This window comes from Manis pentadactyla, chromosome 6 (genome assembly GCF_030020395.1).
Source record: "Manis pentadactyla isolate mManPen7 chromosome 6, mManPen7.hap1, whole genome shotgun sequence".
Taxonomy (NCBI): domain Eukaryota; kingdom Metazoa; phylum Chordata; class Mammalia; order Pholidota; family Manidae; genus Manis; species Manis pentadactyla.
In genome coordinates this window covers 74,503,733-74,639,894 of record NC_080024.1, presented here as the reverse complement: position 1 = coordinate 74,639,894, position 136,162 = coordinate 74,503,733, and positions in this window count along the sequence as shown.

The following is a 136,162-nucleotide window of genomic DNA, read 5'->3' as shown; positions in this document are numbered from 1 at the left end:
GTATGTGAGTGTGTGTGTGCTTGATGATGCGTTTGTTTGTGTTTGTGTAGGTGTGTTAGTGGGAGTGAGTGTGTATACGAGTGTGTGATTGTGTGTGAGTGTTTTTGTCTGTGAGTGGGTGTGAGTGTGTCTGTGTGTGCAGGTGAGAGTGTGTGACTATTTGTGTGTGTGTGTGATTGCATGTGAGCCTGTTTGTGTGTTGGTTTGTTTGTGTGTATAGGTGTGTGAGTGTGTTTGACAGTGTTTCAGTGTTAGTGCGTGTGTGTCTGTAAGTGTTTCTGTGAGTAGGTGTGTGAGTGTGTGTGACTGGGTGATTGTGTGTGTGAATGCGTGTGAGTCTGTGTGTCTGTGTGTTTGTGGGTGTGTCTACATGTGTGTAGGTGTGTGACTGTTTATAGCACTGTGTCAATGTGCGTGAGTGCTCATGTGTCTGTGTGTGTGTGTGAGTTTGTGAGTGTGTAGGTGTGACTGGAAATGAGTGTGTGAGTGTGTATATGAGTGTGTCATTGTGTTTGTGTGTGTGTGAGTGTGTTTTTGTTTAGGTGTGTGTGTGACATTGTGTGAGTCTATGTGGGAGTGTATTTCTGTCTGAGTGTGTGTGTGTCTGTGTGTAAGTGTGAGAGTGTGTTAGGGTGTTTGTGAGAGTGCAGCTGTGTGAGTGGGAGTGAGTGAGTGAATGTGTATATGAGTGGGTGACTGTGTGTGTGTGCATGTGTGTGCCTGACAGTCTGAATATGTGGGTGTTTCTGTGTGTAGGTGTGTGAGTGTGTGTGTGACATTGTGTGAGTGTGTGTGAGTGCATGTGAATCTGTGTGTTGGTGTGTGAGTAGGTGTGCGAGAGCTTGTGGCAGTGTGTGAGTGTGTGTGTTTGTGACATTCTGTGATTGTGTGTTGGTGTCTCTGTGTGTGTAGATGTGTGAGTGCAGCAGTGTGTGAGTGTGTGAGTGGGAATGTGTCTGTGAGTGTGTGTGGGTGTGAGTGTGTTTCTTTGTGAAATTCTAGTTGTGTGAGTGGGAGTGATTGTGTAAGTGTGTATATAAGTGTGCGATTGTTTGTGAGTGTGTGTGATTGTGTGTGAGTATGTGTGTGTGTCTATAGGTGTGTGTGTCTATGTGTAGGTGCGTAATTGTGTGTGTGCAAATGTGTGTGAGAATGTGGGTGCTTCTGTGTGTAGCTGTGTGAATGTGTGAGTGTGTTTGTGAGAGTGTAGTTGTGTGAGTGTTTGTGTGTGTGTGAGTGTGTATACGGGTGTGTGATTGTGTCAGAGTTTTGTGATTGTGTGTGAGAATGTGAGTGAATGTGTCTGTGTGTATGTGTGTGAGTGTGTGAAACAGTGTCTCAGTCTTCGTGATTTTGTGTCGGTGTGTGAGAGTGTGTGTGAGCGTTTGAGTGTAGGTGTTTCTTTTTGAGGGCCTTTGTGTTTAATATATGTGTGTGTGTGAGTGTGTGTGTGTGTAAGTGTGAGTGTGAGTGAGAGTGGGAGTGTGTGTACGTGTGTGTTATTGTGTGTGATTGTGTTTGTGGTTGAGTTTCTGAGCGTCTGTGTGCAGGTGTGAGTGTCTGAGAGTTTTAGTGTGGGTGTGAGTGCATGTGACTCTGTGAGAGTGTGTGTGTGTAGTTGTGTGAGTGGGAGTGAGTGTGTGAATGTGTATACGATTGGGTGATTGTGTGTGTGTGATTGTGTGTGAGAATGTGTGTGAGTGAGTCTGTGTGTGTAGGTGCGTGATTGTGCAGAAATCTGTGTGATTGCGTGTGTTTGTGAGTGTGTGTGACAGTGTGTGTGAGTGTAGGAGTGTCTGAGTGCCTGTGTGATTTCTGTATGTGAGTGTGTGTGTTTGATGATGCGTTTGTTTGTGTGTGTGTAGGTGTGTTAGTGGGAGAGAGTGTGTATACGAGTGTGTGATTGTGTGTGAGTGTTTTTGTCTGTGAGTGGGTGTGAGTGTGTCTGTGTGTGCAGGTGAGAGTGTGTCACTATTTGTGAGTGTGTGTGTGATTGCATGTGAGCCTGTGTTTGTGTGTTGGTTTGTTTGTGTGTGTAGGTGTGCGAGTGTGTTTGACAGTGTTTCAGTGTTAGTGCGTGTGTGTCTGTAAGTGTTTGTGTGAGTAGGTGTGTGAGTGTGTGGGACCGGGTGATTGTGTGTTTGAATGCGTGTGAGTCTGTGTGTCTGTGTGTTTGTGGGTGTGTCTACATGTGTGTAGGTGTGTGACTGTTTATAGCACTGTGTCAATGTGCGTGAGTGCTCATGTGTCTGTGTGTGTGTGTGAGTTTGTGAGAGTGTAGGTGTGATTGGGAATGAGTGTGAGTGTGTATATGAGTGTGTCATTGTGTTTGTGTGTGTGTGTGAGTGTGTTTTTGTTTAGGTGTGTGTGTGACATTGTGTGAGTCTATGTGGGAGTGCATTTCTGTCTGAGTGTGTGTGTGTCTGTGTGTAAGTGTGAGAGTGTGTTAGGGTGTTTGTGAGAGTGCAGGGGTGTGAGTGGGAGTGAGTGAGTGAATGTGTATATGAGTGGGTGAATGTGTGTGTGTGCATGTTTGTGCCTGACAGTCTGAATATGTGGGTGTTTCTATGTGTAGGTGTGTGAGTGTGCGTGTGACATTGTGTGAGTGTGTGTGTGACATTGTGTGAGTGTGTGTGTGAGTGCATGTGAATCTGTGTGTGTTGGTGTGTGAGTAGGTGTGTGAGAGCTTGTGGCAGTGTGTGAGTGTGTGTGTGACATTCTGGGAATGTGTGTTGGGGTCTCTGTGTGTGTAGATGTGTGAGTGCAGCAGTGTGTGAGTGTGTGAGTGCGAATGAGTGTGTGAGTGTGTGTGGGTGTGAGTGTGTTTCTTTGTGAAAGTTTAGTTGTGTGAGTGGGAGTGATTGTGTGAGTGTGTATATAAGTGTGCGATTGTGTGTGAGTGTGTGTGATTGTGTGTTAGTATGTGTGTGTCTATATGTGTGTGTGTCTGTGTAGGTGCGTAATTGTGTGTGTGCAATTGTGTGTGAGAATGTGGTTGTTTCTGTGTGTAGGTGTGTGAATGTGTGAGTGTGTTTGTGAGAGTGTAGTTGTGTGAGGGTTTGTGTGTGTGTGAGTGAGTATACGGGTGTGTGATTGTGTCTGAGTTTTTGTGATTGTGTGTGAGAATGTGAGTGAATGTGTCTGTGTGTACGTGTGTGAGTGTGTGAAACAGTGTCTCAGTCTTCGTGATTTTGTGTGGGTGTGTGAGAGTGTGTGTGAGCGTTTGAGTGTAGGTGTGTCTTTTTGAGTGACTTTTTGGTTATTATATTTGTGTGTGTGAAAGTGTGTGTGTAAGTGTGAGTGGGAGTGAGAGTGGGAGTGTGTGTACGAGTGTGTTATTGTGTGTGATTGGGTTTGTGGGTGAGTGTCTGAGCGTCCTTGTGTGCAGGTGTGTGTGTGTGACGGTTTTAGTGTGGGTGTGAGTGCATGTGACTCTGTGAGAGTGTGTGTGTGTAGTTGTATGAGTGGGAGTGAGTGTGTGAATGTGTATACGATTGGGTGACTTGTGTGAGTGTGTGTGTTTGTGTGTGAGAATGTGTGTGAGTGAGTCTGTGTGTGTAGGTGTGTGATTGTGCCGAACTCTGTGTGATTGTGTGTGTTTGTGAGGGTGTGTGACAGTGTGTGTGAGTGTAGGAGTGTCTGAGTGCCTGTGTGATTTCTGTATGTGAGTGTGTGTGTGTTTGATGATGCGTTTGTTTGTGTTTGTGTAGGTGTGTTAGTGGGAGTGAGTGTGTATACGAGTGTGTGATTGTGTGTGAGTGTTTTTGTCTGTGAGTGGGTGTGAGTGTGTCTGTGTGTGCAGGTGAGAGTGTGTGACTATTTGTGTGTGTGTGTGTGATTGCATGTGAGCCTGTTTGTGTGTTGGTTTGTTTGTGTGTATAGGTGTGTGAGTGTGTTTGACAGTGTTTCAGTGTTAGTGCGTGTGTGTCTGTAAGTGTTTCTGTGAGTAGGTGTGTGAGTGTGTGTGACTGGGTGATTGTGTGTGTGAATGCGTGTGAGTCTGTGTGTCTGTGTGTTTGTGGGTGTGTCTACATGTGTGTAGGTGTGTGACTGTTTATAGCACTGTGTCAATGTGCGTGAGTGCTCATGTGTCTGTGTGTGTGTGTGAGTTTGTGAGTGTGTAGGTGTGACTGGAAATGAGTGTGTGAGTGTGTATATGAGTGTGTCATTGTGTTTGTGTGTGTGTGAGTGTGTTTTTGTTTAGGTGTGTGTGTGACATTGTGTGAGTCTATGTGGGAGTGTATTTCTGTCTGAGTGTGTGTGTGTCTGTGTGTAAGTGTGAGAGTGTGTTAGGGTGTTTGTGAGAGTGCAGCTGTGTGAGTGGGAGTGAGTGAGTGAATGTGTATATGAGTGGGTGACTGTGTGTGTGTGCATGTGTGTGCCTGACAGTCTGAATATGTGGGTGTTTCTGTGTGTAGGTGTGTGAGTGTGTGTGTGACATTGTGTGAGTGTGTGTGAGTGCATGTGAATCTGTGTGTTGGTGTGTGAGTAGGTGTGCGAGAGCTTGTGGCAGTGTGTGAGTGTGTGTGTTTGTGACATTCTGTGATTGTGTGTTGGTGTCTCTGTGTGTGTAGATGTGTGAGTGCAGCAGTGTGTGAGTGTGTGAGTGGGAATGTGTCTGTGAGTGTGTGTGGGTGTGAGTGTGTTTCTTTGTGAAATTCTAGTTGTGTGAGTGGGAGTGATTGTGTAAGTGTGTATATAAGTGTGCGATTGTTTGTGAGTGTGTGTGATTGTGTGTGAGTATGTGTGTGTGTCTATAGGTGTGTGTGTCTATGTGTAGGTGCGTAATTGTGTGTGTGCAAATGTGTGTGAGAATGTGGGTGCTTCTGTGTGTAGCTGTGTGAATGTGTGAGTGTGTTTGTGAGAGTGTAGTTGTGTGAGTGTTTGTGTGTGTGTGAGTGTGTATACGGGTGTGTGATTGTGTCAGAGTTTTGTGATTGTGTGTGAGAATGTGAGTGAATGTGTCTGTGTGTATGTGTGTGAGTGTGTGAAACAGTGTCTCAGTCTTCGTGATTTTGTGTCGGTGTGTGAGAGTGTGTGTGAGCGTTTGAGTGTAGGTGTTTCTTTTTGAGGGCCTTTGTGTTTAATATATGTGTGTGTGTGAGTGTGTGTGTGTGTAAGTGTGAGTGTGAGTGAGAGTGGGAGTGTGTGTACGTGTGTGTTATTGTGTGTGATTGTGTTTGTGGTTGAGTTTCTGAGCGTCTGTGTGCAGGTGTGAGTGTCTGAGAGTTTTAGTGTGGGTGTGAGTGCATGTGACTCTGTGAGAGTGTGTGTGTGTAGTTGTGTGAGTGGGAGTGAGTGTGTGAATGTGTATACGATTGGGTGATTGTGTGTGTGTGATTGTGTGTGAGAATGTGTGTGAGTGAGTCTGTGTGTGTAGGTGCGTGATTGTGCAGAAATCTGTGTGATTGCGTGTGTTTGTGAGTGTGTGTGACAGTGTGTGTGAGTGTAGGAGTGTCTGAGTGCCTGTGTGATTTCTGTATGTGAGTGTGTGTGTTTGATGATGCGTTTGTTTGTGTGTGTGTAGGTGTGTTAGTGGGAGAGAGTGTGTATACGAGTGTGTGATTGTGTGTGAGTGTTTTTGTCTGTGAGTGGGTGTGAGTGTGTCTGTGTGTGCAGGTGAGAGTGTGTCACTATTTGTGAGTGTGTGTGTGATTGCATGTGAGCCTGTGTTTGTGTGTTGGTTTGTTTGTGTGTGTAGGTGTGCGAGTGTGTTTGACAGTGTTTCAGTGTTAGTGCGTGTGTGTCTGTAAGTGTTTGTGTGAGTAGGTGTGTGAGTGTGTGGGACCGGGTGATTGTGTGTTTGAATGCGTGTGAGTCTGTGTGTCTGTGTGTTTGTGGGTGTGTCTACATGTGTGTAGGTGTGTGACTGTTTATAGCACTGTGTCAATGTGCGTGAGTGCTCATGTGTCTGTGTGTGTGTGTGAGTTTGTGAGAGTGTAGGTGTGATTGGGAATGAGTGTGAGTGTGTATATGAGTGTGTCATTGTGTTTGTGTGTGTGTGTGAGTGTGTTTTTGTTTAGGTGTGTGTGTGACATTGTGTGAGTCTATGTGGGAGTGCATTTCTGTCTGAGTGTGTGTGTGTCTGTGTGTAAGTGTGAGAGTGTGTTAGGGTGTTTGTGAGAGTGCAGGGGTGTGAGTGGGAGTGAGTGAGTGAATGTGTATATGAGTGGGTGAATGTGTGTGTGTGCATGTTTGTGCCTGACAGTCTGAATATGTGGGTGTTTCTATGTGTAGGTGTGTGAGTGTGCGTGTGACATTGTGTGAGTGTGTGTGTGACATTGTGTGAGTGTGTGTGTGAGTGCATGTGAATCTGTGTGTGTTGGTGTGTGAGTAGGTGTGTGAGAGCTTGTGGCAGTGTGTGAGTGTGTGTGTTTGTGACATTCTGGGAATGTGTGTTGGGGTCTCTGTGTGTGTAGATGTGTGAGTGCAGCAGTGTGTGAGTGTGTGAGTGCGAATGAGTCTGTGAGTGTGTGTGGGTGTGAGTGTGTTTCTTTGTGAAAGTTTAGTTGTGTGAGTGGGAGTGATTGTGTGAGTGTGTATATAAGTGTGCGATTGTGTGTGAGTGTGTGTGATTGTGTGTTAGTATGTGTGTGTCTATATGTGTGTGTGTCTGTGTAGGTGCGTAATTGTGTGTGTGCAATTGTGTGTGAGAATGTGGTTGTTTCTGTGTGTAGGTGTGTGAATGTGTGAGTGTGTTTGTGAGAGTGTAGTTGTGTGAGGGTTTGTGTGTGTGTGAGTGAGTATACGGGTGTGTGATTGTGTCTGAGTTTTTGTGATTGTGTGTGAGAATGTGAGTGAATGTGTCTGTGTGTACGTGTGTGAGTGTGTGAAACAGTGTCTCAGTCTTCGTGATTTTGTGTGGGTGTGTGAGAGTGTGTGTGAGCGTTTGAGTGTAGGTGTGTCTTTTTGAGTGACTTTTTGGTTATTATATTTGTGTGTGTGAAAGTGTGTGTGTAAGTGTGAGTGGGAGTGAGAGTGGGAGTGTGTGTACGAGTGTGTTATTGTGTGTGATTGGGTTTGTGGGTGAGTGTCTGAGCGTCCTTGTGTGCAGGTGTGTGTGTGTGACGGTTTTAGTGTGGGTGTGAGTGCATGTGACTCTGTGAGAGTGTGTGTGTGTAGTTGTATGAGTGGGAGTGAGTGTGTGAATGTGTATACGATTGGGTGACTTGTGTGAGTGTGTGTGTTTGTGTGTGAGAATGTGTGTGAGTGAGTCTGTGTGTGTAGGTGTGTGATTGTGCCGAACTCTGTGTGATTGTGTGTGTTTGTGAGGGTGTGTGACAGTGTGTGTGAGTGTAGGAGTGTCTGAGTGCCTGTGTGATTTCTGTATGTGAGTGTGTGTGTGTTTGATGATGCGTTTGTTTGTGTTTGTGTAGGTGTGTTAGTGGGAGTGAGTGTGTATACGAGTGTGTGATTGTGTGTGAGTGTTTTTGTCTGTGAGTGGGTGTGAGTGTGTCTGTGTGTGCAGGTGAGAGTGTGTGACTATTTGTGTGTGTGTGTGTGATTGCATGTGAGCCTGTTTGTGTGTTGGTTTGTTTGTGTGTATAGGTGTGTGAGTGTGTTTGACAGTGTTTCAGTGTTAGTGCGTGTGTGTCTGTAAGTGTTTCTGTGAGTAGGTGTGTGAGTGTGTGTGACTGGGTGATTGTGTGTGTGAATGCGTGTGAGTCTGTGTGTCTGTGTGTTTGTGGGTGTGTCTACATGTGTGTAGGTGTGTGACTGTTTATAGCACTGTGTCAATGTGCGTGAGTGCTCATGTGTCTGTGTGTGTGTGTGAGTTTGTGAGTGTGTAGGTGTGACTGGAAATGAGTGTGTGAGTGTGTATATGAGTGTGTCATTGTGTTTGTGTGTGTGTGAGTGTGTTTTTGTTTAGGTGTGTGTGTGACATTGTGTGAGTCTATGTGGGAGTGTATTTCTGTCTGAGTGTGTGTGTGTCTGTGTGTAAGTGTGAGAGTGTGTTAGGGTGTTTGTGAGAGTGCAGCTGTGTGAGTGGGAGTGAGTGAGTGAATGTGTATATGAGTGGGTGACTGTGTGTGTGTGCATGTGTGTGCCTGACAGTCTGAATATGTGGGTGTTTCTGTGTGTAGGTGTGTGAGTGTGTGTGTGACATTGTGTGAGTGTGTGTGAGTGCATGTGAATCTGTGTGTTGGTGTGTGAGTAGGTGTGCGAGAGCTTGTGGCAGTGTGTGAGTGTGTGTGTTTGTGACATTCTGTGATTGTGTGTTGGTGTCTCTGTGTGTGTAGATGTGTGAGTGCAGCAGTGTGTGAGTGTGTGAGTGGGAATGTGTCTGTGAGTGTGTGTGGGTGTGAGTGTGTTTCTTTGTGAAATTCTAGTTGTGTGAGTGGGAGTGATTGTGTAAGTGTGTATATAAGTGTGCGATTGTTTGTGAGTGTGTGTGATTGTGTGTGAGTATGTGTGTGTGTCTATAGGTGTGTGTGTCTATGTGTAGGTGCGTAATTGTGTGTGTGCAAATGTGTGTGAGAATGTGGGTGCTTCTGTGTGTAGCTGTGTGAATGTGTGAGTGTGTTTGTGAGAGTGTAGTTGTGTGAGTGTTTGTGTGTGTGTGAGTGTGTATACGGGTGTGTGATTGTGTCAGAGTTTTGTGATTGTGTGTGAGAATGTGAGTGAATGTGTCTGTGTGTATGTGTGTGAGTGTGTGAAACAGTGTCTCAGTCTTCGTGATTTTGTGTCGGTGTGTGAGAGTGTGTGTGAGCGTTTGAGTGTAGGTGTTTCTTTTTGAGGGCCTTTGTGTTTAATATATGTGTGTGTGTGAGTGTGTGTGTGTGTAAGTGTGAGTGTGAGTGAGAGTGGGAGTGTGTGTACGTGTGTGTTATTGTGTGTGATTGTGTTTGTGGTTGAGTTTCTGAGCGTCTGTGTGCAGGTGTGAGTGTCTGAGAGTTTTAGTGTGGGTGTGAGTGCATGTGACTCTGTGAGAGTGTGTGTGTGTAGTTGTGTGAGTGGGAGTGAGTGTGTGAATGTGTATACGATTGGGTGATTGTGTGTGTGTGATTGTGTGTGAGAATGTGTGTGAGTGAGTCTGTGTGTGTAGGTGCGTGATTGTGCAGAAATCTGTGTGATTGCGTGTGTTTGTGAGTGTGTGTGACAGTGTGTGTGAGTGTAGGAGTGTCTGAGTGCCTGTGTGATTTCTGTATGTGAGTGTGTGTGTTTGATGATGCGTTTGTTTGTGTGTGTGTAGGTGTGTTAGTGGGAGAGAGTGTGTATACGAGTGTGTGATTGTGTGTGAGTGTTTTTGTCTGTGAGTGGGTGTGAGTGTGTCTGTGTGTGCAGGTGAGAGTGTGTCACTATTTGTGAGTGTGTGTGTGATTGCATGTGAGCCTGTGTTTGTGTGTTGGTTTGTTTGTGTGTGTAGGTGTGCGAGTGTGTTTGACAGTGTTTCAGTGTTAGTGCGTGTGTGTCTGTAAGTGTTTGTGTGAGTAGGTGTGTGAGTGTGTGGGACCGGGTGATTGTGTGTTTGAATGCGTGTGAGTCTGTGTGTCTGTGTGTTTGTGGGTGTGTCTACATGTGTGTAGGTGTGTGACTGTTTATAGCACTGTGTCAATGTGCGTGAGTGCTCATGTGTCTGTGTGTGTGTGTGAGTTTGTGAGAGTGTAGGTGTGATTGGGAATGAGTGTGAGTGTGTATATGAGTGTGTCATTGTGTTTGTGTGTGTGTGTGAGTGTGTTTTTGTTTAGGTGTGTGTGTGACATTGTGTGAGTCTATGTGGGAGTGCATTTCTGTCTGAGTGTGTGTGTGTCTGTGTGTAAGTGTGAGAGTGTGTTAGGGTGTTTGTGAGAGTGCAGGGGTGTGAGTGGGAGTGAGTGAGTGAATGTGTATATGAGTGGGTGACTGTGTGTGTGTGCATGTTTGTGCCTGACAGTCTGAATATGTGGGTGTTTCTATGTGTAGGTGTGTGAGTGTGCGTGTGACATTGTGTGAGTGTGTGTGTGACATTGTGTGAGTGTGTGTGTGAGTGCATGTGAATCTGTGTGTGTTGGTGTGTGAGTAGGTGTGTGAGAGCTTGTGGCAGTGTGTGAGTGTGTGTGTTTGTGACATTCTGGGAATGTGTGTTGGGGTCTCTGTGTGTGTAGATGTGTGAGTGCAGCAGTGTGTGAGTGTGTGAGTGCGAATGAGTCTGTGAGTGTGTGTGGGTGTGAGTGTGTTTCTTTGTGAAAGTTTAGTTGTGTGAGTGGGAGTGATTGTGTGAGTGTGTATATAAGTGTGCGATTGTGTGTGAGTGTGTGTGATTGTGTGTTAGTATGTGTGTGTCTATATGTGTGTGTGTCTGTGTAGGTGCGTAATTGTGTGTGTGCAATTGTGTGTGAGAATGTGGTTGTTTCTGTGTGTAGGTGTGTGAATGTGTGAGTGTGTTTGTGAGAGTGTAGTTGTGTGAGGGTTTGTGTGTGTGTGAGTGAGTATACGGGTGTGTGATTGTGTCTGAGTTTTTGTGATTGTGTGTGAGAATGTGAGTGAATGTGTCTGTGTGTACGTGTGTGAGTGTGTGAAACAGTGTCTCAGTCTTCGTGATTTTGTGTGGGTGTGTGAGAGTGTGTGTGAGCGTTTGAGTGTAGGTGTGTCTTTTTGAGTGACTTTTTGGTTATTATATTTGTGTGTGTGAAAGTGTGTGTGTAAGTGTGAGTGGGAGTGAGAGTGGGAGTGTGTGTACGAGTGTGTTATTGTGTGTGATTGGGTTTGTGGGTGAGTGTCTGAGCGTCCTTGTGTGCAGGTGTGTGTGTGTGACGGTTTTAGTGTGGGTGTGAGTGCATGTGACTCTGTGAGAGTGTGTGTGTGTAGTTGTATGAGTGGGAGTGTGTGAATGTGTATACGATTGGGTGACTTGTGTGAGTGTGTGTGTTTGTGTGTGAGAATGTGTGTGAGTGAGTCTGTGTGTGTAGGTGTGTGATTGTGCCGAACTCTGTGTGATTGTGTGTGTTTGTGAGGGTGTGTGACAGTGTGTGTGAGTGTAGGAGTGTCTGAGTGGATGTGTGATTTCTGTATGTGAGTGTGTGTGTGTTTGATGATGCGTTTGTTTGTGTTTGTGTAGGTGTGTTAGTGGGAGTGAGTGTGTATACGAGTGTGTGATTGTGTGTGAGTGTTTTTGTCTGTGAGTGGGTGTGAGTGTGTCTGTGTGTGCAGGTGAGAGTGTGTGACTATTTGTGTGTGTGTGTGATTGCATGTGAGCCTGTTTGTGTGTTGGTTTGTTTGTGTGTATAGGTGTGTGAGTGTGTTTGACAGTGTTTCAGTGTTAGTGCGTGTGTGTCTGTAAGTGTTTCTGTGAGTAGGTGTGTGAGTGTGTGTGACTGGGTGATTGTGTGTGTGAATGCGTGTGAGTCTGTGTGTCTGTGTGTTTGTGGGTGTGTCTACATGTGTGTAGGTGTGTGACTGTTTATAGCACTGTGTCAATGTGCGTGAGTGCTCATGTGTCTGTGTGTGTGTGTGAGTTTGTGAGTGTGTAGGTGTGACTGGAAATGAGTGTGTGAGTGTGTATATGAGTGTGTCATTGTGTTTGTGTGTGTGTGAGTGTGTTTTTGTTTAGGTGTGTGTGTGACATTGTGTGAGTCTATGTGGGAGTGTATTTCTGTCTGAGTGTGTGTGTGTCTGTGTGTAAGTGTGAGAGTGTGTTAGGGTGTTTGTGAGAGTGCAGCTGTGTGAGTGGGAGTGAGTGAGTGAATGTGTATATGAGTGGGTGACTGTGTGTGTGTGCATGTGTGTGCCTGACAGTCTGAATATGTGGGTGTTTCTGTGTGTAGGTGTGTGAGTGTGTGTGTGACATTGTGTGAGTGTGTGTGAGTGCATGTGAATCTGTGTGTTGGTGTGTGAGTAGGTGTGCGAGAGCTTGTGGCAGTGTGTGAGTGTGTGTGTTTGTGACATTCTGTGATTGTGTGTTGGTGTCTCTGTGTGTGTAGATGTGTGAGTGCAGCAGTGTGTGAGTGTGTGAGTGGGAATGTGTCTGTGAGTGTGTGTGGGTGTGAGTGTGTTTCTTTGTGAAATTCTAGTTGTGTGAGTGGGAGTGATTGTGTAAGTGTGTATATAAGTGTGCGATTGTTTGTGAGTGTGTGTGATTGTGTGTGAGTATGTGTGTGTGTCTATAGGTGTGTGTGTCTATGTGTAGGTGCGTAATTGTGTGTGTGCAAATGTGTGTGAGAATGTGGGTGCTTCTGTGTGTAGCTGTGTGAATGTGTGAGTGTGTTTGTGAGAGTGTAGTTGTGTGAGTGTTTGTGTGTGTGTGAGTGTGTATACGGGTGTGTGATTGTGTCAGAGTTTTGTGATTGTGTGTGAGAATGTGAGTGAATGTGTCTGTGTGTATGTGTGTGAGTGTGTGAAACAGTGTCTCATTCTTCGTGATTTTGTGTCGGTGTGTGAGAGTGTGTGTGAGCGTTTGAGTGTAGGTGTTTCTTTTTGAGGGCCTTTGTGTTTAATATATGTGTGTGTGTGAGTGTGTGTGTGTGTAAGTGTGAGTGTGAGTGAGAGTGGGAGTGTGTGTACGTGTGTGTTATTGTGTGTGATTGTGTTTGTGGTTGAGTTTCTGAGCGTCTGTGTGCAGGTGTGAGTGTCTGAGAGTTTTAGTGTGGGTGTGAGTGCATGTGACTCTGTGAGAGTGTGTGTGTGTAGTTGTGTGAGTGGGAGTGAGTGTGTGAATGTGTATACGATTGGGTGATTGTGTGTGTGTGATTGTGTGTGAGAATGTGTGTGAGTGAGTCTGTGTGTGTAGGTGCGTGATTGTGCAGAAATCTGTGTGATTGCGTGTGTTTGTGAGTGTGTGTGACAGTGTGTGTGAGTGTAGGAGTGTCTGAGTGCCTGTGTGATTTCTGTATGTGAGTGTGTGTGTTTGATGATGCGTTTGTTTGTGTGTGTGTAGGTGTGTTAGTGGGAGAGAGTGTGTATACGAGTGTGTGATTGTGTGTGAGTGTTTTTGTCTGTGAGTGGGTGTGAGTGTGTCTGTGTGTGCAGGTGAGAGTGTGTCACTATTTGTGAGTGTGTGTGTGATTGCATGTGAGCCTGTGTTTGTGTGTTGGTTTGTTTGTGTGTGTAGGTGTGCGAGTGTGTTTGACAGTGTTTCAGTGTTAGTGCGTGTGTGTCTGTAAGTGTTTGTGTGAGTAGGTGTGTGAGTGTGTGGGACCGGGTTATTGTGTGTTTGAATGAGTGTGAGTCTGTGTGTCTGTGTGTTTGTGGGTGTGTCTACATGTGTGTAGGTGTGTGACTGTTTATAGCACTGTGTCAATGTGCGTGAGTGCTCATGTGTCTGTGTGTGTGTGTGAGTTTGTGAGAGTGTAGGTGTGATTGGGAATGAGTGTGAGTGTGTATATGAGTGTGTCATTGTGTTTGTGTGTGTGTGTGAGTGTGTTTTTGTTTAGGTGTGTGTGTGACATTGTGTGAGTCTATGTGGGAGTGCATTTCTGTCTGAGTGTGTGTGTGTCTGTGTGTAAGTGTGAGAGTGTGTTAGGGTGTTTGTGAGAGTGCAGGGGTGTGAGTGGGAGTGAGTGAGTGAATGTGTATATGAGTGGGTGACTGTGTGTGTGTGCATGTTTGTGCCTGACAGTCTGAATATGTGGGTGTTTCTGTGTGTAGGTGTGTGAGTGTGCGTGTGACATTGTGTGAGTGTGTGTGTGACATTGTGTGAGTGTGTGTGTGAGTGCATGTGAATCTGTGTGTGTTGGTGTGTGAGTAGGTGTGTGAGAGCTTGTGGCAGTGTGTGAGTGTGTGTGTTTGTGACATTCTGGGAATGTGTGTTGGGGTCTCTGTGTGTGTAGATGTGTGAGTGCAGCAGTGTGTGAGTGTGTGAGTGCGAATGAGTCTGTGAGTGTGTGTGGGTGTGAGTGTGTTTCTTTGTGAAAGTTTAGTTGTGTGAGTGGGAGTGATTGTGTGAGTGTGTATATAAGTGTGCGATTGTGTGTGAGTGTGTGTGATTGTGTGTTAGTATGTGTGTGTCTATATGTGTGTGTGTCTGTGTAGGTGCGTAATTGTGTGTGTGCAATTGTGTGTGAGAATGTGGTTGTTTCTGTGTGTAGGTGTGTGAATGTGTGAGTGTGTTTGTGAGAGTGTAGTTGTGTGAGGGTTTGTGTGTGTGTGAGTGAGTATACGGGTGTGTGATTGTGTCTGAGTTTTTGTGATTGTGTGTGAGAATGTGAGTGAATGTGTCTGTGTGTACGTGTGTGAGTGTGTGAAACAGTGTCTCAGTCTTCGTGATTTTGTGTGGGTGTGTGAGAGTGTGTGTGAGCGTTTGAGTGTAGGTGTGTCTTTTTGAGTGACTTTTTGGTTATTATATTTGTGTGTGTGAAAGTGTGTGTGTAAGTGTGAGTGGGAGTGAGAGTGGGAGTGTGTGTACGAGTGTGTTATTGTGTGTGATTGGGTTTGTGGGTGAGTGTCTGAGCGTCCTTGTGTGCAGGTGTGTGTGTGTGACGGTTTTAGTGTGGGTGTGAGTGCATGTGACTCTGTGAGAGTGTGTGTGTGTAGTTGTATGAGTGGGAGTGAGTGTGTGAATGTGTATACGATTGGGTGACTTGTGTGAGTGTGTGTGTTTGTGTGTGAGAATGTGTGTGAGTGAGTCTGTGTGTGTAGGTGTGTGATTGTGCCGAACTCTGTGTGATTGTGTGTGTTTGTGAGGGTGTGTGACAGTGTGTGTGAGTGTAGGAGTGTCTGAGTGCCTGTGTGATTTCTGTATGTGAGTGTGTGTGTGCTTGATGATGCGTTTGTTTGTGTTTGTGTAGGTGTGTTAGTGGGAGTGAGTGTGTATACGAGTGTGTGATTGTGTGTGAGTGTTTTTGTCTGTGAGTGGGTGTGAGTGTGTCTGTGTGTGCAGGTGAGAGTGTGTGACTATTTGTGTGTGTGTGTGTGATTGCATGTGAGCCTGTTTGTGTGTTGGTTTGTTTGTGTGTATAGGTGTGTGAGTGTGTTTGACAGTGTTTCAGTGTTAGTGCGTGTGTGTCTGTAAGTGTTTCTGTGAGTAGGTGTGTGAGTGTGTGTGACTGGGTGATTGTGTGTGTGAATGCGTGTGAGTCTGTGTGTCTGTGTGTTTGTGGGTGTGTCTACATGTGTGTAGGTGTGTGACTGTTTATAGCACTGTGTCAATGTGCGTGAGTGCTCATGTGTCTGTGTGTGTGTGTGAGTTTGTGAGTGTGTAGGTGTGACTGGAAATGAGTGTGTGAGTGTGTATATGAGTGTGTCATTGTGTTTGTGTGTGTGTGAGTGTGTTTTTGTTTAGGTGTGTGTGTGACATTGTGTGAGTCTATGTGGGAGTGTATTTCTGTCTGAGTGTGTGTGTCTGTGTGTAAGTGTGAGAGTGTGTTAGGGTGTTTGTGAGAGTGCAGCTGTGTGAGTGGGAGTGAGTGAGTGAATGTGTATATGAGTGGGTGACTGTGTGTGTGCGCATGTGTGTGCCTGACAGTCTGAATATGTGGGTGTTTCTGTGTGTAGGTGTGTGAGTGTGTGTGTGACATTGTGTGAGTGTGTGTGAGTGCATGTGAATCTGTGTGTTGGTGTGTGAGTAGGTGTGCGAGAGCTTGTGGCAGTGTGTGAGTGTGTGTGTTTGTGACATTCTGTGATTGTGTGTTGGTGTCTCTGTGTGTGTAGATGTGTGAGTGCAGCAGTGTGTGAGTGTGTGAGTGGGAATGTGTCTGTGAGTGTGTGTGGGTGTGAGTGTGTTTCTTTGTGAAATTCTAGTTGTGTGAGTGGGAGTGATTGTGTAAGTGTGTATATAAGTGTGCGATTGTTTGTGAGTGTGTGTGATTGTGTGTGAGTATGTGTGTGTGTCTATAGGTGTGTGTGTCTATGTGTAGGTGCGTAATTGTGTGTGTGCAAATGTGTGTGAGAATGTGGGTGCTTCTGTGTGTAGCTGTGTGAATGTGTGAGTGTGTTTGTGAGAGTGTAGTTGTGTGAGTGTTTGTGTGTGTGTGAGTGTGTATACGGGTGTGTGATTGTGTCAGAGTTTTGTGATTGTGTGTGAGAATGTGAGTGAATGTGTCTGTGTGTATGTGTGTGAGTGTGTGAAACAGTGTCTCAGTCTTCGTGATTTTGTGTCGGTGTGTGAGAGTGTGTGTGAGCGTTTGAGTGTAGGTGTTTCTTTTTGAGGGCCTTTGTGTTTAATATATGTGTGTGTGTGAGTGTGTGTGTGTGTAAGTGTGAGTGTGAGTGAGAGTGGGAGTGTGTGTACGTGTGTGTTATTGTGTGTGATTGTGTTTGTGGTTGAGTTTCTGAGCGTCTGTGTGCAGGTGTGAGTGTCTGAGAGTTTTAGTGTGGGTGTGAGTGCATGTGACTCTGTGAGAGTGTGTGTGTGTAGTTGTGTGAGTGGGAGTGAGTGTGTGAATGTGTATACGATTGGGTGATTGTGTGTGTGTGATTGTGTGTGAGAATGTGTGTGAGTGAGTCTGTGTGTGTAGGTGCGTGATTGTGCAGAAATCTGTGTGATTGCGTGTGTTTGTGAGTGTGTGTGACAGTGTGTGTGAGTGTAGGAGTGTCTGAGTGCCTGTGTGATTTCTGTATGTGAGTGTGTGTGTTTGATGATGCGTTTGTTTGTGTGTGTGTAGGTGTGTTAGTGGGAGAGAGTGTGTATACGAGTGTGTGATTGTGTGTGAGTGTTTTTGTCTGTGAGTGGGTGTGAGTGTGTCTGTGTGTGCAGGTGAGAGTGTGTCACTATTTGTGAGTGTGTGTGTGATTGCATGTGAGCCTGTGTTTGTGTGTTGGTTTGTTTGTGTGTGTAGGTGTGCGAGTGTGTTTGACAGTGTTTCAGTGTTAGTGCGTGTGTGTCTGTAAGTGTTTGTGTGAGTAGGTGTGTGAGTGTGTGGGACCGGGTGATTGTGTGTTTGAATGCGTGTGAGTCTGTGTGTCTGTGTGTTTGTGGGTGTGTCTACATGTGTGTAGGTGTGTGACTGTTTATAGCACTGTGTCAATGTGCGTGAGTGCTCATGTGTCTGTGTGTGTGTGTGAGTTTGTGAGAGTGTAGGTGTGATTGGGAATGAGTGTGAGTGTGTATATGAGTGTGTCATTGTGTTTGTGTGTGTGTGTGAGTGTGTTTTTGTTTAGGTGTGTGTGTGACATTGTGTGAGTCTATGTGGGAGTGCATTTCTGTCTGAGTGTGTGTGTGTCTGTGTGTAAGTGTGAGAGTGTGTTAGGGTGTTTGTGAGAGTGCAGGGGTGTGAGTGGGAGTGAGTGAGTGAATGTGTATATGAGTGGGTGACTGTGTGTGTGTGCATGTTTGTGCCTGACAGTCTGAATATGTGGGTGTTTCTGTGTGTAGGTGTGTGAGTGTGCGTGTGACATTGTGTGAGTGTGTGTGTGACATTGTGTGAGTGTGTGTGTGAGTGCATGTGAATCTGTGTGTGTTGGTGTGTGAGTAGGTGTGTGAGAGCTTGTGGCAGTGTGTGAGTGTGTGTGTTTGTGACATTCTGGGAATGTGTGTTGGGGTCTCTGTGTGTGTAGATGTGTGAGTGCAGCAGTGTGTGAGTGTGTGAGTGCGAATGAGTCTGTGAGTGTGTGTGGGTGTGAGTGTGTTTCTTTGTGAAAGTTTAGTTGTGTGAGTGGGAGTGATTGTGTGAGTGTGTATATAAGTGTGCGATTGTGTGTGAGTGTGTGTGATTGTGTGTTAGTATGTGTGTGTCTATATGTGTGTGTGTCTGTGTAGGTGCGTAATTGTGTGTGTGCAATTGTGTGTGAGAATGTGGTTGTTTCTGTGTGTAGGTGTGTGAATGTGTGAGTGTGTTTGTGAGAGTGTAGTTGTGTGAGGGTTTGTGTGTGTGTGAGTGAGTATACGGGTGTGTGATTGTGTCTGAGTTTTTGTGATTGTGTGTGAGAATGTGAGTGAATGTGTCTGTGTGTATGTGTGTGAGTGTGTGAAACAGTGTCTCAGTCTTCGTGATTTTGTGTGGGTGTGTGAGAGTGTGTGTGAGCGTTTGAGTGTAGGTGTGTCTTTTTGAGTGACTTTTTGGTTATTATATTTGTGTGTGTGAAAGTGTGTGTGTAAGTGTGAGTGGGAGTGAGAGTGGGAGTGTGTGTACGAGTGTGTTATTGTGTGTGATTGGGTTTGTGGGTGAGTGTCTGAGCGTCCTTGTGTGCAGGTGTGTGTGTGTGACGGTTTTAGTGTGGGTGTGAGTGCATGTGACTCTGTGAGAGTGTGTGTGTGTAGTTGTATGAGTGGGAGTGAGTGTGTGAATGTGTATACGATTGGGTGACTTGTGTGAGTGTGTGTGTTTGTGTGTGAGAATGTGTGTGAGTGAGTCTGTGTGTGTAGGTGTGTGATTGTGCCGAACTCTGTGTGATTGTGTGTGTTTGTGAGGGTGTGTGACAGTGTGTGTGAGTGTAGGAGTGTCTGAGTGCCTGTGTGATTTCTGTATGTGAGTGTGTGTGTGCTTGATGATGCGTTTGTTTGTGTTTGTGTAGGTGTGTTAGTGGGAGTGAGTGTGTATACGAGTGTGTGATTGTGTGTGAGTGTTTTTGTCTGTGAGTGGGTGTGAGTGTGTCTGTGTGTGCAGGTGAGAGTGTGTGACTATTTGTGTGTGTGTGTGTGATTGCATGTGAGCCTGTTTGTGTGTTGGTTTGTTTGTGTGTATAGGTGTGTGAGTGTGTTTGACAGTGTTTCAGTGTTAGTGCGTGTGTGTCTGTAAGTGTTTCTGTGAGTAGGTGTGTGAGTGTGTGTGACTGGGTGATTGTGTGTGTGAATGCGTGTGAGTCTGTGTGTCTGTGTGTTTGTGGGTGTGTCTACATGTGTGTAGGTGTGTGACTGTTTATAGCACTGTGTCAATGTGCGTGAGTGCTCATGTGTCTGTGTGTGTGTGTGAGTTTGTGAGTGTGTAGGTGTGACTGGAAATGAGTGTGTGAGTGTGTATATGAGTGTGTCATTGTGTTTGTGTGTGTGTGAGTGTGTTTTTGTTTAGGTGTGTGTGTGACATTGTGTGAGTCTATGTGGGAGTGTATTTCTGTCTGAGTGTGTGTGTGTCTGTGTGTAAGTGTGAGAGTGTGTTAGGGTGTTTGTGAGAGTGCAGCTGTGTGAGTGGGAGTGAGTGAGTGAATGTGTATATGAGTGGGTGACTGTGTGTGTGTGCATGTGTGTGCCTGACAGTCTGAATATGTGGGTGTTTCTGTGTGTAGGTGTGTGAGTGTGTGTGTGACATTGTGTGAGTGTGTGTGAGTGCATGTGAATCTGTGTGTTGGTGTGTGAGTAGGTGTGCGAGAGCTTGTGGCAGTGTGTGAGTGTGTGTGTTTGTGACATTCTGTGATTGTGTGTTGGTGTCTCTGTGTGTGTAGATGTGTGAGTGCAGCAGTGTGTGAGTGTGTGAGTGGGAATGTGTCTGTGAGTGTGTGTGGGTGTGAGTGTGTTTCTTTGTGAAATTCTAGTTGTGTGAGTGGGAGTGATTGTGTAAGTGTGTATATAAGTGTGCGATTGTTTGTGAGTGTGTGTGATTGTGTGTGAGTATGTGTGTGTGTCTATAGGTGTGTGTGTCTATGTGTAGGTGCGTAATTGTGTGTGTGCAAATGTGTGTGAGAATGTGGGTGCTTCTGTGTGTAGCTGTGTGAATGTGTGAGTGTGTTTGTGAGAGTGTAGTTGTGTGAGTGTTTGTGTGTGTGTGAGTGTGTATACGGGTGTGTGATTGTGTCAGAGTTTTGTGATTGTGTGTGAGAATGTGAGTGAATGTGTCTGTGTGTATGTGTGTGAGTGTGTGAAACAGTGTCTCAGTCTTCGTGATTTTGTGTCGGTGTGTGAGAGTGTGTGTGAGCGTTTGAGTGTAGGTGTTTCTTTTTGAGGGCCTTTGTGTTTAATATATGTGTGTGTGTGAGTGTGTGTGTGTGTAAGTGTGAGTGTGAGTGAGAGTGGGAGTGTGTGTACGTGTGTGTTATTGTGTGTGATTGTGTTTGTGGTTGAGTTTCTGAGCGTCTGTGTGCAGGTGTGAGTGTCTGAGAGTTTTAGTGTGGGTGTGAGTGCATGTGACTCTGTGAGAGTGTGTGTGTGTAGTTGTGTGAGTGGGAGTGAGTGTGTGAATGTGTATACGATTGGGTGATTGTGTGTGTGTGATTGTGTGTGAGAATGTGTGTGAGTGAGTCTGTGTGTGTAGGTGCGTGATTGTGCAGAAATCTGTGTGATTGCGTGTGTTTGTGAGTGTGTGTGACAGTGTGTGTGAGTGTAGGAGTGTCTGAGTGCCTGTGTGATTTCTGTATGTGAGTGTGTGTGTGTTTGATGATGCGTTTGTTTGTGTGTGTGTAGGTGTGTTAGTGGGAGAGAGTGTGTATACGAGTGTGTGATTGTGTGTGAGTGTTTTTGTCTGTGAGTGGGTGTGAGTGTGTCTGTGTGTGCAGGTGAGAGTGTGTCACTATTTGTGAGTGTGTGTGTGATTGCATGTGAGCCTGTGTTTGTGTGTTGGTTTGTTTGTGTGTGTAGGTGTGCGAGTGTGTTTGACAGTGTTTCAGTGTTAGTGCGTGTGTGTCTGTAAGTGTTTGTGTGAGTAGGTGTGTGAGTGTGTGGGACCGGGTTATTGTGTGTTTGAATGCGTGTGAGTCTGTGTGTCTGTGTGTTTGTGGGTGTGTCTACATGTGTGTAGGTGTGTGACTGTTTATAGCACTGTGTCAATGTGCGTGAGTGCTCATGTGTCTGTGTGTGTGTGAGTTTGTGAGAGTGTAGGTGTGATTGGGAATGAGTGTGAGTGTGTATATGAGTGTGTCATTGTGTTTGTGTGTGTGGGTGAGTGTGTTTTTGTTTAGGTGTGTGTGTGACATTGTGTGAGTCTATGTGGGAGTGCATTTCTGTCTGAGTGTGTGTGTGTCTGTGAGTAACGGTGAGAGTGTGATAGGGTGTATGTGAGCGTGCAGGTGTGTGAGTGGGAGTGAGTGAGTGAATGTGTATATGAATGGGTGACTGTGTGTGTGTGCATGTTTGTGCCTGACAGTCTGAATATGTGGGTGTTTCTGTGTGTAGGTGTGTGAGTGTGTGTGTGACATTGTGTGAGTGTGTGTGTGAGTGCATGTGAATCTGTGTGTGTTGGTGTGTGAGTAGGTGTGCGAGAGCTTGTGGCAGTGTGTGAGTGTGTGTATTTGTGACATTCTGTGAATGTGTGTTGGTGTCTCTGTGTGTGTAGATGAGTGAGTGCAGCAGTGTGTGAGTGCGAATGTGTCTGTGAGTGTGGTGGGTGTGAGTGTGTTTCTTTGTGAAATTCTAGTTGTGTGAGTGGGAGTGATTGTGTGAGTGTGTATATAAGTGTGCGATTGTGTGTGAGTGTGTGTGATTGTGTGTGAGTATGTGTGTGTGCCTATATGTGTGTGTGAATATGTGTAGGTGCGTAATTGTGTGTGTGCATTTGTGTGTGAAAATGTGGGTGTTTCTGTGTGTAGGTGTGTGAATGTGTGTGTTTGTGAGACTGTAGTTGTGTGAGTGTTTGTGTGTGTGTGAGTGTGTATACGGGTGTGTGATTGTGTCTGAGTTTTTGTGATTGTGTGTGAGAATGTGAGTGAATGTGTCTGTGTGTATGTGTGTGAGTGTGTGAAACAGTGTCTCAGTCTTCGTGATTTTGTGTGGGTGTGTGAGAGTGTGTGTGAGCGTTTGAGTGTAGGTGTTTCTGTTTGAGGGCCTTTGTGGTTATTATATGTGTGTGTGTGAGTGTGTGTGTGTAAGTGTGAGTGGGAGTGAGAGTGGGAGTGTGTGTACGTGTGTGTTATTGTGTGTGATTGTGTTTGTGGGTGAGTTTCTGAGCGTCTTTGTGTACAGGTGTGTGTGTCTGACCGTTTTAGTGTGGGTGTGAGTGCATGTGACTCTGAGAGTGAGTGTGTGTAGTTGTGTGAGTGGGAGTGAGTGTGTGAATGTGTATACGATTGGGTGATTGTGTATGTGTGTGTGATTGTGTGTGAGAATGTGTGTGAATGAGTCTGTGTGTGTAGGCGTGCTGAAATCTGCGTGATTGTGTGTGTTTATGAGTGTGTGTGACAGTGTGTGTGAGTGTAGGAGTGTCTGAGTGCCTGTGTGATTTCTGTATGTGAGTGTGTGTGTGTTTGATGATGCGTTTGTTTGTGTGTGTAGGTGTGTTATTGGGAGAGAGTGTGTATACGAGTGTGTGATTGTGTGTGAGTGTTTTTGTCTGTGAGTGGGTGTGAGTGTGTCTGTGTGTGCAGGTGAGAGTGGGTGACTATTTGTGAGTGTGTTTGTGTTTGCATGTGAGCCTGTGTTTGTGTGTTGGTTTGTGTGAGTAGGTGTGTGAGTGTGTGTGACCGGGTGATTGTGTGTTAATGCTTGTGAGTCTGTGTGTCTGTGTGTTTGTGGGTGTGTCTACATGTGTGTAGGTGTGTGACTGTTTATGGCACTGTGTCAATGTGCGTGAGTGCTCATGTGTCTGTGTGTGTGTGTGAGTTTGTGAGAGTGTAGGTGTGATTGGGAATGAGTGTGTGAGTGTGTATATGAGTGTGTCATTGTGTTTGTGTGTGTGTGAGTGTGTTTTTGTTTAGGTGTGTGTGTGACATTGTGTGAGTCTATGTGTGAGTGCATTTCTGTCTGAGTGTGTGTGTGTCTGTGAGTATGGGTGAGAGTGTGTTAGGGTGTTTGTGAGAGTGCAGGTGTGTGAGTGGGAGTGAGTGAGTGAATGTGTATATGAGTGGGTGACTGTGTGTGTGTGCATGTTTGTGCCTGACAGTCTGAATATGTGGGTGATTCTGTGTGTAGGTGTGTGAGTGTGTGTGTGACATTGTGTGAGTGTGTGTGTGACATTGTGTGAGTGTGTGTGAGTGCATGAGAATCTGTGTGTGTTGGTGTGTGAGTAGGTGTGCGAGAGCTTGTGGCAGTGTGTGAGTGTGTGTGTTTGTGACATTCTGTGAATGTGTGTTGGTGTCTCTGTGTGTGTAGATGTGTGAGTGCAGCAGTGTGTGAGTGTGTGAGTGCGAATGAGTCTGTGAGTGTGTGTGGGTGTGAGTGTGTTTATTTGTGAAATTTTAGTTGTGTGAGTGGGAGTGATTGTGTGAGTGTGTATATAAGTGTGCGATTGTGTGTGAGTGTGTGTGATTGTGTGTGAGTATGTGTGTGTGTCTATATGTGTGTGTGTCTATGTGTAGGTGCGTAATTGTGTGTGTGCAATTGTGTGTGAGAATGTGGTTGTTTCTGTGTGTAGGTGTGTGAATGTGTGAGTGTGTTTGTGAGAGTGTAGTTGTGTGAGTGTTTGTGTGTGTGAGTGAGTATACGGGTGTGTGATTGTGTCTCAGTTTTTGTGATTGTGTGTGAGAATGTGAGTGAATGTGTCTGTGTGTATGTGTGTGAGTGTGTGAAACAGTGTCTCAGTCTTTGTGATTTTGTGTGGGTGTGTGAGAGTGTGTGTGAGCGTTTGAGTGTATGTGTGTCTTTTTGAGTGCCTTTGTGGTTATTATATGTGTGTGTGTGTGAAAGTGTGTGTGTAAGTGTGAGTGGGAGTGAGAGTGGGACTGTGCGTACGAGTGTGTTATTGAGTGTGATTGTTTTTGTGGTTGAGTGTCTGAGCGTCTTTGTGTGCAGGTGTGTGTGTCTGACCGTTTTAGAGTGGGTGTGAGTGCATGTGACTCTGTGAGAGTGTGTGTGTGTAGTTGTGTGAGTGGGAGTGAGTGTGTGAATGTGTATACGATTGGGTGACTGTGTGTGAGTGTGTGTGATTGTGTTTGAGAATGTGTGTGAGTGAGTCTGTGTGTGTAGGTGTGTGATTGTGCCGAACCCTGTGTGATTGTGTGTGTTTGTGAGTGTGTGTGACTGTGTGTGTGTGTAGGAGTGTCTGAGTGCCTGTGTCATTTCTGTATGTGAGTGTGTGTGTTTGATGATGCGTTTGTTTGTGTGAGTGTAGGTGTGTTAGTGGGAGAGAGTGTGTATAAGAGAGTGTGATTGTGTGTGATGGTTTTTTTCTGTGAGTGGGTGTGAGTGTGTCTGTGTGAGCAGGTGAGAGTGTGTGACTATTTGTGAGTGTGTTTGTGTTTGCATGTGAGCCTGTGTTTGTGTGTTGGTTTGTGTGAGTAGGTGTGTGAGTGTGTGTGACCGGTTGATTGTGTGTGTGAAAGCTTGTGAGTCTGTGTGTCTGTGTGTTTGTGGGTGTGTCTACATGTGTGTAGGTGTGTGACTGTTTATGGCACTGTGTCAATGTGCGTGAGTGCTCATGTGTCTGTGTGTGTGTGTGAGTTTGTGAGAGTGTAGGTGTGATTGGGAATGAGTGTGAGTGTGTATATGAGTGTGTCATTGTGTTTGTGTGTGTGTGTGAGTGTGTTTTTGTTTAGGTGTGTGTGTGACATTTTGTGAGTCTATGTGGGAGTGCATTTCTGTCTGAGTGTGTGTGTGTCTGTGAGTAACGGTGAGAGTGTGATAGGGTGTATGTGAGCGTGCAGGTGTGTGAGTGGGAGTGAGTGAGTGAATGTGTATATGAATGGGTGACTGTGTGTGTGTGCATGTTTGTGCCTGACAGTCTGAATATGTGGGTGTTTCTGTGTGTAGGTGTGTGAGTGTGTGTGTGACATTGTGTGAGTGTGTGTGTGAGTGCATGTGAATCTGTGTGTGTTGGTGTGTGAGTAGGTGTGCGAGAGCTTGTGGCAGTGTGTGAGTGTGTGTATTTGTGACATTCTGTGAATGTGTGTTGGTGTCTCTGTGTGTGTAGATGAGTGAGTGCAGCAGTGTGTGAGTGCGAATGTGTCTGTGAGTGTGGTGGGTGTGAGTGTGTTTCTTTGTGAAATTCTAGTTGTGTGAGTGGGAGTGATTGTGTGAGTGTGTATATAAGTGTGCGATTGTGTGTGAGTGTGTGTGATTGTGTGTGAGTATGTGTGTGTGCCTATATGTGTGTGTGAATATGTGTAGGTGCGTAATTGTGTGTGTGCATTTGTGTGTGAAAATGTGGGTGTTTCTGTGTGTAGGTGTGTGAATGTGTGTGTTTCTGAGACTGTAGTTGTGTGAGTGTTTGTGTGTGTGTGAGTGTGTATACGGGTGTGTGATTGTGTCTGAGTTTTTGTGATTGTGTGTGAGAATGTGAGTGAATGTGTCTGTGTGTATGTGTGTGAGTGTGTGAAACAGTGTCTCAGTCTTCGTGATTTTGTGTGGGTGTGTGAGAGTGTGTGTGAGCGTTTGAGTGTAGGTGTTTCTGTTTGAGGGCCTTTGTGGTTATTATATGTGTGTGTGTGAGTGTGTGTGTGTAAGTGTGAGTGGGAGTGAGAGTGGGAGTGTGTGTACGTGTGTGTTATTGTGTGTGATTGTGTTTGTGGGTGAGTTTCTGAGCGTCTTTGTGTACAGGTGTGTGTGTCTGACCGTTTTAGTGTGGGTGTGAGTGCATGTGACTCTGAGAGTGAGTGTGTGTAGTTGTGTGAGTGGGAGTGAGTGTGTGAATGTGTATACGATTGGGTGATTGTGTATGTGTGTGTGATTGTGTGTGAGAATGTGTGTGAATGAGTCTGTGTGTGTAGGCGTGCTGAAATCTGCGTGATTGTGTGTGTTTATGAGTGTGTGTGACAGTGTGTGTGAGTGTAGGAGTGTCTGAGTGCCTGTGTGATTTCTGTATGTGAGTGTGTGTGTGTTTGATGATGCGTTTGTTTGTGTGTGTAGGTGTGTTATTGGGAGAGAGTGTGTATACGAGTGTGTGATTGTGTGTGAGTGTTTTTGTCTGTGAGTGGGTGTGAGTGTGTCTGTGTGTGCAGGTGAGAGTGGGTGACTATTTGTGAGTGTGTTTGTGTTTGCATGTGAGCCTGTGTTTGTGTGTTGGTTTGTGTGAGTAGGTGTGTGAGTGTGTGTGACCGGGTGATTGTGTGTTAATGCTTGTGAGTCTGTGTGTCTGTGTGTTTGTGGGTGTGTCTACATGTGTGTAGGTGTGTGACTGTTTATGGCACTGTGTCAATGTGCGTGAGTGCTCATGTGTCTGTGTGTGTGTGTGAGTTTGTGAGAGTGTAGGTGTGATTGGGAATGAGTGTGTGAGTGTGTATATGAGTGTGTCATTGTGTTTGTGTGTGTGTGAGTGTGTTTTTGTTTAGGTGTGTGTGTGACATTGTGTGAGTCTATGTGTGAGTGCATTTCTGTCTGAGTGTGTGTGTGTCTGTGAGTATGGGTGAGAGTGTGTTAGGGTGTTTGTGAGAGTGCAGGTGTGTGAGTGGGAGTGAGTGAGTGAATGTGTATATGAGTGGGTGACTGTGTGTGTGTGCATGTTTGTGCCTGACAGTCTGAATATGTGGGTGATTCTGTGTGTAGGTGTGTGAGTGTGTGTGTGACATTGTGTGAGTGTGTGTGTGACATTGTGTGAGTGTGTGTGAGTGCATGAGAATCTGTGTGTGTTGGTGTGTGAGTAGGTGTGCGAGAGCTTGTGGCAGTGTGTGAGTGTGTGTGTTTGTGACATTCTGTGAATGTGTGTTGGTGTCTCTGTGTGTGTAGATGTGTGAGTGCAGCAGTGTGTGAGTGTGTGAGTGCGAATGAGTCTGTGAGTGTGTGTGGGTGTGAGTGTGTTTATTTGTGAAATTTTAGTTGTGTGAGTGGGAGTGATTGTGTGAGTGTGTATATAAGTGTGCGATTGTGTGTGAGTGTGTGTGATTGTGTGTGAGTATGTGTGTGTGTCTATATGTGTGTGTGTCTATGTGTAGGTGCGTAATTGTGTGTGTGCAATTGTGTGTGAGAATGTGGTTGTTTCTGTGTGTAGGTGTGTGAATGTGTGAGTGTGTTTGTGAGAGTGTAGTTGTGTGAGTGTTTGTGTGTGTGAGTGAGTATACGGGTGTGTGATTGTGTCTCAGTTTTTGTGATTGTGTGTGAGAATGTGAGTGAATGTGTCTGTGTGTATGTGTGTGAGTGTGTGAAACAGTGTCTCAGTCTTCGTGATTTTGTGTGGGTGTGTGAGAGTGTGTGTGAGCGTTTGAGTGTATGTGTGTCTTTTTGAGTGCCTTTGTGGTTATTATATGTGTGTGTGTGTGAAAGTGTGTGTGTAAGTGTGAGTGGGAGTGAGAGTGGGACTGTGCGTACGAGTGTGTTATTGAGTGTGATTGTTTTTGTGGTTGAGTGTCTGAGCGTCTTTGTGTGCAGGTGTGTGTGTCTGACCGTTTTAGAGTGGGTGTGAGTGCATGTGACTCTGTGAGAGTGTGTGTGTGTAGTTGTGTGAGTGGGAGTGAGTGTGTGAATGTGTATACGATTGGGTGACTGTGTGTGAGTGTGTGTGATTGTGTTTGAGAATGTGTGTGAGTGAGTCTGTGTGTGTAGGTGTGTGATTGTGCCGAACCCTGTGTGATTGTGTGTGTTTGTGAGTGTGTGTGACTGTGTGTGTGTGTAGGAGTGTCTGAGTGCCTGTGTCATTTCTGTATGTGAGTGTGTGTGTTTGATGATGCGTTTGTTTGTGTGAGTGTAGGTGTGTTAGTGGGAGAGAGTGTGTATAAGAGAGTGTGATTGTGTGTGATGGTTTTTTTCTGTGAGTGGGTGTGAGTGTGTCTGTGTGAGCAGGTGAGAGTGTGTGACTATTTGTGAGTGTGTTTGTGTTTGCATGTGAGCCTGTGTTTGTGTGTTGGTTTGTGTGAGTAGGTGTGTGAGTGTGTGTGACCGGTTGATTGTGTGTGTGAAAGCTTGTGAGTCTGTGTGTCTGTGTGTTTGTGGGTGTGTCTACATGTGTGTAGGTGTGTGACTGTTTATGGCACTGTGTCAATGTGCGTGAGTGCTCATGTGTCTGTGTGTGTGTGTGAGTTTGTGAGAGTGTAGGTGTGATTGGGAATGAGTGTGAGTGTGTATATGAGTGTGTCATTGTGTTTGTGTGTGTGTGTGAGTGTGTTTTTGTTTAGGTGTGTGTGTGACATTTTGTGAGTCTATGTGGGAGTGCATTTCTGTCTGAGTGTGTGTGTGTCTGTGAGTAACGGTGAGAGTGTGATAGGGTGTATGTGAGCGTGCAGGTGTGTGAGTGGGAGTGAGTGAGTGAATGTGTATATGAATGGGTGACTGTGTGTGTGTGCATGTTTGTGCCTGACAGTCTGAATATGTGGGTGTTTCTGTGTGTAGGTGTGTGAGTGTGTGTGTGACATTGTGTGAGTGTGTGTGTGAGTGCATGTGAATCTGTGTGTGTTGGTGTGTGAGTAGGTGTGCGAGAGCTTGTGGCAGTGTGTGAGTGTGTGTATTTGTGACATTCTGTGAATGTGTGTTGGTGTCTCTGTGTGTGTAGATGAGTGAGTGCAGCAGTGTGTGAGTGCGAATGTGTCTGTGAGTGTGGTGGGTGTGAGTGTGTTTCTTTGTGAAATTCTAGTTGTGTGAGTGGGAGTGATTGTGTGAGTGTGTATATAAGTGTGCGATTGTGTGTGAGTGTGTGTGATTGTGTGTGAGTATGTGTGTGTGCCTATATGTGTGTGTGAATATGTGTAGGTGCGTAATTGTGTGTGTGCATTTGTGTGTGAAAATGTGGGTGTTTCTGTGTGTAGGTGTGTGAATGTGTGTGTTTCTGAGACTGTAGTTGTGTGAGTGTTTGTGTGTGTGTGAGTGTGTATACGGGTGTGTGATTGTGTCTGAGTTTTTGTGATTGTGTGTGAGAATGTGAGTGAATGTGTCTGTGTGTATGTGTGTGAGTGTGTGAAACAGTGTCTCAGTCTTCGTGATTTTGTGTGGGTGTGTGAGAGTGTGTGTGAGCGTTTGAGTGTAGGTGTTTCTGTTTGAGGGCCTTTGTGGTTATTATATGTGTGTGTGTGAGTGTGTGTGTGTAAGTGTGAGTGGGAGTGAGAGTGGGAGTGTGTGTACGTGTGTGTTATTGTGTGTGATTGTGTTTGTGGGTGAGTTTCTGAGCGTCTTTGTGTACAGGTGTGTGTGTCTGACCGTTTTAGTGTGGGTGTGAGTGCATGTGACTCTGAGAGTGAGTGTGTGTAGTTGTGTGAGTGGGAGTGAGTGTGTGAATGTGTATACGATTGGGTGATTGTGTATGTGTGTGTGATTGTGTGTGAGAATGTGTGTGAATGAGTCTGTGTGTGTAGGCGTGCTGAAATCTGCGTGATTGTGTGTGTTTATGAGTGTGTGTGACAGTGTGTGTGAGTGTAGGAGTGTCTGAGTGCCTGTGTGATTTCTGTATGTGAGTGTGTGTGTGTTTGATGATGCGTTTGTTTGTGTGTGTAGGTGTGTTATTGGGAGAGAGTGTGTATACGAGTGTGTGATTGTGTGTGAGTGTTTTTGTCTGTGAGTGGGTGTGAGTGTGTCTGTGTGTGCAGGTGAGAGTGGGTGACTATTTGTGAGTGTGTTTGTGTTTGCATGTGAGCCTGTGTTTGTGTGTTGGTTTGTGTGAGTAGGTGTGTGAGTGTGTGTGACCGGGTGATTGTGTGTTAATGCTTGTGAGTCTGTGTGTCTGTGTGTTTGTGGGTGTGTCTACATGTGTGTAGGTGTGTGACTGTTTATGGCACTGTGTCAATGTGCGTGAGTGCTCATGTGTCTGTGTGTGTGTGTCAGTTTGTGAGAGTGTAGGTGTGATTGGGAATGAGTGTGTGAGTGTGTATATGAGTGTGTCATTGTGTTTGTGTGTGTGTGAGTGTGTTTTTGTTTAGGTGTGTGTGTGACATTGTGTGAGTCTATGTGTGAGTGCATTTCTGTCTGAGTGTGTGTGTGTCTGTGAGTATGGGTGAGAGTGTGTTAGGGTGTTTGTGAGAGTGCAGGTGTGTGAGTGGGAGTGAGTGAGTGAATGTGTATATGAGTGGGTGACTGTGTGTGTGTGCATGTTTGTGCCTGACAGTCTGAATATGTGGGTGATTCTGTGTGTAGGTGTGTGAGTGTGTGTGTGACATTGTGTGAGTGTGTGTGTGACATTGTGTGAGTGTGTGTGAGTGCATGAGAATCTGTGTGTGTTGGTGTGTGAGTAGGTGTGCGAGAGCTTGTGGCAGTGTGTGAGTGTGTGTGTTTGTGACATTCTGTGAATGTGTGTTGGTGTCTCTGTGTGTGTAGATGTGTGAGTGCAGCAGTGTGTGAGTGTGTGAGTGCGAATGAGTCTGTGAGTGTGTGTGGGTGTGAGTGTGTTTATTTGTGAAATTTTAGTTGTGTGAGTGGGAGTGATTGTGTGAGTGTGTATATAAGTGTGCGATTGTGTGTGAGTGTGTGTGATTGTGTGTGAGTATGTGTGTGTGTCTATATGTGTGTGTGTCTATGTGTAGGTGCGTAATTGTGTGTGTGCAATTGTGTGTGAGAATGTGGTTGTTTCTGTGTGTAGGTGTGTGAATGTGTGAGTGTGTTTGTGAGAGTGTAGTTGTGTGAGTGTTTGTGTGTGTGAGTGAGTATACGGGTGTGTGATTGTGTCTCAGTTTTTGTGATTGTGTGTGAGAATGTGAGTGAATGTGTCTGTGTGTATGTGTGTGAGTGTGTGAAACAGTGTCTCAGTCTTTGTGATTTTGTGTGGGTGTGTGAGAGTGTGTGTGAGCGTTTGAGTGTATGTGTGTCTTTTTGAGTGCCTTTGTGGTTATTATATGTGTGTGTGTGTGAAAGTGTGTGTGTAAGTGTGAGTGGGAGTGAGAGTGGGACTGTGCGTACGAGTGTGTTATTGAGTGTGATTGTTTTTGTGGTTGAGTGTCTGAGCGTCTTTGTGTGCAGGTGTGTGTGTCTGACCGTTTTAGAGTGGGTGTGAGTGCATGTGACTCTGTGAGAGTGTGTGTGTGTAGTTGTGTGAGTGGGAGTGAGTGTGTGAATGTGTATACGATTGGGTGACTGTGTGTGAGTGTGTGTGATTGTGTTTGAGAATGTGTGTGAGTGAGTCTGTGTGTGTAGGTGTGTGATTGTGCCGAACCCTGTGTGATTGTGTGTGTTTGTGAGTGTGTGTGACTGTGTGTGTGTGTAGGAGTGTCTGAGTGCCTGTGTCATTTCTGTATGTGAGTGTGTGTGTTTGATGATGCGTTTGTTTGTGTGAGTGTAGGTGTGTTAGTGGGAGAGAGTGTGTATAAGAGAGTGTGATTGTGTGTGATGGTTTTTTTCTGTGAGTGGGTGTGAGTGTGTCTGTGTGAGCAGGTGAGAGTGTGTGACTATTTGTGAGTGTGTTTGTGTTTGCATGTGAGCCTGTGTTTGTGTGTTGGTTTGTGTGAGTAGGTGTGTGAGTGTGTGTGACCGGTTGATTGTGTGTGTGAAAGCTTGTGAGTCTGTGTGTCTGTGTGTTTGTGGGTGTGTCTACATGTGTGTAGGTGTGTGACTGTTTATGGCACTGTGTCAATGTGCGTGAGTGCTCATGTGTCTGTGTGTGTGTGTGAGTTTGTGAGAGTGTAGGTGTGATTGGGAATGAGTGTGAGTGTGTATATGAGTGTGTCATTGTGTTTGTGTGTGTGTGTGAGTGTGTTTTTGTTTAGGTGTGTGTGTGACATTTTGTGAGTCTATGTGGGAGTGCATTTCTGTCTGAGTGTGTGTGTGTCTGTGAGTAACGGTGAGAGTGTGATAGGGTGTATGTGAGCGTGCAGGTGTGTGAGTGGGAGTGAGTGAGTGAATGTGTATATGAATGGGTGACTGTGTGTGTGTGCATGTTTGTGCCTGACAGTCTGAATATGTGGGTGTTTCTGTGTGTAGGTGTGTGAGTGTGTGTGTGACATTGTGTGAGTGTGTGTGTGAGTGCATGTGAATCTGTGTGTGTTGGTGTGTGAGTAGGTGTGCGAGAGCTTGTGGCAGTGTGTGAGTGTGTGTATTTGTGACATTCTGTGAATGTGTGTTGGTGTCTCTGTGTGTGTAGATGAGTGAGTGCAGCAGTGTGTGAGTGCGAATGTGTCTGTGAGTGTGGTGGGTGTGAGTGTGTTTCTTTGTGAAATTCTAGTTGTGTGAGTGGGAGTGATTGTGTGAGTGTGTATATAAGTGTGCGATTGTGTGTGAGTGTGTGTGATTGTGTGTGAGTATGTGTGTGTGCCTATATGTGTGTGTGAATATGTGTAGGTGCGTAATTGTGTGTGTGCATTTGTGTGTGAAAATGTGGGTGTTTCTGTGTGTAGGTGTGTGAATGTGTGTGTTTCTGAGACTGTAGTTGTGTGAGTGTTTGTGTGTGTGTGAGTGTGTATACGGGTGTGTGATTGTGTCTGAGTTTTTGTGATTGTGTGTGAGAATGTGAGTGAATGTGTCTGTGTGTATGTGTGTGAGTGTGTGAAACAGTGTCTCAGTCTTCGTGATTTTGTGTGGGTGTGTGAGAGTGTGTGTGAGCGTTTGAGTGTAGGTGTTTCTGTTTGAGGGCCTTTGTGGTTATTATATGTGTGTGTGTGAGTGTGTGTGTGTAAGTGTGAGTGGGAGTGAGAGTGGGAGTGTGTGTACGTGTGTGTTATTGTGTGTGATTGTGTTTGTGGGTGAGTTTCTGAGCGTCTTTGTGTACAGGTGTGTGTGTCTGACCGTTTTAGTGTGGGTGTGAGTGCATGTGACTCTGAGAGTGAGTGTGTGTAGTTGTGTGAGTGGGAGTGAGTGTGTGAATGTGTATACGATTGGGTGATTGTGCATGTGTGTGTGATTGTGTGTGAGAATGTGTGTGAATGAGTCTGTGTGTGTAGGCGTGCTGAAATCTGCGTGATTGTGTGTGTTTATGAGTGTGTGTGACAGTGTGTGTGAGTGTAGGAGTGTCTGAGTGCCTGTGTGATTTCTGTATGTGAGTGTGTGTGTGTTTGATGATGCGTTTGTTTGTGTGTGTAGGTGTGTTATTGGGAGAGAGTGTGTATACGAGTGTGTGATTGTGTGTGAGTGTTTTTGTCTGTGAGTGGGTGTGAGTGTGTCTGTGTGTGCAGGTGAGAGTGTGTGACTATTTGTGAGTGTGTTTGTGTTTGCATGTGAGCCTGTGTTTGTGTGTTGGTTTGTGTGAGTAGGTGTGTGAGTGTGTGTGACCGGGTGATTGTGTGTTAATGCTTGTGAGTCTGTGTGTCTGTGTGTTTGTGGGTGTGTCTACATGTGTGTAGGTGTGTGACTGTTTATGGCACTGTGTCAATGTGCGTGAGTGCTCATGTGTCTGTGTGTGTGTGTCAGTTTGTGAGAGTGTAGGTGTGATTGGGAATGAGTGTGTGAGTGTGTATATGAGTGTGTCATTGTGTTTGTGTGTGTGTGAGTGTGTTTTTGTTTAGGTGTGTGTGTGACATTGTGTGAGTCTATGTGTGAGTGCATTTCTGTCTGAGTGTGTGTGTGTCTGTGAGTATGGGTGAGAGTGTGTTAGGGTGTTTGTGAGAGTGCAGGTGTGTGAGTGGGAGTGAGTGAGTGAATGTGTATATGAGTGGGTGACTGTGTGTGTGTGCATGTTTGTGCCTGACAGTCTGAATATGTGGGTGATTCTGTGTGTAGGTGTGTGAGTGTGTGTGTGACATTGTGTGAGTGTGTGTGTGACATTGTGTGAGTGTGTGTGAGTGCATGAGAATCTGTGTGTGTTGGTGTGTGAGTAGGTGTGCGAGAGCTTGTGGCAGTGTGTGAGTGTGTGTGTTTGTGACATTCTGTGAATGTGTGTTGGTGTCTCTGTGTGTGTAGATGTGTGAGTGCAGCAGTGTGTGAGTGTGTGAGTGCGAATGAGTCTGTGAGTGTGTGTGGGTGTGAGTGTGTTTCTTTGTGAAATTTTATTTGTGTGAGTGGGAGTGATTGTGTGAGTGTGTATATAAGTGTGCGATTGTGTGTGAGTGTGTGTGATTGTGTGTTAGTATGTGTGTGTGTCTATATGTGTGTGTGTCTATGTGTAGGTGCGTAATTGTGTGTGTGCAATTGTGTGTGAGAATGTGGTTGTTTCTGTGTGTAGGTGTGTGAATGTGTGAGTGTGTTTGTGAGAGTGTAGTTGTGTGAGTGTTTGTGTGTGTGAGTGAGTATACGAGTGTGTGATTGTTTCTGAGTTTTTGTGATTGTGTGTGAGAATGTGAGTGAATGTGTCTGTGTGTATGTGTGTGAGTGTGTGAAACAGTGTCTCAGTCTTCGTGATTTTGTGTGGGTGTGTGAGAGTGTGTGTGAGCGTTTGAGTGTATGTGTGTCTTCTTGAGTGCCTTTGTGGTTATTATATGTGTGTGTGTGTGAAAGTGTGTGTGTAAGTGTGAGTGGGAGTGAGAGTGGGACTGTGCGTACGAGTGTGTTATTGAGTGTGATTGTTTTTGTGGTTGAGTGTCTGAGCGTCTTTGTGTGCAGGTGTGTGTGTCTGACAGTTTTAGAGTGGGTGTGAGTGCATGTGACTCTGTGAGAGTGTGTGTGTGTAGTTGTGTGAGTGGGAGTGAGTGTGTGAATGTGTATACGATTGGGTGACTGTGTGTGAGTGTGTGTGATTGTGTGTGAGTGAGTCTGTGTGTGTCGGTGTGTGATAGTGCCAAACCCTGTGTGATTGTGTGTGCTTGTGAGTGTGTGTGACAGTGTGTGTGAGTGTAGGAGTGTCTGAGTGCCTGTGTGATTTCTGTATGTGAGTGTGTGTGTTTGATGATGCGTTTGTTTGTGTGTGTAAGTGTGTTAGTGGGAGTGTGTGTGTATACGAGTGTGTGATTGCGTGTGAGTGTTTTTGTCTGTGAGTGGGTGTGAGTGTGTCTTTGTGTGCAGGTTAGTGTGTGTGACTATTTGTGAGTGTGTGTGTGATTGCATGTAAGCCTGTGTTTGTGTGTTGGTTTGTTTGTGTGTGTAGGTGTGCGAGTGTGTTTGACAGTGTTTCAGTGTTAGTGCGTGTGTGTCTGTAAGTGTTTGTGTGAGTAGGTGTGTGAGTGTGTGTGACCGGGTGATTGTGTGTGTGAATGCTTGTGAGTCTGTGTGTCTGTGTGTTTGTGGGTGTGTTTACATGTGTGTAGGTGTGTGACTGTTTATGGCACTGTGTCAATGTGCGTGAGTGCTCTTGTGTCTGTGTGTGTGTGTGAGATTGTGAGAGTGTAGGTGTGATTGGAAATGAGTGTGTGAGTGTGTATATGAGTGTGTCATTGTGTTTGTGTGCGTGAGTGTGTTTTTGTTTAGTTGTGTGTGTGACATTGTGTTAGTCTATGTGGGATTGCATTTCTGTCTGAGTGTGTGTGTGTCAGTGTGTGAGTGTGAGAGTGTGTTACGGTGTTTGTGAGAGTGCAGGTGTGTGAGTGGGAGTGAGTGAGTGAATGTGTATATGAGTGGGTGACTGTGTGTGTGCGCATGTGTGTGCCTGACAGTCTGAATATGTGGGTGTTTCTGTGTGTAGGTGTGTGAGTGTGTGTGTGACATTGTGTGAGTGTGTGTGAGTGCATGTGAATCTGTGTGTGTTGGTGTGTGAGTAGGTGTGCGAGAGCTTGTGGCAGTGTGTGAGTGTGTGTGCTTGTGACATTCTGTGAATGTGTGTTGGTGTCTCTGTGTGTGTATGTGAGAGTGCAGCAGTGTGTGAGTGTGTGAGTGGAATGAGTCTGTGAGTGTGTGTGGGTGTGAGTGTGATTCTTTGTGAAATTTCAGTTGTGGGAGTGGGAGTGATTGTGTGAGTGTGTATATAAGTGTGCGATTGTGTGTGAGTGTGTGTGATTGTGTGTGCGTATGTTTGTGTGTCTATATGTGTGTGTGTCTATGTGTAGGTGCGTAATTGTGTGTGTGCAATTGTGTGTGAGAATGTGGTTGTTTCTGTGTGTAGGTGTGTGAATTTGTGAGTGTGTTTGTGAGAGTGTAGTTGTGTGAGTGTTTGTGTGTGTGAGTGAGTATACGGGTGTGTGATTGTGTCTGAGTTTTTGTGATTGTGTGTGAGAATGTGAGTGAATGTGTCTGTGTGTATGTGTGTGAGTGTGTGAAACAGTGTCTCAGTCTTTGTGATTTTGTGTGGGTGTGTGAGAGTGTGTGTGAGCGTTTGAGTGTATGTGTGTCTTTTTGAGTGCCTTTGTGGTTATTATATGTGTGTGTGTGAAAGTGTGTGTGTAAGTGTGAGTGGGAGAGAGATTGGGAGTGTGTGTACGTGTGTGTTATTGTGTGTGATTGTGTTTGTGGGTGAGTTTCTGAGCGTCTTTGTGTGCAGGTGTGTGTGTCTGACCGTTTTAGAGTGGGTGTGAGTGCATGTGACTCTGTGAGAGTGTGTGTGTGTAGTTGTGTGAGTGGGAGTGAGTGTGTGAATGGGTATACGATTGGGTGACTGTGTGTGAGTGTGTGTGATTGTGTTTGAGAATGTGTGTGAGTGAGTCCGTGTGTGTAGGTGTGTGATTGTGCCGAACCCTGTGTGATTGTGTGTGTTTGTGAGTGTGTGTGACTGTGTGTGTGTGTAGGAGTGTCTGAGTGCCTGTGTGATTTCTGTATGTGAGTGTGTGTGTTTGATGATGCGTTTGTTTGTGTGTGTGTAGGTGTGTTAGTGGGAGAGAGTGTGTATAAGAGTGTGTGATTGTGTGTGAGTGTTTTTGTCTGTGAGTGGGTGTGAGTGTGTCTGTGTGTGCAGGTGAGAGTGTGTGACTATTTGTGAGTGTGTTTGAGTTTGCATGTGAGCCTGTGTTTGTGTGTTGGTTTGTGTGAGTAGTTGTGTGAGTGTGTATGACCGGTTGATTGTGTGTGTGAATGCTTGTGAGTCTGTGTGTCTGTGTGTTTGTGGGTGTGTCTACATGTGTGTAGGTGTGTGACTGTTTATGGCACTGTGTCAATGTGCGTGAGTGCTCATGTGTCTGTGTGTGTGTGTGAGTTTGTGAGAGTGTAGGTGTGATTGGGAATGAGTGTGTGAGTTTGTATATGAGTGTGTCATTGTGTTTCTGTGTGTGTGAGTGTGTTTTTGTTTAGGTGTGTGTGTGACATTGTGTGAGTCTATGTGGGAGTGCATTTCTGTCTGAGTGTGTGTGTGTCTGTGTGTAAGTGTGAGAGTGTGTTAAGGTGTTTGTGAGAGTGCAGGGGTGTGAGTGGGAGTGAGTGAGTGAATGTGTATATGAGTGGGTGACTGTGTGTGTGTGCATGTGTGTGCCTGACAGTCTGAATATGTGGGTGTTTCTGTGTGTAGGTGTGTGAGTGTGTGTGTGACATTGTGTGAGTGTGTGTGTGACATTGTGTGAGTGTGTGTGAGTGCATGAGAATCTGTGTGTGTTGGTGTGTGAGTAGGTGTGCGAGAGCTTGTGGCAGTGTGTGAGTGTGTGTGTTTGTGACATTCTGTGAATGTGTGTTGGTGTCTCTGTGTGTGTAGATGTGTGAGTGCAGCAGTGTGTGAGTGTGTGAGTGCGAATGAGTCTGTGAGTGTGTGTGGGTGTGAGTGTGTTTCTTTGTGAAATTTTATTTGTGTGAGTGGGAGTGATTGTGTGAGTGTGTATATAAGTGTGCGATTGTGTGTGAGTGTGTGTGATTGTGTGTTAGTATGTGTGTGTGTCTATATGTGTGTGTGACTATGTGTAGGTGCGTAATTGTGTGTGTGCAATTGTGTGTGAGAATGTGGTTGTTTCTGTGTGTAGGTGTGTGAATGTGTGAGTGTGTTTGTGAGAGTGTAGTTGTGTGAGTGTTTGTGTGTGTGTGAGTGAGTATACGGGTGTGTGATTGTGTCTGAGTTTTTGTGATTGTGTGTGAGAATGTGAGTGAATGTGTCTGTGTGTATGTGTGTGAGTGTGTGAAACAATGTCTCAGTCTTCGTGATTTTGTGTGGGTGTGAGAGTGTGTGTGAGCGTTTGAGTGTATGTGTGTCTTTTTGAGTGCCTTTGTGGTTATTATATGTGTGTGTGTGTGAAAGTGTGTGTGTAAGTGTGAGTGGGAGTGAGAGTGGGACTGTGTGTACGAGTGTGTTATTGAGTGTGATTGTGTTTGTGGTTGAGTGTCTGAGCGTCTTTGTGTGCAGGTGTGTGTGTCTGACCGTTTTAGTGTGGGTGTGAGTGCATGTGACTCTGTGAGAGTGTGTGTGTGTAGTTGTGTGAGTGGGAGTGAGTGTGTGAATGTGTATACGATTAGGTGACTGTGTGTGAGTGTGTGTGATTGTGTGTGAGTGAGTCTGTGTGTGTCGGTGTGTGATAGTGCCAAACCCTGTGTGATTGTGTGTGTTTGTGAGTGTGTGTGACAGTGTGTGTGAGTGTAGGAGTGTCTGAGTGCCTGTGTGATTTCTGTATGTGAGTGTGTGTGTTTGATGATGCGTTTGTTTGTGTGTGTGTAAGTGTGTTAGTGGGAGTGAGTGTGTATACGAGTGTGTGATTGCGTGTGAGTGTTTTTGTCTGTGAGTGGGTGTGAGTGTGTCTTTGTGTGCAGGTTAGTGTGTGTGACTATTTGTGAGTGTGTGTGTGATTGCATGTAAGCCTGTGTTTGTGTGTTGGTTTGTTTGTGTGTGTAGGTGTGCGAGTGTGTTTGAAAGTGTTTCAGTGATAGTGCGTGTGTGTCTGTAAGTGTTTGTGTGAGTAGGTGTGTGAGTGTGTGTGACCGGGTGATTGTGTGTGTGAATGCTTGTGAGTCTGTGTGTCTGTGTTTTTGTGGGTGTGTCTACATGTGTGTAGGTGTGTGACTGTTTATGGCACTGTGTCAATGTGCGTGAGTGCTCATGTGTCTGTGTGTCTGTGTGTTTGTGAGAGTGTAGGTGTGATTGGGAATGAGTGTGTGAGTGTGTATATGAGTGTGTCATTGTGTTTGTGTGTGTGTGTGAGTGTGTTTTTGTTTAGGTCTGTGTGTGACATTGTGTGAGTCTATGTGGGAGTGCATTTCTGTCTGAGTGTGTGTGTCTGTGAGTAAGGGTGAGAGTGTGTTAGGGTGTTTGTGAGAGTGCAGGTGTGTGAGTGGGAGTGAGTGAGTGAATGTGTATATGAGTGGGTGACTGTGTGTGTGCGCATGTGTGTGCCTGGCAGTCTGAATATGTTGGTGTTACTGTGTGTAGGTGTGTGAGTGTGTGTGTGACATTGTGTGAGTGTGTGTGAGTGCATTTGAATCTGTGTGTGTTGGTGTGTGAGTAGGTGTGCGAGAGCTTGTGGCAGTGTGTGAGTGTGTGTGTTTGTGTCATTCTGTGAATGTGTGTTGGTGTCTCTGTGTGTGTATATGTGAGAGTGCAGCAGTATGTCAGTGTGTGAGTGCGAATGAGTCTGTGAGTGTGTGTGGGTGTGTGATTCTTTGTGAAATTTCAGTTGTGTGAGTGGGAGTGATTGTGTGAGTGTGTATATAAGTGTGCGATTGTGTGTGAGTGTGTGTGATTGTGTGTTAGTATGTGTGTGTGTCTATATGTGTGTGTGTCTATATGTAGGTGCGTAATAGTGTGTGAGCAATTGAGTGTTAGTATGTGGGTGTTTCTGTGTGTAGGTGTGTGAATGTGTGAGTGTGTTTGTGAGAGTGTAGTTGTGTGAGTGTTTGTGTGTGTGTGAGTGAGTATTAGGCTGTGTGATTGTGTCTTAGTTTGTGTGATTGTGTGTGAGAATGTGAGTGAATGTGTCTGTGTGTATGTGTGCGAGTGTGTGAAACAGTGTCTCAGTCTTCGTGATTTTCTGTGGGTGTGTGAGTGTGTGTGTGAGCGTTTGAGTGTAGGTGTATCTTTTTGAGGGCCTTTGTGGTTATTATATGTGTGTGTGTGTGTGTGTGTGTAAGTGTGAGTGGGAGTGAGAGAGGGACTGTGTGTACGAGTGTGTTATTGAGTGTGATTGTGTTTGTGGGTGAGTGTCTGAGCGTCTTTGTGTGCAGGTGTGTGTGTCTGACCATTTTAGTGTGGGTGTGAGTGCATGTGACTCTGTGAGAGTGTGAGTGTGTAGTTGTGTGAGTGGGAGTGAGTGTGTGAATGTGTGTACGATTGGGTGACTGTGTGTGAGTGTGTGTGATTGTGTGTGAGAATGTGTGTGAGTGAGTCTGTGTGTGTTGGTGTGTGATTGTGCCGAACCCTGTGTGATTGTGCGTGTTTGTGAGCGTGTGTGACAGTGTGTGTGAGTGTAGGAGTGTCTGAGTGCCTGTGTGATTTCTGTATGTGAGTGTGTGTGTGATGATGCGTTTGTTAGTGTGTGTGTAGGTGTGTTAGTGGGAGTGAGTGTGAATACGAGTGTGTGATTGTGTGTGAGTGTTTTTGTCTGTGAGTGGCTGTGAGTGTGTCTGTGAGTGCAGGTGAGAGTGCGTGACTATTTGTGAGTGTGTGTGTGATTGCATGTGAGCCTGTGTTTGTGTGTTGGTTTGTTTGTGTGTGTAGGTGTGCGTGTGTGTTTGACAGTGTTTGAGTGAGTGTTAGTGCGTGTGTGTCTGTAAGTGTTTGTGTGAGTAGGTGTGTGAGTGTGTGTGACCGGGTGATTGTGTGTGTGAATGCGTGTGTGTCTGTGTGTCTGTGTGTTTGTGGGTGTGTCTACATGTGTGTAGGTGTGTGACTGTTTATGGCACTGTGTCATTGTGCGTGAGTGCTCATGTGTCTGTGTGTGTGTGTGAGTTTGTGAGAGTGTAGGTGTGATTGGGAATGAGTGTGTGAGTGTGTATATGAGTGTGTCATTGTGTTTGTGTGTGTGTGTGAGTGTGTTTTGTTTAGGTGTGTGCGTGACATTTTGTGTGTCTATGTGTGAGTGTATTTTTGTCTGAGTGTGTGTGTATGTGTGTAAGTGTGAGAGTGTGCTAGGGTGTTTGTGAGAGTGAAGGTGTGTGAGTGGGAGTGAGTGAGTGAATGTGTATATGAGTGGGTGACTGCGTGTGTGTGCATGTGTGTGCCTGACAGTCTGAATATGTGGGTGTTTCTGTGTGTAGGTGTGTGAGTGTGTGTGTGACATTGTGTGAGTGTGTGTGTGACATTGTGTGAGTGTGTGTGAGTGCATGTGAATCTGTGTGCGTTGGTGTGTGAGTAGGTGTGCGAGAGCTTGTGGCAGTGTGTGAGTGTGTGTGTTTGTGACATTCTGTGAATGTGTGTTGGTGTCTCTGTGTGTGTAGATGTGTGAGTGCAGCAGTGTGTGAGTGTGTGAGTGCGAATGAGTCTGTGAGTGTGTGCGGGTGTGAGTGTGTTTCTTTGTGAAATTTCAGTTGCGTGAGTTGGAGTGATTGTGTGAGTGTGTATATAAGTGTGCGATAGTGTGTGAGTGTGTGTGATTGTGTGTGAGTATGTGTGTGTGCCTATATGTGTTTGTGTCTATGTGTAGGTGCGTAATTGTGTGTGTGCTACTGTGTGTGAGAATGTGGGTGTTTCTGTGTGTAGGTGTGTGAATGTGTGAGTGTGTTTGTGAGAGTGTACTTGTGTGAGTGTTTGTGTGTGTGTGAGTGTGTATACGGGTGTGTGATTGTGTCTGAGTTTTTGTGATTGTGTGTGAGAATGTGAGTGAATGTGTCTGTGTGTATGTGTGTGAGTGTGTGAAACAGTGTCTCAGTCTTCGTGATTTTGTGTGGGTGTGTGAGAGTGTGTGTGAGCGTTTGAGTGTAGGTGTGTCTTTTTGAGTGCCTTTGTGGTTATTATATGTGTGTGAGTGAAAGTGTGTGTGTAAGTGTGAGTGGGAGTGAGAGTGGGACTGTGTGTACGAGTGTGTTATTGTGTGTGATTGTGTTTGTGGGTGAGTGTCTGAGCGTCTTTGTGTGCAGGTGTGTGTGTCTGACGGTTTTAGTGTGGGTGTGAGTGCATGTGACTCTGTGAGAGTGTGTGTGTAGTTGTGTGAGTGGGAGTGAGTGTGTGAATGTGTATACGATTGGGTGACTGTGTGTGAGTGTGTGTGATTGTGTGTGAGAATGTGTGTGAGTGAGTCTGTGTGTGTAGGTGTGTGATTGTGCTGAAATTTGTGTGATTGCGTGTGTTTGTGAGTGTGTGTGACAGTGTGTGTGTGTGTAGGAGTGTCTGAGTGCCTGTGTGATTTCTGTATGTGAGTGTGTGTGTGTTTGATGATGCGTTTGTTTGTGTGTGTGTAGGTGTGTTAGTGGGAGTGAGTGTGAATACGAGTGTGTGATTGTGTGTGAGTGTTTTTGTCTGTGAGTGGCTGTGAGTGTGTCTGTGAGTGCAGGTGAGAGTGCGTGACTATTTGTGAGTGTGTGTGTGATTGCATGTGAGCCTGTGTTTGTGTGTTGGTTTGTTTGTGTGTGTAGGTGTGCGTGTGTGTTTGACAGTGTTTGAGTGAGTGTTAGTACGTGTGTGTCTGTAAGTGTTTGTGTGAGTAGGTGTGTGAGTGTGTGTGACCGGGTGATTGTGTGTTAATGCTTGTGAGTCTGTGTGTCTGTGTGTTTGTGGGTGTGTCTACATGTGTGTAGGTGTGTGACTGTTTATGGCACTGTGTCAATGTGCGTGAGTGCTCATGTGTCTGTGTGTGTGTGTGAGTTTGTGAGAGTGTAGGTGTGATTGGGAATGAGTGTGTGAGTGTGTATATGAGAGTGTCATTGTGTTTGTGTGTGTGAGTGTGTTTTTGTTTAGGTGTGTGTGTGACATTGTGTGAGTCTATGTGGGAGTGCATTTCTGTCTGAGTGTGTGTGTCTGTGTGTAAGTGTGAGAGTGTGTTAAGGTGTTTGTGAGAGTGCAGGTGTGTGAGTGGGAGTGAGTGAGTGAATGTGTATATGAGTGGGTGACTGTGTGTGTGTGCATGTGTGTGCCTGACAGTCTGAATATGTGGGTGTTTCTGTGTGTAGGTGTGTGAGTGTGTGTGTGAGACATTGTGTGAGTGTGTGTGACATTGTGTGAGTGTGTGTGAGTGCATGTGAATCTGTGTGTGTTGGTGTGTGAGTAGGTGTGCGAGAGCTTGTGGCAGTGTGTGAGTGTGTGTGTTTGTGACATTCTGTGAATGTGTGTTGGTGTCTCTGTGTGTGTAGATGTGTGAGTGCAGCAGTGTGTGAGTGTGTGAGTGCGAATGAGTGTGTGAGTGTGTGTGGGTGTGAGTGTGTTTCTTTGTGAAATTCTAGTTGTGTGAGTGGGAGTGATTTTGTGAGTGTGTATATAAGTGTGCGATTGTGTGTGAGTGTGTGTGATTGTGTGTGAGTATGTGTGTGTGCCTATATGTGTTTGTGTCTATGTGTAGGTGCGTAATTGTGTGTGTGCGACTGTGTGTGAGAATGTGGTTGTTTCTGTGTGTAGGTGTGTGAATGTGTGAGTGTGTTTGTGAGAGTGTAGTTGTGTGAGTGTTTGTGTGTGTGTGAGTGTGTATACGGGTGTGTGATTGTGTCAGAGTTTTGTGATTGTGTGTGAGAATGTGAGTGAATGTGTCTGTGTGTATGTGTGTGAGTGTGTGAAACAGTGTCTCAGTCTTCGTGATTTTGTGTGGGTGTGTGAGAGTGTGTGTGAGCGTTTGAGTGTAGGTGTTTCTTTTTGAGGGCCTTTGTGGTTAATATATGTGTGTGTGTGAGTGTGTGTGTGTGTAAGTGTGAGAGTGAGTGAGAGAGGGAGTGTGTGTACGAGTGTGTTATTGTGTGTGATTTTGTTTGTGGGTGAGTTTCTGTGCTTCTTTGTGTGCAGGTGTGTGTGTCTGACGGTTTTAGTGTGGGTGTGAGTGCATGTGACTCTGTGAGAGTGTGTGTGTGTTGTTGTGTGAGTGGGAGTGAGTGTGTGAATGTGTATACGATTGGGTGACTGTGTGTGTGTGTGATTGTGTGTGAGAATGTGTGTGAGTGATTCTGTGTGTGTAGGTGTGTGATTGTGCCGAACCCTGTGTGATTGTGTGTGTTTGTGAGGGTGTGTGACAGTGTGTGTGAGTGTAGGAGTGTCTGAGTGCCTGTGTGATTTCTGTATGTGAGTGTGTGTGTTTGATGATGCATTTGTTTGTGTGTGTGTAGGTGTGTTAGTGGGAGTGAGTGTGTATACGAGTGTGTGATTGCGTGTGAGTGTTTTTGTCTGTGAGTGGGTGTGAGTGTGTCTGTGTGTGCAGGTGAGAGTGTGTGACTATTTGTGAGTGTGTTTGTGTTTGCATGTGAGCCTGTGTTTGTGTGTTGGTTTGTGTGTGTAGGTCTGAGAGTGTGTTTGACAGTGTTTCAGTGTTACTGCGTGTGTGTCTGTAAGTGTTTGTGTGAGTAGGTGTGTGAGTGTGTGTGACCGGGTGATTGTGTGTGTGAATGCTTGTGAGTCTGTGTGTCTGTGTGTTTGTGGGTGTGTCTACATGTGTGTAGGTGTGTGACTGTTTATGGCACTGCGTCAATGTGCGTGAGTGCTCATGTGTCTGTGTGTGTGTGTGAGTTTGTGAGAGTGTAGGTGTGATTGGGAATGAGTGTGTGAGTGTGTATATGAGTGCGTCATTGTGTTTGTGTGTGTGTGTGAGTGTGTTTTTGTTTAGGTGTGTGTGTGACATTGTGTGAGTCTATGTGGGAGTGCATTTCTGTCTGAGTGTGTGTGTGTCTGTGAGTAAGGGTGAGAGTGTGTTAGGGTGTTTGTGAGAGTGCAGGTGTGTGAGTGGGAGTGAGTGAGTGAATGTGTATATGAGTGGGTGACTGTGTGTGTGTGCATGTTTGTGCCTGACAGTCTGAATATGTGGGTGTTTCTGTGTGTAGGTGTGTGAGTGTGTGTGTGACATTGTGTGAGTGTGTGTGTGAGTGCATGTGAATCTGTGTGTGTTGGTGTGTGAGTAGGTGTGTGAGAGCTTGTGGCAGTGTGTGAGTGTGTCTGTTTGTGACATTCTGTGAATGTGTGTTGGTGTCTCTCTGTGTGTAGATGAGTGAGTGCAGCAGTGTGTGTGTGAGTGCGAATGAGTCTGTGAGTGTGTGTGGGTGTGAGTGTGTTTCTTTGTGAAATTCTAGTTGTGTGAGTGGGACTGATTGTGTGAGTGTGTATATAAGTGTGCGATTGTGTGTGAGTATATGTGTGTGTGTATATGTGTGTGTGTCTATGTGTAGGTGCGTAATTGTGTGTGTGCAATTGTGTGTGAGAATGTGGTTGTTTCTGTGTGTAGGTGTGTGAATGTGTGAGTGTGTTTGTGAGAGTGGAGTTGTGTGAGGGTTTGTGTGTGTGTGAGTGAGTATACGGGTGTGTGATTGTGTCTGAGTTTTTGTGATTGTGTGTGAGAATATGAGTGAATTTGTCTGTGTGTATGTGTGTGAGTGTGTGAAACAGTGTCTCAGTCTTCGTGATTTTGTGTGGGTGTGTGAGAGTGTGTGTGAGCGTTTGAGTGTAGGTGTGTATTTTTGAGTGCCTTTTTGGTTATTATATGTGTGTGTGTGAAAGTGTGTATGTAAGTGTGAGTGGGAGTGAGAGTGGGAGTGTGTGTACGAGTGTGTTATTGTGTGTGATTGGGTTTGTGGGTGAGTGTCTGAGCGTCCTTGTGTGCAGGTGTGTGTGTGTGACGCTTTTAGTGTGGGTGTGAGTGCATGTGACTCTGTGAGAGTGTGTGTGTGTAGTTGTGTGAGTGGGAGTGAGTGTGTGAATGTGTATACGATTGGGTGATTGTGTGTGTGTGATTGTGTGTGAGTGAGTCTGTGTGTGCAGGTGCGTGATTGTGCAGAAATCTGTGTGATTGCGAGTGTTTGTGAGTGTGTGTGACAGTGTGTGTGAGTGTAGGAGTGTCTGAGAGCCTGTGTGATTTCTGTATGTGAGTGTGTGTGTGTTTGATGATGCGTTTGTTTGTGTGTGTGTAGGTGTGTTAGTGGGAGTGAGTGTGTATACGAGTGTGTGATTGTGTGAGTGTTTTTGTCTGTGAGTGGGTGTGAGTGTGTCTGTGAGTGCAGGTGAGATTGTGTGACTATTTGTGAGTGTGTGTGTGATTGCTTGTGAGCCTGTGTTTGCGTGTTGTTTTGTTTGTGTGTGTAGGTGTGCGAGTGTGTTTGACAGTGTTTGAGTGAGTGTTAGTGCGTGTGTGTCTGTAAGTGTTTGTGTGAGTAGGTGTGTGAGTGTGTGTGACCGGGTGATTGTGTGTGTGAATGCGTGTGTGTCTGTGTGTCTGTGTGTTTGTGGGTGTGTCTACATGTGTGTAGGTGTGTGACTGTTTATGGCACTGTGTCATTGTGCGTGAGTGCTCATGTGTCTGTGTGTGTGTGTGAGTTTGTGAGAGTGTAGGTGTGATTGGGAATGAGTGTGTGAGTGTGTATATGAGTGTGTCATTGTGTTTGTGTGTGTGTGTGAGTGTGTTTTGTTTAGGTGTGTGCGTGACATTTTGTGTGTCTATGTGTGAGTGTATTTTTGTCTGAGTGTGTGTGTCTGTGTGTAAGTGTGAGAGTGTGCTAGGGTGTTTGTGAGAGTGAAGGTGTGTGAGTGGGAGTGAGTGAGTGAATGTGTATATGAGTGGGTGACTGCGTGTGTGTGCATGTGTGTGCCTGACAGTCTGAATATGTGGGTGTTTCTGTGTGTAGGTGTGTGAGTGTGTGTGTGACATTGTGTGAGTGTGTGTGTGACATTGTGTGAGTGTGTGTGAGTGCATGTGAATCTGTGTGCGTTGGTGTGTGAGTAGGTGTGCGAGAGCTTGTGGCAGTGTGTGAGTGTGTGTGTTTGTGACATTCTGTGAATGTGTGTTGGTGTCTCTGTGTGTGTAGATGTGTGAGTGCAGCAGTGTGTGAGTGTGTGAGTGCGAATGAGTCTGTGAGTGTGTGCGGGTGTGAGTGTGTTTCTTTGTGAAATTTCAGTTGCGTGAGTTGGAGTGATTGTGTGAGTGTGTATATAAGTGTGCGATAGTGTGTGAGTGTGTGTGATTGTGTGTGAGTATGTGTGTGTGCCTATATGTGTTTGTGTCTATGTGTAGGTGCGTAATTGTGTGTGTGCGACTGTGTGTGAGAATGTGGGTGTTTCTGTGTGTAGGTGTGTGAATGTGTGAGTGTGTTTGTGAGAGTGTACTTGTGTGAGTGTTTGTGTGTGTGTGAGTGAGTATACGGGTGTGTGATTGTGTCTGAGTTTTTGTGATTGTGTGTGAGAATGTGAGTGAATGTGTCTGTGTGTATGTGTGTGAGTGTGTGAAACAGTGTCTCAGTCTTCGTGATTTTGTGTGGGTGTGTGAGAGTGTGTGTGAGCGTTTGAGTGTAGGTGTGTCTTTTTGAGTGCCTTTGTGGTTATTATATGTGTGTGTGTGTGAAAGTGTGTGTGTAAGTGTGAGTGGGAGTGAGAGTGGGACTGTGTGTACGAGTGTGTTATTGTGTGTGATTGTGTTTGTGGGTGAGTGTCTGAGCGTCTTTGTGTGCAGGTGTGTGTGTCTGACGGTTTTAGTGTGGGTGTGAGTGCATGTGACTCTGTGAGAGTGTGTGTGTAGTTGTGTGAGTGGGAGTGAGTGTGTGAATGTGTATACGATTGGGTGACTGTGTGTGAGTGTGTGTGATTGTGTGTGAGAATGTGTGTGAGTGAGTCTGTGTGTGTAGGTGTGTGATTGTGCCGAACCCTGTGTGATTGTGTGTGTTTGTGAGGGTGTGTGACAGTGTGTGAGTGTAGGAGTGTCTGAGTGCCTGTGTGATTTCTGTATGTGAGTGTGTGTGTGTTTGATGATGCGTTTGTTTGTGTGTGTGTAGGTGTGTTAGTGGGAGTGAGTGTGAATACGAGTGTGTGATTGTGTGTGAGTGTTTTTGTCTGTGAGTGGCTGTGAGTGTGTCTGTGAGTGCAGGTGAGAGTGCGTGACTATTTGTGAGTGTGTGTGTGATTGCATGTGAGCCTGTGTTTGTGTGTTGGTTTGTTTGTGTGTGTAGGTGTGCGTGTGTGTTTGACAGTGTTTGAGTGAGTGTTAGTGCGTGTGTGTCTGTAAGTGTTTGTGTGAGTAGGTGTGTGAGTGTGTGTGACCGGGTGATTGTGTGTGTGAATGCGTGTGAGTCTGTGTGTCTGTGTGTTTGTGGGTGTGTCTACATGTGTGCAGGTGTGTGACTGTTTATGGCAGTGTCATTGTGCGTGAGTGCTCATGTGTCTGTGTGTGTGTGTGAGTTTGTGAGAGTGTAGGTGTGATTGGGAATGAGTGTGTGAGTGTGTATATGAGTGTGTCATTGTGTTTGTTTGTGTGTGTGAGTGTGTTTTGTTTAGGTGTGTGCGTGACATTTTGTGTGTCTATGTGTGAGTGTATTTTTGTCTGAGTGTGTGTGTCTGTGTGTAAGTGTGAGAGTGTGCTAGGGTGTTTGTGAGAGTGAAGGTGTGTGAGTGGGAGTGAGTGAGTGAATGTGTATATGAGTGGGTGACTGCGTGTGTGTGCATGTGTGTGCCTGACAGTCTGAATATGTGGGTGTTTCTGTGTGTAGGTGTGTGAGTGTGTGTGTGACATTGTGTGAGTGTGTGTGTGACATTGTGTGAGTGTGTGTGAGTGCATGTGAATCTGTGTGCGTTGGTGTGTGAGTAGGTGTGCGAGAGCTTGTGGCAGTGTGTGAGTGTGTGTGTTTGTCACATTCTGTGAATGTGTGTTGGTGTCTCTGTGTGTGTAGATGTGTGAGTGCAGCAGTGTGTGAGTGTGTGAGTGCGAATGAGTCTGTGAGTGTGTGCGGGTGTGAGTGTGTTTCTTTGTGAAATTTCAGTTGCGTGAGTTGGAGTGATTGTGTGAGTGTGTATATAAGTGTGCGATAGTGTGTGAGTGTGTGTGATTGTGTGTGAGTATGTGTGTGTGCCTATATGTGTTTGTGTCTATGTGTAGGTGCGTAATTGTGTGTGTGCTACTGTGTGTGAGAATGTGGGTGTTTCTGTGTGTAGGTGTGTGAATGTGTGAGTGTGTTTGTGAGAGTGTACTTGTGTGAGTGTTTGTGTGTGTGTGAGTGTGTATACGGGTGTGTGATTGTGTCTGAGTTTTTGTGATTGTGTGTGAGAATGTGAGTGAATGTGTCTGTGTGTATGTGTGTGAGTGTGTGAAACAGTGTCTCAGTCTTCGTGATTTTGTGTGGGTGTGTGAGAGTGTGTGTGAGCGTTTGAGTGTAGGTGTGTCTTTTTGAGTGCCTTTGTGGTTATTATATGTGTGTGAGTGAAAGTGTGTGTGTAAGTGTGAGTGGGAGTGAGAGTGGGACTGTGTGTACGAGTGTGTTATTGTGTGTGATTGTGTTTGTGGGTGAGTGTCTGAGCGTCTTTGTGTGCAGGTGTGTGTGTCTGACGGTTTTAGTGTGGGTGTGAGTGCATGTGACTCTGTGAGAGTGTGTGTGTAGTTGTGTGAGTGGGAGTGAGTGTGTGAATGTGTATACGATTGGGTGACTGTGTGTGAGTGTGTGTGATTGTGTGTGAGAATGTGTGTGAGTGAGTCTGTGTGTGTAGGTGTGTGATTGTGCTGAAATTTGTGTGATTGCGTGTGTTTGTGAGTGTGTGTGACAGTGTGTGTGTGTGTAGGAGTGTCTGAGTGCCTGTGTGATTTCTGTATGTGAGTGTGTGTGTGTTTGATGATGCGTTTGTTTGTGTGTGTGTAGGTGTGTTAGTGGGAGTGAGTGTGAATACGAGTGTGTGATTGTGTGTGAGTGTTTTTGTCTGTGAGTGGCTGTGAGTGTGTCTGTGAGTGCAGGTGAGAGTGCGTGACTATTTGTGAGTGTGTGTGTGATTGCATGTGAGCCTGTGTTTGTGTGTTGGTTTGTTTGTGTGTGTAGGTGTGCGTGTGTGTTTGACAGTGTTTGAGTGAGTGTTAGTACGTGTGTGTCTGTAAGTGTTTGTGTGAGTAGGTGTGTGAGTGTGTGTGACCGGGTGATTGTGTGTTAATGCTTGTGAGTCTGTGTGTCTGTGTGTTTGTGGGTGTGTCTACATGTGTGTAGGTGTGTGACTGTTTATGGCACTGTGTCAATGTGCGTGAGTGCTCATGTGTCTGTGTGTGTGTGTGAGTTTGTGAGAGTGTAGGTGTGATTGGGAATGAGTGTGTGAGTGTGTATATGAGAGTGTCATTGTGTTTGTGTGTGTGAGTGTGTTTTTGTTTAGGTGTGTGTGTGACATTGTGTGAGTCTATGTGGGAGTGCATTTCTGTCTGAGTGTGTGTGTCTGTGTGTAAGTGTGAGAGTGTGTTAAGGTGTTTGTGAGAGTGCAGGTGTGTGAGTGGGAGTGAGTGAGTGAATGTGTATATGAGTGGGTGACTGTGTGTGTGTGCATGTGTGTGCCTGACAGTCTGAATATGTGGGTGTTTCTGTGTGTAGGTGTGTGAGTGTGTGTGTGAGACATTGTGTGAGTGTGTGTGACATTGTGTGAGTGTGTGTGAGTGCATGTGAATCTGTGTGTGTTGGTGTGTGAGTAGGTGTGCGAGAGCTTGTGGCAGTGTGTGAGTGTGTGTGTTTGTGACATTCTGTGAATGTGTGTTGGTGTCTCTGTGTGTGTAGATGTGTGAGTGCAGCAGTGTGTGAGTGTGTGAGTGCGAATGAGTGTGTGAGTGTGTGTGGGTGTGAGTGTGTTTCTTTGTGAAATTCTAGTTGTGTGAGTGGGAGTGATTTTGTGAGTGTGTATATAAGTGTGCGATTGTGTGTGAGTGTGTGTGATTGTGTGTGAGTATGTGTGTGTGCCTATATGTGTTTGTGTCTATGTGTAGGTGCGTAATTGTGTGTGTGCGACTGTGTGTGAGAATGTGGTTGTTTCTGTGTGTAGGTGTGTGAATGTGTGAGTGTGTTTGTGAGAGTGTAGTTGTGTGAGTGTTTGTGTGTGTGTGAGTGTGTATACGGGTGTGTGATTGTGTCAGAGTTTTGTGATTGTGTGTGAGAATGTGAGTGAATGTGTCTGTGTGTATGTGTGTGAGTGTGTGAAACAGTGTCTCAGTCTTCGTGATTTTGTGTGGGTGTGTGAGAGTGTGTGTGAGCGTTTGAGTGTAGGTGTTTCTTTTTGAGGGCCTTTGTGGTTAATATATGTGTGTGTGTGAGTGTGTGTGTGTGTAAGTGTGAGAGTGAGTGAGAGAGGGAGTGTGTGTACGAGTGTGTTATTGTGTGTGATTTTGTTTGTGGGTGAGTTTCTGTGCTTCTTTGTGTGCAGGTGTGTGTGTCTGACGGTTTTAGTGTGGGTGTGAGTGCATGTGACTCTGTGAGAGTGTGTGTGTGTTGTTGTGTGAGTGGGAGTGAGTGTGTGAATGTGTATACGATTGGGTGACTGTGTGTGTGTGTGATTGTGTGTGAGAATGTGTGTGAGTGATTCTGTGTGTGTAGGTGTGTGATTGTGCCGAACCCTGTGTGATTGTGTGTGTTTGTGAGGGTGTGTGACAGTGTGTGTGAGTGTAGGAGTGTCTGAGTGCCTGTGTGATTTCTGTATGTGAGTGTGTGTGTTTGATGATGCATTTGTTTGTGTGTGTGTAGGTGTGTTAGTGGGAGTAATTGTGTATACGAGTGTGTGATTGCGTGTGAGTGTTTTTGTCTGTGAGTGGGTGTGAGTGTGTCTGTGTGTGCAGGTGAGAGTGTGTGACTATTTGTGAGTGTGTTTGTGTTTGCATGTGAGCCTGTGTTTGTGTGTTGGTTTGTGTGTGTAGGTCTGAGAGTGTGTTTGACAGTGTTTCAGTGTTACTGCGTGTGTGTCTGTAAGTGTTTGTGTGAGTAGGTGTGTGAGTGTGTGTGACCGGGTGATTGTGTGTGTGAATGCTTGTGAGTCTGTGTGTCTGTGTGTTTGTGGGTGTGTCTACATGTGTGTAGGTGTGTGACTGTTTATGGCACTGCGTCAATGTGCGTGAGTGCTCATGTGTCTGTGTGTGTGTGTGAGTTTGTGAGAGTGTAGGTGTGATTGGGAATGAGTGTGAGTGTGTATATGAGTGTGTCATTGTGTTTGTGTGTGTGTGTGAGTGTGTTTTTGTTTAGGTGTGTGTGTGACATTGTGTGAGTCTATGTGGGAGTGCATTTCTGTCTGAGTGTGTGTGTGTCTGTGAGTAAGGGTGAGAGTGTGTTAGGGTGTTTGTGAGAGTGCAGGTGTGTGAGTGGGAGTGAGTGAGTGAATGTGTATATGAGTGGGTGACTGTGTGTGTGTGCATGTTTGTGCCTGACAGTCTGAATATGTGGGTGTTTCTGTGTGTAGGTGTGTGAGTGTGTGTGTGACATTGTGTGAGTGTGTGTGTGAGTGCATGTGAATCTGTGTGTGTTGGTGTGTGAGTAGGTGTGTGAGAGCTTGTGGCAGTGTGTGAGTGTGTCTGTTTGTGACATTCTGTGAATGTGTGTTGGTGTCTCTCTGTGTGTAGATGAGTGAGTGCAGCAGTGTGTGTGTGAGTGCGAATGAGTCTGTGAGTGTGTGTGGGTGTGAGTGTGTTTCTTTGTGAAATTCTAGTTGTGTGAGTGGGACTGATTGTGTGAGTGTGTATATAAGTGTGCGATTGTGTGTGAGTATATGTGTGTGTGTATATGTGTGTGTGTCTATGTGAAGGTGCGTAATTGTGTGTGTGCAATTGTGTGTGAGAATGTGGTTGTTTCTGTGTGTAGGTGTGTGAATGTGTGAGTGTGTTTGTGAGAGTGGAGTTGTGTGAGGGTTTGTGTGTGTGTGAGTGAGTATACGGGTGTGTGATTGTGTCTGAGTTTTTGTGATTGTGTGTGAGAATATGAGTGAATTTGTCTGTGTGTATGTGTGTGAGTGTGTGAAACAGTGTCTCAGTCTTCGTGATTTTGTGTGGGTGTGTGAGAGTGTGTGTGAGCGTTTGAGTGTAGGTGTGTATTTTTGAGTGCCTTTTTGGTTATTATATGTGTGTGTGTGAAAGTGTGTATGTAAGTGTGAGTGGGAGTGAGAGTGGGAGTGTGTGTACGAGTGTGTTATTGTGTGTGATTGGGTTTGTGGGTGAGTGTCTGAGCGTCCTTGTGTGCAGGTGTGTGTGTGTGACGCTTTTAGTGTGGGTGTGAGTGCATGTGACTCTGTGAGAGTGTGTGTGTGTAGTTGTGTGAGTGGGAGTGAGTGTGTGAATGTGTATACGATTGGGTGATTGTGTGTGTGTGATTGTGTGTGAGTGAGTCTGTGTGTGCAGGTGCGTGATTGTGCAGAAATCTGTGTGATTGCGAGTGTTTGTGAGTGTGTGTGACAGTGTGTGTGAGTGTAGGAGTGTCTGAGAGCCTGTGTGATTTCTGTATGTGAGTGTGTGTGTGTTTGATGATGCGTTTGTTTGTGTGTGTGTAGGTGTGTTAGTGGGAGTGAGTGTGTATACGAGTGTGTGATTGTGTGAGTGTTTTTGTCTGTGAGTGGGTGTGAGTGTGTCTGTGAGTGCAGGTGAGATTGTGTGACTATTTGTGAGTGTGTGTGTGATTGCTTGTGAGCCTGTGTTTGCGTGTTGTTTTGTTTGTGTGTGTAGGTGTGCGAGTGTGTTTGACAGTGTTTGAGTGAGTGTTAGTGCGTGTGTGTCTGTAAGTGTTTGTGTGAGTAGGTGTGTGAGTGTGTGTGACAGTGTGATTGTGTGTGTGAATGCGTGTGAGTCTGTGTCTGTGTGTTTGTGAAGTGTGTCTATATGTGTGTAGGTGTGTGACTCTTTATAGCACTGTGTCAATGTGCGTGAGTGTGCATGAGTCTGTGTGTGTGTGAGATGTGAGAGTGTAGGTGTGATTGGGAATGAGTGTGTGAGTGTGTATATGAGTGTGTCATTGTGTTTGTGTGCGTGAGGGTGTTTTTGTTTAGTTGTGTGTGTGACATTGTGTGAGTCTATGTGGGATTGGATTTCTGTCTGAGTGTGTGTGTGTCAGTGTGTGAGTGTGAGAGTGTGTTACGGTGTTTGAGAGAGTGCAGGTGTGTGAGTGGGAGTGAGTGAGTGAATGTGTATATGAGTGGGTGACTGTGTGTGTGCGCATGTGTGTGCCTGACAGTCTGAATATGTGGGTGTTTCTGTGTGTAGGTGTGTGAGTGTGTGTGTGACATTGTGTGAGTGTGTGTGAGTGCATGTGAATCTGTGTGTGTTGGTGTGTGAGTAGGTGTGCGAGAGCTTGTGGCAGTGTGTGAGTGTGTGTGTTTGTGACATTCTGTGAATGTGTGTTGGTGTCTCTGTGTGTGTATATGTGAGAGTGCAGCAGTGTGTGAGTGTGTGAGTGGAATGAGTCTGTGAGTGTGTGTGGGTGTGAGTGTGATTCTTTGTGAAATTTCAGTTGTGTGAGTGGGAGTGATTGTGTGAGTGTGTATATAAGTGTGCGATTGTGTGTGAGTGTGTGTGATTGTGTGTGAGTATGTGTGTGTGTCTATATGTGTGTGTGTCTATGTGTAGGTGCGTAATTGTGTGTGAGCAATTGTGTGTGAGTATGTGGGTGTTTCTGTGTGTAGGTGTGTGAATGTGTGAGTGTTTGTGAGAGTGTAGTTGTGTGAGTGTTTGTGTGTGTGTGAGTGAGTATTAGGGTGTGTGATTGTGTCTGAGTTTGTGTGATTGTGTTTGAGAATGTGAGTGAATGTGTCTGTGTGTATGTGTGTGAGTGTGTGAAACAGTGTCTCAGTCTTCGTGATTTTGTGTGGGTGTGTGAGAGTGTGTGTGAGCGTTTGAGTGTAGGTTTGTCTTTTTGAGGGCCTTTGTGGTTAATATATGTGTGTGTGTGTGTGTGTGTGTAAGTGTGAGTGGGAGTGAGAGAGGGACTGTGTGTACGAGTGTGTTATTGAGTGTGATTGTGTTTGTGGGTGAGTGTCTGAGCGTCTTTGTGTGCAGGTGTGTGTGTCTGACCATTTTAGTGTGGGTGTGAGTGCATGTGACTCTGTGAGAGTGTGAGTGTGTAGTTGTGTGAGTGGGAGTGAGTGTGTGAATGTGTGTACGATTGGGTGACTGTGTGTGAGTGTGTGTGATTGTGTGTGAGAATGTGTGTGAGTGAGTCTGTGTGTGTTGGTGTGTGATTGTGCCGAACCCTGTGTGATTGTGCGTGTTTGTGAGCGTGTGTGACAGTGTGTGTGAGTGTAGGAGTGTCTGAGTGCCTGTGTGATTTCTGTATGTGAGTGTGTGTGTGATGATGCGTTTGTTAGTGTGTGTGTAGGTGTGTTAGTGGGAGTGAGTGTGAATACGAGTGTGTGATTGTGTGTGAGTGTTTTTGTCTGTGAGTGGCTGTGAGTGTGTCTGTGAGTGCAGGTGAGAGTGCGTGACTATTTGTGAGTGTGTGTGTGATTGCATGTGAGCCTGTGTTTGTGTGTTGGTTTGTTTGTGTGTGTAGGTGTGCGTGTGTGTTTGACAGTGTTTGAGTGAGTGTTAGTGCGTGTGTGTCTGTAAGTGTTTGTGTGAGTAGGTGTGTGAGTGTGTGTGACCGGGTGATTGTGTGTGTGAATGCGTGTGTGTCTGTGTGTCTGTGTGTTTGTGGGTGTGTCTACATGTGTGTAGGTGTGTGACTGTTTATGGCACTGTGTCATTGTGCGTGAGTGCTCATGTGTCTGTGTGTGTGTGTGAGTTTGTGAGAGTGTAGGTGTGATTGGGAATGAGTGTGTGAGTGTGTATATGAGTGTGTCATTGTGTTTGTGTGTGTGTGTGAGTGTGTTTTGTTTAGGTGTGTGCGTGACATTTTGTGTGTCTATGTGTGAGTGTATTTTTGTCTGAGTGTGTGTGTCTGTGTGTAAGTGTGAGAGTGTGCTAGGGTGTTTGTGAGAGTGAAGGTGTGTGAGTGGGAGTGAGTGAGTGAATGTGTATATGAGTGGGTGACTGCGTGTGTGTGCATGTGTGTGCCTGACAGTCTGAATATGTGGGTGTTTCTGTGTGTAGGTGTGTGAGTGTGTGTGTGACATTGTGTGAGTGTGTGTGTGACATTGTGTGAGTGTGTGTGAGTGCATGTGAATCTGTGTGCGTTGGTGTGTGAGTAGGTGTGCGAGAGCTTGTGGCAGTGTGTGAGTGTGTGTGTTTGTGACATTCTGTGAATGTGTGTTGGTGTCTCTGTGTGTGTAGATGTGTGAGTGCAGCAGTGTGTGAGTGTGTGAGTGCGAATGAGTCTGTGAGTGTGTGCGGGTGTGAGTGTGTTTCTTTGTGAAATTTCAGTTGCGTGAGTTGGAGTGATTGTGTGAGTGTGTATATAAGTGTGCGATAGTGTGTGAGTGTGTGTGATTGTGTGTGAGTATGTGTGTGTGCCTATATGTGTTTGTGTCTATGTGTAGGTGCGTAATTGTGTGTGTGCGACTGTGTGTGAGAATGTGGGTGTTTCTGTGTGTAGGTGTGTGAATGTGTGAGTGTGTTTGTGAGAGTGTACTTGTGTGAGTGTTTGTGTGTGTGTGAGTGAGTATACGGGTGTGTGATTGTGTCTGAGTTTTTGTGATTGTGTGTGAGAATGTGAGTGAATGTGTCTGTGTGTATGTGTGTGAGTGTGTGAAACAGTGTCTCAGTCTTCGTGATTTTGTGTGGGTGTGTGAGAGTGTGTGTGAGCGTTTGAGTGTAGGTGTGTCTTTTTGAGTGCCTTTGTGGTTATTATATGTGTGTGTGTGTGAAAGTGTGTGTGTAAGTGTGAGTGGGAGTGAGAGTGGGACTGTGTGTACGAGTGTGTTATTGTGTGTGATTGTGTTTGTGGGTGAGTGTCTGAGCGTCTTTGTGTGCAGGTGTGTGTGTCTGACGGTTTTAGTGTGGGTGTGAGTGCATGTGACTCTGTGAGAGTGTGTGTGTAGTTGTGTGAGTGGGAGTGAGTGTGTGAATGTGTATACGATTGGGTGACTGTGTGTGAGTGTGTGTGATTGTGTGTGAGAATGTGTGTGAGTGAGTCTGTGTGTGTAGGTGTGTGATTGTGCCGAACCCTGTGTGATTGTGTGTGTTTGTGAGGGTGTGTGACAGTGTGTGAGTGTAGGAGTGTCTGAGTGCCTGTGTGATTTCTGTATGTGAGTGTGTGTGTGTTTGATGATGCGTTTGTTTGTGTGTGTGTAGGTGTGTTAGTGGGAGTGAGTGTGAATACGAGTGTGTGATTGTGTGTGAGTGTTTTTGTCTGTGAGTGGCTGTGAGTGTGTCTGTGAGTGCAGGTGAGAGTGCGTGACTATTTGTGAGTGTGTGTGTGATTGCATGTGAGCCTGTGTTTGTGTGTTGGTTTGTTTGTGTGTGTAGGTGTGCGTGTGTGTTTGACAGTGTTTGAGTGAGTGTTAGTGCGTGTGTGTCTGTAAGTGTTTGTGTGAGTAGGTGTGTGAGTGTGTGTGACCGGGTGATTGTGTGTGTGAATGCGTGTGAGTCTGTGTGTCTGTGTGTTTGTGGGTGTGTCTACATGTGTGCAGGTGTGTGACTGTTTATGGCAGTGTCATTGTGCGTGAGTGCTCATGTGTCTGTGTGTGTGTGTGAGTTTGTGAGAGTGTAGGTGTGATTGGGAATGAGTGTGTGAGTGTGTATATGAGTGTGTCATTGTGTTTGTTTGTGTGTGTGAGTGTGTTTTGTTTAGGTGTGTGCGTGACATTTTGTGTGTCTATGTGTGAGTGTATTTTTGTCTGAGTGTGTGTGTCTGTGTGTAAGTGTGAGAGTGTGCTAGGGTGTTTGTGAGAGTGAAGGTGTGTGAGTGGGAGTGAGTGAGTGAATGTGTATATGAGTGGGTGACTGCGTGTGTGTGCATGTGTGTGCCTGACAGTCTGAATATGTGGGTGTTTCTGTGTGTAGGTGTGTGAGTGTGTGTGTGACATTGTGTGAGTGTGTGTGTGACATTGTGTGAGTGTGTGTGAGTGCATGTGAATCTGTGTGTGTTGGTGTGTGAGTAGGTGTGCGAGAGCTTGTGGCAGTGTGTGAGTGTGTGTGTTTGTCACATTCTGTGAATGTGTGTTGGTGTCTCTGTGTGTGTAGATGTGTGAGTGCAGCAGTGTGTGAGTGTGTGAGTGCGAATGAGTCTGTGAGTGTGTGCGGGTGTGAGTGTGTTTCTTTGTGAAATTTCAGTTGCGTGAGTTGGAGTGATTGTGTGAGTGTGTATATAAGTGTGCGATAGTGTGTGAGTGTGTGTGATTGTGTGTGAGTATGTGTGTGTGCCTATATGTGTTTGTGTCTATGTGTAGGTGCGTAATTGTGTGTGTGCTACTGTGTGTGAGAATGTGGGTGTTTCTGTGTGTAGGTGTGTGAATGTGTGAGTGTGTTTGTGAGAGTGTACTTGTGTGAGTGTTTGTGTGTGTGTGAGTGTGTATACGGGTGTGTGATTGTGTCTGAGTTTTTGTGATTGTGTGTGAGAATGTGAGTGAATGTGTCTGTGTGTATGTGTGTGAGTGTGTGAAACAGTGTCTCAGTCTTCGTGATTTTGTGTGGGTGTGTGAGAGTGTGTGTGAGCGTTTGAGTGTAGGTGTGTCTTTTTGAGTGCCTTTGTGGTTATTATATGTGTGTGAGTGAAAGTGTGTGTGTAAGTGTGAGTGGGAGTGAGAGTGGGACTGTGTGTACGAGTGTGTTATTGTGTGTGATTGTGTTTGTGGGTGAGTGTCTGAGCGTCTTTGTGTGCAGGTGTGTGTGTCTGACGGTTTTAGTGTGGGTGTGAGTGCATGTGACTCTGTGAGAGTGTGTGTGTAGTTGTGTGAGTGGGAGTGAGTGTGTGAATGTGTATACGATTGGGTGACTGTGTGTGAGTGTGTGTGATTGTGTGTGAGAATGTGTGTGAGTGAGTCTGTGTGTGTAGGTGTGTGATTGTGCTGAAATTTGTGTGATTGCGTGTGTTTGTGAGTGTGTGTGACAGTGTGTGTGTGTGTAGGAGTGTCTGAGTGCCTGTGTGATTTCTGTATGTGAGTGTGTGTGTGTTTGATGATGCGTTTGTTTGTGTGTGTGTAGGTGTGTTAGTGGGAGTGAGTGTGAATACGAGTGTGTGATTGTGTGTGAGTGTTTTTGTCTGTGAGTGGCTGTGAGTGTGTCTGTGAGTGCAGGTGAGAGTGCGTGACTATTTGTGAGTGTGTGTGTGATTGCATGTGAGCCTGTGTTTGTGTGTTGGTTTGTTTGTGTGTGTAGGTGTGCGTGTGTGTTTGACAGTGTTTGAGTGAGTGTTAGTACGTGTGTGTCTGTAAGTGTTTGTGTGAGTAGGTGTGTGAGTGTGTGTGACCGGGTGATTGTGTGTTAATGCTTGTGAGTCTGTGTGTCTGTGTGTTTGTGGGTGTGTCTACATGTGTGTAGGTGTGTGACTGTTTATGGCACTGTGTCAATGTGCGTGAGTGCTCATGTGTCTGTGTGTGTGTGTGAGTTTGTGAGAGTGTAGGTGTGATTGGGAATGAGTGTGTGAGTGTGTATATGAGAGTGTCATTGTGTTTGTGTGTGTGAGTGTGTTTTTGTTTAGGTGTGTGTGTGACATTGTGTGAGTCTATGTGGGAGTGCATTTCTGTCTGAGTGTGTGTGTCTGTGTGTAAGTGTGAGAGTGTGTTAAGGTGTTTGTGAGAGTGCAGGTGTGTGAGTGGGAGTGAGTGAGTGAATGTGTATATGAGTGGGTGACTGTGTGTGTGTGCATGTGTGTGCCTGACAGTCTGAATATGTGGGTGTTTCTGTGTGTAGGTGTGTGAGTGTGTGTGTGAGACATTGTGTGAGTGTGTGTGACATTGTGTGAGTGTGTGTGAGTGCATGTGAATCTGTGTGTGTTGGTGTGTGAGTAGGTGTGCGAGAGCTTGTGGCAGTGTGTGAGTGTGTGTGTTTGTGACATTCTGTAAATGTGTGTTGGTGTCTCTGTGTGTGTAGATGTGTGAGTGCAGCAGTGTGTGAGTGTGTGAGTGCGAATGAGTGTGTGAGTGTGTGTGGGTGTGAGTGTGTTTCTTTGTGAAATTCTAGTTGTGTGAGTGGGAGTGATTTTGTGAGTGTGTATATAAGTGTGCGATTGTGTGTGAGTGTGTGTGATTGTGTGTGAGTATGTGTGTGTGCCTATATGTGTTTGTGTCTATGTGTAGGTGCGTAATTGTGTGTGTGCGACTGTGTGTGAGAATGTGGTTGTTTCTGTGTGTAGGTGTGTGAATGTGTGAGTGTGTTTGTGAGAGTGTAGTTGTGTGAGTGTTTGTGTGTGTGAGTGTGTATACGGGTGTGTGATTGTGTCAGAGTTTTGTGATTGTGTGTGAGAATGTGAGTGAATGTGTCTGTGTGTATGTGTGTGAGTGTGTGAAACAGTGTCTCAGTCTTCGTGATTTTGTGTGGGTGTGTGAGAGTGTGTGTGAGCGTTTGAGTGTAGGTGTTTCTTTTTGAGGGCCTTTGTGGTTAATATATGTGTGTGTGTGAGTGTGTGTGTGTGTAAGTGTGAGAGTGAGTGAGAGAGGGAGTGTGTGTACGAGTGTGTTATTGTGTGTGATTTTGTTTGTGGGTGAGTTTCTGTGCTTCTTTGTGTGCAGGTGTGTGTGTCTGACGGTTTTAGTGTGGGTGTGAGTGCATGTGACTCTGTGAGAGTGTGTGTGTGTTGTTGTGTGAGTGGGAGTGAGTGTGTGAATGTGTATACGATTGGGTGACTGTGTGTGTGTGTGATTGTGTGTGAGAATGTGTGTGAGTGATTCTGTGTGTGTAGGTGTGTGATTGTGCCGAACCCTGTGTGATTGTGTGTGTTTGTGAGGGTGTGTGACAGTGTGTGTGAGTGTAGGAGTGTCTGAGTGCCTGTGTGATTTCTGTATGTGAGTGTGTGTGTTTGATGATGCATTTGTTTGTGTGTGTGTAGGTGTGTTAGTGGGAGTAATTGTGTATACGAGTGTGTGATTGCGTGTGAGTGTTTTTGTCTGTGAGTGGGTGTGAGTGTGTCTGTGTGTGCAGGTGAGAGTGTGTGACTATTTGTGAGTGTGTTTGTGTTTGCATGTGAGCCTGTGTTTGTGTGTTGGTTTGTGTGTGTAGGTCTGAGAGTGTGTTTGACAGTGTTTCAGTGTTACTGCGTGTGTGTCTGTAAGTGTTTGTGTGAGTAGGTGTGTGAGTGTGTGTGACCGGGTGATTGTGTGTGTGAATGCTTGTGAGTCTGTGTGTCTGTGTGTTTGTGGGTGTGTCTACATGTGTGTAGGTGTGTGACTGTTTATGGCACTGCGTCAATGTGCGTGAGTGCTCATGTGTCTGTGTGTGTGTGTGAGTTTGTGAGAGTGTAGGTGTGATTGGGAATGAGTGTGTGAGTGTGTATATGAGTGCGTCATTGTGTTTGTGTGTGTGTGTGAGTGTGTTTTTGTTTAGGTGTGTGTGTGACATTGTGTGAGTCTATGTGGGAGTGCATTTCTGTCTGAGTGTGTGTGTGTCTGTGAGTAAGGGTGAGAGTGTGTTAGGGTGTTTGTGAGAGTGCAGGTGTGTGAGTGGGAGTGAGTGAGTGAATGTGTATATGAGTGGGTGACTGTGTGTGTGTGCATGTTTGTGCCTGACAGTCTGAATATGTGGGTGTTTCTGTGTGTAGGTGTGTGAGTGTGTGTGTGACATTGTGTGAGTGTGTGTGTGAGTGCATGTGAATCTGTGTGTGTTGGTGTGTGAGTAGGTGTGTGAGAGCTTGTGGCAGTGTGTGAGTGTGTCTGTTTGTGACATTCTGTGAATGTGTGTTGGTGTCTCTCTGTGTGTAGATGAGTGAGTGCAGCAGTGTGTGTGTGAGTGCGAATGAGTCTGTGAGTGTGTGTGGGTGTGAGTGTGTTTCTTTGTGAAATTCTAGTTGTGTGAGTGGGACTGATTGTGTGAGTGTGTATATAAGTGTGCGATTGTGTGTGAGTATATGTGTGTGTGTATATGTGTGTGTGTCTATGTGTAGGTGCGTAATTGTGTGTGTGCAATTGTGTGTGAGAATGTGGTTGTTTCTGTGTGTAGGTGTGTGAATGTGTGAGTGTGTTTGTGAGAGTGGAGTTGTGTGAGGGTTTGTGTGTGTGTGAGTGAGTATACGGGTGTGTGATTGTGTCTGAGTTTTTGTGATTGTGTGTGAGAATATGAGTGAATTTGTCTGTGTGTATGTGTGTGAGTGTGTGAAACAGTGTCTCAGTCTTCGTGATTTTGTGTGGGTGTGTGAGAGTGTGTGTGAGCGTTTGAGTGTAGGTGTGTATTTTTGAGTGCCTTTTTGGTTATTATATGTGTGTGTGTGAAAGTGTGTATGTAAGTGTGAGTGGGAGTGAGAGTGGGAGTGTGTGTACGAGTGTGTTATTGTGTGTGATTGGGTTTGTGGGTGAGTGTCTGAGCGTCCTTGTGTGCAGGTGTGTGTGTGTGACGCTTTTAGTGTGGGTGTGAGTGCACGTGACTCTGTGAGAGTGTGTGTGTGTAGTTGTGTGAGTGGGAGTGAGTGTGTGAATGTGTATACGATTGGGTGATTGTGTGTGTGTGATTGTGTGTGAGTGAGTCTGTGTGTGCAGGTGCGTGATTGTGCAGAAATCTGTGTGATTGCGAGTGTTTGTGAGTGTGTGTGACAGTGTGTGTGAGTGTAGGAGTGTCTGAGAGCCTGTGTGATTTCTGTATGTGAGTGTGTGTGTGTTTGATGATGCGTTTGTTTGTGTGTGTGTAGGTGTGTTAGTGGGAGTGAGTGTGTATACGAGTGTGTGATTGTGTGAGTGTTTTTGTCTGTGAGTGGGTGTGAGTGTGTCTGTGAGTGCAGGTGAGATTGTGTGACTATTTGTGAGTGTGTGTGTGATTGCTTGTGAGCCTGTGTTTGCGTGTTGTTTTGTTTGTGTGTGTAGGTGTGCGAGTGTGTTTGACAGTGTTTGAGTGAGTGTTAGTGCGTGTGTGTCTGTAAGTGTTTGTGTGAGTAGGTGTGTGAGTGTGTGTGACAGTGTGATTGTGTGTGTGAATGCGTGTGAGTCTGTGTCTGTGTGTTTGTGAAGTGTGTCTATATGTGTGTAGGTGTGTGACTCTTTATAGCACTGTGTCAATGTGCGTGAGTGTGCATGAGTCTGTGTGTGTGTGAGATGTGAGAGTGTAGGTGTGATTGGGAATGAGTGTGTGAGTGTGTATATGAGTGTGTCATTGTGTTTGTGTGCGTGAGGGTGTTTTTGTTTAGTTGTGTGTGTGACATTGTGTGAGTCTATGTGGGATTGGATTTCTGTCTGAGTGTGTGTGTGTCAGTGTGTGAGTGTGAGAGTGTGTTACGGTGTTTGAGAGAGTGCAGGTGTGTGAGTGGGAGTGAGTGAGTGAATGTGTATATGAGTGGGTGACTGTGTGTGTGCGCATGTGTGTGCCTGACAGTCTGAATATGTGGGTGTTTCTGTGTGTAGGTGTGTGAGTGTGTGTGTGACATTGTGTGAGTGTGTGTGAGTGCATGTGAATCTGTGTGTGTTGGTGTGTGAGTAGGTGTGCGAGAGCTTGTGGCAGTGTGTGAGTGTGTGTGTTTGTGACATTCTGTGAATGTGTGTTGGTGTCTCTGTGTGTGTATATGTGAGAGTGCAGCAGTGTGTGAGTGTGTGAGTGGAATGAGTCTGTGAGTGTGTGTGGGTGTGAGTGTGATTCTTTGTGAAATTTCAGTTGTGTGAGTGGGAGTGATTGTGTGAGTGTGTATATAAGTGTGCGATTGTGTGTGAGTGTGTGTGATTGTGTGTGAGTATGTGTGTGTGTCTATATGTGTGTGTGTCTATGTGTAGGTGCGTAATTGTGTGTGAGCAATTGTGTGTGAGTATGTGGGTGTTTCTGTGTGTAGGTGTGTGAATGTGTGAGTGTTTGTGAGAGTGTAGTTGTGTGAGTGTTTGTGTGTGTGTGAGTGAGTATTAGGGTGTGTGATTGTGTCTGAGTTTGTGTGATTGTGTTTGAGAATGTGAGTGAATGTGTCTGTGTGTATGTGTGTGAGTGTGTGAAACAGTGTCTCAGTCTTCGTGATTTTGTGTGGGTGTGTGAGAGTGTGTGTGAGCGTTTGAGTGTAGGTTTGTCTTTTTGAGGGCCTTTGTGGTTAATATGTGTGTGTGTGTGAGTGTGTGTGTGTGTAAGTGTGAGTGTGAGTGAGAGTGGGAGTGTGTGTACGAGTGTGTTATTGTGTGTGATTGTGTTTGTGGTTGAGTTTCTGAGCGTCTTTGTGTGCAGGTGTGTGTGTCTGACTGTTTTCGTGTGGGTGTGAGTGCATGTGACTCTGTGAGTGTGTGTGTGTGTAGTTGTGTGAGTGGGAGTGAGTGTGTGAATGTGTATACGATTGGGAGATTGTGTGTGTGTGATTGTGTGTGAGAATGTGTGTGAGTGAGTCTGTGTGTAGGTGTGTGTTTGTGCCGAAATCTGTGTGATTGCGTGTGTTTGTGAGTGTGTGTGACAGTGTGTGTGAGTGTAGGAGTGTCTGAGTGCCTGTGTGATTTCTGTATGTGAGTGTGTGTGTGTTTGATGATGCGTTTGTTAGTGTGTGTGTAGGTGTGTTAGTGGGAGAGAGTGTGTATACGACTGTGTGATTGTGTGTCAGTGTTTTTGTCTGTGAGTGGGTGTGAGTGTGTCTGTGAGTGCAGGTGAGAGTGTGTGACTATTTGTGAGTGTGTGTGTGATTGCATGTGAGCCTCTGTTTGTGTGTTGTTTTGTTTGTGTGTGTAGGTGTGCGAGTGTGTTTGACAGTGTTTGAGTGAGTGTTAGTGCGTGTGTGTCTGTAAGTGTTTGTGTGAGTAGGTGTGTGAGTGTGTGTGACCGGGTGATTGTGTGTGTGAATGCGTGTGAGTCTGTGTGTCTGTGTATTTGTGGGTGTGTCTACATGTGTGTGTGTGTGTGACTGTTTATGGCACTGTGTCAATGTGCGTGAGTGCTCATGTGTCTGTGTGTGTGTGTGAGTTTGTGAGAGTGTAGGTGTGATTGGGAATGAGTGTGTGAGTGTGTATATGAGTGCGTCATTGTGTTTGTGTGTGTGTGTGAGTGTGTTTTTGTTTAGGTGTGTGTGTGACATTGTGTGAGTCTATGTGGGAGTGCATTTCTCTCTGAGTGTGTGTGTGTCTGTGTGTAAGTGTGAGAGTGTGTTAGGGTGTTTGTGAGAGTGCAGGGGTGTGAGTGGGAGTGAGTGAGTGAATGTGTATATGAGTGGGTGACTGTGTGTGTGTGCATGTGTGTGCCTGACAGTCTGAATATGTGGGTGTTTCTGTGTGTAGGTGTGTGAGTGTGCGTGTGACATTGAGTGTGTGTGTGACATTGTGTGAGTGTGTGAGTGCATGTGAATCTGTGTGTGTTGGTGTGTGAGTAGGTGTGCGAGGGCTTGTGGCAGTGTGTGAGTGTGTGTGTTTGTGACATTCTGTGAATGTGTGTTGGTGTCTCTGTGTGTGTAGATGTGTGAGTGCAGCAGTGTGTGAGTGTGTGAGTGCGAATGAGTCTGTGAGTGTGTGTGGGTGTGAGTGTGTTTCTTTGTGAAATTTTAGTTGTGTGAGTGGGAGTGATTGTGTGAGTGTGTATATAAGTGTGCGATTGTGTGTGAGTGTGTGTGATTGTGTGTTAGTATGTGTGTGTGTCTATATGTGTGTGTGTCTATGTGTAGGTGCGTAATTGTGTGTGTGCAATTGTGTGTGAGAATGTGGTTGTTTCTGTGTGTAGGTGTGTGAATTTGTGAGTGTGTTTGTGAGAGTGTAGTTGTGTGAGGGTTTGTGTGTGTGTGAGTGAGTATACAGGTGTGTGATTGTGTCTGAGTTTTTGTGATTGTGTGTGAGAATGTGAGTGAATGTGTCTGTGTATGTGTGTGAGTGTGTGAAACAGTGTCTCAGTCTTCGTGATTTTGTGTGGGTGTGTGAGAGTGCGTGTGAGCGTTTGAGTGTAGGTGTGTCTTTTTGAGTGCCTTTGTGGTTATTATATGTGTGTGTGAGAAAGGGTGTGTGTAAGTGTGAGTGGGAGTGAGAGTGGGACTGTGTACGAGTGTTTTATTGAGTGTGATTGTGTTTGTGGTTGAGTTTCTGAGCGTCTTTGTGTGCAGGTGTGTGTGTCTGACTGTTTTAGTGTGGGTGTGAATGCATGTGACTCTGTGAGAGTGTGTGTGTGTAGTTGTGTGAGTGGGAGTGAGTGTGTGAATGTGTATACGATTGGGTGATTGTGTGTGTGTGATTGTGTGTGAGAATGTGTGTGTGAGTCTGTGTGTGTAGGTGCGTGATTGTGGAGAAATCTGTGTGATTGCGTGTGTTTGTGAGTGTGTGTGACAGTGTGTGTGAGTGTATGAGTGTCTGAGTGGCTGTGTGATTTCTGTATGTGAGTGTGTGTGTGTTCGATGATGCGTTTGTTTGTGTGTGTGTAGGTGTGTTAGTGGGAGAGAGTGTGTATACGAGTGTGTGATTGTGTGTGAGTGTTTTTGTCTGTGAGTGGGTGTGAGTGTGTCTGTGTGTGCAGGTGAGAGTGTGTCACTATTTGTGAGTGTGTGTGTGATTGCATGTGAGCCTGTGTTTGTGTGTTGGTTTGTTTGTGTGTGTAGGTGTGCGAGTGTGTTTGACAGTGTTTCAGTGTTAGTGCGTGTGTGTCTGTAAGTGTTTGTGTGAGTAGGTGTGTGAGTGTGTGTGACCGGGTGATTGTGTGTGTGAATGCGTGTGAGTCTGTGTGTCTGTGTGTTTGTGGGTGTGTCTACATGTGTGTAGGTGTGTGACTGTTTATAGCACTGTGTCAATGTGCGTGAGTGCTCATGTGTCTGTGTGTGTGTGTGAGTTTGTGAGAGTGTAGGTGTGATTGGGAATGAGTGTGACTGTGTATATGAGTGTGTCATTGTGTTTGTGTGTGTGTGTGAGTGTGTTTTTGTTTAGGTGTGTGTGTGACATTGTGTGAGTCTATGTGGGAGTGCATTTCTGTCTGAGTGTGTGTGTGTCTGTGTGTAAGTGTGAGAGTGTGTTAGGGTGTTTGTGAGAGTGCAGGGGTGTGAGTGGGAGTGAGTGAGTGAATGTGTATATGAGTGGGTGACTGTGTGTGTGTGCATGTGTGTGCCTGACTGTCTGAATATGTGGGTGTTTCTGTGTGTAGGTGTGTGAGTGTGCGTGTGACATTGTGTGAGTGTGTGTGTGACATTGTGTGAGTGTGTGTGAGTGCATGTGAATCTGTGTGTGTTGGTGTGTGAGTAGGTGTGCGAGAGCTTGTGGCAGTGTGTGAGTGTGTGTGTTTGTGACATTCTGTGAATGTGTGTTGGTGTCTCTGTGTGTGTAGATGTGTGAGTGCAGCAGTGTGTGAGTGTGTGAGTGCGAATGAGTCTGTGAGTGTGTGTGGGTGTGAGTGTGTTTCTTTGTGAAATTTTAGTTGTGTGAGTGGGAGTGATTGTGTGAGTGTGTATATAAGTGTGCGATTGTGTGTGAGTGTGTGTGATTGTGTGTTAGTATGTGTGTGTGTCTATTTGTGTGTGTGTCTATGTGTAGGTGCGTAATTGTGTGTGTGCAATTGTGTGTGAGAATGTGGTTGTTCCTGTGTGTAGGTGCGTGAATGTGTGAGTGTGTTTGTGAGAGTGTAGTTGTGTGAGGGTTTGTGTGTGTGTGAGTGAGTATACAGGTGTGTGATTGTGTCTGAGTTTTTGTGATTGTGTGTGAGAATGTGAGTGAATGTGTCTGTGTATGTGTGTGAGTGTGTGAAACAGTGTCTCAGTCTTCGTGATTTTGTGTGGGTGTGTGAGAGTGTGTGTGAGCGTTTGAGTGTAGGTGTGTCTTTTTGAGTGCCTTTGTGGTTATTATATGTGTGTGTGTGAAAGTGTGTGTGTAAGTGTGAGTGGGAGTGAGAGTGGGACTGTGTACGAGTGTTTTATTGAGTGTGATTGTGTTTGTGGTTGAGTTTCTGAGCGTCTTTGTGTGCAGGTGTGTGTGTCTGACCGTTTTAGTGTGGGTGTGAGTGCATGTGACTCTGTGAGAGTGTGTGTGTGTAGTTGTGTGAGTGGGAGTGAGTGTGTGAATGTGTATACGATTGGGTGACTGTGTGTGAGTGTGTGTGATTGTTTGTGAGAATGTGTGTGAGTGAGTCTGTGTGTGTTGGTGTGTGATTGTGCCGAACCCTGTGTGATTGTGTGTGTTTGTGAGTGTGTGTGAAAGTGTGTGTGAGTGTAGGAGTGTCTGAGTGCCTGTGTGATTTCTGTATGTGAGTGTGTGTGTTTGATGATGCGTTTGTTTGTGTGTGTGTGTAGGTGTGTTAGTGGGAGTGAGTGTGTATACGAGTGTGTGATTGTGTGTGAGTGTTTTTGTCTGTGAGTGGGTGTGAGTGTGTCTGTGAGTGCAGGTGAGATTGTGTGACTATTTGTGAGTGTGTGTGTGATTGCATGTGAGCCTGTGTTTGCGTGTTGTTTTGTTTGTGTGTGTAGGTGTGCGAGTGTGTTTGACAGTGTTTGAGTGAGTGTTAGTGCGTGTGTGTCTGTAAGTGTTTGTGTGAGTAGGTGTGTGAGTGTGTGTGACAGTGTGATTGTGTGTGTGAATGCGTGTGAGTCTGTGTCTGTGTGTTTGTGAAGTGCGTCTATATGTGTGTAGGTGTGTGACTCTTTATAGCACTGTGTCAATGTGCGAGAGTGTGCATGAGTCTGTGTGTGTGTGAGATTGTGAGAGTGTAGGTGTGATTGGGAATGAGTGTGTGAGTGTGTATATGAGTGTGTCATTGTGTTTGTGTGTGTGTGAGTGTGTTTTTGTTTAGTTGTGTGTGTGATATTGTGTGAGTCTATGTGGGATTGCATTTCTGTCTGAGTGTGTGTGTGTCAGTGTGTGAGTGTGAGAGTGTGTTACGGTGTTTGTGAGAGTGCAGGTGTGTGAGTGGGAGTGAGTGAGTTAATGTGTATATGAGTGGGTGACTGTGTGTGTGCGCATGTGTGTGCCTGACAGTCTGAATATGTGGGTGTTTCTGTGTGTAGGTGTGTGAGTGTGTGTGTGACATTGTGTGAGTGTGTGTGAGTGCATGTGAATCTGTGTGTGTTGGTGTGTGAGTAGGTGTGCGAGAGCTTGTGGCAGTGTGTGAGTGTGTGTGTTTGTGACATTCTGTGAATGTGTGTTGGTGTCTCTGTGTGTGTATATGTGAGAGTGCAGCAGTGTGTGAGTGTGTGAGTGGAATGAGTCTGTGAGTGTGTGTGGGTGTGAGTGTGATTCTTTGTGAAATTTCAGTTGTGTGAGTGGGAGTGATTGTGTGAGTGTGTATATAAGTGTGCGATTGTGTGTGAGTGTGTGTGATTGTGTGTGAGTATGTGTGTGTGTCTATATGTGTGTGTGTCTATGTGTAGGTGCGTAATTGTGTGTGGGCGACTGTGTGTGAGAATGTGGTTGTTTCTGTGTGTAGGTGTGTGAATGTGTGAGTGTGTTTGTGAGAGTGTATTTGTGTGCGTGTTAGGGTGTGTGTGAGTGTGTATACGGGTGTGTGATTGTGTCTGAGTTTTTGTGATTGTGTGTGAGAATGTGAGTGAATGTGTCTGTGTGTATGTGTGTGAGTGTGTGAAAGAGTGTCTCAGTCTACGTGATTTTGTGTGGGTGTGTGAGAGTGTGTGTGAGCGTTTGAGTGTAGTTGTTCCTGTTTGAGGGCCTTTGTGGTTATTATATGTGTGTGTGTGAGTGTGTGTGTGTGTAAGTGTGAGTGGGAGTGAGAGTGGGAGTGTGTGTACGAGTGTGTTATTGTGTGTGATTGTGTTTGTGGTTGAGTTTCTGAGCGTCTTTGTGTGCAGGTGTGTGTGTCTGACTGTTTTAGTGTGGGTGTGAGTGCATGTGACTCTGTGAGTGTGTGTGTGTAGTTGTGTGAGTGGGAGTGAGTGTGTGAATGTGTATACGATTGGGAGATTGTGTGTGTGTGATTGTGTGTGAGAATGTGTGTGAGTGAGTCTGTGTGTAGGTGTGTGTTTGATCCGAAATCTGTGTGATTGCGTGTGTTTGTGAGTGTGTGTGACAGTGTGTGTGAGTGTAGGAGTGTCTGAGTGCCTGTGTGATTTCTGTATGTGAGTGTGTGTGTGTTTGATGATGCGTTTTTTAGTGTGTGTGTAGGTGTGTTAGTGGGAGAGAGTGTGTATACGACTGTGATTGTGTGTCAGTGTTTTTGTATGAGAATGGGTGTGAGTGTGTCTGTGAGTGCAGGTGAGAGTGTGTGACTATTTGTGAGTGTGTGTGTGATTGCATGTGAGCCTGTGTTTGTGTGTTGTTTTGTTTGTCTGTGTAGGTGTGCGAGTGTGTTTGACAGTGTTTGAGTGAGTGTTAGTGCGTGTGTGTCTGTAAGTGTTTGTGTGAGTAGGGGTGTGAGTGTGTGTGACAGTGGGATTGTGTGTGTGAATGCGTGTGAGTCTTTGTGTCTGTGTGTTTGTGAAGTGTGTCTATATGTGTGTAGGTGTGTGACTGTTTATGGCACTGTGTCAATGTGCGTGAGTGCTCATGTGTTTGTGTGTGTATGTGAGTTTGTGAGTGTGTAGGTGTGATTGGAAATGATTGTGTGAGTGTGTATATGAGTGTGTCATTGTGTTTGTGTGTGTGTGAGTGTGCTTTTGTTTAGGTGTGTGTGTGACATTGTGTGAGTCTATGTGGGAGTGTATTTCTGTCTGAGTGTGTGTGTGTCTGTGTGTAAGTGTGAGAGTGTGTTAGGGTGTTTGTGAGAGTGCAGCTGTGTGAGTGGGAGTGAGTGAGTGAATGTGTATATGAGTGGGTGACTGTGTGTGTGTGCATGTGTGTGCCTGACAGTCTGAATATGTGGGTGTTTCTGTGTGTAGGTGTGTGAGTGTGTGTGTGACATTGTGTGAGTGTGTGTGAGTGCATGTGAATCTGTGTGTTGGTGTGTGAGTAGGTGTGCGAGAGCTTGTGGCAGTGTGTGAGTGTGTGTGTTTGTGACATTCTGTGATTGTGTGTTGGTGTCTCTGTGTGTGTAGATGTGTGAGTGCAGCAGTGTGTGAGTGTGTGAGTGGGAATGTGTCTGTGAGTGTGTGTGGGTGTGAGTGTGTTTCTTTGTGAAATTCTAGTTGTGTGAGTGGGAGTGATTGTGTAAGTGTGTATATAAGTGTGCGATTGTTTGTGAGTGTGTGTGATTGTGTGTGAGTATGTGTGTGTGTCTATAGGTGTGTGTGTCTATGTGTAGGTGCGTAATTGTGTGTGTGCAAATGTGTGTGAGAATGTGGGTGCTTCTGTGTGTAGCTGTGTGAATGTGTGAGTGTGTTTGTGAGAGTGTAGTTGTGTGAGTGTTTGTGTGTGTGTGAGTGTGTATACGGGTGTGTGATTGTGTCAGAGTTTTGTGATTGTGTGTGAGAATGTGAGTGAATGTGTCTGTGTGTATGTGTGTGAGTGTGTGAAACAGTGTCTCAGTCTTCGTGATTTTGTGTCGGTGTGTGAGAGTGTGTGTGAGCGTTTGAGTGTAGGTGTTTCTTTTTGAGGGCCTTTGTGTTTAATATATGTGTGTGTGTGAGTGTGTGTGTGTAAGTGTGAGTGTGAGTGAGAGTGGGAGTGTGTGTACGTGTGTGTTATTGTGTGTGATTGTGTTTGTGGTTGAGTTTCTGAGCGTCTGTGTGCAGGTGTGAGTGTCTGAGAGTTTTAGTGTGGGTGTGAGTGCATGTGACTCTGTGAGAGTGTGTGTGTGTAGTTGTGTGAGTGGGAGTGAGTGTGTGAATGTGTATACGATTGGTTGATTGTGTGTGAGAATGTGTGTGAGTGAGTCTGTGTGTGTAGGTGCGTGATTGTGCAGAAATCTGTGTGATTGCGTGTGTTTGTGAGTGTGTGTGACAGTGTGTGTGAGTGTAGGAGTGTCTGAGTGCCTGTGTGATTTCTGTATGTGAGTGTGTGTGTGTTTGATGATGCGTTTGTTTGTGTGTGTGTAGGTGTGTTAGTGGGAGAGAGTGTGTATACGAGTGTGTGATTGTGAGTGTTTTTGTCTGTGAGTGGGTGTGAGTGTGTCTGTGTGTGCAGGTGAGAGTGTGTCACTATTTGTGAGTGTGTGTGTGATTGCATGTGAGCCTGTGTTTGTGTGTTGGTTTGTTTGTGTGTGTAGGTGTGCGAGTGTGTTTGACAGTGTTTCAGTGTTAGTGCGTGTGTGTCTGTAAGTGTTTGTGTGAGTAGGTGTGTGAGTGTGTGGGACCGGGTGATTGTGTGTTTGAATGCGTGTGAGTCTGTGTGTCTGTGTGTTTGTGGGTGTGTCTACATGTGTGTAGGTGTGTGACTGTTTATAGCACTGTGTCAATGTGCATGAGTGCTCATGTGTCTGTGTGTGTGTGTGAGTTTGTGAGAGTGTAGGTGTGATTGGGAATGAGTGTGAGTGTGTATATGAGTGTGTCATTGTGTTTGTGTGTGTGTGTGAGTGTGTTTTTGTTTAGGTGTGTGTGTGACATTGTGTGAGTCTATGTGGGAGTGCATTTCTGTCTGAGTGTGTGTGTGTCTGTGAGTAACGGTGAGAGTGTTAGGGTGTATGTGAGCGTGCAGGTGTGTGAGTGGGAGTGAGTGAGTGAATGTGTATATGAATGGGTGACTGTGTGTGTGCATGTTTGTGCCTGACAGTCTGAATATGTGGGTGTTTCTGTGTGTAGGTGTGTGAGTGTGTGTGTGACATTGTGTGAGTGTGTGTGTGAGTGCATGTGAATCTGTGTGTGTTGGTGTGTGAGTAGGTGTGCGAGAGCTTGTGGCAGTGTGTGAGTGTGTGTATTTGTGACATTCTGTGAATGTGTGTTGGTGTCTCTGTGTGTGTAGATGAGTGAGTGCAGCAGTGTGTGAGTGCGAATGTGTCTGTGAGTGTGTGTGGGTGTGAGTGTGTTTCTTTGTGAAATTCTAGTTGTGTGAGTGGGAGTGATTGTGTGAGTGTGTATATAAGTGTGCGATTGTGTGTGAGTGTGTGTGATTGTCTGTGAGTATGTGTGTGTGCCTATATGTGTGTGTGAATATGTGTAGGTGCGTAATTGTGTGTGTGCAATTGTGTGTGAAAATGTGGGTGTTTCTGTGTGTAGGTGTGTGAATGTGTGTGTTTGTGAGAGTGTAGTTGTGTGAGTGTTTGTGTGTGTGTGAGTATGTATACGGGTGTGTGATTGTGTCTGAGTTTTTGTGATTGTTTGTGAGAATGTGAGTGAATGTGTCTGTGTGTATGTGTGTGAGTGTGTGAAACAGTGTCTCAGTCTTCGTGATTTTGTGTGGGTGTGTGAGAGTGTGTGTGAGCGTTTGAGTGTAGGTGTTTCTGTTTGAGGGCCTTTGTGGTTATTATATGTGTGTGTGAGTGTGTGTGTGTGTAAGTGTGAGTGTGAGTGAGAGTGGGACTGTGTGTACGTGTGTGTTATTGTGTGTGATTGTGTTTGTGGGTGAGTTTCTGAGCGTCTTTGTGTACAGGTGTGTGTGTCTGACCGTTTTAGTGTGGGTGTGATTGCATGTGACTCTGAGAGTGAGTGTGTGTAGTTGTGTGAGTGGGAGTGAGTGTGTGAATGTGTATACGATTGGGTGATTGTGTATGTGTGTGTGATTGTGTGTGAGAATGTGTGTGAATGAGTCTGTGTGTGTAGGCGTGCTGAAATCTGCGTGATTGTGTGTGTTTATGAGTGTGTGTGACAGTGTGTGTGAGTGTAGGAGTGTCTGAGTGCCTGTGTGATTTCTGTATGTGAGTGTGTGTGTGTTTGATGATGCGTTTGTTTGTGTGTGTAGGTGTGTTATTGGGAGAGAGTGTGTATACGAGTGTGTGATTGTGTGTGAGTGTTTTTGTCTGTGAGTGGGTGTGAGTGTGTCTGTGTGTGCAGGTGAGAGTGTGTGACTATTTGTGAGTGTGTTTGTGTTTGCATGTGAGCCTGTGTTTGTGTGTTGTTTTGTGTGAGTAGGTGTGTGAGTGTGTGTGACCGGGTGATTGTGTGTTAATGCTTGTGAGTCTGTGTGTCTGTGTGTTTGTGGGTGTGTCTACATGTGTGTAGGTGTGTGACTGTTTATGGCACTGTGTCAATGTGCGTGAGTGCTCATGTGTCTGTGTGTGTGTGTGTTTGTGAGAGTGTAGGTGTGATTGGGAATGAGTGTGTGAGTGTGTATATGAGTGTGTCATTGTGTTTGTGTGTGTGAGTGTGTTTTTGTTTAGGTGTGTGTGTGACATTGTGTGAGTCTATGTGGGAGTGCATTTCTGTCTGAGTGTGTGTGTGTCTGTGAGTAAGGGTGAGAGTGTGTTAGGGTGTTTGTGAGAGTGCAGGTGTGTGAGTGGGAGTGAGTGAGTGAATGTGTATATGAGTGGGTGACTGTGTGTGTGTGCATGTTTGTGCCTGACAGTCTGAATATGTGGGTGTTTCTGTGTGTAGGTGTGTGAGTGTGTGTGACATTGTGTGAGTGTGTGTGAGTGCATGTGAATCTGTGTGTGTTGGTGTGTGAGTAGGTGTGCGAGAGCTTGTGGCAGTGTGTGAGTGTGTGTGTTTGTGACATTCTGTGAATGTGTGTTGGTGTCTCTGTGTGTGTAGATGTGTGAGTGCAGCAGTGTGTGAGTGTGTGAGTGCGAATGAGTCTGTGAGTGTGTGTGGGTGTGAGTCTGTTTCTTTGTGAAATTCTAGTTGTGTGAGTGGGAGTGATTGTGTGAGTGTGTATATGTTTGCGATTGTGTGTGAGTGTGTGTGATTGTGTGTGAGTATGTGTGTGTGTCTATATGTGTGTGTGTCTATGTGTAGGTGCGTAATTGTGTGTGTGCAAATGTGTGTGAGAATGTGGGTGCTTCTGTGTGTAGGTGTGTGAATGTGTGAGTGTGTTTGTGAGAGTGCACTTGTGTGAGAGTTTGTGTGTGTGTGAGTGTGTATTCGGGTGTGTGATTGTGTCTGAGTTTTTGTGATTGTTTGTGAGAATGTGAGTGATTGTGTCTGTGTATGTGTGTGAGTGTGTGAAACAGTGTCTCAGTCTTCGTGATTTTGTGTGGGTGTGTGAGAGTGTGTGTGTGTTTGAGTGTAGCTGTGTCTTTTTGAGGGCGTTTGTGGTTATTATATGTGTGTGTGTGTGAGTGTGTGTGTGTGTAGTTGTGAGTGGGTGTGAGAGTGGGAGTGTGTGTACGAGTGTGTTATTGTGTGTGATTGTGTTTGTGGGTGAGTGTCTGAGCGTCTTTGTGTGCATGTGTGTGTGTCTGACGGTTTTAGTGTGGGTGTGAGTGCATGTGACTGTGAGAGTGTGTGTGAATGTGTATACGATTGAGTGATTGTGTATGAGTGTGTGTGATTGTGTGTGAGAATGTGTGTGAGTGAGTCTGTGTGTAGGTGTGTGATTGTGCCGAAATCTGTGTGATTGCGTGTGTTTGTGAGTGTGTGTGACAGTGTGTGTGAGTGTAGGAGTGTCTGAGTGCCTGTGTGATTTCTGTATGTGAGTGTGTGTGTGTTTGATGATGCGTTTGTTTGTGTGTGTGTAGGTGTGTTAGTGGGAGAGAGTGTGTATACGAGTGTGTGATTGTGTGTGAGTGTTTTTGTCTGTGAGTGGGTGTGAGTGTGTCTGTGTGTGCAGGAGTGAGTGTGTCACTATTTGTGAGTGTGTTATGGATTGCATGTGAGCCTGTGTTTGTGTGTTGGTTTGTTTGTGTGTGTAGGTGTGTGAGTGTGTTTGACAGTGTTTCAGTGTTAGTGCGTGTGTCTGTAAGTGTTTGTGTGAGTAGGTGTGTGAGTGTGTGTGACCGGGTGATTGTGAGTGTGAATGCGTGAGTCTCTGTGTCTGTGTGTTTGTGGGTGTGTCTACATGTGTGTAGGAGTGTGACTGTTTATGGCACTGTGTCAATTTGCCTGAGTGCTCATGTGTCTGTGTGTGTGTGTGAGTTTGTGAGAGTGTAGGAGTGACTGGGAATGAGTGTGTGAGTGTGTATATGAGTGTGTCATTGTGTTTGTGTATGTGTGTGAGTTTGTGAGTGTGTAGGTGTGACTGGGAATGAGTGTGTGAGTGTGTATATGAGTGTGTCATTGTGTTTGTGTATGTGTGTGAGTTTGTGAGTGTGTAGGTGTGATTGGGAATGAGTGTGTGAGTGTGTATATGAGTGTGTCATTGTGTTTGTGTGTGTGTATGAGTTTTTTTTTCTGTGTGTGTGTGAGTTTGTGAGTGTGTAGTTGTGATTGGGAATGAGTGTGTGAGTGTGTATATGAGTGTGTCATTGTGTTTGTGTGTGTGAGTGAGTGTGTTTTCGTTTAGGTGTGTGTGTGATATTGTGTGAGGCTATGTGGGAGTGCATTTCTGTCTGAGTGTGTGTGTGTCTGTGTGTAAGTGTGAGAGTGTGTTAGGGTGTTTGTGAGAGTGCAGGGGTGTGAGTGGGAGTGAGTGAGTGAATGTGTATATGAGTGGGTGACTGTGTGTGTGTGCATGTTTGTGCCTGACAGTCTGAATATGTGGGTGTTTCTGTGTGTAGGTGTGTGAGTGTGTGTGTGACATTGTGTGAGTGTGTGTGAGTGCATGTGAATCTGTGTGTGTTGGTGTGTGAGTAGGTGTGCGAGAGCTTGTGGCAGTGTGTGAGTGTGTGTGTTTGTGACATTCTGTGAATGTGTGTTGGTGTCTCTGTGTGTGTATATGTGAGAGTGCAGCAGTGTGTGAGTGTGTGAGTGGAATGAGTCTGTGAGTGTGTGTGGGTGTGAGTGTGATTCTTTGTGAAATTTCAGTTGTGTGAGTGGGAGTGATTGTGTGAGTGTGTATATAAGTGTGCGATTGTGTGTGAGTGTGTGTGATTGTGTGTTAGTGTGTGTGTGTCTATATGTGTGTTTGTCTATGTGTAGGTGCGTAATTGTGTGTGTGCAATTGTGTGTGAGAATGTGGGTGTTTCTGTGTGTAGGTGTGTGAATGTGTGAGTGTGTTTGTGAGAGTGTAGTTGTGTGAGTGTTTGTGTGTGTGTGAGTGTGTATACGGGTGTGTGATTGTGTCTGAGTTTTTGTGATTGTGTGTGAGAATGTGAGTGAATGTGTCTGTGTGTATGTGTGTGAGTGTGTGAAACAGTGTCTCAGTCTTCGTGATTTTGTGTGGGTGTGTGAGAGTGTGTGTGAGCGTTTGAGTGTAGGTGTTTCTGTTTGAGGGCCTTTGTGGTTATTATATGTGTGTGTGAGTGTGTGTGTGTGTAAGTGTGAGTGTGAGTGAGAGTGGGACTGTGTGTACGTGTGTGTTATTGTGTGTGATTGTGTTTGTGGGTGAGTTTCTGAGCGTCTTTGTGTACAGGTGTGTGTGTCTGACCGTTTTAGTGTGGGTGTGATTGCATGTGACTCTGAGAGTGAGTGTGTGTAGTTGTGTGAGTGGGAGTGAGTGTGTGAATGTGTATACGATTGGGTGATTGTGTATGTGTGTGTGATTGTGTGTGAGAATGTGTGTGAATGAGTCTGTGTGTGTAGGCGTGCTGAAATCTGCGTGATTGTGTGTGTTTATGAGTGTGTGTGACAGTGTGTGTGAGTGTAGGAGTGTCTGAGTGCCTGTGTGATTTCTGTATGTGAGTGTGTGTGTGTTTGATGATGCGTTTGTTTGTGTGTGTAGGTGTGTTATTGGGAGAGAGTGTGTATACGAGTGTGTGATTGTGTGTGAGTGTTTTTGTCTGTGAGTGGGTGTGAGTGTGTCTGTGTGTGCAGGTGAGAGTGTGTGACTATTTGTGAGTGTGTTTGTGTTTGCATGTGAGCCTGTGTTTGTGTGTTGTTTTGTGTGAGTAGGTGTGTGAGTGTGTGTGACCGGGTGATTGTGTGTTAATGCTTGTGAGTCTGTGTGTCTGTGTGTTTGTGGGTGTGTCTACATGTGTGTAGGTGTGTGACTGTTTATGGCACTGTGTCAATGTGCGTGAGTGCTCATGTGTCTGTGTGTGTGTGTGTTTGTGAGAGTGTAGGTGTGATTGGGAATGAGTGTGTGAGTGTGTATATGAGTGTGTCATTGTGTTTGTGTGTGTGAGTGTGTTTTTGTTTAGGTGTGTGTGTTACATTGTGTGAGTCTATGTGGGAGTGCATTTCTGTCTGAGTGTGTGTGTGTCTGTGAGTAAGGGTGAGAGTGTGTTAGGGTGTTTGTGAGAGTGCAGGTGTGTGAGTGGGAGTGAGTGAGTGAATGTGTATATGAGTGGGTGACTGTGTGTGTGTGCATGTTTGTGCCTGACAGTCTGAATATGTGGGTGTTTCTGTGTGTAGGTGTGTGAGTGTGTGTGACATTGTGTGAGTGTGTGTGAGTGCATGTGAATCTGTGTGTGTTGGTGTGTGAGTAGGTGTGCGAGAGCTTGTGGCAGTGTGTGAGTGTGTGTGTTTGTGACATTCTGTGAATGTGTGTTGGTGTCTCTGTGTGTGTAGATGTGTGAGTGCAGCAGTGTGTGAGTGTGTGAGTGCGAATGAGTCTGTGAGTGTGTGTGGGTGTGAGTCTGTTTCTTTGTGAAATTCTAGTTGTGTGAGTGGGAGTGATTGTGTGAGTGTGTATATGTTTGCGATTGTGTGTGAGTGTGTGTGATTGTGTGTGAGTATGTGTGTGTGTCTATATGTGTGTGTGTCTATGTGTAGGTGCGTAATTGTGTGTGTGCAAATGTGTGTGAGAATGTGGGTGCTTCTGTGTGTAGGTGTGTGAATGTGTGAGTGTGTTTGTGAGAGTGTAGTTGTGTGAGAGTTTGTGTGTGTGTGAGTGTGTATTCGGGTGTGTGATTGTGTCTGAGTTTTTGTGATTGTTTGTGAGAATGTGAGTGATTGTGTCTGTGTATGTGTGTGAGTGTGTGAAACAGTGTCTCAGTCTTCGTGATTTTGTGTGGGTGTGTGAGAGTGTGTGTGTGTTTGAGTGTAGCTGTGTCTTTTTGAGGGCGTTTGTGGTTATTATATGTGTGTGTGTGTGAGTGTGTGTGTGTAGGTGTGAGTGGGTGTGAGAGTGGGAGTGTGTGTACGAGTGTGTTATTGTGTGTGATTGTGTTTGTGGGTGAGTGTCTGAGCGTCTTTGTGTGCAGGTGTGTGTGTCTGACGGTTTTAGTGTGGGTGTGAGTGCATGTGACTGTGAGAGTGTGTGTGTGTAGTTCTGTGAGTGGGAGAGAGTGTGTGAATGTGTATACGATTGAGTGATTGTGTATGAGTGTGTGTGATTGTGTGTGAGAATGTGTGTGAGTGAGTCTGTGTGTGTAGGTGTGTGATTGTGCCGAAATCTGTGTGATTGCGTGTGTTTGTGAGTGTGTGTGACAGTGTGTGTGAGTGTAGGAGTGTCTGAGTGCCTGTGTGATTTCTGTATGTGAGTGTGTGTGTGTTTGATGATGCGTTTGTTTGTGTGTGTGTAGGTGTGTTAGTGGGAGAGAGTGTGTATACGAGTGTGTGATTGTGTGTGAGTGTTTTTGTCTGTGAGTGGGTGTGAGTGTGTCTGTGTGTGCAGGAGTGAGTGTGTCACTATTTGTGAGTGTGTTATGGATTGCATGTGAGCCTGTGTTTGTGTGTTGGTTTGTTTGTGTGTGTAGGTGTGTGAGTGTGTTTGACAGTGTTTCAGTGTTAGTGCGTGTGTCTGTAAGTGTTTGTGTGAGTAGGTGTGTGAGTGTGTGTGACCGGGTGATTGTGAGTGTGAATGCGTGAGTCTCTGTGTCTGTGTGTTTGTGGGTGTGTCTACATGTGTGTAGGAGTGTGACTGTTTATGGCACTGTGTCAATGTGCCTGAGTGCTCATGTGTCTGTGTGTGTGTGAGAGTTTGTGAGAGTGTAGGAGTGACTGGGAATGAGTGTGTGAGTGTGTATATGAGTGTGTCATTGTGTTTGTGTATGTGTGTGAGTTTGTGAGTGTGTAGGTGTGACTGGGAATGAGTGTGTGAGTGTGTATATGAGTGTGTCATTTTGTTTGTGTATGTGTGTGAGTTTGTGAGTGTGTAGGTGTGATTGGGAATGAGTGTGTGAGTGTGTATATGAGTGTGTCATTGTGTTTGTGTGTGTGTATGAGTTTTTTTTTCTGTGTGTGTGTGAGTTTGTGAGTGTGTAGTTGTGATTGGGAATGAGTGTGTGAGTGTGTATATGAGTGTGTCATTGTGTTTGTGTGTGTGAGTGAGTGTGTTTTCGTTTAGGTGTGTGTGTGATATTGTGTGAGGCTATGTGGGAGTGCATTTCTGTCTGAGTGTGTGTGTGTCTGTGTGTAAGTGTGAGAGTGTGTTAGGGTGTTTGTGAGAGTGCAGGGGTGTGAGTGGGAGTGAGTGAGTGAATGTGTATATGAGTGGGTGACTGTGTGTGTGTGCATGTGTGTGCCTGACAGTCTGAATATGTGGGTGTTTCTGTGTGTAGGTGCGTGAGTGTGTGTGTGACATTGTGTGAGTGTGTGTGTGACATTGCGTGAGTGTGTGTGAGTGCATGAGAATCTGTGAGAGTGTGTGTGTGTAGTTCTGTGAGTGGGAGTGAGTGTGTGAATGTGTATACGATAGAGTGATTGTGTGTGAGAATGTGTGTGAGTGAGTCTGTGTGTGTAGGTGTGTGATTGTGCCGAACCTTGTGTGATTGTGTTTGTTTGTGAGGGTGTGTGACAGTGTGTAAGTGTAGGAGTGTCTGAGTGCCTGTGTGATTTCTGTATGTGAGTGTGTGTGTTTGATGATGCGTTTGTTTGTGTGTGTGTAGGTGTGTTAGTGGGAGTGAGTGTGTATACGTGTGTGATTGTGTGTGAGTGTTTTTGTCTGTGAGTGGGTGTGAGTGTGTCTGTGTGTGCAGGTGAGAGTGTGTGACTATTTGTGAGTGTGTGTGTGATTGCATGTGGGCCTGTGTTTGTGTGTTGTTTTGTTTGCATGTGTAGGTGTGCGAGTGTTTTAGACAGTGTTTGAGTGAGTGTTAGTGCGTGTGTGTCTGTAAGTGTTTGTGTGAGTAGGTGTGTGAGTGAGTGTGACAGTGTGATTGTGTGTGTGAATGCGTGTGAGTCTGTGTGTCTGTGTGTTTGTGAAGTGTGTCTATATGTGTGTAGGTGTGTGACTCTTTATGGCACAGTGTCAATGTGCGTGAGTGCGCCTGAGTCTGTGTGTGTGTGTGAGATTGTGAGAGTGTAGGTGTGATTGGGAATGAGTGTGTGAGGGTGTATATGAGAGTGTCATTGTGTTTGTGTGTGTGTGAGTGTGTTTTTGTTTAGGTCTGTGTGTGATATTCTTTGAGTCTATGTGGGAGTGCATTTCTGTCTGAGTGTGTGTGTGTCTGTGAGTAAGGGTGAGAGTGTGTTAGGGTGTTTGTGAGAGTGCAGGTGTGTGAGTGGGAGTGAGTGAGTGAATGTGTATATGAGTGGGTGACTGTGTGTGTGTGCATGTGTGTGCCTGACAGTCTGAATATGTGGGTGTTTCTGTGTGTAGGTGTGTGAGTGTGTGTGTGACATCGTGTGAGTGTGTGTGAGTGCCATGTGAATCTGTGTGTGTTGGTGTGTGAGTACTTGTGTGAGAGCTTGTGGCAGTGTGTGAGTGTGTGTGTTTGAGACATTCTGAGAATGTGTGTTGGTGTCTCTGTGTGTGTAGATGAGTGAGTGCTGCAGTGTGTGAGTGTGTGAGTGTGAATGAGTCTGTGAGTGTGTGTGGGTGTGAGTGTGTTTCTTTGTGAAATTTCAGTTGAGTGAGTGGGAGTGATTGTGTGAGTGTGTATATAAGTGTGCGATTGTGTGTGAGTGTGTGTGATTGTGTGTGAGTATGTGTGTGTGCCTATATGTTTGTGTGTCTATGTGTAGGTGCGTAATTGTGTGTGTGCAATTGTGTGTGAAAATGTGGGTGATTCTGTGTGTAGGTGTGTGAATGTGTGAGTGTGTTTGTGAGAGTGTAGTTGTGTGAGTGTTTGTGTGTGTGTGAGTGTGTATACGGGTTTGTGATTGTGTCTGAGTTTTTGTGATTGTGTGTGAGAATGTGAGTGAATGTGTCTGTGTGTATGTGTGTGAGTGTGTGAAACAGTGTCTCAGTCTTCGTGATTTTGTGTGGGTGTGTGAGAGTGTGTGTGAGCATTTGAGTGTAGGTGTTTCTTTTTGAGGGCTTTTGTGGTTAATATATGTATGTGTGTGTGTGTGTAAGTGTGAGTGTGAGTGAGAGTGGGAGTGTGTGTACGAGTGTGTTTTTGTGTGTGATTGTGTTTGTGGGTGAGTTTCTGAGCGTCTTTGTGTGCAGGTGTGTGTGTCTGACGGTTTTAGTCTGGGTGTGAGTGCATGTGACTCTGTGAGAGTGTGTGTGTGTAGTTGTGTGAGTGGGAGTGAGTGTGTGAATGTGTATACGATTGGGTGACTGTGTGTGTGTGAGTGTGTGTGAGAATGTGTGTGAGTGAGTCTGTGTGTGTAGGTGTGTGATTGTGCCGAAATCTGTGTGATTGCGTGTGTTTGTGAGTGTGTGTGACAGTGTGTGTGAGTGTAGGAGTGTCTGAGTGCCTGTGTGATTTCTGTATGTGAGTGTGTGTGTGATTGATGATGCGTTTGTTTGTGTGTGTGTAGGTGTGTTAGTGGGAGAGAGTGTGTATACGAGTGTGTGATTGTGTGTGAGTGTTTTTGTCTGTGAGTGGGTGTGAGTGTGTCTGTGTGTGCAGGTGAGAGTGTGTCACTATTTGTGAGTGTGTTTGTGATTGCATGTGAGCCTGTGTTTGTGTGTTGTTTTGTTTGTGTGTGTAGGTGTGCGAGTGTGTTTGACAGTGATTCAGTGTTATTGCGTGTGTGTCTGTAAGTGTTTGTGTGAGTAGGTGTGTGAGTGTGTGTGACCGGGTGATTGTGAGTGTGAATGCGTGTGAGTCTGTGTGTCTGTGTGTTTGTGGGTGTGTCTACATGTGTGTAGGTGTGTGACTGTTTATGGCACTGTGTCAATGAGCGTGAGTGCTCGTGTCTGTGTGTGTGTGAGTTTGTGAAAGTGTAAGTGTGATTGGGAATGAGTGTGTGAGTGTGTATATGAGTGTGTCATTGTGTTTGTGTGTGTGTGAGTGTGTTTTTGTTTAGGTGTGTGTGACATTGTGTGAGTCTATGTGGTAGGGCATTTCTGTCTGAGTGTGTGTGTCTGTGTGTAAGTGTGAGAGGGTGTTAGGGTGTTTGTGAGAGTGCAGGTGTGTGAGTGGGAGTGAGTGAATGTGTATATGAGTTGGTGACTGTGTGTGTGCATGTGTGTGCCTGACAGTCTGAATATGTTGTTGTTTCTGTGTGTAGGTGTGTGAGTGTGTGTGTGACATTGTGTGAGTGTGTGTGAGTGCATGTGAATCTGTGTGTGTTGGTGTGTGAGTAGGTGTGCGAGAACTTTTGGCAGTTTGTGAGTGTGTGTGTTCGTGACATTCTGTGAATGTGTGTTGGTGTCTCTGTGTGTGTAGATGTGTGAGTGCAGCAGTGTGTGAGTGTGTGAGTGTGAATGAGTCTGTGAGTGTGTGTGGGTGTGAGTGTGTTTCTTTGTGAAATTTCAGTTGTGTGAGTGGGAGTGATTGTGTGAGTGTGTATATAAGTGTGCGATTGTGTGTGAGTGTGTGTGATTGTGTGTGTGCCTATATGTGCGTGTGTCTATGTGTAGGTGCGTAAATGTGTGTGTGCAATTGTGTGTGAGAATGTGGGTGTTTATGTGTGTAGGTGTGTGAATGTGTGAGTGTGTATGTGAGAGTGTAGTTGTGTGAGAGTTTGTGTGTGTGTGAGTGTGTATACGGGTGTGTGATTGTGTCTGATTCTGTGTGATTGTGTGTGAGAATGTGAGTGATTTTTTTGTTTGTATGTGTGTGAGTGTGAGAAACAGTGTCTCAGTCTTCGTGATTTTGTGTGGGTGTGTGAGAGTGTGTGTGAGCATTAGAGTGTAGGAGTGTCTGTTTGAGGGCCTTTGTGGTTATTATATGTGTGTGTGTGAGTGCGTGTGTGTGTAGGTGTGAGTGGGAGTGAGAGTGGGAGTGTGTGTACGAGTGTGTTATTGTGCGTGATTGTGTTTGTGGGTGAGTTTCTGAGCGTCTTTGTGTGCAGGTGTGTGTGTCTGACCGTTTTAGTGTGGGTGTTAGTGCATGTGACCCTGTGAGAGTGTGTGTGTGTAGTTGTGTGAGTGGGAGTGAGTGTGTGAATGTGTATACGATTGGGTGATTGTGTGTGTGTGATTGTGTGTGAGAATGAGTGTGAGTGTGTCCGTGTGTGTAGGTGTGTGATTGTGCCGAAATCTGTGTGATTGCGTGTGTTTGTGAGTGTGTGTGACAGTGTGTGTGAGTGTAGGAGTGTCTGAGTGCCTGTGTGATTTCTGTATGTGAGTGTGTGTGTGTTTGATGATGCGTTTGTTTGTGTGTGTGTAGGTGTGTTAGTGGGAGAGAGTGTGTATACGAGTGTGTGATTGTGTGTGAGTGTTTTTGTCTGTGAGTGGGTGTGAGTGTGTCTGTGTGTGCAGGAGTGAGTGTGTCACTATTTGTGAGTGTGTTTGTGATTGCATGTGAGCCTGTGTGTGTTGGTTTGTTTGTGTGTGTAGGTGTGCGAGTGTGTTTGACAGTGTTTCAGTGTTAGTGCGTGTGTGTCTGTAAGTGTTTGTGTGAGTAGGTGTGTGAGTGTGTGTGACCGGGTGATTGTGAGTGTGAATGCGTGAGTCTGTGTGTCTGTGTGTTTGTGGGTGTGTCTACATGTGTGTAGGTGTGTGACTGTTTATGGCACTGTGTCAATGTGCCTGAGTGCTCATGTGTCTGTGTGTGTGTGAGTTTGTGAGAGTGTAGGTGTGATTGGGAATGAGTGTGTCAGTGTGTATATGAGTGTGTCATTGTGTTTGTGTATGTGTGTGAGTTTGTGAGTGTGTAGGTGTGATTGGGAATGAGTGTGTGAGGGTGTATATGAGAGTGTCGTTGTGTTTGTGTGTGTGTGAGTGTGTTTTTGTTTAGGTCTGTGTGTGATATTATTTGAGTCTATGTGGGAGTGCATTTCTGTCTGAGTGTGTGTGTGTCTGTGAGTAAGGGTGAGAGTGTGTTAGGGTGTTTGTGAGAGTGCAGGTGTGTGAGTGGGAGTGAGTGAGTGAATGTGTATATGAGTGGGTGACTGTGTGTGTGTGCATGTGTGTGCCTGACAGTCTGAATATGTGGGTGTTTCTGTGTGTAGGTGTGTGAGTGTGTGTGTGACATTGTGTGAGTGTGTGTGAGTGCATGTGAATCTGTGTGTGTTGGTGTGTGAGTAGGTGTGCGAGAGCTTGTGGCAGTGTGTGAGTGTGTGTGTTTGAGACATTCTGAGAATGTGTGTTGGTGTCTCTGTGTGTGTAGATGAGTGAGTGCAGCAGTGTGTGAGTGTGTGAGTGCGAATGAGTCTGTGAGTGTGTGTGGGTGTGAGTGTGTTTCTTTGTGAAATTTCAGTTGTGTGAGTGGGAGTGATTGTGTGAGTGTGTATATAAGTGTGCGATTGTGTGTGAGTGTGTGTGAGTGTGTGTGAGTATGTGTGTGTGCATATATGTGTGTGTGTCTATGTGTAGGTGTGTAATTGTGTGTGTGCAATTGTGTGTGAGAATGTGGGTGATTCTGTGTGTAGGTGTGTGAATGTGTGAGTGTGTTTGTGAGAGTGTAGTTGTGTGAGTGTTTGTGTGTGTGTGAGTGTGTATACGGGTTTGTGATTGTGTCTGAGTTTTTGTGATTGTGTGTGAGAATGTGAGTGAATGTGTCTGTGTGTATGTGTGTGAGTGTGTTAAACAGTGTCTCAGTCTTCGTGATTTTGTGTGGGTGTGTGAGAGTGTGTGTGAGCGTTTGAGTGTAGGTGTTTCTTTTTGAGGGCTTTTGTGGTTAATATATGTATGTGTGTGTGTGTAAGTGTGAGTGTGAGTGAGAGTGGGAGTGTGTGTACGAGTGTGTTATTGTGTGTGATTGTGTTTGTGGGTGAGTTTCTGAGCGTCTTTGTGTGCAGGTGTGTGTGTCTGACGGTTTTAGTCTGGGTGTGAGTGCATGTGACTCTGTGAGAGTGTGTGTGTGTAGTTGTGTGAGTGGGAGTGAGTGTGTGAATGTGTATACGATTGGGTTACTGTGTGTGTGTGTGAGTGTGTGTGAGAATGTGTGTGAGTGAGTCTGTGTGTGTAGGTGTGTGATTGTGCCGAAATCTGTGTGATTGCGTGTGTTTGTGAGTGTGTGTGACAGTGTGTGTGAGTGTAGGAGTGTCTGAGTGCCTGTGTGATTTCTGTATGTGAGTGTGTGTGTGTTTGATGATGCATTTGTTTGTGTGTGTGTAGGTGTGTTAGTGGGAGAGAGTGTGAATACGAGTGTGTGATTGTGTGAGTGTTTTTGTCTGTGAGTGGGTGTGAGTGTGTCTGTGAGTGCAGGTGAGATTGTGTGACTATTTGTGAGTGTGTGTGTGATTGCATGTGAGCCTGTGTTTGCGTGTTGTTTTGTTTGTGTGTGTAGGTGTGCGAGTGTGTTTGACAGTGTTTCAGTGTTAGTGCGTGTGTGTCTGTAAGTGTTTGTGTGAGTAGGTGTGTGAGTGTGTGGGACCGGGTGATTGTGTGTTTGAATGCGTGTGAGTCTGTGTGTCTGTGTGTTTGTGGGTGTGTCTACATGTGTGTAGGTGTGTGACTGTTTATAGCACTGTGTCAATGTGCGTGAGTGCTCATGTGTCTGTGTGTGTGTGTGAGTTTGTGAGAGTGTAGGTGTGATTGGGAATGAGTGTGAGTGTGTATATGAGTGTGTCATTGTGTTTGTGTGTGTGTGTGAGTGTGTTTTTGTTTAGGTGTGTGTGTGACATTGTGTGAGTCTATGTGGGAGTGCATTTCTGTCTGAGTGTGTGTGTGTCTGTGAGTAACGGTGAGAGTGTTAGGGTGTATGTGAGCGTGCAGGTGTGTGAGTGGGAGTGAGTGAGTGAATGTGTATATGAATGGGTGACTGTGTGTGTGCATGTTTGTGCCTGACAGTCTGAATATGTGGGTGTTTCTGTGTGTAGGTGTGTGAGTGTGTGTGTGACATTGTGTGAGTGTGTGTGTGAGTGCATGTGAATCTGTGTGTGTTGGTGTGTGAGTAGGTGTGCGAGAGCTTGTGGCAGTGTGTGAGTGTGTGTATTTGTGACATTCTGTGAATGTGTGTTGGTGTCTCTGTGTGTGTAGATGAGTGAGTGCAGCAGTGTGTTAGTGCGAATGTGTCTGTGAGTGTGTGTGGGTGTGAGTGTGTTTCTTTGTGAAATTCTAGTTGTGTGAGTGGGAGTGATTGTGTGAGTGTGTATATAAGTGTGCGATTGTGTGTGAGTGTGTGTGATTGTGTGTGAGTATGTGTGTGTGCCTATATGTGTGTGTGAATATGTGTAGGTGCGTAATTGTGTGTGTGCAATTGTGTGTGAAAATGTGGGTGTTTCTGTGTGTAGGTGTGTGAATGTGTGTGTTTGTGAGAGTGTAGTTGTGTGAGTGTTTGTGTGTGTGTGAGTATGTATACGGGTGTGTGATTGTGTCTGAGTTTTTGTGATTGTTTGTGAGAATGTGAGTGAATGTGTCTGTGTGTATGTGTGTGAGTGTGTGAAACAGTGTCTCAGTCTTCGTGATTTTGTGTGGGTGTGTGAGAGTGTGTGTGAGCGTTTGAGTGTAGGTGTTTCTGTTTGAGGGCCTTTGTGGTTATTATATGTGTGTGTGAGTGTGTGTGTGTGTAAGTGTGAGTGTGAGTGAGAGTGGGACTGTGTGTACGTGTGTGTTATTGTGTGTGATTGTGTTTGTGGGTGAGTTTCTGAGCGTCTTTGTGTGCAGGTGTGTGTGTCTGACCGTTTTAGTGTGGGTGTGAGTGCATGTGACTCTGAGAGTGAGTGTGTGTAGTTGTGTGAGTGGGAGTGAGTGTGTGAATGTGTATACGATTGGGTGATTGTGTATGTGTGTGTGATTGTGTGTGAGAATGTGTGTGAATGAGTCTGTGTGTGTAGGCGTGCTGAAATCTGCGTGATTGTGTGTGTTTATGAGTGTGTGTGACAGGGTGTGTGAGTGTAGGAGTGTCTGAGTGCCTGTGTGATTTCTGTATGTGAGTGTGTGTGTGTTTGATGATGCGTTTGTTTGTGTGTGTGTAGGTGTGTTAGTGGGAGAGAGTGTGTATACGAGTGTGTGATTGTGTGTGAGTGTTTTTGTCTGTGAGTGGGTGTGAGTGTGTCTGTGTGTGCAGGTGAGAGTGTGTGACTATTTGTGAGTGTGTTTGTGTTTGCATGTGAGCCTGTGTTTGTGTGTTGTTTTGTGTGAGTAGGTGTGTGAGTGTGTGTGACCGGGTGATTGTGTGTTAATGCTTGTGAGTCTGTGTGTCTGTGTGTTTGTGGGTGTGTCTACATGTGTGTAGGTGTGTGACTGTTTATGGCACTGTGTCAATGTGCGTGAGTGCTCATGTGTCTGTGTGTGTGTGTGTTTGTGAGAGTGTAGGTGTGATTGGGAATGAGTGTGTGAGTGTGTATATGAGTGTGTCATTGTGTTTGTGTGTGTGAGTGTGTTTTTGTTTAGGTGTGTGTGTGACATTGTGTGAGTCTATGTGGGAGTGCATTTCTGTCTGAGTGTGTGTGTGTCTGTGAGTAAGGGTGAGAGTGTGTTAGGGTGTTTGTGAGAGTGCAGGTGTGTGAGTGGGAGTGAGTGAGTGAATGTGTATATGAGTGGGTGACTGTGTGTGTGTGCATGTTTGTGCCTGACAGTCTGAATATGTGGGTGTTTCTGTGTGTAGGTGTGTGAGTGTGTGTGACATTGTGTGAGTGTGTGTGAGTGCATGTGAATCTGTGTGTGTTGGTGTGTGAGTAGGTGTGCGAGAGCTTGTGGCAGTGTGTGAGTGTGTGTGTTTGTGACATTCTGTGAATGTGTGTTGGTGTCTCTGTGTGTGTAGATGTGTGAGTGCAGCAGTGTGTGAGTGTGTGAGTGCGAATGAGTCTGTGAGTGTGTGTGGGTGTGAGTCTGTTTCTTTGTGAAATTCTAGTTGTGTGAGTGGGAGTGATTGTGTGAGTGTGTATATGTTTGCGATTGTGTGTGAGTGTGTGTGATTGTGTGTGAGTATGTGTGTGTGTCTATATGTGTGTGTGTCTATGTGTAGGTGCGTAATTGTGTGTGTGCAAATGTGTGTGAGAATGTGGGTGCTTCTGTGTGTAGGTGTGTGAATGTGTGAGTGTGTTTGTGAGAGTGTAGTTGTGTGAGAGTTTGTGTGTGTGTGAGTGTGTATTCGGGTGTGTGATTGTGTCTGAGTTTTTGTGATTGTTTGTGAGAATGTGAGTGATTGTGTCTGTGTATGTGTGTGAGTGTGTGAAACAGTGTCTCAGTCTTCGTGATTTTGTGTGGGTGTGTGAGAGTGTGTGTGTGTTTGAGTGTAGCTGTGTCTTTTTGAGGGCGTTTGTGGTTATTATATGTGTGTGTGTGTGAGTGTGTGTGTGTGTAGTTGTGAGTGGGTGTGAGAGTGGGAGTGTGTGTACGAGTGTGTTATTGTGTGTGATTGTGTTTGTGGGTGAGTGTCTGAGCGTCTTTGTGTGCAGGTGTGTGTGTCTGACGGTTTTAGTGTGGGTGTGAGTGCATGTGACTGTGAGAGTGTGTGTGTGTAGTTCTGTGAGTGGGAGAGAGTGTGTGAATGTGTATACGATTGAGTGATTGTGTATGAGTGTGTGTGATTGTGTGTGAGAATGTGTGTGAGTGAGTCTGTGTGTGTAGGTGTGTGATTGTGCCGAAATCTGTGTGATTGCGTGTGTTTGTGAGTGTGTGTGACAGTGTGTGTGAGTGTAGGAGTGTCTGAGTGCCTGTGTGATTTCTGTATGTGAGTGTGTGTGTGTTTGATGATGCGTTTGTTTGTGTGTGTGTAGGTGTGTTAGTGGGAGAGAGTGTGTATACGAGTGTGTGATTGTGTGTGAGTGTTTTTGTCTGTGAGTGGGTGTGAGTGTGTCTGTGTGTGCAGGAGTGAGTGTGTCACTATTTGTGAGTGTGTTATGGATTGCATGTGAGCCTGTGTTTGTGTGTTGGTTTGTTTGTGTGTGTAGGTGTGTGAGTGTGTTTGACAGTGTTTCAGTGTTAGTGCGTGTGTCTGTAAGTGTTTGTGTGAGTAGGTGTGTGAGTGTGTGTGACCGGGTGATTGTGAGTGTGAATGCGTGAGTCTCTGTGTCTGTGTGTTTGTGGGTGTGTCTACATGTGTGTAGGAGTGTGACTGTTTATGGCACTGTGTCAATGTGCCTGAGTGCTCATGTGTCTGTGTGTGTGTGTGAGTTTGTGAGAGTGTAGGTGTGACTGGGAATGAGTGTGTGAGTGTGTATATGAGTGTGTCATTGTGTTTGTGTATGTGTGTGAGTTTGTGAGTGTGTAGGTGTGACTGGGAATGAGTGTGTGAGTGTGTATATGAGTGTGTCATTTTGTTTGTGTATGTGTGTGAGTTTGTGAGTGTGTAGGTGTGATTGGGAATGAGTGTGTGAGTGTGTATATGAGTGTGTCATTGTGTTTGTGTGTGTGTATGAGTTTTTTTTTCTGTGTGTGTGTGAGTTTGTGAGTGTGTAGTTGTGATTGGGAATGAGTGTGTGAGTGTGTATATGAGTGTGTCATTGTGTTTGTGTGTGTGAGTGAGTGTGATTTCGTTTAGGTGTGTGTGTGATATTGTGTGAGGCTATGTGGGAGTGCATTTCTGTCTGAGTGTGTGTGTGTCTGTGTGTAAGTGTGAGAGTGTGTTAGGGTGTTTGTGAGAGTGCAGGGGTGTGAGTGGGAGTGAGTGAGTGAATGTGTATATGAGTGGGTGACTGTGTGTGTGTGCATGTGTGCGCCTGACAGTCTGAATATGTGGGTGTTTCTGTGTGTAGGTGTGTGAGTGTGTGTGTGACATTGTGTGAGTGTGTGTGTGACATTGTGTGAGTGTGTGTGAGTGCATGAGAATCTGTGAGATTGTGTGTGTGTAGTTCTGTGAGTGGGAGTGAGTGTGTGAATGTGTATACGATAGAGTGATTGTGTGTGAGTGTGTGTGATTGTGTGTGAGAATGTGTGTGAGTGAGTCTGTGTGTGTAGGTGTGTGATTGTGCCGAACCTTGTGTGATTGTGTTTGTTTGTGAGGGTGTGTGACAGTGTGTAAGTGTAGGAGTGTCTGAGTGCCTGTGTGATTTCTGTATGTGAGTGTGTGTGTTTGATGATGCGTTTGTTTGTGTGTGTGTAGGTGTGTTAGTGGGAGTGAGTGTGTATACGTGTGTGATTGTGTGTGAGTGTTTTTGTCTGTGAGTGGGTGTGAGTGTGTCTGTGTGTGCAGGTGAGAGTGTGTGACTATTTGTGAGTGTGTGTGTGATTGCATGTGGGCCTGTGTTTGTGTGTTGTTTTGTTTGCGTGTGTAGGTGTGCGAGTGTTTTAGACAGTGTTTGAGTGAGTGTTAGTGCGTGTGTGTCTGTAAGTGTTTGTGTGAGTAGGTGTGTGAGTGAGTGTGACAGTGTGATTGTGTGTGTGAATGCGTGTGAGTCTGTGTGTCTGTGTGTTTGTGAAGTGTGTCTATATGTGTGTAGGTGTGTGACTCTTTATGGCACAGTGTCAATGTGCGTGAGTGCGCCTGAGTCTGTGTGTGTGTGTGAGATTGTGAGAGTGTAGGTGTGATTGGGAATGAGTGTGTGAGGGTGTATATGAGAGTGTCATTGTGTTTGTGTGTGTGTGAGTGTGTTTTTGTTTAGGTCTGTGTGTGATATTCTTTGAGTCTATGTGGGAGTGCATTTCTGTCTGAGTGTGTGTGTGTCTGTGAGTAAGGGTGAGAGTGTGTTAGGGTGTTTGTGAGAGTGCAGGTGTGTGAGTGGGAGTGAGTGAGTGAATGTGTATATGAGTGGGTGACTGTGTGTGTGTGCATGTGTGTGCCTGACAGTCTGAATATGTGGGTGTTTCTGTGTGTAGGTGTGTGAGTGTGTGTGTGACATTGTGTGAGTGTGTGTGAGTGCCATGTGAATCTGTGTGTGTTGGTGTGTGAGTACGTGTGTGAGAGCTTGTGGCAGTGTGTGAGTGTGTGTGTTTGAGACATTCTGAGAATGTGTGTTGGTGTCTCTGTGTGTGTAGATGAGTGAGTGCTGCAGTGTGTGAGTGTGTGAGTGTGAATGAGTCTGTGAGTGTGTGTGGGTGTGAGTGTGTTTCTTTGTGAAATTTCAGTTGTGTGAGTGGGAGTGATTGTGTGAGTGTGTATATAAGTGTGCGATTGTGTGTGAGTGTGTGTGATTGTGTGTGAGTATGTGTGTGTGCCTATATGTGTGTGTGTCTATGTGTAGGTGTGTAATTGTGTGTGTGCAATTGTGTGTGAAAATGTGGGTGATTCTGTGTGTAGGTGTGTGAATGTGTGAGTGTGTTTGTGAGAGTGTAGTTGTGTGAGTGTTTGTGTGTGTGTGAGTGTGTATACGGGTTTGTGATTGTGTCTGAGTTTTTGTGATTGTGTGTGAGAATGTGAGTGAATGTGTCTGTGTGTATGTGTGTGAGTGTGTTAAACAGTGTCTCAGTCTTCGTGATTTTGTGTGGGTGTGTGAGAGTGTGTGTGAGCGTTTGAGTGTAGGTGTTTCTTTTTGAGGGCTTTTGTGGTTAATATATGTATGTGTGTGTGTGTAAGTGTGAGTGTGAGTGAGAGTGGGAGTGTGTGTACGAGTGTGTTATTGTGTGTGATTGTGTTTGTGGGTGAGTTTCTGAGCGTCTTTGTGTGCAGGTGTGTGTGTCTGACGGTTTTAGTGTGGGTGTGAGTGCATGTGACTCTGTGATAGTGTGTGTGTGTAGTTGTGTGAGTGGGAGTGAGTGTGTGAATGTGTATACGATTGGGTTACTGTGTGTGTGTGTGAGTGTGTGTGAGAATGTGTGTGAGTGAGTCTGTGTGTGTAGGTGTGTGATTGTGCCGAAATCTGTGTGATTGCGAGTGTTTGTGAGTGTGTGTGACAGTGTGTGTGAGTGTAGGAGTGTCTGAGTGCCTGTGTGATTTCTGTATGTGAGTGTGTGTGTGTTTGATGATGCGTTTGTTTGTGTGTGTGTAGGTGTGTTAGTGGGAGAGAGTGTGTATACGAGTGTGTGATTGTGTGTGAGTGTTTTTGTCTGTGAGTGGGTGTGAGTGTGTCTGTGAGTGCAGGTGAGATTGTGTGACTATTTGTGAGTGTGTGTGTGATTGCATGTGAGCCTGTGTTTGCGTGTTGTTTTGTTTGTGTGTGTAGGTGTGCGAGTGTGTTTGACAGTGTTTGAGTGAGTGTTAGTGCGTGTGTGTCTGTAAGTGTTTGTGTGAGTAGGTGTGTGAGTGTGTGTGACAGTGTGATTGTGTGTGTGAATGCGTGTGAGTCTGTGTCTGTGTGTTTGTGAAGTGTGTCTATATGTGTGTAGGTGTGTGACTCTTTATAGCACTGTGTCAATGTGCGTGAGTGTGCATGAGTCTGTGTGTGTGTGAGATTGTGAGAGTGTAGGTGTGATTGGGAATGAGTGTGTGAGTGTGTATATGAGTGTGTCATTGTGTTTGTGTGTGTGTGAGTGTGTTTTTGTTTAGTTGTGTGTGTGACATTGTGTGAGTCTATGTGGGATTGCATTTCTGTCTGAGTGTGTGTGTGTCAGTGTGTGAGTGTGAGAGTGTGTTACGGTGTTTGTGAGAGTGCAGGTGTGTGAGTGGGAGTGAGTGAGTGAATGTGTATATGAGTGGGTGACTGTGTGTGTGCGCATGTGTGTGCCTGACAGTCTGAATATGTGGGTGTTTCTGTGTGTAGGTGTGTGAGTGTGTGTGTGACATTGTGTGAGTGTGTGTGAGTGCATGTGAATCTGTGTGTGTTGGTGTGTGAGTAGGTGTGCGAGAGCTTGTGGCAGTGTGTGAGTGTGTGTGTTTGTGACATTCTGTGAATGTGTGTTGGTGTCTCTGTGTGTGTATATGTGAGAGTGCAGCTGTGTGTGAGTGTGTGAGTGGAATGAGTCTGTGAGTGTGTGTGGGTGTGAGTGTGATTCTTTGTGAAATTTCAGTTGTGTGAGTGGGAGTGATTGTGTGAGTGTGTATATAAGTGTGCGATTGTGTGTGAGTGTGTGTGATTGTGTGTGAGTATGTGTGTGTGTCTATATGTGTGTGTGTCTATGTGTAGGTGCGTAATTGTGTGTGTGCAATTGTGTGTGAGAATGTGGTTGTTTCTGTGTGTAGGTGTGTGAATGTGTGAGTGTGTTTGTGAGAGTGTAGTTGTGTGAGTGTTTGTGTGTGTGTGAGTGTGTATACGGGTGTGTGATTGTGTCTGAGTTTTTGTGATTGTGTGTGAGAATGTGAGTGAATGTGTCTGTGTGTATGTGTGTGAGTGTGTGAAACAGTGTCTCAGTCTTCGTGATTTTGTGTGGGTGTGTGAGAGTGTGTGTGAGCGTTTGAGTGTAGGTGTTTCTGTTTGAGGGCCTTTGTGGTTATTATATGTGTGTGTGTGAGTGTGTGTGTGTAAGTGTGAGTGGGAGTGAGAGTGGGAGTGTGTGTACGTGTGTGTTATTGTGTGTGATTGTGTTTGAGGGTTAGATTCTGAGCGTCTTTGTGTGAAGGTGTGTGTTTTTGACCGTTTTATTGAGGGCGTGAGTGCATGTGACTCTGTGAGTGTGTGTAGTTGTGTGAGTGGGAGTGAGTGTGAGAATGTGTATACGATTTGTGTGATTGTGTGTGAGTGTGTGTGATTGTGTGTGAGAATGTGTGTGAGTGAGTCTGTGTGTGTAGGTGTGTGATTGTGCAGAAATCTGTGTGATTGCGTGTGTTTGTGAGTGTGTGTGACAGTGTGTGTGAGTGTAGGAGTGTCTGAGTGCCTGTGTGATTTCTGTATGTGAGTGTGTGTGTGTTTGATGATGCGTTTGTTTGTGTGTGTGTAGGTGTGTTAGTGGGAGAGAGTGTGTATACGAGTGTGTGATTGTGTGTGAGTGTTTTTGTCTGTGAGTGGGTGTGAGTGTGTCTGTGTGTGCAGGAGTGAGTGTGTCACTATTTGTGAGTGTGTTTGTGATTGCATGTGAGCCTGTGTGTGTTGGTTTGTTTGTGTGTGTAGGTGTGCGAGTGTGTTTGACAGTGTTTCAGTGTTAGTGCGTGTGTGTCTGTAAGTGTTTGTGTGAGTAGGTGTGTGAGTGTGTGTGACCGGGTGATTGTGAGTGTGAATGCGTGAGTCTGTGTGTCTGTGTGTTTGTGGGTGTGTCTACATGTGTGTAGGTGTGTGACTGTTTATGGCACTGTGTCAATGTGCCTGAGTGCTCATGTGTCTGTGTGTGTGTGAGTTTGTGAGAGTGTAGGTGTGATTGGGAATGAGTGTGTCAGTGTGTATATGAGTGTGTCATTGTGTTTGTGTATGTGTGTGAGTTTGTGAGTGTGTAGGTGTGATTGGGAATGAGTGTGTGAGGGTGTATATGAGAGTGTCATTGTGTTTGTGTGTGTGTGAGTGTGTTTTTGTTTAGGTCTGTGTGTGATATTCTTTGAGTCTATGTGGGAGTGCATTTCTGTCTGAGTGTGTGTGTGTCTGTGAGTAAGGGTGAGAGTGTGTTAGGGTGTTTGTGAGAGTGCAGGTGTGTGAGTGGGAGTGAGTGAGTGAATGTGTATATGAGTGGGTGACTGTGTGTGTGTGCATGTGTGTGCCTGACAGTCTGAATATGTGGGTGTTTCTGTGTGTAGGTGTGTGAGTGTGTGTGTGACATTGTGTGAGTGTGTGTGAGTGCATGTGAATCTGTGTGTGTTGGTGTGTGAGTAGGTGTGCGAGAGCTTGTGGCAGTGTGTGAGTGTGTGTGTTTGAGACATTCTGAGAATGTGTGTTGGTGTCTCTGTGTGTGTAGATGAGTGAGTGCAGCAGTGTGTGAGTGTGTGAGTGCGAATGAGTCTGTGAGTGTGTGTGGGTGTGAGTGTGTTTCTTTGTGAAATTTCAGTTGTGTGAGTGGGAGTGTTTGTGTGAGTGTGTATATAAGTGTGCGATTGTGTGTGAGTGTGTGTGAGTGTGTGTGAGTATGTGTGTGTGCATATATGTGTGTGTGTCTATGTGTAGGTGTGTAATTGTGTGTGTGCAATTGTGTGTGAGAATGTGGGTGATTCTGTGTTTAGGTGTGTGAATGTGTGAGTGTGTTTGTGAGAGTGTAGTTGTGTGAGTGTTTGTGTGTGTGTGAGTGTGTATACGGGTTTGTGATTGTGTCTGAGTTTTTGTGATTGTGTGTGAGAATGTGAGTGAATGTGTCTGTGTGTATGTGTGTGAGTGTGTTAAACAGTGTCTCAGTCTTCGTGATTTTGTGTGGGTGTGTGAGAGTGTGTGTGAGCGTTTGAGTGTAGGTGTTTCTTTTTGAGGGCTTTTGTGGTTAATATATGTATGTGTGTGTGTGTAAGTGTGAGTGTGAGTGAGAGTGGGAGTGTGTGTACGAGTGTGTTATTGTGTGTGATTGTGTTTGTGGGTGAGTTTCTGAGCGTCTTTGTGTGCAGGTGTGTGTGTCTGACGGTTTTAGTCTGGGTGTGAGTGCATGTGACTCTGTGAGAGTGTGTGTGTGTAGTTGTGTGAGTGGGAGTGAGTGTGTGAATGTGTATACGATTGGGTTACTGTGTGTGTGTGTGAGTGTGTGTGAGAATGTGTGTGAGTGAGTCTGTGTGTGTAGGTGTGTGATTGTGCCGAAATCTGTGTGATTGCGTGTGTTTGTGAGTGTGTGTGACAGTGTGTGTGAGTGTAGGAGTGTCTGAGTGCCTGTGTGATTTCTGTATGTGAGTGTGTGTGTGTTTGATGATGCGTTTGTTTGTGTGTGTGTAGGTGTGTTAGTGGGAGAGAGTGTGTATACGAGTGTGTGATTGTGTGTGAGTGTTTTTGTCTGTGAGTGGGTGTGAGTGTGTCTGTGAGTGCAGGTGAGATTGTGTGACTATTTGTGAGTGTGTGTGTGATTGCATGTGAGCCTGTGTTTGCGTGTTGTTTTGTTTGTGTGTGTAGGTGTGCGAGTGTGTTTGACAGTGTTTCAGTGTTAGTGCGTGTGTGTCTGTAAGTGTTTGTGTGAGTAGGTGTGTGAGTGTGTGGGACCGGGTGATTGTGTGTTTGAATGCGTGTGAGTCTGTGTGTCTGTGTGTTTGTGGGTGTGTCTACATGTGTGTAGGTGTGTGACTGTTTATAGCACTGTGTCAATGTGCGTGAGTGCTCATGTGTCTGTGTGTGTGTGTGAGTTTGTGAGAGTGTAGGTGTGATTGGGAATGAGTGTGAGTGTGTATATGAGTGTGTCATTGTGTTTGTGTGTGTGTGTGAGTGTGTTTTTGTTTAGGTGTGTGTGTGACATTGTGTGAGTCTATGTGGGAGTGCATTTCTGTCTGAGTGTGTGTGTGTCTGTGAGTAACGGTGAGAGTGTTAGGGTGTATGTGAGCGTGCAGGTGTGTGAGTGGGAGTGAGTGAGTGAATGTGTATATGAATGGGTGACTGTGTGTGTGCATGTTTGTGCCTGACAGTCTGAATATGTGGGTGTTTCTGTGTGTAGGTGTGTGAGTGTGTGTGTGACATTGTGTGAGTGTGTGTGTGAGTGCATGTGAATCTGTGTGTGTTGGTGTGTGAGTAGGTGTGCGAGAGCTTGTGGCAGTGTGTGAGTGTGTGTATTTGTGACATTCTGTGAATGTGTGTTGGTGTCTCTGTGTGTGTAGATGAGTGAGTGCAGCAGTGTGTTAGTGCGAATGTGTCTGTGAGTGTGTGTGGGTGTGAGTGTGTTTCTTTGTGAAATTCTAGTTGTGTGAGTGGGAGTGATTGTGTGAGTGTGTATATAAGTGTGCGATTGTGTGTGAGTGTGTGTGATTGTGTGTGAGTATGTGTGTGTGCCTATATGTGTGTGTGAATATGTGTAGGTGCGTAATTGTGTGTGTGCAATTGTGTGTGAAAATGTGGGTGTTTCTGTGTGTAGGTGTGTGAATGTGTGTGTTTGTGAGAGTGTAGTTGTGTGAGTGTTTGTGTGTGTGTGAGTATGTATACGGGTGTGTGATTGTGTCTGAGTTTTTGTGATTGTTTGTGAGAATGTGAGTGAATGTGTCTGTGTGTATGTGTGTGAGTGTGTGAAACAGTGTCTCAGTCTTCGTGATTTTGTGTGGGTGTGTGAGAGTGTGTGTGAGCGTTTGAGTGTAGGTGTTTCTGTTTGAGGGCCTTTGTGGTTATTATATGTGTGTGTGAGTGTGTGTGTGTGTAAGTGTGAGTGTGAGTGAGAGTGGGACTGTGTGTACGTGTGTGTTATTGTGTGTGATTGTGTTTGTGGGTGAGTTTCTGAGCGTCTTTGTGTGCAGGTGTGTGTGTCTGACCGTTTTAGTGTGGGTGTGAGTGCATGTGACTCTGAGAGTGAGTGTGTGTAGTTGTGTGAGTGGGAGTGAGTGTGTGAATGTGTATACGATTGGGTGATTGTGTATGTGTGTGTGATTGTGTGTGAGAATGTGTGTGAATGAGTCTGTGTGTGTAGGCGTGCTGAAATCTGCGTGATTGTGTGTGTTTATGAGTGTGTGTGACAGGGTGTGTGAGTGTAGGAGTGTCTGAGTGCCTGTGTGATTTCTGTATGTGAGTGTGTGTGTGTTTGATGATGCGTTTGTTTGTGTGTGTAGGTGTGTTATTGGGAGAGAGTGTGTATACGAGTGTGTGATTGTGTGTGAGTGTTTTTGTCTGTGACTGGGTGTGAGTGTGTCTGTGTGTGCAGGTGAGAGTGTGTGACTATTTGTGAGTGTGTTTGTGTTTGCATGTGAGCCTGTGTTTGTGTGTTGTTTTGTGTGAGTAGGTGTGTGAGTGTGTGTGACCGGGTGATTGTGTGTTAATGCTTGTGAGTCTGTGTGTCTGTGTGTTTGTGGGTGTGTCTACATGTGTGTAGGTGTGTGACTGTTTATGGCACTGTGTCAATGTGCGTGAGTGTTCATGTGTCTGTGTGTGTGTGTGTTTGTGAGAGTGTAGGTGTGATTGGGAATGAGTGTGTGAGTGTGTATATGAGTGTGTCATTGTGTTTGTGTGTGTGAGTGTGTTTTTGTTTAGGTGTGTGTGTGACATTGTGTGAGTCTATGTGGGAGTGCATTTCTGTCTGAGTGTGTGTGTGTCTGTGAGTAAGGGTGAGAGTGTGTTAGGGTGTTTGTGAGAGTGCAGGTGTGTGAGTGGGAGTGAGTGAGTGAATGTGTATATGAGTGGGTGACTGTGTGTGTGTGCATGTTTGTGCCTGACAGTCTGAATATGTGGGTGTTTCTGTGTGTAGGTGTGTGAGTGTGTGTGACATTGTGTGAGTGTGTGTGAGTGCATGTGAATCTGTGTGTGTTGGTGTGTGAGTAGGTGTGCGAGAGCTTGTGACAGTGTGTGAGTGTGTGTGTTTGTGACATTCTGTGAATGTGTGTTGGTGTCTCTGTGTGTGTAGATGTGTGAGTGCAGCAGTGTGTGAGTGTGTGAGTGCGAATGAGTCTGTGAGTGTGTGTGGGTGTGAGTCTGTTTCTTTGTGAAATTCTAGTTGTGTGAGTGGGAGTGATTGTGTGAGTGTGTATATGTTTGCGATTGTGTGTGAGTGTGTGTGATTGTGTGTGAGTATGTGTGTGTGTCTATATGTGTGTGTGTCTATGTGTAGGTGCGTAATTGTGTGTGTGCAAATGTGTGTGAGAATGTGGGTGCTTCTGTGTGTAGGTGTGTGAATGTGTGAGTGTGTTTGTGAGAGTGTAGTTGTGTGAGAGTTTGTGTGTGTGTGAGTGTGTATTCGGGTGTGTGATTGTGTCTGAGTTTTTGTGATTGTTTGTGAGAATGTGAGTGATTGTGTCTGTGTATGTGTGTGAGTGTGTGAAACAGTGTCTCAGTCTTCGTGATTTTGTGTGGGTGTGTGAGAGTGTGTGTGTGTTTGAGTGTAGCTGTGTCTTTTTGAGGGCGTTTGTGGTTATTATATGTGTGTGTGTGTGAGTGTGTGTGTGTGTAGTTGTGAGTGGGTGTGAGAGTGGGAGTGTGTGTACGAGTGTGTTATTGTGTGTGATTGTGTTTGTGGGTGAGTGTCTGAGCGTCTTTGTGTGCAGGTGTGTGTGTCTGACGGTTTTAGTGTGGGTGTGAGTGCATGTGACTGTGAGAGTGTGTGTGTGTAGTTCTGTGAGTGGGAGAGAGTGTGTGAATGTGTATACGATTGAGTGATTGTGTATGAGTGTGTGTGATTGTGTGTGAGAATGTGTGTGAGTGAGTCTGTGTGTGTAGGTGTGTGATTGTGCCGAAATCTGTGTGATTGCGTGTGTTTGTGAGTGTGTGTGACAGTGTGTGTGAGTGTAGGAGTGTCTGAGTGCCTGTGTGATTTCTGTATGTGAGTGTGTGTGTGTTTGATGATGCGTTTGTTTGTGTGTGTGTAGGTGTGTTAGTGGGAGAGAGTGTGTATACGAGTGTGTGATTGTGTGTGAGTGTTTTTGTCTGTGAGTGGGTGTGAGTGTGTCTGTGTGTGCAGGAGTGAGTGTGTCACTATTTGTGAGTGTGTTATGGATTGCATGTGAGCCTGTGTTTGTGTGTTGGTTTGTTTGTGTGTGTAGGTGTGTGAGTGTGTTTGACAGTGTTTCAGTGTTAGTGCGTGTGTCTGTAAGTGTTTGTGTGAGTAGGTGTGTGAGTGTGTGTGACCGGGTGATTGTGAGTGTGAATGCGTGAGTCTCTGTGTCTGTGTGTTTGTGGGTGTGTCTACATGTGTGTAGGAGTGTGACTGTTTATGGCACTGTGTCAATGTGCCTGAGTGCTCATGTGTCTGTGTGTGTGTGTGAGTTTGTGAGAGTGTAGGTGTGACTGGGAATGAGTGTGTGAGTGTGTATATGAGTGTGTCATTGTGTTTGTGTATGTGTGTGAGTTTGTGAGTGTGTAGGTGTGACTGGGAATGAGTGTGTGAGTGTGTATATGAGTGTGTCATTTTGTTTGTGTATGTGTGTGAGTTTGTGAGTGTGTAGGTGTGATTGGGAATGAGTGTGTGAGTGTGTATATGAGTGTGTCATTGTGTTTGTGTGTGTGTATGAGTTTTTTTTTCTGTGTGTGTGTGAGTTTGTGAGTGTGTAGTTGTGATTGGGAATGAGTGTGTGAGTTTGTATATGAGTGTGTCATTGTGTTTGTGTGTGTGAGTGAGTGTGTTTTCGTTTAGGTGTGTGTGTGATATTGTGTGAGGCTATGTGGGAGTGCATTTCTGTCTGAGTGTGTGTGTGTCTGTGTGTAAGTGTGAGAGTGTGTTAGGGTGTTTGTGAGAGTGCAGGGGTGTGAGTGGGAGTGAGTGAGTGAATGTGTATATGAGTGGGTGACTGTGTGTGTGTGCATGTGTGCGCCTGACAGTCTGAATATGTGGGTGTTTCTGTGTGTAGGTGTGTGAGTGTGTTTGTGACATTGTGTGAGTGTGTGTGTGACATTGTGTGAGTGTGTGTGAGTGCATGAGAATCTGTGAGAGTGTGTGTGTGTAGTTCTGTGAGTGGGAGTGAGTGTGTGAATGTGTATACGATAGAGTGATTGTGTGTGAGTGTGTGTGATTGTGTGTGAGAATGTGTGTGAGTGAGTCTGTGTGTGTAGGTGTGTGATTGTGCCGAACCTTGTGTGATTGTGTTTGTTTGTGAGGGTGTGTGACAGTGTGTAAGTGTAGGAGTGTCTGAGTGCCTGTGTGATTTCTGTATGTGAGTGTGTGTGTTTGATGATGCGTTTGTTTGTGTGTGTGTAGGTGTGTTAGTGGGAGTGAGTGTGTAAACGTGTGTGATTGTGTGTGAGTGTTTTTGTCTGTGAGTGGGTGTGAGTGTGTCTGTGTGTGCAGGTGAGAGTGTGTGACTATTTGTGAGTGTGTGTGTGATTGCATGTGGGCCTGTGTTTGTGTGTTGTTTTGTTTGCGTGTGTAGGTGTGCGAGTGTTTTAGACAGTGTTTGAGTGAGTGTTAGTGCGTGTGTGTCTGTAAGTGTTTGTGTGAGTAGGTGTGTGAGTGAGTGTGACAGTGTGATTGTGTGTGTGAATGCGTGTGAGTCTGTGTGTCTGTGTGTTTGTGAAGTGTGTCTATATGTGTGTAGGTGTGTGACTCTTTATGGCACAGTGTCAATGTGCGTGAGTGCGCCTGAGTCTGTGTGTGTGTGTGAGATTGTGAGAGTGTAGGTGTGATTGGGAATGAGTGTGTGAGGGTGTATATGAGAGTGTCATTGTGTTTGTGTGTGTGTGAGTGTGTTTTTGTTTAGGTCTGTGTGTGATATTCTTTGAGTCTATGTGGGAGTGCATTTCTGTCTGAGTGTGTGTGTGTCTGTGAGTAAGGGTGAGAGTGTGTTAGGGTGTTTGTGAGAGTGCAGGTGTGTGAGTGGGAGTGAGTGAGTGAATGTGTATATGAGTGGGTGACTGTGTGTGTGTGCATGTGTGTGCCTGACAGTCTGAATATGTGGGTGTTTCTGTGTGTAGGTGTGTGAGTGTGTGTGTGACATTGTGTGAGTGTGTGTGAGTGCCATGTGAATCTGTGTGTGTTGGTGTGTGAGTACGTGTGTGAGAGCTTGTGGCAGTGTGTGAGTGTGTGTGTTTGAGACATTCTGAGAATGTGTGTTGGTGTCTCTGTGTGTGTAGATGAGTGAGTGCTGCAGTGTGTGAGTGTGTGAGTGTGAATGAGTCTGTGAGTGTGTGTGGGTGTGAGTGTGTTTCTTTGTGAAATTTCAGTTGTGTGAGTGGGAGTGATTGTGTGAGTGTGTATATAAGTGTGCGATTGTGTGTGAGTGTGTGTGATTGTGTGTGAGTATGTGTGTGTGCCTATATGTGTGTGTGTCTATGTGTAGGTGTGTAATTGTGTGTGTGCAATTGTGTGTGAAAATGTGGGTGATTCTGTGTGTAGGTGTGTGAATGTGTGAGTGTGTTTGTGAGAGTGTAGTTGTGTGAGTGTTTGTGTGTGTGTGAGTGTGTATACGGGTTTGTGATTGTGTCTGAGTTTTTGTGATTGTGTGTGAGAATGTGAGTGAATGTGTCTGTGTGTATGTGTGTGAGTGTGTTAAACAGTGTCTCAGTCTTCGTGATTTTGTGTGGGTGTGTGAGAGTGTGTGTGAGCGTTTGAGTGTAGGTGTTTCTTTTTGAGGGCTTTTGTGGTTAATATATGTATGTGTGTGTGTGTAAGTGTGAGTGTGAGTGAGAGTGGGAGTGTGTGTACGAGTGTGTTATTGTGTGTGATTGTGTTTGTGGGTGAGTTTCTGAGCGTCTTTGTGTGCAGGTGTGTGTGTCTGACGGTTTTAGTGTGGGTGTGAGTGCATGTGACTCTGTGATAGTGTGTGTGTGTAGTTGTGTGAGTGGGAGTGAGTGTGTGAATGTGTATACGATTGGGTTACTGTGTGTGTGTGTGAGTGTGTGTGAGAATGTGTGTGAGTGAGTCTGTGTGTGTAGGTGTGTGATTGTGCCAAAATCTGTGTGATTGCGAGTGTTTGTGAGTGTGTGTGACAGTGTGTGTGAGTGTAGGAGTGTCTGAGTGCCTGTGTGATTTCTGTATGTGAGTGTGTGTGTGTTTGATGATGCGTTTGTTTGTGTGTGTGTAGGTGTGTTAGTGGGAGAGAGTGTGTATACGAGTGTGTGATTGTGTGTGAGTGTTTTTGTCTGTGAGTGGGTGTGAGTGTGTCTGTGAGTGCAGGTGAGATTGTGTGACTATTTGTGAGTGTGTGTGTGATTGCATGTGAGCCTGTGTTTGCGTGTTGTTTTGTTTGTGTGTGTAGGTGTGCGAGTGTGTTTGACAGTGTTTGAGTGAGTGTTAGTGCGTGTGTGTCTGTAAGTGTTTGTGTGAGTAGGTGTGTGAGTGTGTGTGACAGTGTGATTGTGTGTGTGAATGCGTGTGAGTCTGTGTCTGTGTGTTTGTGAAGTGTGTCTATATGTGTGTAGGTGTGTGACTCTTTATAGCACTGTGTCAATGTGCGTGAGTGTGCATGAGACTGTGTGTGTGTGAGATTGTGAGAGTGTAGGTGTGATTGGGAATGAGTGTGTGAGTGTGTATATGAGTGTGTCATTGTGTTTGTGTGTGTGTGAGTGTGTTTTTGTTTAGTTGTGTGTGTGACATTGTGTGAGTCTATGTGGGATTGCATTTCTGTCTGAGTGTGTGTGTGTCAGTGTGTGAGTGTGAGAGTGTGTTACGGTGTTTGTGAGAGTGCAGGTGTGTGAGTGGGAGTGAGTGAGTGAATGTGTATATGAGTGGGTGACTGTGTGTGTGCGCATGTGTGTGCCTGACAGTCTGAATATGTGGGTGTTTCTGTGTGTAGGTGTGTGAGTGTGTGTGTGACATTGTGTGAGTGTGTGTGAGTGCATGTGAATCTGTGTGTGTTGGTGTGTGAGTAGGTGTGCGAGAGCTTGTGGCAGTGTGTGAGTGTGTGTGTTTGTGACATTCTGTGAATGTGTGTTGGTGTCTCTGTGTGTGTATATGTGAGAGTGCAGCAGTGTGTGAGTGTGTGAGTGGAATGAGTCTGTGAGTGTGTGTGGGTGTGAGTGTGATTCTTTGTGAAATTTCAGTTGTGTGAGTGGGAGTGATTGTGTGAGTGTGTATATAAGTGTGCGATTGTGTGTGAGTGTGTGTGATTGTGTGTGAGTATGTGTGTGTGTCTATATGTGTGTGTGTCTATGTGTAGGTGCGTAATTGTGTGTGTGCAATTGTGTGTGAGAATGTGGTTGTTTCTGTGTGTAGGTGTGTGAATGTGTGAGTGTGTTTGTGAGAGTGAAGTTGTGTGAGTGTTTGTGTGTGTGTGAGTGTGTATACGGGTGTGTGATTGTGTCTGAGTTTTTGTGATTGTGTGTGAGAATGTGAGTGAATGTGTCTGTGTGTATGTGTGTGAGTGTGTGAAACAGTGTCTCAGTCTTCGTGATTTTGTGTGGGTGTGTGAGAGTGTGTGTGAGCGTTTGAGTGTAGGTGTTTCTGTTTGAGGGCCTTTGTGGTTATTATATGTGTGTGTGTGAGTGTGTGTGTGTAAGTGTGAGTGGGAGTGAGAGTGGGAGTGTGTGTACGTGTGTGTTATTGTGTGTGATTGTGTTTGAGGGTTAGATTCTGAGCGTCTTTGTGTGAAGGTGTGTGTTTTTGACCGTTTTATTGAGGGCGTGAGTGCATGTGACTCTGTGAGTGTGTGTAGTTGTGTGAGTGGGAGTGAGTGTGAGAATGTGTATACGATTTGTGTGATTGTGTGTGAGTGTGTGTGATTGTGTGTGAGAATGTGTGTGAGTGAGTCTGTGTGTGTAGGTGTGTGATTGTGCAGAAATCTGTGTGATTGCGTGTGTTTGTGAGTGTGTGTGACAGTGTGTGTGAGTGTAGGAGTGTCTGAGTGCCTGTGTGATTTCTGTATGTGAGTGTGTGTGTGTTTGATGATGCGTTTGTTTGTGTGTGTGTAGGTGTGTTAGTGGGAGAGAGTGTGTATACGAGTGTGTGATTGTGTGTGAGTGTTTTTGTCTGTGAGTGGGTGTGAGTGTGTCTGTGTGTGCAGGTGAGAGTGTGTCACTATTTGTGGGTGTGTGTGTGATTGCATGTGAGCCTGTGTTTGTGTGTTGGTTTGTTTCTGTGTGTAGGTGTGTGAGTGTGTTTGTGACATTGTGTGAGTGTGTGTGTGACATTGTGTGAGTGTGTGTGAGTGCATGAGAATCTGTGAGAGTGTGTGTGTGTAGTTCTGTGAGTGGGAGTGAGTGTGTGAATGTGTATACGATAGAGTGATTGTGTGTGAGTGTGTGTGATTGTGTGTGAGAATGTGTGTGAGTGAGTCTGTGTGTGTAGGTGTGTGATTGTGCCGAACCTTGTGTGATTGTGTTTGTTTGTGAGGGTGTGTGACAGTGTGTAAGTGTAGGAGTGTCTGAGTGCCTGTGTGATTTCTGTATGTGAGTGTGTGTGTTTGATGATGCGTTTGTTTGTGTGTGTGTAGGTGTGTTAGTGGGAGTGAGTGTGTAAACGTGTGTGATTGTGTGTGAGTGTTTTTGTCTGTGAGTGGGTGTGAGTGTGTCTGTGTGTGCAGGTGAGAGTGTGTGACTATTTGTGAGTGTGTGTGTGATTGCATGTGGGCCTGTGTTTGTGTGTTGTTTTGTTTGCGTGTGTAGGTGTGCGAGTGTTTTAGACAGTGTTTGAGTGAGTGTTAGTGCGTGTGTGTCTGTAAGTGTTTGTGTGAGTAGGTGTGTGAGTGAGTGTGACAGTGTGATTGTGTGTGTGAATGCGTGTGAGTCTGTGTGTCTGTGTGTTTGTGAAGTGTGTCTATATGTGTGTAGGTGTGTGACTCTTTATGGCACAGTGTCAATGTGCGTGAGTGCGCCTGAGTCTGTGTGTGTGTGTGAGATTGTGAGAGTGTAGGTGTGATTGGGAATGAGTGTGTGAGGGTGTATATGAGAGTGTCATTGTGTTTGTGTGTGTGTGAGTGTGTTTTTGTTTAGGTCTGTGTGTGATATTCTTTGAGTCTATGTGGGAGTGCATTTCTGTCTGAGTGTGTGTGTGTCTGTGAGTAAGGGTGAGAGTGTGTTAGGGTGTTTGTGAGAGTGCAGGTGTGTGAGTGGGAGTGAGTGAGTGAATGTGTATATGAGTGGGTGACAGTGTGTGTGTGCATGTGTGTGCCTGACAGTCTGAATATGTGGGTGTTTCTGTGTGTAGGTGTGTGAGTGTGTGTGTGACATTGTGTGAGTGTGTGTGAGTGCCATGTGAATCTGTGTGTGTTGGTGTGTGAGTACGTGTGTGAGAGCTTGTGGCAGTGTGTGAGTGTGTGTGTTTGAGACATTCTGAGAATGTGTGTTGGTGTCTCTGTGTGTGTAGATGAGTGAGTGCTGCAGTGTGTGAGTGTGTGAGTGTGAATGAGTCTGTGAGTGTGTGTGGGTGTGAGTGTGTTTCTTTGTGAAATTTCAGTTGTGTGAGTGGGAGTGATTGTGTGAGTGTGTATATAAGTGTGCGATTGTGTGTGAGTGTGTGTGATTGTGTGTGAGTATGTGTGTGTGCCTATATGTGTGTGTGTCTATGTGTAGGTGTGTAATTGTGTGTGTGCAATTGTGTGTGAAAATGTGGGTGATTCTGTGTGTAGGTGTGTGAATGTGTGAGTGTGTTTGTGAGAGTGTAGTTGTGTGAGTGTTTGTGTGTGTGTGAGTGTGTATACGGGTTTGTGATTGTGTCTGAGTTTTTGTGATTGTGTGTGAGAATGTGAGTGAATGTGTCTGTGTGTATGTGTGTGAGTGTGTTAAACAGTGTCTCAGTCTTCGTGATTTTGTGTGGGTGTGTGAGAGTGTGTGTGAGCATTTGAGTGTAGGTGTTTCTTTTTGAGGGCTTTTGTGGTTAATATATGTATGTGTGTGTGTGTGTAAGTGTGAGTGTGAGTGAGAGTGGGAGTGTGTGTACGAGTGTGTTTTTGTGTGTGATTGTGTTTGTGGGTGAGTTTCTGAGCGTCTTTGTGTGCAGGTGTGTGTGTCTGACGGTTTTAGTGTGGGTGTGAGTGCATGTGACTCTGTGATAGTGTGTGTGTGTAGTTGTGTGAGTGGGAGTGAGTGTGTGAATGTGTATACGATTGGGTTACTGTGTGTGTGTGTGAGTGTGTGTGAGAATGTGTGTGAGTGAGTCTGTGTGTGTAGGTGTGTGATTGCGCCGAAATCTGTGTGATTGTGTGTGTTTGTGAGCGTGTGTGACAGTGTGTGTGAGGGTAGGAGTGTCTGAGTGCCTGTGTGATTTCTGTATGTGAGTGTGTGTGTGTTTGATGATGCGTTTGTTAGTGTGTGTGTAGGTGTGTTAGTGGGAGAGAGTGTGTATACGAGTGTGTGATTGTGTGTGAGTGTTTTTGTCTGTGAGTGGGTGTGAATGTGTCTGTGAGTGCAGGTGAGAGTGTGTGACTATTTGTGAGTGTGTGTGTGATTGCATGTGAGCCTGTGTTTGTGTGTTGTTTTGTTTGTGTGTGTAGGTGTGCGAGTGTGTTTGACAGTGTTTGAGTGAGTGTTAGGGCGTGTGTGCCTGTAAGTGTTTGTGTGAGTAGGTGTGTGAGTGTGTGTGACAGTGTGATTGTGTGTGTGAATGCGTGTGAGTCTGTGTGTCTGTGTGTTTGTGAAGTGTGTCTATGTGTGTAGGTGTGTGACTGATTATGGTACTGTGTCAATGTGCGTGAGTGCTCATGTGTTTCTGTGTGTGTGTGAGTTTGTGAGAGTGTAGGTGTGATTGGGAATGAGTGTGTGAGTGTGTATATGAGTGTGTCATTGTGTTTGAGTGTGTGAGTGAGTGTGTTTTTGTTTAGGGGTGTGTGTGACATTGTGTGAGTCTATGTGGGAGTGCATTTCTGTCTGAGTGTGTGTGTGTCTGTGAGTAAGGGTGAGAGTGTGTTAGGGTGTTTTTGAGAGTGCAGGGGTGTGAGTGGGAGTGAGTGAGTGAATGTGTATATGAGTGGGTGACTGTGTGTGTGTGCATGTGTGTGCCTGACAGTCTGAATATGTGGGTGTTTCTGTGTGTAGGTGTGTGAGTGTGTGTGTGACATTGTGTGAGTGTGCGTGTGAGTGCATGTGAATCTGTGTGTTTTGGTGTGTGAGTAGGTGTGCGAGAGCTTGCGGCAGTGTGTGAGTGTGTGTTTGAGACATTCTGAGAATGTGTGTTGGTGTCTCTGTGTGTGTAGATGAGTGAGTGCAGCAGTGTGTGAGTGTGTGAGTGTGAATGAGTCTGTGAGTGTGTGTGGGTGTGAGTGTGTTTCTTTGTGAAATTTCAGTTGTGTGAGTGGGAGTGATTGTGTGTGTGTGTATATAAGTGTGCGATTGTGTGTGAGTGTGTGTGATTGTGTGTGAGTATGTGTGTGTGTCTATATGTGTGTGTGTCTATGTGTAGGTGCGTAATTGTGTGTGTGAAAATGTGTGTGAAAATGTGGGTGTTTCTGTGTGTAGGTGTGTGAATGTGTGTGTTTGTGAGAGTGTAGTTGTGTGAGTGTTTGTGTGTGTGTGAGTGTGTATACGGGTGTGTGATTGTGTCTGAGTTTTTGTGATTGTGAGAATGTGAGTGATTGTGTCTGTGTATGTGTGTGAATGTCTGAAACAGTGTCTCAGTCTTCATGATTTTGTGTGGGTGTGTGAGAGTGTGTGTCTGTTTGAGTGTAGCTGTGTCTGTTTGAGGGCCTTTGTGTTTATTATATGTGTGTGTGTGAGTGTGTGTGTGTGTAGGTGTGAGTGGGTGTGAGAGTGGGAGTGTGTGTACGAGTGTGTTATTGTGTGTGATTGTGTTTGTGGGTGAGTGTCTGAGCGTCTTTGTGTGCAGGTGTGTGTGTCTGACGGTTTTAGTGTGGGTGTGAGTGCATGTGACTGTGAGAGTGTGTGTGTGTAGTTCTGTGAGTGGGAGAGAGTGTGTGAATGTGTATACGATTGAGTGATTGTGTATGAGTGTGTGTGATTGTGTGTGAGAATGTGTGTGAGTGAGTCTGTGTGTGTAGGTGTGTGATTGTGCCGAAATCTATATGATTGCGTGTGTTTGTGAGTGTGTGTGACAGTGTGTGTGAGTGTAGGAGTGTCTGAGTGCCTGTGTGATTTCTGTATGTGAGTGTGTGTGTGTTTGATGATGCGTTTGTTTGTGTGTGTGTAGGTGTGTTAGTGGGAGAGAGTGTGTATACGAGTGTGTGATTGTGTGTGAGTGTTTTTGTCTGTGAGTGGGTGTGAGTGTGTCTGTGTGTGCAGGTGAGAGTGTGTCACTATTTGTGAGTGTGTTTGTGATTGCATGTGAGCCTGTGTTTGTGTGTTGGTTTGTTTGTGTGTGTAGGTGTGCGAGTGTGTTTGACAGTGTTTCAGTGTTATTGCGTGTGTGTCTGTAAGTGTTTGTGTGAGTAGGTGTGTGAGTGTGTGTAACCGGGTGATTGTGTGTGTGAATGCGTGTGAGTCTGTGTGTCTGTGTGTTTGTGAAATGTGTCTACATGTGTGTAGGTGTGTGACTCTTTATGGCACTGTGTCAATGTGCGTGAGTGCGCATGAGTCTGTGTGTGTGTGATTGTGAGAGTGTAGGTGTGATTGGGAATGAGTGTGTGAGTGTGTAAGTGAGAGTGGGAGTGAGAGTGGGAGAGTGTGTACGAGTGTGTTATTGTGTGTGATTGTGTTTGTGGGTGAGTTTCTGAGCGTCTTTGTGTGCAGGTGTGTGTGTCTGACGGTTTTAGACTGGGTGTGAGTGCATGTGACTCTGTGAGAGTGTGTGTGTGTAGTTGTGTGAGTGGGAGTGAGTGTGTGAATGTGTATACGATTGGGTGACTGTGTGTGTGAGTGTGTGTGAGAATGTGTGTGAGTGAGTCTGTGTGTGTAGGTGTGTGATTGTGCCGAAATCTGTGTGATTGCGTGTGTTTGTGAGTGTGTGTGACAGTGTGTGTGAGTGTAGGAGTGTCTGAGTGCCTGTGTGATTTCTGTATGTGAGTGTGTGTGTGATTGATGATGCGTTTGTTTTTGTGTGTGTAGGTGTGTTAGTGGGAGAGAGTGTGTATACGAGTGTGTGATTGTGTGTGAGTGTTTTTGTCTGTGAGTGGGTGTGAGTGTGTCTGTGTGTGCAGGTGAGAGTGTGTCACTATTTGTGAGTGTGTTTGTGATTGCATGTGAGCCTGTGTTTGTGTGTTGTTTTGTTTGTGTGTGTATGTGTGCGAGTGTGTTTGACAGTGATTCAGTGTTATTGCCTGTGTGTCTGTAAGTGTTTGTGTGAGTAGGTGTGTGAGTGTGTGTGACCGGGTGATTGTGAGTGTGAATGCGTGTGAGTCTGTGTGTCTGTGTGTTTGTGGGTGTGTCTACATGTGTGTAGGTGTGTGACTGTTTATGGCACTGTGTCAATGTGCGTGAGTGCTCGTGTCTGTGTGTGTGTGAGTTTGTGAGAGTGTAAGTGTGATTGGGAATGAGTGTGTGAGTGTGTATATGAGTGTGTCATTGTGTTTGTGTGTGTGTGAGTGTGTTTTTGTTTAGGTGTGTGTGACATTGTGTGAGTCTATGTGGTAGGGCATTTCTGTCTGAGTGTGTGTGTCTGTGTGTAAGTGTGAGAGGGTGTTAGGGTGTTTGTGAGAGTGCAGGTGTGTGAGAGTGAGTGAGTGAATGTGTATATGAGTTGGTGACTGTGTGTGTGCATGTGTGTGCCTGACAGTCTGAATATGTTGTTGTTTCTGTGTGTAGGTGTGTGAGTGTGTGTGTGACATTGTGTGAGTGTGTGTGAGTGCATGTGAATCTGTGTGTGTTGGTGTGTGAGTAGGTGTGCGAGAACTTTTGGCAGTGTGTGAGTGTGTGTGTTTGTGACATTCTGTGAATGTGTGTTGGTGTCTCTGTGTGTGTAGATGTGTGAGTGCAGCAGTGTGTGAGTGTGTGAGTGTGAATGAGTCTGTGAGTGTGTGTGGGTGTGAGTGTGTTTCTTTGTGAAATTTCAGTTGTGTGAGTGGGAGTGATTGTGTGAGTGTGTATATAAGTGTGCGATTGTGTGTGAGTGTGTGTGATTGTGTGTGTGCCTATATGTGCGTGTGTCTATGTGTAGGTGCGTAAATGTGTGTGTGCAATTGTGTGTGAGAATGTGGGTGTTTATGTGTGTAGGTGTGTGAATGTGTGAGTGTGTATGTGAGAGTGTAGTTGTGTGAGAGTTTGTGTGTGTGTGAGTGTGTATACGGGTGTGTGATTGTGTCTGATTCTGTGTGATTGTGTGTGAGAATGTGAGTGATTTTTTTGTTTGTATGTGTGTGAGTGTGAGAAACAGTGTCTCAGTCTTCGTGATTTTGTGTGGGTGTGTGAGAGTGTGTGTGAGCATTAGAGTGTAGGAGTGTCTGTTTGAGGGCCTTTGTGGTTATTATATGTGTGTGTGTGTGAGTGCGTGTGTGTGTAGGTGTGAGTGGGAGTGAGAGTGGGAGTGTGTGTACGAGTGTGTTATTGTGCGTGATTGTGTTTGTGGGTGAGTTTCTGAGCGTCTTTGTGTGCAGGTGTGTGTGTCTGACCGTTTTAGTGTGGGTGTTAGTGCATGTGACTCTGTGAGAGTGTGTGTGTGTAGTTGTGTGAGTGGGAGTGAGTGTGTGAATGTGTATACGATTGGGTGATTGTGTGTGTGTGTGATTGTGTGTGAGAATGAGTGTGAGTGTGTCCGTGTGTGTAGGTGTGTGATTGTGCCGAAATCTGTGTGATTGCGTGTGTTTGTTAGTGTGTGTGACAGTGTGTGTGAGTGTAGGAGTGTCTGAGTGCCTGTGTGATTTCTGTATGTGAGTGTGTGTGTGTTTGATGATGCGTTTGTTTGTGTGTGTGTAGGTGTGTTAGTGGGAGAGAGTGTGTATACGAGTGTGTGATTGTGTGTGAGTGTTTTTGTCTGTGAGTGGGTGTGAGTGTGTCTGTGTGTGCAGGAGTGAGTGTGTCACTATTTGTGAGTGTGTTTGTGATTGCATGTGAGCCTGTGTGTGTTGGTTTGTTTGTGTGTGTAGGTGTGCGAGTGTGTTTGACAGTGTTTCAGTGTTAGTGCGTGTGTGTCTGTAAGTGTTTGTGTGAGTAGGTGTGTGAGTGTGTGTGACCGGGTGATTGTGAGTGTGAATGCGTGAGTCTGTGTGTCTGTGTTTTTGTGGGTGTGTCTACATGTGTGTAGGTGTGTGACTGTTTATGGCACTGTGTCAATGTGCCTGAGTGCTCATGTGTCTGTGTGTGTGTGAGTTTGTGAGAGTGTAGGTGTGATTGGGAATGAGTGTGTCAGTGTGTATATGAGTGTGTCATTGTGTTTGTGTATGTGTGTGAGTTTGTGAGTGTGTAGTTGTGATTGGGAATGAGTGTGTGAGTGTGTATATGAGTGTGTCATTGTGTTTGTGTGTGTGAGTGAGTGTGTTTTCGTTTAGGTGTGTGTGTGATATTGTGTGAGGCTATGTGGGAGTGCATTTCTGTCTGAGTGTGTGTGTGTCTGTGTGTAAGTGTGAGAGTGTGTTAGGGTGTTTGTGAGAGTGCAGGGGTGTGAGTGGGAGTGAGTGAGTGAATGTGTATATGAGTGGGTGACAGTGTGTGTGTGCATGTGTGCGCCTGACAGTCTGAATATGTGGGTGTTTCTGTGTGTAGGTGTGTGAGTGTGTGTGTGACATTGTGTGAGTGTGTGTGTGACATTGTGTGAGTGTGTGTGAGTGCATGAGAATCTGTGAGAGTGTGTGTGTGTAGTTCTGTGAGTGGGAGTGAGTGTGTGAATGTGTATACGATAGACTGATTGTGTGTGAGTGTGTGTGATTGTGTGTGAGAATGTGTGTGAGTGAGTCTGTGTGTGTAGGTGTGTGATTGTGCCGAACCTTGTGTGATTGTGTTTGTTTGTGAGGGTGTGTGACAGTGTGTAAGTGTAGGAGTGTCTGAGTGCCTGTGTGATTTCTGTATGTGAGTGTGTGTGTTTGATGATGCGTTTATTTGTGTGTGTGTAGGTGTGTTAGTGGGAGTGAGTGTGTATACGTGTGTGATTGTGTGTGAGTGTTTTTGTCTGTGAGAGGGTGTGAGTGTGTCTGTGTGTGCAGGTGAGAGTGCGTGACTATTTGTGAGTGTGTGTGTGATTGCATGTGAGCCTGTGTTTGTGTGTTGTTTTGTTTGTGTGTGTAGGTGTGCGAGTGTGTTTGACAGTGTTTGAGTGAGTGTTAGTGCGTGTGTGTCTGTAAGTGTTTGTGTGAGTAGGTGTGTGAGTGTGTGTGACAGTGTGATTGTGTGTGTGAATGCGTGTGAGTCTGTGTGTCTGTGTGTTTGTGAAGTGTGTCTATATGTGTGTAGGTGTGTGACTCTTTATGGCACAGTGTCAATGTGCGTGAGTGCGCCTGAGTCTGTGTGTGTGTGTGAGATTGTGAGAGTGTAGGTGTGATTGGGAATGAGTGTGTGAGGGTGTATATGAGAGTGTCATTGTGTTTGTGTGTGTGAGTGTGTTTTGGTTTAGGTCTGTGTGTGATATTCTTTGAGTCTATGTGGGAGTGCATTTCTGTCTGAGTGTGTGTGTGTCTGTGAGTAAGGGTGAGAGTGTGTTAGGGTGTTTGTGAGAGTGCAGGTGTGTGAGTGGGAGTGAGTGAATGTGTATATGAGTGGGTGACTGTGTGTGTGTGCATGTGTGTGCCTGACAGTCTGAATATGTGGGTGTTTCTGTGTGTAGGTGTGTGAGTGTGTCTGTGACATTGTGTGAGTGTGTGTGAGTGCATGTGAATCTGTGTGTGTTGGTGTGTGAGTACGTGTGCGAGAGCTTGTGGCAGTGTGTGAGTGTGTGTGTTTGAGACATTCTGAGAATGTGTGTTGGTGTCTCTGTGTGTGTAGATGAGTGAGTGCAGCAGTGTGTGAGTGTGTGAGTGCGAATGAGTCTGTGAGTGTGTGTGGGTGTGAGTGTGTTTCTTTGTGAAATTTCAGTTGTGTGAGTGGGAGTGATTGTGTGAGTGTGTATATAAGTGTGCGATTGTGTGTGAGTGTGTGTGATTGTGTGTGAGTATGTGTGTGTGCCTATATGTGTGTGTGTCTATGTGTAGGTGTGTAATTGTGTGTGTGCAATTGTGTGTGAAAATGTGGCTGATTCTGTGTGTAGGTGTGTGAATGTGTGAGTGTGTTTGTGAGAGTGTAGTTGTGTGAGTGTTTGTGTGTGTGTGAGTGTGTATACGGGTTTGTGATTGTGTCTGAGTTTTTGTGATTGTGTGTGAGAATGTGAGTGAATGTGTCTGTGTGTATGTGTGTGAGTGTGTTAAACAGTGTCTCAGCCTTCGTGATTTTGTGTGGGTGTGTGGGAGTGTGTGTGAGCGTTTGAGTGTAGGTGTTTCTTTTTGAGGGCTTTTGTGGTTAATATATGTATGTGTGTGTGTAAGTGTGAGTGTGAGTGAGAGTGGGAGTGTGTGTACGAGTGTGTTATTGTGTGTGATTGTGTTTGTGGGTGAGTTTCTGAGCGTCTTTCTGTGCAGGTGTGTGTGTCTGACGGTTTTAGTGTGGGTGTGAGTGCATGTGACTCTGTGAGAGTGTGTGTGTGTAGTTGTGTGAGTGGGAGTGAGTGTGTGAATGTGTATACGATTGGGTGATTGTGTGTGAGAATGTGTGTGAGTGAGTCTGTGTGTGTAGGTGCGTGATTGTGCCGAAATCTGTGTGATTGCGTGTGTTTGTGAGTGTGTGTGACAGTGTGTATGAGTGTAGGAGTGTCTGAGTGCCTGTGTGATTTCTGTATGTGAGTGTGTGTGTGTTTGATGATGCGTTTGTTTGTGTGTGTGTAGGTGTGTTAGTGGGAGAGAGTGTGTATACGAGTGTGTGATTGTGTGTGAGTGTTTTTGTCTGTGAGTGGGTGTGAGTGTGTCTGTGTGTGCAGGAGTGAGTGTGTCACTATTTGTGAGTGTGTTATGGATTACATGTGAGCCTGTGTTTGTGTGTTGGTTTGTTTGTGTGTGTAGGTGTGTGAGTGTGTTTGACAGTGTTTCAGTGTTAGTGCGTGTGTCTGTAAGTGTTTGTGTGAGTAGGTGTGTGAGTGTGTGTGACCGGGTGATTGTGAGTGTGAATGCGTGAGTCTCTGTGTCTGTGTGTTTGTGGGTGTGTCTACATGTGTGTAGGAGTGTGACTGTTTATGGCACTGTGTCAATGTGCCTGAGTGCTCATGTGACTGTGTGTGTGTGTGAGTTTGTGAGAGTGTAGGTGTGACTGGGAATGAGTGTGTGAGTGTGTATATGAGTGTGTCATTGTGTTTGTGTATGTGTGTGAGTTTGTGAGTGTGTAGGTGTGACTGGGAATGAGTGTGTGAGTGTGTATATGAGTGTGTCATTGTGTTTGTGTATGTGTGTGAGTTTGTGAGTGTGTAGGTGTGATTGGGAATGAGTGTGTGAGTGTGTATATGAGTGTGTCATTGTGTTTGTGTGTGTGTATGAGTTTTTTTTTCTGTGTGTGTGTGAGTTTGTGAGTGTGTAGTTGTGATTGGGAATGAGTGTGTGAGTGTGTATATGAGTGTGTCATTGTGTTTGTGTGTGTGAGTGAGTGTGTTTTCGTTTAGGTGTGTGTGTGATATTGTGTGAGGCTATGTGGGAGTGCATTTCTGTCTGAGTGTGTGTGTGTCTGTGTGTAAGTGTGAGAGTGTGTTAGGGTGTTTGTGAGAGTGCAGGGGTGTGAGTGGGAGTGAGTGAGTGAATGTGTATATGAGTGGGTGACTGTGTGTGTGTGCATGTGTGCGCCTGACAGTCTGAATATGTGGGTGTTTCTGTGTGTAGGTGTGTGAGTGTGTGTGTGACATTGTGTGAGTGTGTGTGTGACATTGTGTGAGTGTGTGTGAGTGCATGAGAATCTGTGAGAGTGTGTGTGTAGTTCTGTGAGTGGGAGTGAGTGTGTGAATGTGTATACGATAGACTGATTGTGTGTGAGTGTGTGTGATTGTGTGTGAGAATGTGTGTGAGTGAGTCTGTGTGTGTAGGTGTGTGATTGTGCCGAACCTTGTGTGATTGTGTTTGTTTGTGAGGGTGTGTGACAGTGTGTAAGTGTAGGAGTGTCTGAGTGCCTGTGTGATTTCTGTATGTGAGTGTGTGTGTTTGATGATGCGTTTGTTTGTGTGTGTGTAGGTGTGTTAGTGGGAGTGAGTGTGTATACGTGTGTGATTGTGTGTGAGTGTTTTTGTCTGTGAGTGGGTGTGAGTGTGTCTGTGTGTGCAGGTGAGAGTGTGTGACTATTTGTGAGTGTGTGTGTGATTGCATGTGGGCCTGTGTTTGTGTGTTGTTTTGTTTGTGTGTGTAGGTGTGCGAGTGTTTTAGACAGTGTTTGAGTGAGTGTTAGTGCGTGTGTGTCTGTAAGTGTTTGTGTGAGTAGGGGTGTGAGTGAGTGTGACAGTGTGATTGTGTGTGTGAATGCGTGTGAGTCTGTGTGTCTGTGTGTTTGTGAAGTGTGTCTATATGTGTGTAGGTGTGTGACTCTTTATGGCACAGTGTCAATGTGCGTGAGTGCGCCTGAGTCTGTGTGTGTGTGTGAGATTGTGAGAGTGTAGGTGTGATTGGGAATGAGTGTGTGAGGGTGTATATGAGAGTGTCATTGTGTTTGTGTGTGTGTGAGTGTGTTTTTGTTTAGGTCTGTGTGTGATATTCTTTGAGTCTATGTGGGAGTGCATTTCTGTCTGAGTGTGTGTGTGTCTGTGAGTAAGGGTGAGAGTGTGTTAGGGTGTTTGTGAGAGTGCAGGTGTGTGAGTGGGAGTGAGTGAGTGAATGTGTATATGAGTGGGTGACTGTGTGTGTGTGCATGTGTGTGCCTGACAGTCTGAATATGTGGGTGTTTCTGTGTGTAGGTGTGTGAGTGTGTGTGTGACATTGTGTGAGTGTGTGTGAGTGCCATGTGAATCTGTGTGTGTTGGTGTGTGAGTACGTGTGTGAGAGCTTGTGGCAGTGTGTGAGTGTGTGTGTTTGAGACATTCTGAGAATGTGTGTTGGTGTCTCTGTGTGTGTAGATGAGTGAGTGCTGCAGTGTGTGAGTGTGTGAGTGTGAATGAGTCTGTGAGTGTGTGTGGGTGTGAGTGTGTTTCTTTGTGAAATTTCAGTTGTGTGAGTGGGAGTGATTGTGTGAGTGTGTATATAAGTGTGCGATTGTGTGTGAGTGTGTGTGATTGTGTGTGAGTATGTGTGTGTGCCTATATGTGTGTGTGTCTATGTGTAGGTGTGTAATTGTGTGTGTGCAATTGTGTGTGAAAATGTGGGTGATTCTGTGTGTAGGTGTGTGAATGTGTGAGTGTGTTTGTGAGAGTGTAGTTGTGTGAGTGTTTGTGTGTGTGTGAGTGTGTATACGGGTTTGTGATTGTGTCTGAGTTTTTGTGATTGTGTGTGAGAATGTGAGTGAATGTGTCTGTGTGTATGTGTGTGAGTGTGTTAAACAGTGTCTCAGTCTTCGTGATTTTGTGTGGGTGTGTGAGAGTGTGTGTGAGCATTTGAGTGTAGGTGTTTCTTTTTGAGGGCTTTTGTGGTTAATATATGTATGTGTGTGTGTGTGTAAGTGTGAGTGTGAGTGAGAGTGGGAGTGTGTGTACGAGTGTGTTATTGTGTGTGATTGTGTTTGTGGGTGAGTTTCTGAGCGTCTTTGTGTGCAGGTGTGTGTGTCTGACGGTTTTAGTGTGGGTGTGAGTGCATGTGACTCTGTGATAGTGTGTGTGTGTAGTTGTGTGAGTGGGAGTGAGTGTGTGAATGTGTATACGATTGGGTTACTGTGTGTGTGTGAGTGTGTGTGAGAATGTGTGTGAGTGACTCTGTGTGTGTAGGTGTGTGATTGCGCCGAAATCTGTGTGATTGTGTGTGTTTGTGAGCGTGTGTGACAGTGTGTGTGAGGGTAGGAGTGTCTGAGTGCCTGTGTGATTTCTGTATGTGAGTGTGTGTGTGTTTGATGATGCGTTTGTTAGTGTGTGTGTAGGTGTGTTAGTGGGAGAGAGTGTGTATACGAGTGTGTGATTGTGTGTGAGTGTTTTTGTCTGTGAGTGGGTGTGAATGTGTCTGTGAGTGCAGGTGAGAGTGTGTGACTATTTGTGAGTGTGTGTGTGATTGCATGTGAGCCTGTGTTTGTGTGTTGTTTTGTTTGTGTGTGTAGGTGTGCGAGTGTGTTTGACAGTGTTTGAGTGAGTGTTAGGGCGTGTGTGCCTGTAAGTGTTTGTGTGAGTAGGGGTGTGAGTGTGTGTGACAGTGTGATTGTGTGTGTGAATGCGTGTGAGTCTGTGTGTCTGTGTGTTTGTGAAGTGTGTCTATGTGTGTAGGTGTGTGACTGATTATGGTACTGTGTCAATGTGCGTGAGTGCTCATGTGTTTCTGTGTGTGTGTGAGTTTGTGAGAGTGTAGGTGTGATTGGGAATGAGTGTGTGAGTGTGTATATGAGTGTGTCATTGTGTTTGAGTGTGTGAGTGAGTGTGTTTTTGTTTAGGGGTGTGTGTGACATTGTGTGAGTCTATGTGGGAGTGCATTTCTGTCTGAGTGTGTGTGTGTCTGTGAGTAAGGGTGAGAGTGTGTTAGGGTGTTTTTGAGAGTGCAGGGGTGTGAGTGGGAGTGAGTGAGTGAATGTGTATATGAGTGGGTGACTGTGTGTGTGTGCATGTGTGTGCCTGACAGTCTGAATATGTGGGTGTTTCTGTGTGTAGGTGTGTGAGTGTGTGTGTGACATTGTGTGAGTGTGTGTGTGAGTGCATGTGAATCTGTGTGTTTTGGTGTGTGAGTAGGTGTGCGAGAGCTTGCGGCAGTGTGTGAGTGTGTGTTTGAGACATTCTGAGAATGTGTGTTGGTGTCTCTGTGTGTGTAGATGAGTGAGTGCAGCAGTGTGTGAGTGTGTGAGTGTGAATGAGTCTGTGAGTGTGTGTAGTTGTGTGTGTGTTTCTTTGTGAAATTTCAGTTGTGTGAGTGGGAGTGATTGTGTGTGTGTGTGTATAAGTGTGCGATTGTGTGTGAGTGTGTGTGATTGTGTGTGAGTATGTGTGTGTGTCTATATGTGTGTGTGTCTATGTGTAGGTGCGTAATTGTGTGTGTGAAAATGTGTGTGAAAATGTGGGTGTTTCTGTGTGTAGGTGTGTGAATGTGTGTGTTTGTGAGAGTGTAGTTGTGTGAGTGTTTGTGTGTGTGTGAGTGTGTATACGGGTGTGTGATTGTGTCTGAGTTTTTGTGATTGTGAGAATGTGAGTGATTGTGTCTGTGTATGTGTGTGAATGTCTGAAACAGTGTCTCAGTCTTCATGATTTTATGTGGGTGTGTGAGAGTGTGTGTGTGTTTGAGTGTAGCTGTGTCTGTTTGAGGGCCTTTGTGGTTATTATATGTGTGTGTGTGTGAGTGTGTGTGTGTGTAGGTGTGAGTGGGTGTGAGAGTGGGAGTGTGTGTACGAGTGTGTTATTGTGTGTGATTGTGTTTGTGGGTGAGTGTCTGAGCGTCTTTGTGTGCAGGTGTGTGTGTCTGACGGTTTTAGTGTGGGTGTGAGTGCATGTGACTGTGAGAGTGTGTGTGTGTAGTTCTGTGAGTGGGAGAGAGTGTGTGAATGTGTATACGATTGAGTGATTGTGTATGAGTGTGTGTGATTGTGTGTGAGAATGTGTGTGAGTGAGTCTGTGTGTGTAGGTGTGTGATTGTGCCGAAATCTATATGATTGCGTGTGTTTGTGAGTGTGTGTGACAGTGTGTGTGAGTGTAGGAGTGTCTGAGTGCCTGTGTGATTTCTGTATGTGAGTGTGTGTGTGTTTGATGATGCGTTTGTTTGTGTGTGTGTAGGTGTGTTAGTGGGAGAGAGTGTGTATACGAGTGTGTGATTGTGTGTGAGTGTTTTTGTCTGTGAGTGGGTGTGAGTGTGTCTGTGTGTGCAGGTGAGAGTGTGTCACTATTTGTGAGTGTGTTTGTGATTGCATGTGAGCCTGTGTTTGTGTGTTGGTTTGTTTGTGTGTGTAGGTGTGCGAGTGTGTTTGACAGTGTTTCAGTGTTATTGCGTGTGTGTCTGTAAGTGTTTGTGTGAGTAGGTGTGTGAGTGTGTGTAACCGGGTGATTGTGTGTGTGAATGCGTGTGAGTCTGTGTGTCTGTGTGTTTGTGAAATGTGTCTACATGTGTGTAGGTGTGTGACTCTTTATGGCACTGTGTCAATGTGCGTGAGTGCGCATGAGTCTGTGTGTGTGTGATTGTGAGAGTGTAGGTGTGATTGGGAATGAGTGTGTGAGTGTGTAAGTGAGAGTGGGAGTGAGAGTGGGAGAGTGTGTACGAGTGTGTTATTGTGTGTGATTGTGTTTGTGGGTGAGTTTCTGAGCGTCTTTGTGTGCAGGTGTGTGTGTCTGACGGTTTTAGTCTGGGTGTGAGTGCATGTGACTCTGTGAGAGTGTGTGTGTGTAGTTGTGTGAGTGGGAGTGAGTGTGTGAATGTGTATACGATTGGGTGACTGTGTGTGTGTGAGTGTGTGTGAGAATGTGTGTGTGTGAGTCTGTGTGTGTAGGTGTGTGATTGTGCCGAACCCTGTGTGATTGTGTGTGTTTGTGAGGGTGTGTGACAGTGTGTGTGAGTGTAGGAGTGTCTGAGTGCCTGTGTGATTTCTGTATGTGAGTGTGTGTGTGTTTGATGATGCGTTTGTTTGTGTGTGTGTAGGTGTGTTAGTGGGAGTGAGTGTGAATACGAGTGTGTGATTGTGTGTGAGTGTTTTTGTCTGTGAGTGGCTGTGAGTGTGTCTGTGAGTGCAGGTGAGGGTGCGTGACTATTTGTGAGTGTGTGTGCGATTGCATGTGAGCCTGTGTTTGTGTGTTGATTTGTTTGTGTGTGTAGGTGTGCGTGTGTGTTTGACAGTGTTTGAGTGAGTGTTAGTGCGTGTGTGTCTGTAAGTGTTTGTGTGAGTAGGTGTGTGAGTGTGTGTGACCGGGTGATTGTGTGTGTGAATGCGTGTGAGTCTGTGTGTCTGTGTGTTTGTGGGTGTGTCTACATGTGTGTAGGTGTGTGACTGTTTATGGCACTGTGTCAATGTGCGTGAGTGCTCGTGTCTGTGTGTGTGTGAGTTTTTGAGAGTGTATGTGTGATTGGGAATGAGTGTGTGAGTGTGTATATGAGTGTGTCATTGTGTTTGTGTGTGTGTGAGTGTGTTTTTGTTTAGGTGTGTGTGACATTGTGTGAGTCTATGTGGTAGGGCATTTCTGTCTGAGTGTGTGTGTCTGTGTGTAAGTGTGAGAGGCTGTTAGGATGTTTGTGAGAGTGCAGGTGTGTGAGTGGGAGTGAGTGAATGTGTATATGAGTGGGTGACTGTGTGTGTGCATGTGTGTGCCTGACAGTCTGAATATGTGGTTGTTTCTGTGTGTAGGTGTGTGAGTGTGTGTGTGACATTGTGTGAGTGTGTGTGAGTGCATGTGAATCTGTGTGTGTTGGTGTGTGAGTAGGTGTGCGAGAACTTTTGGCAGTGTGTGAGTGTGTGTGTTTGTGACATTCTGTGAATGTGTGTTGGTGTCTCTGTGTGTGTAGATGTGTGAGTGCAGCAGTGTGTGAGTGTGTGAGTGTGAATGAGTCTGTGAGTGTGTGTGGGTGTGAGTGTGTTTCTTTGTGAAATTTCAGTTGTGTGAGTGGGAGTGATTGTGTGAGTGTGTATATAAGTGTGCGATTGTGTGTGAGTGTGTGTGATTGTGTGTGTGCCTATATGTGCGTGTGTCTATGTGTAGGTGCGTAAATGTGTGTGTGCAATTGTGTGTGAGAATGTGGGTGTTTATGTGTGTAGGTGTGTGAATGTGTGAGTGTGTATGTGAGAGTGTAGTTGTGTGAGAGTTTGTGTGTGTGTGAGTGTGTATACGGGTGTGTGATTTTGTCTGATTCTGTGTGATTGTGTGTGAGAATGTGAGTGATTTTTTTGTTTGTATGTGTGTGAGTGTGAGAAACAGTGTCTCAGTCTTCGTGATTTTGTGTGGGTGTGTGAGAGTGTGTGTGAGCATTAGAGTGTAGGAGTGTCTGTTTGAGGGCCTTTGTGGTTATTATATGTGTGTGTGTGTGAGTGCGTGTGTGTGTAGGTGTGAGTGGGAGTGAGAGTGGGAGTGTGTGTACGAGTGTGTTATTGTGCGTGATTGTGTTTGTGGGTGAGTTTCTGAGCGTCTTTGTGTACAGGTATGTGTGTCTGACGGTTTTAGTGTGGGTGTGAGTGCATGTGACTGTGAGAGTGTGTGTGTGTAGTTGTGTGAGTGGGAGTGAGTGTGTGAATGTGTATACGATTGGGTGATTGTGTGTGTGTGTGATTGTGTGTGAGAATGAGTGTGAGTGTGTCCGTGTGTGTAGGTGTGTGATTGTGCCGAAATCTGTGTGATTGCGTGTGTTTGTGAGTGTGTGTGACAGTGTGTGTGAGTGTAGGAGTGTCTGAGTGCCTGTGTGATTTCTGTATGTGAGTGTGTGTGTGTTTGATGATGCGTTTGTTTGTGTGTGTGTAGGTGTGTTAGTGGGAGAGAGTGTGTATACGAGTGTGTGATTGTGTGTGAGTGTTTTTGTCTGTGAGTGGGTGTGAGTGTGTCTGTGTGTGCAGGAGTGAGTGTGTCACTATTTGTGAGTGTGTTTGTGATTGCATGTGAGACTGTGTGTGTTGGTTTGTTTGTGTGTGTAGGTGTGCGAGTGTGTTTGACAGTGTTTCAGTGTTAGTGCGTGTGTGTCTGTAAGTGTTTGTGTGAGTAGGTGTGTGAGTGTGTGTGACCGGGTGATTGTGAGTGTGAATGCGTGAGTCTGTGTGTCTGTGTGTTTGTGGGTGTGTCTACATGTGTGTAGGTGTGTGACTGTTTATGGCACTGTGTCAATGTGCCTGAGTGCTCATGTGTCTGTGTGTGTGTGAGTTTGTGAGAGTGTAGGTGTGATTGGGAATGAGTGTGTCAGTGTGTATATGAGTGTGTCATTGTGTTTGTGTATGTGTGTGAGTTTGTGAGTGTGTAGGTGTGATTGGGAATGAGTGTGTGATTGTGTATATGAGTGTGTCATTGTGTTTGTGTGTGTGTGTGAGTTTTTTTTTTCTGTGTGTGTGTGAGATTGTGAGTGTGTAGTTGTGATTGGGAATGAGTGTGTGAGTGTGTATATGAGTGTGTCATTGTGTCTGTGTGTGTGAGTGAGTGTGTTTTCGTTTAGGTGTGTGTGTGACATTGTTTGAGGCTATGTGGGAGTGCATTTCTGTCTGAGTGTGTGTGTGTCTGTGTGTAAGTGTGAGAGTGTGTTAGGGTGTTTGTGAGAGTGCAGGGGTGTGAGTGGGAGTGAGTGAGTGAATGTGTATATGAGTGGGTGACTGTGTGTGTGTGCATGTGTGTGCCTGACAGTCTGAATATGTGGGTGTTTCAGTGTGTAGGTGTGTGAGTGTGTGTGTGACATTGTGTGAGTGTGTGTGTGACATTGTGTGAGTGTGTGTGAGTGCATGAGAATCTGTGAGAGTGTGTGTGTGTAGTTCTGTGAGTGGGAGTGAGTGTGTGAATGTGTATACGATATAGTGATTGTGTGTGAGTGTGTGTGATTGTGTGTGAGAATGTGTGTGATTGAGTCTGTGTGTGTAGGTGTGTGATTGTGCCGAACCTTGTGTGATTGTGTTTGTTTGTGAGGGTGTGTGACAGTGTGTAAGTGTAGGAGTGTCTGAGTGCCTGTGTGATTTCTGTATGTGAGTGTGTGTGTTTGATGATGCGTTTGTTTGTGTGTGTGTAGGTGTGTTAGTGGGAGTGAGTGTGTATACGTGTGTGATTGTGTGTGAGTGTTTTTGTCTGTGAGAGGGTGTGAGTGTGTCTGTGTGTGCAGGTGAGAGTGTGTGACTATTTGTGAGTGTGTGTGTGATTGCATGTGGGCCTGTGTTTGTGTGTTGTTTTGTTTGTGTGTGTAGGTGTGCGAGTGTGTTTGACAGTGTTTGAGTGAGTGTTAGTGCGTGTGTGTCTGTAAGTGTTTGTGTGAGTAGGTGTGTGAGTGTGTGTGACAGTGTGATTGTGTGTGTGAATGCGTGTGAGTCTGTGTGTCTGGGTGATTGTGAAGTGTGTCTATATGTGTGTAGGTGTGTGACTCTTTATGGCACAGTGTCAATGTGCGTGAGTGCGCCTGAGTCTGTGTGTGTGTGTGAGATTGTGAGAGTGTAGGTGTGATTGGGAATGAGTGTGTGAGGGTGTATATGAGAGTGTCATTGTGTTTGTGTGTGTGTGAGTGTGTTTTGGTTTAGGTCTGTGTGTGATATTCTTTGAGTCTATGTGGGAGTGCATTTCTGTCTGAGTGTGTGTGTGTCTGTGAGTAAGGGTGAGAGTGTGTTAGGGTGTTTGTGAGAGTGCAGGTGTGTGAGTGGGAGTGAGTGAATGTGTATATGAGTGGGTGACTGTGTGTGTGTGCATGTGTGTGCCTGACAGTCTGAATATGTGGGTGTTTCTGTGTGTAGGTGTGTGAGTGTGTCTGTGACATTGTGTGAGTGTGTGTGAGTGCATGTGAATCTATGTTTGTTGGTGTGTGAGTACGTGTGCGAGAGCTTGTGGCAGTGTGTGAGTGTGTGTGTTTGAGACATTCTGAGAATGTGTGTTGGTGTCTCTGTGTGTGTAGATGAGTGAGTGCAGCAGTGTGTGAGTGTGTGAGTGCGAATGAGTCTGTGAGTGTGTGTGGGTGTGAGTGTGTTTCTTTGTGAAATTTCAGTTGTGTGAGTGGGAGTGATTGTGTGAGTGTGTATATAAGTGTGCGATTGTGTGTGAGTGTGTGTGATTGTGTGTGAGTATGTGTGTGTGCCTATATGTGTGTGTGTCTATGTGTAGGTGTGTAATTGTGTGTGTGCAATTGTGTGTGAAAATGTGGCTGATTCTGTGTGAAGGTGTGTGAATGTGTGAGTGTGTTTGTGAGAGTGTACTTGTGTGAGTGTTTGTGTGTGTGTGAGTGTGTATACGGGTTTGTGATTGTGTCTGAGTTTTTGTGATTGTGTGTGAGAATGTGAGTGAATGTGTCTGTGTGTATGTGTGTGAGTGTGTTAAACAGTGTCTCAGTCTTCGTGATTTTGTGTGGGTGTGTGGGAGTGTGTGTGAGCGTTTGAGTGTAGGTGCTTCTTTTTGAGGGCTTTTGTGGTTAATATATGTATGTGTGTGTGTAAGTGTGAGTGTGAGTGAGAGTGGGAGTGTGTGTACGAGTGTGTTATTGTGTGTGATTGTGTTTGTGGGTGAGTTTCTGAGCGTCTTTCTGTGCAGGTGTGTGTGTCTGACGGTTTTAGTGTGGGTGTGAGTGCATGTGACTCTGTGAGAGTGTGTGTGTGTAGTTGTGTGAGTGGGAGTGAGTGTGTGAATGTGTATACGATTGGGTGATTGTGTGTGAGAATGTGTGTGAGTGAGTCTGTGTGTGTAGGTGCGTGATTGTGCCGAAATCTGTGTGATTGCGTGTGTTTGTGAGTGTGTGTGACAGTGTGTGTGTGTGTAGGAGTGTCTGAGTGCCTGTGTGATTTCTGTATGTGAGTGTGTGTGTGTTTGATGATGCGTTTGTTTGTGTGTGTGTAGGTGTGTTAGTGGGAGAGAGTGTGTATACGAGTGTGTGATTGTGTGTGAGTGTTTTTGTCTGTGAGTGGGTGTGAGTGTGTCTGTGTGTGCAGGAGTGAGTGTGTCACTATTTGTGAGTGTGTTATGGATTGCATGTGAGCCTGTGTTTGTGTGTTGGTTTGTTTGTGTGTGTAGGTGTGTGAGTGTGTTTGACAGTGTTTCAGTGTTAGTGCGTGTGTCTGTAAGTGTTTGTGTGAGTAGGTGTGTGAGTGTGTGTGACCGGGTGATTGTGAGTGTGAATGCGTGAGTCTCTGTGTCTGTGTGTTTGTGGGTGTGTCTACATGTGTGTAGGAGTGTGACTGTTTATGGCACTGTGTCAATGTGCCTGAGTGCTCATGTGACTGTGTGTGTGAGTTTGTGAGAGTGTAGGTGTGACTGGGAATGAGTGTGTGAGTGTGTATATGAGTGTGTCATTGTGTTTGTGTATGTGTGTGAGTTTGTGAGTGTGTAGGTGTGACTGGGAATGAGTGTGTGAGTGTGTATATGAGTGTGTCATTGTGTTTGTGTATGTGTGTGAGTTTGTGAGTGTGTAGGTGTGATTGGGAATGAGTGTGTGAGTGTGTATATGAGTGTGTCATTGTGTTTGTGTGTGTGTATGAGTTTTTTTTTCTGTGTGTGTGTGAGTTTGTGAGTGTGTAGTTGTGATTGGGAATGAGTGTGTGAGTGTGTATATGAGTGTGTCATTGTGTTTGAGTGTGTGAGTGAGTGTGTTTTCGTTTAGGTGTGTGTGTGATATTGTGTGAGGCTATGTGGGAGTGCATTTCTGTCTGAGTGTGTGTGTGTCTGTGTGTAAGTGTGAGAGTGTGTTAGGGTGTTTGTGAGAGTGCAGGGGTGTGAGTGGGAGTGAGTGAGTGAATGTGTATATGAGTGGGTGACTGTGTGTGTGTGCATGTGTGTGCCTGAGTCTGAATATGTGGGTGTTTCTGTGTGTAGGTGTGTGAGTGTGTATGTGACATTGTGTGAGTGTGTGTGTGACATTGTGTGCGTGTTTGTGAGTGCATGTGAATCTGTGTGTGTTTGTGTGTTGGTCGGTGTGCGAGAGCTTGTGGCAGTGTGTGAGAGTGTGTGTTTGAGACATTCTGAGAATGTGTGTTGGTGTCTCTGTGTGTGTAGATGAGTAAGTGCAGCAGTGTGTGAGTGTGTGAGTGCGAATGGGTCTGTGAGAGTGTGTGGGTGTGAGTGTGTTTCTTTGTGAAATATTTTTTGTGTGAGTGGGAGTGAATGTGTGAGTGTGTATATAAGTGTGCGATTGTGTGTGAGTGTGTGTGATTGTGTGTTAGTGTGTGTGTGTCTATATGTGTGTGTCTATGTGTAGGTGCGTAATTGTGTGTGTGCAATTGTGTGTGAGAATGTGGGTGTTTCTGTGTGTAGGTGTGTGAATGTGTGAGTGTGTTTGTGAGAGTGTAGTTGTGTGAGTGTTTGTGTGTGTGTGAGTGTGTATACGGGTGTGTGATTGTGTCTGAGTTTTTGTGATTGTGTGTGAGAATGTGAGTGAATGTGTCTGTGTGTATGTGTGTGAGTGTGTGAAACAGTGTCTCAGTCTTCGTGATTTTGTGTGGGTGTGTGAGAGTGTGTGTGAGCGTTTGAGTGTAGGTGTTTCTTTTTGAGGGCCTTTGTGGTTAATATATGTGTGTGTGTGAGTGTGTGTGTGTGTAAGTGTGAGTGTGAGTGAGAGTGGGAGTGTGTGTACGAGTGTGTTATTGTGTGTGAATGTGTTTGTGGTTGAGTTTCTGAGCGTCTTTGTGTGCAGGTGTGTGTGTCTGACTGTTTTAGTGTGGGTGTGAGTGCATGTGACTCTGTGAGTGTGTGTGTGTGTAGTTGTGTGAGTGGGAGTGAGTGTGTGAATGTGTATACAATTGGGTGATTGTGTGTGTGTGATTGTGTGTGAGAATGTGTGTGAGTGAGTCTGTGTGTAGGTGTGTGTTTGTGCCGAAATCTGTGTGATTGCGTGTGTTTGTGAGTGTGTGTGACAGTGTGTGTGAGTGTAGAAGTGTCTGAGTGCCTGTGTGATTTCTGTATGTGAGTGTGTGTGTGTTTGATGATGCGTTTGTTAGTGTGTGTGTAGGTGTGTTAGTGGGAGAGAGTGTGTATACGACTGTGTGATTGTGTGTCAGTGTTTTTGTCTGTGAGTGGGTGTGAGTGTGTCTGTGAGTGCAGGTGAGAGTGTGTGACTATTTGTGAGTGTGTGTGTGATTGCATGTGAGCCTGTGTTGTGTGTTGTTTTGTTTGTGTGTGTAGGTGTGCGAGTGTGTTTGACAGTGTTTGAGTGAGTGTTAGTGCGTGTGTGTCTGTAAGTGTTTGTGTGAGTAGGGGTGTGAGTGTGTGTGACAGTGGGATTGTGTGTGTGAATGCGTGTGAGTCTTTGTGTCTGTGTGTTTGTGAAGTGTGTCTATATGTGTGTAGGTGTGTGACTGTTTATGGCACTGTGTCAATGTGCGAGTGCTCATGTGTTTGTGTGTGTGTGTGAGTTTGTGAGTGTGTAGGTGTGATTGGAAATGAGTGTGTGAGTGTGTATATGAGTGTGTCATTGTGTTTGTGTGTGTGTGAGTGTGTTTTTGTTTAGGTGTGTGTGTGACATTGTGTGAGTCTATGTGGGAGTGTATTTCTGTCTGAGTGTGTGTGTGTCTGTGTGTAAGTGTGAGAGTGTGTTAGGGTGTTTGTGAGAGTGCAGCTGTGTGAGTGGGAGTGAGTGAGTGAATGTGTATATGAGTGGGTGACTGTGTGTGTGTGCATGTGTGTGCCTGACAGTCTGAATATGTGGGTGTTTCTGTGTGTAGGTGTGTGAGTGTGTGTGTGACATTGTGTGAGTGTGTGTGAGTGCATGAGAATCTGTGTGTGCTGGTGTGTGAGTAGGTGTGCGAGAGCTTGTGGCAGTGTGTGAGTGTGAGTGTTTGTGACATTCTGTGAATGTGTGTTGGTGTCTCTGTGTGTGTATATGTGTGAGTGCAGCAGTGTGTGAGGGTGTGAGTGCGAATGAGTCTGTGAGTGTGTGTGGGTGTGAGTGTGTTTCTTTGTGATATTTTAGTTGTGTGAGTTGGAGTTATTGTGTGAGTTTGTATATAAGTGTGCGATTGTGTGAGTGTGTGTGATTGTGTGTTAGTATGTGTGTGTGTCTATGTGTAGGTGCGTAATTGTGTGTGAGCAATTGTGTGTGAGTATGTGGGTGTTTCTGTGTGTAGGTGTGTGAATGTGTGAGTGTGTTTGTGAGAGTGTAGTTGTGTGAGTGTTTGTGTGTGTGTGAGTGTGTATACGGGTGTGTGATTGTGTCAGAGTTTTGTGATTGTGTGTGAGAATGTGAGTGAATGTGTCTGTGTGTATGTGTGTGAGTGTGTGAAACAGTGTCTCAGTCTTCGTGATTTTGTGTGGGTGTGTGAGAGTGTGTGTGAGCGTTTGAGTGTAGGTGTTTCTTTTTGAGGGCCTTTGTGGTTAATATATGTGTGTGTGTGAGTGTGTGTGTGTAAGTGTGAGTGTGAGTGAGAGTGGGAGTGTGTGTACGTGTGTGTTATTGTGTGTGATTGTGTTTGTGGTTGAGTTTCTGAGCGTCTGTGTGCAGGTGTGAGTGTCTGAGAGTTTTAGTGTGGGTGTGAGTGCATGTGACTCTGTGAGTGTGTGTGTGTAGTTGTGTGAGTGGGAGTGAGTGTGTGAATGTGTATACGATTGGGTGATTGTGTGTGTGTGATTGTGTGTGAGAATGTGTGTGAGTGAGTCTGTGTGTGTAGGTGCGTGATTGTGCAGAAATCTGTGTGATTGCGTGTGTTTGTGAGTGTGTGTGACAGTGTGTGTGAGTGTAGGAGTGTCTGAGTGCCTGTGTGATTTCTGTATGTGAGTGTGTGTGTGTGTGTAGGTGTGTTAGTGTGAGAGAGTGTGTATACGAGTGTGTGATTGTGTGTGAGTGTTTTTGTCTGTGAGTGGGTGTGAGTGTGTCTGTGTGTGCAGGAGAGAGTGTGTGACTATTTGTGAGTGTGTGTGTGATTGCATGTGAGCCTGTGTTTGTGTGTTGGTTTGTTTGTGTGTGTAGGTGTGCGAGGGTGTTTGACAGTGTTTCAGTGTTAGTGCGTGTGTGTCTGTAAGTGTTTGTGTGAGTAGGTGTGTGAGTGTGTGTGACCGGGTGATTGTGTGTGTGAATGCGTGTGAGTCTGTGTGTCTGTGTGTTTGTGGGTGTGTCTACATGTGTGTAGGTGTGTGACTGTTTATAGCACTGTGTCAATGTGCGTGAGTGCTCATGTGTCTGTGTGTGTGTGTGAGTTTGTGAGAGTGTAGGTGTGATTGGGAATGAGTGTGAGTGTATATATGAGTGTGTCATTGTGTTTGTGTGTGTGTGTGAGTGTGTTTTTGTTTAGGTGTGTGTGTGACATTGTGTGAGTCTATGTGGGAGTGCATTTCTGTCTGAGTGTGTGTGTGTCTGTGAGTAACGGTGAGAGTGTGTTAGGGTGTATGTGAGCGTGCAGGTGTGTGAGTGGGAGTGAGTGAGTGAATGTGTATATGAGTGGGTGACTGTGTGTGTGTGCATGTGTGTGCCTGACAGTCTGAATATGTGGGTGTTTCTGTGTGTAGGTGTGTGAGTGTGCGTGTGACATTGTGTGAGTGTGTGTGAGTGCATGTGAATCTGTGTGTGTTGGTGTGTGAGTAGGTGTGCGAGAGCTTGTGCCAGTGTGTGAGTGTGTGTGTTTGTGACATTCTGTGAATGTGTGTTGGTGTCTCTGTGTGTGTAGATGTGTGAGTGCAGCAGTGTGTGAGTGTGTGAGTGCGAATGAGTCTGTGAGTGTGTGTGGGTGTGAGTGTGTTTCTTTGTGAAAGTTTAGTTGTGTGAGTGGGAGTGATTGTGTGAGTGTGTATATAAGTGTGCGATTGTGTGTGAGTGTGTGTGATTGTGTGTTAGTATGTGTGTGTGTCTATATGTGTGTGTGTCTATGTGTAGGTGCGTAATTGTGTGTGTGCAATTGTGTGTGAGAATGTGGTTGTTTCTGTGTGTAGGTGTGTGAATGTGTGAGTGTGTTTGAGAGAGTGTAGTTGTGTGAGGGTTTGTGTGTGTGTGAGTGAGTATACAGGTGTGTGATTGTGTCTGAGTTTTTGTGATTGTGTGTGAGAATGTGAGTGAATGTGTCTGTGTATGTGTGTGAGTGTGTGAAACAGTGTCTCATTCTTCGTGATTTTGTGTGGGTGTGTGAGAGTGTGTGTGAGCGTTTGAGTGTAGGTGTGTCTTTTTGAGTGCCTTTGTGGTTATTATATGTGTGTGTGTGAAAGTGTGTGTGTAAGTGTGAGTGGGAGTGAGAGTGGGACTGTGTACGAGTGTTTTATTGAGTGTGATTGTGTTTGTGGTTGAGTTTCTGAGCGTCTTTGTGTGCAGGTGTGTGTGTCTGACCGTTTTAGTGTGGGTGTGAGTGCATGTGACTCTGTGAGAGTGTGTGTGTGTAGTTGTGTGAGTGGGAGTGAGTGTGTGAATGTGTATACGATTGGGTGATTGTGTGTGTGTGATTGTGTGTGAGAATGTGTGTGAGTGAGTCTGTGTGTGTAGGTGCGTGATTGTGCAGAAATCTGTGTGATTGCGTGTGTTTGTGAGTGTGTGTGACAGTGTGTGTGAGTGTAGGAGTGTCTGAGTGGCTGTGTGATTTCTGTATGTGAGTGTGTGTTTGATGATGCGTTTGTTTTTGTGTGTGTAGGTGTGTTAGTGGGAGAGAGTGTGTATACGAGTGTGTGATTGTGTGTGAGTGTTTTTGTCTGTGAGTGGGTGTGAGTGTGTCTGTGTGTGCAGGTGAGAGTGTGTCACTATTTGTGAGTGTGTGTGTGATTGCATGTGAGCCTGTGTTTGTGTGTTGGTTTGTTTGTGTGTGTAGGTGTGCGAGTGTGTTTGACAGTGTTTCAGTGTTAGTGCGTGTGTGTCTGTAAGTGTTTGTGTGAGTAGGTGTGTGAGTGTGTGGGACCGGGTTATTGTGTGTTTGAATGCGTGTGAGTCTGTGTGTCTGTGTGTTTGTGAAGTGTGTCTATATGTGTGTAGGTGTGTGACTGTTTATAGCACTGTGTCAATGTGCGTGAGTGCTCATGTGTCTGTGTGTGTGTGTGAGTTTGTGAGTGTGTAGGTGTGATTGGGAATGAGTGTGTGACTGTGTATATGAGTGTGTCATTGTGTTTGTGTGTGTAGGTGTGCGAGTGTGTTTGACAGTGTTTGAGTGAGTGTTAGTGCGTGTGTGTCTGTAAGTGTTTGTGTGAGTAGGGGTGTGAGTGTGTGTGACAGTGGGATTGTGTGTGTGAATGCGTGTGAGTCTTTGTGTCTGTGTGTTTGTGACGTGTGTCTATATGTGTGTAGGTGTGTGACTGTTTATGGCACTGTGTCAATGTGCGTGAGTGCTCATGTGTTTGTGTGTGTGTGTGAGTTTGTGAGTGTGTAGGTGTGATTGGAAATGAGTGTGTGAGTGTGTATATGAGTGTGTCATTGTGTTTGTGTGTGTGTGAGTGTGTTTTTGTTTAGGTGTGTGTGTGACATTGTGTGAGTCTATGTGGGAGTGCATTTCTGTCTGAGTGTGTGTGTGTCTGTGTGTAAGTGTGAGAGTGTGTTAGGGTTTTTGTGAGAGTGCAGGGGTGTGAGTGGGAGTGAGTGAGTGAATGTGTATATGAGTGGGTGACTGTGTGTGTGTGCATGTGTGTGCCTGACAGTCTGAATATGTGGGTGTTTCGGTGTGTAGGTGTGTGAGTGTGTGTGTGACATTGTGTGAGTGTGTGTGTGACATTGTGTGAGTGTGTGTGAGTGCATGAGATTCTGTGAGAGTGTGTGTGTGTAGTTCTGTGAGTGGGAGTGAGTGTGTGAATGTGTATACGATAGAGTGATTGTGTGTGAGTGTGTGTGATTGTGTGTGAGAATGTGTGTGAGTGAGTCTGTGTGTGTAGGTGTGTGATTGTGCCGAACCTTGTGTGATTGTGTTTGTTTGTGAGGGTGTGTGACAGTGTGTAAGTGTAGGAGTGTCTGAGTGCCTGTGTGATTTCTGTATGTGAGTGTGTGTGTTTGATGATGCGTTTGTTTGTGTGTGTGTAGGTGTGTTAGTGGGAGAGAGTGTGTATACGGGTGTGTGATTGTGTCTGATTCTGTGTGATTGTGTGTGAGAATGTGAGTGATATTTTGTTTGTATGTGTGTGAGTGTGAGAAACAGTGTCTCAGTCTTCGTGATTTTGTGTGGGTGTGTGAGAGTGTGTGTGAGCATTAGAGTGTAGGAGTGTCTGTTTGAGGGCCTTTGTGGTTATTATATGTGTGTGTGTGTGAGTGCGTGTGTGTGTAGGTGTGAGTGGGAGTGAGAGTGGGAGTGTGTGTACGAGTGTGTTATTGTGCGTGATTGTGTTTGTGGGTGAGTTTCTGAGCGTCTTTGTGTGCAGGTGTGTGTGTCTGACCGTTTTAGTGTGGGTGTTAGTGCATGTGACTCTGTGAGAGTGTGTGTGTGTAGTTGTGTGAGTGGGAGTGAGTGTGTGAATGTGTATACGATTGGGTGATTGTGTGTGTGTGTGATTGTGTGTGAGAATGAGTGTGAGTGTGTCCGTGTGTGTAGGTGTGTGATTGTGCCGAAATCTGTGTGATTGCGTGTGTTTGTTAGTGTGTGTGACAGTGTGTGTGAGTGTAGGAGTGTCTGAGTGCCTGTGTGATTTCTGTATGTGAGTGTGTGTGTGTTTGATGATGCGTTTGTTTGTGTGTGTGTAGGTGTGTTAGTGGGAGAGAGTGTGTATACGAGTGTGTGATTGTGTGTGAGTGTTTTTGTCTGTGAGTGGGTGTGAGTGTGTCTGTGTGTGCAGGAGTGAGTGTGTCACTATTTGTGAGTGTGTTTGTGATTGCATGTGAGCCTGTGTGTGTTGGTTTGTTTGTGTGTGTAGGTGTGCGAGTGTGTTTGACAGTGTTTCAGTGTTAGTGCGTGTGTGTCTGTAAGTGTTTGTGTGAGTAGGTGTGTGAGTGTGTGTGACCGGGTGATTGTGAGTGTGAATGCGTGAGTCTGTGTGTCTGTGTTTTTGTGGGTGTGTCTACATGTGTGTAGGTGTGTGACTGTTTATGGCACTGTGTCAATGTGCCTGAGTGCTCATGTGTCTGTGTGTGTGTGAGTTTGTGAGAGTGTAGGTGTGATTGGGAATGAGTGTGTCAGTGTGTATATGAGTGTGTCATTGTGTTTGTGTATGTGTGTGAGTTTGTGAGTGTGTAGTTGTGATTGGGAATGAGTGTGTGAGTGTGTATATGAGTGTGTCATTGTGTTTGTGTGTGTGAGTGAGTGTGTTTTCGTTTAGGTGTGTGTGTGATATTGTGTGAGGCTATGTGGGAGTGCATTTCTGTCTGAGTGTGTGTGTGTCTGTGTGTAAGTGTGAGAGTGTGTTAGGGTGTTTGTGAGAGTGCAGGGGTGTGAGTGGGAGTGAGTGAGTGAATGTGTATATGAGTGGGTGACAGTGTGTGTGTGCATGTGTGCGCCTGACAGTCTGAATATGTGGGTGTTTCTGTGTGTAGGTGTGTGAGTGTGTGTGTGACATTGTGTGAGTGTGTGTGTGACATTGTGTGAGTGTGTGTGAGTGCATGAGAATCTGTGAGAGTGTGTGTGTGTAGTTCTGTGAGTGGGAGTGAGTGTGTGAATGTGTATACGATAGACTGATTGTGTGTGAGTGTGTGTGATTGTGTGTGAGAATGTGTGTGAGTGAGTCTGTGTGTGTAGGTGTGTGATTGTGCCGAACCTTGTGTGATTGTGTTTGTTTGTGAGGGTGTGTGACAGTGTGTAAGTGTAGGAGTGTCTGAGTGCCTGTGTGATTTCTGTATGTGAGTGTGTGTGTTTGATGATGCGTTTATTTGTGTGTGTGTAGGTGTGTTAGTGGGAGTGAGTGTGTATACGTGTGTGATTGTGTGTGAGTGTTTTTGTCTGTGAGAGGGTGTGAGTGTGTCTGTGTGTGCAGGTGAGAGTGCGTGACTATTTGTGAGTGTGTGTGTGATTGCATGTGAGCCTGTGTTTGTGTGTTGTTTTGTTTGTGTGTGTAGGTGTGCGAGTGTGTTTGACAGTGTTTGAGTGAGTGTTAGTGCGTGTGTGTCTGTAAGTGTTTGTGTGAGTAGGTGTGTGAGTGTGTGTGACAGTGTGATTGTGTGTGTGAATGCGTGTGAGTCTGTGTGTCTGTGTGTTTGTGAAGTGTGTCTATATGTGTGTAGGTGTGTGACTCTTTATGGCACAGTGTCAATGTGCGTGAGTGCGCCTGAGTCTGTGTGTGTGTGTGAGATTGTGAGAGTGTAGGTGTGATTGGGAATGAGTGTGTGAGGGTGTATATGAGAGTGTCATTGTGTTTGTGTGTGTGAGTGTGTTTTGGTTTAGGTCTGTGTGTGATATTCTTTGAGTCTATGTGGGAGTGCATTTCTGTCTGAGTGTGTGTGTGTCTGTGAGTAAGGGTGAGAGTGTGTTAGGGTGTTTGTGAGAGTGCAGGTGTGTGAGTGGGAGTGAGTGAATGTGTATATGAGTGGGTGACTGTGTGTGTGTGCATGTGTGTGCCTGACAGTCTGAATATGTGGGTGTTTCTGTGTGTAGGTGTGTGAGTGTGTCTGTGACATTGTGTGAGTGTGTGTGAGTGCATGTGAATCTGTGTGTGTTGGTGTGTGAGTACGTGTGCGAGAGCTTGTGGCAGTGTGTGAGTGTGTGTGTTTGAGACATTCTGAGAATGTGTGTTGGTGTCTCTGTGTGTGTAGATGAGTGAGTGCAGCAGTGTGTGAGTGTGTGAGTGCGAATGAGTCTGTGAGTGTGTGTGGGTGTGAGTGTGTTTCTTTGTGAAATTTCAGTTGTGTGAGTGGGAGTGATTGTGTGAGTGTGTATATAAGTGTGCGATTGTGTGTGAGTGTGTGTGATTGTGTGTGAGTATGTGTGTGTGCCTATATGTGTGTGTGTCTATGTGTAGGTGTGTAATTGTGTGTGTGCAATTGTGTGTGAAAATGTGGCTGATTCTGTGTGTAGGTGTGTGAATGTGTGAGTGTGTTTGTGAGAGTGTAGTTGTGTGAGTGTTTGTGTGTGTGTGAGTGTGTATACGGGTTTGTGATTGTGTCTGAGTTTTTGTGATTGTGTGTGAGAATGTGAGTGAATGTGTCTGTGTGTATGTGTGTGAGTGTGTTAAACAGTGTCTCAGCCTTCGTGATTTTGTGTGGGTGTGTGGGAGTGTGTGTGAGCGTTTGAGTGTAGGTGTTTCTTTTTGAGGGCTTTTGTGGTTAATATATGTATGTGTGTGTGTAAGTGTGAGTGTGAGTGAGAGTGGGAGTGTGTGTACGAGTATGTTATTGTGTGTGATTGTGTTTGTGGGTGAGTTTCTGAGCGTCTTTCTGTGCAGGTGTGTGTGTCTGACGGTTTTAGTGTGGGTGTGAGTGCATGTGACTCTGTGAGAGTGTGTGTGTGTAGTTGTGTGAGTGGGAGTGAGTGTGTGAATGTGTATACGATTGGGTGATTGTGTGTGAGAATGTGTGTGAGTGAGTCTGTGTGTGTAGGTGCGTGATTGTGCCGAAATCTGTGTGATTGCGTGTGTTTGTGAGTGTGTGTGACAGTGTGTATGAGTGTAGGAGTGTCTGAGTGCCTGTGTGATTTCTGTATGTGAGTGTGTGTGTGTTTGATGATGCGTTTGTTTGTGTGTGTGTAGGTGTGTTAGTGGGAGAGAGTGTGTATACGAGTGTGTGATTGTGTGTGAGTGTTTTTGTCTGTGAGTGGGTGTGAGTGTGTCTGTGTGTGCAGGAGTGAGTGTGTCACTATTTGTGAGTGTGTTATGGATTGCATGTGAGCCTGTGTTTGTGTGTTGGTTTGTTTGTGTGTGTAGGTGTGTGAGTGTGTTTGACAGTGTTTCAGTGTTAGTGCGTGTGTCTGTAAGTGTTTGTGTGAGTAGGTGTGTGAGTGTGTGTGACCGGGTGATTGTGAGTGTGAATGCGTGAGTCTCTGTGTCTGTGTGTTTGTGGGTGTGTCTACATGTGTGTAGGAGTGTGACTGTTTATGGCACTGTGTCAATGTGCCTGAGTGCTCATGTGACTGTGTGTGTGTGTGAGTTTGTGAGAGTGTAGGTGTGACTGGGAATGAGTGTGTGAGTGTGTATATGAGTGTGTCATTGTGTTTGTGTATGTGTGTGAGTTTGTGAGTGTGTAGGTGTGACTGGGAATGAGTGTGTGAGTGTGTATATGAGTGTGTCATTGTGTTTGTGTATGTGTGTGAGTTTGTGAGTGTGTAGGTGTGATTGGGAATGAGTGTGTGAGTGTGTATATGAGTGTGTCATTGTGTTTGTGTGTGTGTATGAGTTTTTTTTTCTGTGTGTGTGTGAGTTTGTGAGTGTGTAGTTGTGATTGGGAATGAGTGTGTGAGTGTGTATATGAGTGTGTCATTGTGTTTGTGTGTGTGAGTGAGTGTGTTTTCGTTTAGGTGTGTGTGTGATATTGTGTGAGGCTATGTGGGAGTGCATTTCTGTCTGAGTGTGTGTGTGTCTGTGTGTAAGTGTGAGAGTGTGTTAGGGTGTTTGTGAGAGTGCAGGGGTGTGAGTGGGAGTGAGTGAGTGAATGTGTATATGAGTGGGTGACTGTGTGTGTGTGCATGTGTGCGCCTGACAGTCTGAATATGTGGGTGTTTCTGTGTGTAGGTGTGTGAGTGTGTGTGTGACATTGTGTGAGTGTGTGTGTGACATTGTGTGAGTGTGTGTGAGTGCATGAGAATCTGTGAGAGTGTGTGTGTAGTTCTGTGAGTGGGAGTGAGTGTGTGAATGTGTATACGATAGACTGATTGTGTGTGAGTGTGTGTGATTGTGTGTGAGAATGTGTGTGAGTGAGTCTGTGTGTGTAGGTGTGTGATTGTGCCGAACCTTGTGTGATTGTGTTTGTTTGT